This window comes from Phodopus roborovskii, unplaced genomic scaffold (assembly GCF_943737965.1).
Source record: "Phodopus roborovskii unplaced genomic scaffold, PHOROB, whole genome shotgun sequence".
In the NCBI taxonomy this organism is placed as follows: domain Eukaryota; kingdom Metazoa; phylum Chordata; class Mammalia; order Rodentia; family Cricetidae; genus Phodopus; species Phodopus roborovskii.
In genome coordinates this window covers 4199114-4343292 of record NW_026125540.1, presented here as the reverse complement: position 1 = coordinate 4343292, position 144179 = coordinate 4199114, and the positions used below count along the sequence as shown (strand labels likewise).

Here is a 144179-nt window from a genome sequence, read left to right as displayed (position 1 = left end):
TGTGACCAATTACAGAAACAAAGATTATACTACCAACATGAGTATTTCTGCTGCATTTCATTTAAAAAAAAATGTGTTTTTACTGATATTCCTTTTCCTTGATTTTTTTAAAAGGATTTTTTAAAATTTTAGTCTTCTCTCATACAATATATTCCGATTGCACTTCTTCCTCCATCCACTCATTCCAGTCCTGGTACCTCCTCTCCCACCAACATCTACCCCCCAGTCTCCCTGCACCCAGGAAAAGAGCAGATCTCCAAGGGATTGTGTTGTAATGTAAAATAACCAGTGTATGAGGCAAAGATGCCATTCAACAGAGCTTGGGTGGAGTGTTTTTTTATTGGGGGAAAGTGAATGGGGAAAAGGGGAAGGGATAAGGGAAATCAGCCTCTGGGGACAGGAGTAGCACAAGAGAAGAAAGACTTGGGGTGAGGGGAAGGAAGGAGAGACAGAGAGACAGGCAGAGAAATTGAAGTGGGGGACAGGGCCCTTTTAAAAGGAAGCATAGTGAGTGTGCACAGGTGGTGTTCTTAGTGGCTGCAGCTGGGCATATCCCATCAGAACTCTACAGAAAGGCCAGTACAGATGCGTGAACAGAGCACATCAAGATATAATAAAACCAGGCACAAATCCTCATATGAGGGCTGGATGAGGCAAACCAGTCAGAGGAAAAGGGTTCCAAGAGCAGGCAAAAATGACACTCTGACTCCCATTGTCAGAAGTCATCTAAAATCACCCAGACAGCAGCCATAACACATATTCAGAGTACCTGGCACAGACCGGTGCAGGTACTGTGATTGCTGTTTTAGTCTCTGTGAGCCACTGTGATCCCTGCTAGTTGATTCTGCAGGCTATGCCCTCCCCAGTATCTTCCACCCCACAATTCCTCCTTCCCTTCTCCCTCAGGGTTCCCTGAGCTCCAAGAAGAGGAACCCAGTGAAGACTTGGGGCCTACAATGTTTGGCTGTGGGTCTCAGCATCTGCTCTCATCAGTTTCTGAGTGAAACCTCTTTGATGGCAACTGGACTAGGCACTGATCTTGTAGTATAACAGAATCAATTCATTAGGAATCATTTCATTGACTGTAGCGCCCGCGCTACCATCTCTACCACGAGTCGGGCGAAGGCCTAGAGATTGAAATAAAGACAAGACAGCGGGTCATTCGTTCAATGGCAAAGTTGGAACACCAAATGCCGAATGCCGTTTATTGAGGGGCAAGAACGGGCTTAAATACCGACTTATAGCACAGTGGAAAATTACAGGAATTTTTGGCTTAGCTCCTCCCTGTATTGTTACAAGGTATGGTTGTCACAGGGTGTGTGTCACGAGGTGTGGTATCAAAACGGGAAGAGTACCAACAACAGCCTTGGGGCGAGGAGTTCCCGCCAACAGCTTCAGGCTAGCTCAAGGTGCCTTGGGGTCCTACAATTGACTATTTATTTATTTATTTATTTATTTGTTTGTTTGTTTTGGCCATTCATGTTTGATTCATGTAGTGAGACATCAATTAATAGAATGTCATTGGTTACCATATTTAAGGTTCAGATACTAAAAGAATGTCCCTCAAGGGACATTGCAAGCTCTTCTAAATTTATAATGCATGTGCAGTTGTACATGTGATAGTTATAGCATGTTTGACATAATTATGACCTGGTTATTGTTTTCATTTGGAAATTAAGCATTACATAAGGAGATATGATTGTGTGTCAAGTTGACAAGAGGTGGACTTGTGATGGCTATTCTTGGTGTCTATTTGATTAAATACCTGGAATTAATTAAAACCCAAAAGACAAGGCACACCTTTGAAGGATTTTGTTTTTCATAATTAAATAGTTTGAAGTAGGAAGACAAGCTTCTAATCCAGGTCTTTGAGGTGAAAGATAAACCTTTAATCTGGACCACACTTTCTGTTGACAGCCTATAGAAAGGACATGGAAGAAGGAAACTTGCTCATGCCTTGCTAGCAAGTCCAACCATTCACTGGCACAAGAGTCTATTGTATACTGAAGACTAGATGAGACATACAGACTTTTGGATTGAACAATTATTAGGTTTTTGGAGTTTCCATTGGCACACAGCCATTGGTGGACTAGTTGAACCATATATCTCCACATTGTACACACACGTACACACACACACACACACACACACACACACACACACACACATATAACCACATTCTATGAGTTCTGTTCCACTATAAATCCTAACTTATATAATCTTCTTAGGAACAAAGAGGTAGAGCCATTCCTTGCTATGTTAAAAGATTGAAGAAGCACAGGATATCCCACAATCCTGGTCCTCAGGGATGATCTTGGACTTTCAAGGATGAGAACACAGATACTTTACTTTGTCCTGTTGCATTTCAAATGTGGGGGCTGGGTTTCTTCTGACACAGTAGAAGTGTGTCTCTCTTTTCACATGTAGCCTCATGAGATTTTAGACCTATGAATCCTGTTTGTGTCTTACAACCATACTGTTTTCTACAAGTTTTACTTGTTTCTTTTCTTTTTGGAAGGCTCTGGGTATTTATTTGATTCCCTATGTAAAAGTGCCATTTTCTCTGTACCATTATTCTCCCCCAAATTGCCTGATATGTGGAATGCAATCATTCATTCTTCATAGCAAGCATTTTCATTCACTAATCTGTTTTCCTCTTAAGTAATAACAACGGATTCAATTTCTTTCTCAAGAGTAGGTTTTTACTTTTATTCCTTTCTGAGTGGATGTATTATGTGCCTATGCCTACCACAGCATACAACACGTGTGTCGAGGTCAGAGAACAACTTTCACATGTTCATTCTCTCCTCCCACTATGTGTTTCCTACTCAGATCCTTTAGCTGCTATGCAATTTCACTGGCGCCCTCTTTAACTTCTTTTCCATAACTTGCTTTCTCAATATGTTCTAGCTGAACACCTCTACTCAATAGGTCAAACTTGCTGATTTCCTTCTGATTTGAATCCCTTTGTGTACTGTTCTATAAACCTACATTGCTTTTCTAATCTGCTATTAAACAAGCTATCTCATTCTTGGATAACATTTTCTTGATTACTTATGCAAACAGTTTTCTCTATGTTCTTACAAGTTATACTTTTCATACTACTCTTATTTCTGGTAGATCCTACTGGTTCATGAGCTCAACACCTATCAAAGTATAATCAGATTGTAAGCATTACACAGGAGACAGTATAGACCAAATGAATTTGCTTGTTTTTAGGTTTTTGTGGTAGTTTGAATGTATTTGTCCCCACCCCCTGTGGTTGCCCATAAAGATGGCTGCACTCCATCTTGGCATAAGGGCAGAGAGGTCAAAGCTTTCAGAAAGTCACAAGACCTAAAGGTCAAAGGTGTGGCTACAGTAAGAATGCTTTGACTATCTTAGTCTAAATAACAACAGACCTGAATCTGAGGTGTGGCTACTCCTGACTGTCAAGGCTAGGGAACAAGAAGTTTGAGCTAAGGTGGGGTTACTGAACCCTTAGAATAAGTGAGGAAGAAAAGTCTGTTTGTTCTACATACATGACACTGTGTTCCCCTTTTTGGTTAAGGTATATAAGAATGGTGAAAAATAAACTCGTGGCATTTCAGTATTGATTGATCTGCCCTCCTGACCTTTATTTTGTCTCTGTCTTTCTTTGTTGTCTATAGCTAGCCTTTCCCTCATCCACATTCCCCCACTCAAGTAAGGACTTGGGGCTGCTCAGCAGGCTCCAATTGCAACCCCACAAAGACAGCTCCCAACAAACCCCTCACCCTCCACCCTGGCAAACTCATAGGGAGTGGCACTATTAGGAGGTGTGGCACTGTTGGAGGAAGTGTGGTCTTGTTGGGGGAAGCTGGATGACACATGCTTTTATCTAGATCTTGAGGTTGGAGGGCACACTTTTTATGTGGGCCACACCTTCTGTGTGTCATTGTGGGGGTGGGCTTTAGGTCTTTTTCTTAAGCTTCATTCCATGTGATAGTCAACATCTTTTTGTCTGCAAAATGTAGGACACTTGTGTATTTCTCCAGCACCATGCCTGCCAGCATGCCACCATGATGGACTGAAACTCTGAACTGTAAGAGAGCCACCACAATTAGGTGTTTTCTTTATAAGAGTTTCTGAAAGACCCACAGAGGGTGTGGACCCTCACACCCAGACTCAGGAAAGGCAGCCCTCCCCCCAATCACTCACGAGAAGTGGTCTTGATGCAAAAGCATGAGGTCTTTTATATTCCAGTGCACTGGGGTCCACAGCCATACTCCACATGGGAGTAGAGGATTGGGAACCCTGGGTACAGGGTTTAGACAGCTTTTATAGGGTTACAACAAAGCCCGCACATCAATCATCTCATAGCATCCAGTGTGGACCAATCAATTTGAACTATCTAAGCCTGCACTTAGCCCAGGAAGTCTGCTTTCGCTAGGGCTTCTGGGTGGTGTGACAAGGTTCATTTCCTGGGTTCATTCACTCACAGCTGTCGTAAACAACCCTTGACAACAGTCAAGAATGTGACCTTTTTGCCTACTCACTGCTAGAGGGCAGGGTCTAGGGAGAGTTAGGCTAAATTTTTCCATCCTTACATTTCCATTACCATGATTGTCTCTTTTCAGTATTAGTAAACCCTAAGACACTTTGACATCATCAAATAAACACTGTTCCAAAGAGCAGCCATGTTTTACAGAATTACTGGCAGAAATTTCAGTGATTTTAATGTTTCGACCCTTTTGTCTTTGTTCAGTGACTTTGACTTTCCAAAATTAATTTAATTAACCCCAGAACAGGGTATACATTGGGCTTCTAGTAAAAATGGTAGATGGCTTAACATCAGATATTAATTTCTCATAGTTAGGGGTCTGGAAAGTTCAAGATTAAAGTACTGGTAGATAAAGTTCTTGACAAAGAATTGTCATGGCTTAGAGATGGCATCTTCCCTGCTGTGACTTGCTGCATCATGCTGTGAAGATAGGAAACCCTGGTGACACTTCTTGTGAGCACATTATTTTCATAGGCTCTACTCTCATGACCTCATCCACAATTCACCCCCTTGCAAAGGTCTATTTCCTGATGCCATCATATTAGGGGATACAGTTGAAGCAGAAATTTGGGGGGAGGGATAAACAAATTGTCTTCATTCTGCAATGCTATGACAAAATACTATTGGCTGGATAATTTGTAATTCACTGAAATGTACAAGATTATGATCCTGGCAGAAGATACTATCATAGAGAAGAAAGGGAGAGATTACATTACCAGGCTTTCTATTTTATAGTGGCCCCACTTTCACTAATAGGTCATTAATCAAGCTGTGGTGATAGACTCTTTAAAGCCTATGACTTCTCAACAACTCCCACATCCCAATATGGTACATTGGGAATTACTCTCCAGCATATAAGTTTGGTGGACATATTGAAACTGTCTTATAACTGTCAGAGTCTATTATTCATATACCTTGTGCTTGTCTTCAGAAATATTAACTCTGACCACAGTAGTGACTTTTGTCCATTGGCTTTGACTGTTAATTCTACAACCTTTGAATGCTGTCTAAACATATTTTTAGATCAAGTCATCAAAACATGAGAATCCTGTGGGGAATTTCTTTGCATTGCCTTTTAAAAGAAAAGTGTTATGAACATAGGTATCTCTTGGTCTTCCATATGGAATTTTATTATAGGCATATTTAACTCATGATATTCCCCGGGGCATAGAGGAAAAGAGAGTATTTCTCTTAGTTTAGGTACTAATCTTTAGTCCTCTCGGTGACTTATTCTAACCCAAAACCAAAAGTTTTATCTCCTGGGGTAGATCCAGGATTTCTTACTTTTTTTTTTTTTTTTTTGTCACAAGAGGCTTAACATCTCCTGTTATAGCTGTTACAAGTAATGAACCTGTTTTTTTTGTTTGTTTGTTTTGTTTTTATTTTTGTTTTGATGCTGATACCAAATTCCTTAGAGAAGACTTCCCAGTTATAAACTTTGTCTTCTTCTCCATCTTTTTCTTCATTCTTTAAAATGATATTCACTTTAAAAACACAATGGTGACTGAACCGGTGTTTACGTATCACTCCCTGCACTTCCATCTTTCACAAAAGTTCCTTAGAGACTGCAGCAACATCAGCATCATCAGCACATTCCATGAAGGCAGTAGCCACAAGATGCCCACTTAAACATCTAGTCATGTATCTATGTCCATAGGGAAGTGTTGAAAAAGAGGGTGAGTTCTTATTTCCCAAACCATCTTGGATCTTGGGAGTGTCTCTAGCCCACACTGATTCTTTCTGAAATGATATTAAAATTTTTGCATCTGTCCTCAAAGAATGTCATGGCTGTTCTTCCAAAAATATATCATTGCATGTGCTCATAGGATTATAGTTATTGGTATGCAAGTAGGATGATATATCTGTTATCGAATTGATGACAATCTGTGCTTTCATTTGGTTATCATGGTGTCCACAGTTTGTTGTATTTTGAGAACACCTGAAACTGGAAGCACGCAAAAGCATAAAACTTTCTTTGCTTTCTCTCTGTGTCACTGTAAGGATGGAAAAATTTAGCCTTATTCTCCTCAGACCCTGCCCCCTAGCAGTGAGTAGACAAAAAGGTCACATTCTTGACTGTTTATGACAGGGTTGTTTACGACAGCACCTGTGAGTGAGTGAACACACCACCCAGAAGCCCTAGTGAAAGCAGACTTCCTAGGCTAAGTGCAGGCTTAGATAGTTCAAATTGATTGGTCCACAATGGCTGCTATGAGATGATTGGTTTATGATGCTCGGGCTTTGTTGTAACCCTATAAAAGCTGTCTAAACCCTGTACCCAGGGTTCCCAGTCTTCTACCCCCATGTGGAGTATGGTTGTGGATCCCAGTGACTTGGAATATAAAAGACCTCATGCTTTTGCATCAAGACCGCTTCTCGTGAGTGATTTTGGGGGGCTGCCTTTCCTGAGTAGGGGCATGAGGGTTCACACACTCTATGGTTCTTTTATCACCCTTTAATGAGATTTGTGGCACACCTAGATTTACAGTCCCTCTTTCTTGGAGATAATTGCAGTTTGGTGCAGGCTACTTTAGAATTTCAGTTTTATTTCATATCAAGGACTCTCTGATTTATATGGGGGATGATGGATTAGAAGATCTCTAAGTCTAAAAGTTATCTTTGACTTCTCATGTATAGCAAACAGAAGTGACAAAAACAAAGAAATAAAAAATGCCCAGTTAGCTTTGAATTTCAGACAAGTAATGAATACCTTAGTATACTTCCAATCTGGCATGTGACATACTCTTTTTTGTTATTGTTTATTTGAAGGTAAAATGTAAGGGGGCGCTATATATTTTATCTCTTAATCTTATTTGCATAATCACAGGAAGTTGGAACTGGAAAAACTGTGAAAGAAGTGAGTGATTTTTTTTTGTAACTGAACAGGTCATAAGCAAACTCCACTTGGTCGCTTCAGTGTTCAGCCTTGTTCATCTAAGTTCACGCTTCTACATTGGAGTCTTTCTCATAGTGGTCATTTTTAGCAGAACATAAATGTAGGGAATGGTTACAGGAATGGGATTCTCACAGGCTTTCCAGAACTCAAGTCCTTGTTTAAGGAATATAGGACTTCCCGACAGCTTTTACCCTGTCAGGAGCCCTCACAGTAGAGGGGTGAATTGAGAAAAAAAAAAATCTATGGATTAAGCAGAAATCCAAGTACATTTGAACATTTGAGATTCCTTTTTTCTTTTTGGTATGTAGAAATTTCTTCACTTTGTATGTAGATTTTATATATAGAAGTTTCCTGATCCATCTACCCATATATGGGTTTGAGTGGTGCCATAGTTTGGGTGAAAATTATCGATCTATATATTTGACCTCAAGAAGGTCAAAATAAAGAGTGATTTCAAATGTTGATTAGAAACATGTTAAACCTGCAAGGGAAGACTATAAAGTGAGCAGAGGACAGTTCTGAACAATTCTGTTCAGAAGCCAAGCCACCCAAGCCTGAAGCTCCAGAGGAAGTATTGGCTTCTGGAGCCAGGGGTTGGCTATGGGAAGAGGGCCATCCAGCAGGAGCAAGGGGTGGTTATTCCTGGTTGTCAACTTGACTACATCTGGAACTAACTAAAAACCCAGGAGATAACATACCTCTGAGAGATTCTTAGTTAATTGGATCATTGGAGGTAGGAAGACACACCTTAAACCCATATCACCAAAGGTCAGGAGACCCACCTTATATTCTGGATCTTTCTTTTGAGGCTGGAAGACTTACCTTTAATCCAGATTAGATGAGGGTAGAAGACCTACCCGGAATGTGGGCCATACCTTCTTGTGGCAGTTTACATAAAGAACATTTTTCCCTGATTGCCCTCAATCTCACTGTCACTGAGCCAATTTCTTCAGGTTTCTGTCATGTACCCAGCCTCATGGACTTAACAATTAGTGATTCTTGGACTTTTCTTTGAGAGACAGCCATTGTTGAACTAGCCTGTAAGTCACCCTAATAAATCCCGTATGTATAATGATTCTATCTGGTTTGTTCTTCTTCCAACTTATACAATTCTCTGATGGTTGGTAAGTTTTTCCACAATCTAGCTTTTGCCTCTGAAAACTTCATGTTTTCCTTTTTTTTTTTTTTTTCCCCTATGTGTTTCTGGATCCAGGTGTTATAAAGCTTGTTTGCATTGTGAGTGGACCATGAGAGCTACCTTTAGTGTCATGACACAGGGCTTACCCATTAAGTAGAATGTTCCTAAAATTCTGCTACAGCTTGCAGCAATGCAATTGCACAGAGGAATAATTGAAAACTATAGGAACATTTATTAAACCCAGCATAAGCATGTTCCCCACTGAACTTCATCTTAACTGGCTCTCTAGGCTGACTAACTCACTTCAACACCAGAGCACTTGTTTGGTTGGAAGAAATGAGCAGACATTAGTGGAGTGATAACATCATTAAATTGCTGAACTTTCAGAATCTTGTGACCATGCAATCCTTCCTTAGTTCCTCTTAGCTCCTCCTTCCCACCTCTTTTAGTCTGGAGGACACCCAAGTCTGCCTGTGGGCTTGGTGGGGAGCATTTTTGACATGGAATTTTTTCTGTTAGCCCAGCTGTCTTTGCTCCTGAAACTGCAGGGACATCTGGCTCTTTCCCAGACCTAGAGGGCTTGGGAAATACTTAGAAAGACATCCATAAGTTTTATCTTTTTCCTCCAGAGGATACCTCAAGCCCTACAAAAATCAACATGTGCATTCAGGTTTTTAGGTGTGAATGTACCTATATGTAACACATACTTGCACTCCAGGAAAGCCAAGATTACCCAAGAGAGAGTTTAGAATGCCTGGAACAAGGATGCCTAGGGCAGTCTCTGCCCATGGGAAAACCTTTTGCTGAAGTTATTCATAAAACTGTGGGTGTTTGATATTCATTTCATGCTTATTCATTTAGATGAAGAATTAAATATTGAAATTACTTTTGAACTTCTGGAGATTTGTCAAGGTCTTTGAATGAGCTACTAATGCTTGTAGTTTTAGATGAAACCAGCACCAGACAAACTTCAGATTAAAATTCTTGTTTTAAGACTTCTTAACAAAGGGTATAACACCCAGCTCAAAAGACCTCTTTTCCAGCAGGGGAATTAAAAAAAAAAAAGTTCTTTGTTACATTGTCCAGATGCTACTTATTTGGTGCTTTTGAGTTTGTAATATAAATAATGATCACATGTACACACACACATACATACACACACATACATACGGGTGTGTGTGTGTGTGTGTGTTATGTATGAGTTTGCATGTGAAGAATTCTTTTTTTTGGGTTCATTTTCACAGACACAGTATGGGGCTTAGCCTGTAGTGGGTGTACTTCCTTTATGACTGGACATGTTGGGGTGTTCAGATAATCACAGTAAGGATCAATTTAAATTGCTGACAATTCACCCTTGATTTGGAATGCATATGCACAGAAGTAAATTCCTTGTGAGTGGCCTGACGGGTCATACACTAGTGCTTTCTCATTGCTGTGTATGGAAAAGTAGAAAACGGAAGCAGGTTGAGTATAGGGGAAGAAATTGCTATGCAGAGAAGCCTTTGTGTATGTGATAATAAATAAGTTATGATATGAAGTTGTTGCCATAGCCAAATACAGTGAAATATGTTAAAATACTTCCGAGAATATAAAATGCTGCGGACAAACATAATTACGTTGCCTTTTCCAATTCTCTGTCTCCCACTTAGACACAGTGACCCAATAATCCATGAATGTCAGCAGTTCCTATCTTGACATTTCAGCAGTATTGGAGAGGGATTTGTAAAAGGCTTGGATGCTTTGTGTTTCTAATTATGCTCACTGAATAGAATGTTATTTTCTAAAATCATTTTCTTTGGATGAATGTATATCTTGGCAAATAATGTTTGAAGAGTTTGTTATTATTATTACTGAGGAAAAAACACAGAGGCAAATGGAGATGCATTCCTTGCAGCCTTAACTACACGCAGGGGATCAATGTAACAGGAAGACCTGCCTGAGTGCACAGTGAATTCATGCTTTCTTTCCTCAGTGTAGCTACCCAAGTGCTGTGATAGTGACATGGGTCACAGATGGTAGCACTTATGTGTTCTCTTTTCTCTCTAAACTTTATTTGCTTTGATGTTCCGAATTCCCCAGAATTAATCCCAGAAACAGGAGGAAAACACATCTCTTGTTCTTGTTATTGTTTGTACAAGGTTATGGTTTGTGACCTCGTGAGTTGCTAAACTTGAGCTCAATTCCCTGAATGTGGTGTTAGTTGGGAGGACCGGGCAGTCTTTGGGGCCTCTGGTAGTGGATCAGTATTTATCCCTAGTATATGAATGGACTTTGGGAGCCCATCCCACACAGAGGGATACTCCCTCAGCCTAGACACATGGGAGAGAGCCTGGGCCCTGCTCCAAATGATATGACAGACTTTGAAGGTTCCCCATGGAAGGCTTCACCTGGGGAGCAGAAAAGGGATGGATGGGGGTTGGTAGGGGGAATAGGGGAGGACAGGAGAGTTCAGGAGGGATTGATATGTAAAACAAGCTTGTTTCAAATTTAAATAAAAAAATTTTTAAAAAAGGTAAAATTCTAAACTATTCAGTAATGTTTAGTTGTGTGGCTTAGAATTGTTATACACACATATGCTTTAGATGACTGTAGACTTGTCATGCTCATTATAGTTGTGTATGTTATATTTAACATATGACCATGAAATATGAGATATCCATTTTGCTATTTTATAATGAAATATCCCAGGGAAAAATAATAGTAAGATTAGAGAGTTGGCATTTAGTTCATGAGGTCATTTAAATTTTGAAGAAATACTCCCTTTGCTTAAAAGAATTTTGTCTTCATACCTGCTAATATTTGTTAAAAAAAAAACCCAAAAAAAAAAAAAAAAAAAAAAAAACACAAAAAAAAAACCAAAAAAACAAAACACAGTTGCTCTGACAGCTGAAGATAAAGGGTGTATACCAAACTAAATAACAGGTCCAACATCTGAATTTCCATCCTCGCCAGTCACAGCCTAGATTTCAGTTTATGCCTCCTCTAATTGATTCAGCAGGCCTGGATCTGGTCAGCACATAACACGTCCAGTCTGATGAAGTGTGACCTGTCCTCAGGTCACTGGATAAAAAATTGTACATGTGTCCTTATGTCTGGGGAATCAAAATTGGATAGTATTGCTTGTAAATATATTTAAAAAAAAAATAAAGGACCCAGTTGCTACACAATTTCAAAAATTAATTTCCCCAAAAAGATTATTTCAAGAATAAATTTAATACCAGAGACAGTATCTAGAAATCTTTAATAAGAGCTATGTATTATTGTAGTGCACTGTTGATACTCGAACAACAAAACTTTTTTGCGTTGAAATAGAGAGCCTCACTGAAGAATTGTGTCGTTTCCTGTTTAGTAGTAAAAATATGCCTATAAACAAAGTCCAGAGACCCAAGAAGGGAAAAATGGGGCCACATGGAAGGTTTCTTCACAATCTTTATGTCTTGGACATTTCTTTTGACTTTCCCTTTCAAACGATATTTCCTTTAATACATTCTCACAAGCATTATCAAGCTCGTGTCAAGCCAAGACACTGAGTGATGAGATAAAACAGTACAAATCCTGAAAGTAGTTGACATGTTTATAGGGATATTGTCCACATTTATTTTCCTTTGAAAATGCAGTTATTTGTAGTTGCTAGAAAATTTCTTAGCAGGACAAACTCTACATCTGTTTTTAAGTGGCTAGCAGGAAGGAGCAAAAATAATGTGATTTCCACTCTTCCTGATATTTTCCTTCCCATGACAAAGGGCCATTTGCAGGAAAAAAAAAAAAATGATCAAAAGCTCTTATTTGTGACAGTTCCTGAAAGAAGCAGCTACCATCCCTACACCCTCACACAGCTATCAGGCATCAGAGACCAGGCCTGAATAAATCTCTAGCATTACCTGAAAGAAGTTATCTATAATACATCATCATTCGTCCCTGGCATCTTGGTCCTCGATGTTGATGTTTTTCTAGTTAGGATATGTTTTCCCCAAACCTTTAAATAGCAGAAGTGATATGGGCAGAGATCATCACAAAAAAAGCACACTGCTCGTGAAATGTGTGCCAGTGCCCAAGCTTGGGGAGTGGGTATGATTTACCAAAACGTTGGGTTGATATTGCTCTCCAGTTTTCTCTGAGTTCACTCAGCATTTCTAAGTTAAGAACAGAAGAGCAGAAGCTCACTTTGGCAACAACAATTATATCCTAATAGTGGAACAAACTACCCTAACATGACATCATCACGCCTCTCAGAATTTGTATTTACTTTCTATAATTGTTTTACATTACAATTTTTAAAAATCAAATCACCAACCTCAAAAGAATGCATGTTATGTTTTCCTTTGAAAGCTTCATAATAGAGGATAGTTTTACTTACAAATGAATGGAATGATTATTACAGAAACCTTAAGTGTGATAAATTATAAAACTGCTCAGAGTAGTACAGCATATAAAGTGATTGTAACAATAGTGTACATAGTGGCATTAATTTTCAATTATAAAGTCTAAATGTCATTTGTATTGAATATAGGATGTGCTGACTCAACTAATCATTCATATGTAGTGTATTTTCTGGTCTTTAGTTACATGGAATATTAGAAAAAATTAATAAAATTTCAAATTAGGCCTGGATTAAACAAATAATTCATTCTTCAGATGATAAAACTGAGACCTAGACATGATAATTTGGCTATAGTCCCTTTAATAAGTGGTATACAATGGGTAGAGAGAGAGCTAAACTTAAGTATTTTTTAGATTATATTTGTATTTCCCTATTAGAATCTTTCTAGAATGTAAGACTATGCTACCTACCATTTTTCCAATAAAAATCTAGTATTGGGAAATACTGATTTATATATTAAATTTCTATAACTTTGTACTGAAAGCTTATGTAACATTTCATAGTCTTTCTGGTGTAACCTATTTAAAACTCCTTATGATTCTAATAAAGGTTTGGAATCATGGTACAATGCTTTCTAAATCCCAATGTGACTGATTATTTGAATACTGTGGGCCCCCTGTGTACATTCTACTAAACACAACATGAACTTTATTAAGCAGGTGGAAGTGTGTGTGTGTGTGTGTGTGTGTGTGTGTCTGTTTTATTCTTGAATTTTAGCCCTATTACATAAGAACTCTGAATCTTAGAGATATATTTCATCTTTATACAATCTTTGGCCTACCTAAGAATTTGACTCATGTAGTAAATTTTTAACATACTTTTGAGTGATAAGATCATCATTCTTTTGTGCATTCTGGCAATCTCTTTGATGCAAACATCCCTAAAGTTTACAAGTTACAATAAATTGGGACATTGTATAGGGCACCACCCCAGACTTCTACTTAGCTTGCTGTTTCCCAGGAATCCAATAAAGAGAGAAACAGGTGTGTTTCTAAGCATAGTTGTCAATATAAAAGACAAACAAACAGAATATTAAGAGGTTAGGGATTTTATAGGTCACTGAAAAGAGATGGAACAAACTCAAGAAAGATTAAAAAATAGGTAGACCTTGAAGCAAACAATTCGATATCAGAGGCAATATATTCCAGTTGAAATTGTTTCAATAGTAGGATAGATTTTGTACTGAGATTTTAGTGGTCACTCTTAAGCTAGGGAACATGCCCAAGAGGTTAGTGAGGAAAGTGTTCTGTGACTTTTTCTGCAGAGATGTGAACAAATGGCTACTTATCTCAGATAAGTAACCTATGGCTATGTAACTTTCAGCAACTTCTGGGGTCTTCTAACTCTTAGTTAGCTTCCCGAGTCTTAAGAGCATTCCTGTTCAAAGAGTGAATGTTTCAATTTGGAGAAAAGAGAAACAAAAATGAGAGCATGGAAGAGAAATTCAGGAGAAAAGAACTAACTATTAAGGAATGTCCTTTCTCTTTCGTTTACTATTTCCATTATCATACCAGCTAAGCAAAGAATGGTGATGAGTGAATGCATATGGACTGGCTGTAACTTAAGGTACTGTCAGTGAAGTGTGACAGGGTACTTGATATTCATTTAACGTTCCTTACGTTCTTATTGACAAGAACCAAACACTTTAAATAAATAAAATATATAAAATGTCAATGCAAGCATTTGGGATCATCTCAACGATGTGGCTTCAAATTAAGATGAGCGAGAGTAAGTTAAAGTAAGACTCAGCTATATCTTGTTTTGTGGTGAGGCCATCAATGTTGAGAACATATGAACGGTGACCATTAGAATCATCTGTGAGTCCAGGGCTCATTTCATTATTTGAATATCAGAAAATTAAATCATGCTATACTTCTGAAGACTTAGCTTTGAAAATCAGCTATTATTGTTTTGCTTCTTAAAGGAGCTATTTGTTTCTTACCATGCTTACTTATATTCTACAATTTGGAACTGGAATGTCTTCTAAAGCCCATTGGGACATGGAAAGTAGAATGAAGTCACTCAGGCTGTGCAATAAAAGGGGACTATAAGACCTGCCTCTTCACTCTTTTCTTCATCCTGGCTGTGCTGTGAATGGGTTGTGATGTACTCTGAATACCAGAGGCCCCAGACTAGTATTCAGTCATGAATTGACATCTCTGATCAATCTGTGAGTCCAAATAAGCCTTTCCTCCTTGTAAGAAAATTTCTCCCTCGTATTTATGACATTGATCCAAAGCTTATTAACATGATAGGTTTTGAGGATGAGTTTCTAATGAACACATTTTCATTGGCCACTTGGTTTTGTTTAAATAAATGTTGTATAAGAATATACATTGAATGCACTAAAATTTCAGATTCTTTTACAACTCAGTAGACTTCATAAGAATGTCTACTTCTGTCCATAGTAATTTTAAATGTTTTACTCTGCCAAAATGTAACCAGAACCCATCCACTTTTAATAGAGTGGCTTGTATAGTCACTATAAATGCCAGCTAGGCATAATGGTGCATATCTATAATTCCAACACTTAGATCAGGCTGGGGAAGAAATATTATGAGCTTGGGACCTAGTTAGGCTATATAGTAAGACTGTTGGAAGGAAGGAGGGAGGGAAGAAAGGAAGTAAGGAAGGAAGGAAAGAGAGAGAAGACAGAAGAGGAGAAAGGAAGAAAGGAAAGGAAAGGGGAAGAGAGACAGAGAGAGTCAAAGAGAGAGAAGAGAGGAAGAGGACAGAAGGAAGGAAGTTAGAAGAAAGAAAGGAGCAGAAGGGAAGGCAGCAATTCATCTCAGATGTCCTGTCTAGGCATGCAGCTGTTCAGGCTTAGTAAGTGTGGCCTAAAATGGGGACCGAGTCAGTTAGAAATAGAGCAATGATAAGGTCATTGTCTTCTGAATATTTACTCTGGGAAAAAGAAGAAGAGTTATATTTTATGGGTCATGATTCATCTAATACCTTAAAATCATTAAATTTTGTTTTCAAGTATTTCCTTTTCATAATGCAATGAAGTCAAATGAAAGAGTTATTAGTCAACAAGAGCAATGCATTGCATGATGCAGTGATCAGCTAGGTGGGCACATGCTCACTGCTCTCCAAGAGCTTAAAACTAGACAAACTTCAGGGACAAATTTTAGTTGCATATCTCTGATGAGGCCAAGTGTTTTCTGGGCAATGTGAAACAGACAGATTTATGCTTTTGGAAAAGGAGGATGATCTCCTGGGAACCTAGGATGTATCCTGCAGAGTCAGCTCAACAAGGTGACAATTTTCTTTTATTAGGTTCCAACTTTCCATGTGTAAGTGTTAAACATACAGGTTAATGAAAAAAAAAATGTATTTGAAAAATAAAGGAACCAGCCTGGTACTTTTAGTTGTCTGACTTTTTTCTGATGGGGGGAATAAAGAGGTGGGAATAGATTTTGAAAACACATTGTGAAGCACAATAATGATCTCAAGAAAATGCCGGACAGAGACATGGGCTATGTTCCACAAAACTGTAATTCTTTACTGGGCTATGAGAGATGTTCCTTTTGCATGAACATTTGTTGCTTAGAAAGCTGGAGTATGCACACTGTATCAGGAATATGGGCCCCTCTACAACCTAGTGATTGCAACTCAACTCCAGCATGGAGAGCATTATGTGACATCTGGTACTATTCATCCAGAAGACTTAACTTTTTAAGAGGCAAGTACAGAATGTTTTCTCTGTTTTTATTTTAATTTCTTTCTTAGTACAGAGAACCTAGATTAACTCAAATGTTTTTGTTGTTCCATCCCTTTCTTTTCCTTTTTTATGTTATAGTCTTTTGGGAATGACTTGTTTCTATTACTTAGTCAACTTTACGAATGTGTGTCTTCTGGGGTCTGACTAAAATCTTAAATGGCTATGTGGATGATTGCTAAGCCATTGTTTCCTCAGCAGAAGTGATGGCTGCCTTCTACAGTGACCCAGAGGAGGTTTTGCTGTAGAGTTATATTTGGAGTTTACACATTAGAAACATTTAAAGAAAGCATTTGTCATGGAGTATAAACAAAGTAGAAATGTTTTCATATATACTTTAGCTACTAGTTACTAATGTTTCTCTAGGGATCAAAAGAAAAGTGAGTATGTTTTTTAGTTTTCACGAATTTTTGTAATGGATGCCAGATTCTTCCTAGACAGAAAGAAGGGGCAAGACCATATATATAGCCTCTTGGGTAGCTCAGTGTTCTTCATGGGAATTGTAGCCTTCTATGAGCTTTCTAAATTTCCCAAGACTCTGTTCTTTCATCTGTAAAACGGGATTGTAGTGGGCATCCTATTGGAGTCCCATAAACCTTGAATGAGATGATGTCTGGTTAGCAAAGTAAAACAGCAGTAGTGGGAGAGGACTTACTATAACAGGAAGAATTTCATCAAATTTCAGTGAGTGTTTAAGGGCTGTTGCTTTTATGGTATATTTCTCAGCCATATTTGTCCTTTCCCTGTGAACACTATGAGCTTAAGTATGTGAGCCAGGAATGTGTTAAAAATATTAGGAGGATGATTTCATAAACTACTTGCTTCTGACAATGGAGAATATGCTACTTGAAGGATAGAAGGAGAGATTTGCAGTGAATGATAGGCACTGGTTAGGATCACCCTTAGTAGAAATAAAGTGAGAGCATCAATTTAAACATGGGAGCTAGTGTCTCTGTGGCACAGTTCTAGGCAAAGGGGATATGGCAATAAATATAAGGGACAAAATGACCTGATTTCTTAGAGTGTATATCTGGGTGGAGAAGTCAGGTAAGAGATGCAGTCAATAGGCGATTCATAGTATACTAGGAGGTAAGAAAGTTCTTTGGAGAAAAATGTAAGCAGAGTCATTGGGGATTACCTATGGGGTAAAAGGCTAATTGAGAGTGGTCAGGGATGGCTTTATTGCTCACAACTTGAGAGAATGCATGGGATCATTGGTTCAATGCCTAGTACTGGAAACAAGGCAGAGCTAGGCAGCCAGTAGCTTTCTGAGGCTAATGTGTTCTAGATAAGAGTGAAGCATTGTAAGAAAAAAGAGGGAAGAGGGTGTTGTGAAGCAGGACAGGAGAAAACATTTGCCGAGAACAGCACAGAAGTCAGTATGGGTCGCACCCTGAGGCTTTTGAGGATCAAACACTGTCCGAAGAGAACTGCAGGACCTTCCAGGACACTTACAAGCAGAAGAGAAAGGCAACAGGATTTAATGTTTCAGAGCAAAACTCACTCTGGCTTCAGTGCTTCCAGGTCTAGTGATCTGTAAATATGAAAGGGACGATGGTTTAAAACGTTGAGATTTGACTTTTACAGTAAACTATAAGTGTTTCTGGTCTACTTTGCCCTCCTGTCACAGAACACTGATGACTGAGTCCTGTGCAAAGAGCAAAAGCATACCTCTCACAGTTCTAAAGGCTAGGAAGGACAAAGTTTATGAGCCGGAGGCTGGCAAGAGCCTTCCTGTTGAGGCAACCCACAGTAGAGGGTAGATATCATGAATTTATCATATCAAGCCCTTGAAGATTATCAAAACCCATTCATGACTGTAGGTTAACTCAAACCTTTCTCATCAGTTCCCACCTCCAAACATTATGGTGTTGATTAAATTCCCATCACCTGCTTGGGGCTCAAACTTCATAACCTGATACTACTATTCCTGCCCTCTCTCCTCCTCCCCGCAAAAGTCCTTCTCAAATGCAGAATGCATTATGCATTTATTTTATTCTAAAACTCCACAATTTCCTGGCAATAGCACCAAGTTCCACTGTGTAGTTTTGTCTAACTTAGGGGTAGACTTGTAGACATGATTCATGCTATGACAAATTCTCTCTAGTTATGAGCTTGAGAACAAAGCAAATTATCCCTTCTAAAATCCAGTGTAAGACAGACATGGAACACTCCTCTTTCAAAAGCGAGAAATAGGCAGGAAAAGAGCAGCAACAGTTTTCAGAAAAGCCTAAAACTCAACAGGAAAAGCAATATTAAATTAAATCTTAAATTCCATAATAATCCTATTTGAACCCCTGTTTCTTCTTTCTGGTCATATGGAGGTGTGAACCGGGTTCTCATGGCCTCAGGCAGTCCACTTATATGGCTTTGCTGTCTACAGGTATAGACATGAATCTGGCAAAGGACTTATAACCACATCATTCCATGAATGTGGAAGGAAAATGAATACACGTGTAAAATAGAGTGAAAGATGGAAATTGCAGCCTGAAGACCTTTTATATTTGTTATTTAGTGATTTATGGAAATGGAGACTATATGATGTAAATAACTCCTGCCAAGACCAGCTTACAAACACCTTCCTTTTAGATATACATTCAAACTGTAGTGAACAGTAACGTGTTTATTGAGAGGTTGAATAAATGGTAATTTCTATTCAGATTGGATACTGTATAATCTCATTTATTTCTTACAACTAATATAAGAGCTATTACATGTATTATCCATGTTTTGCATAGAGAAAATGACTTTGTACAAGTTAAATAATTTGTGGAAGATCCTAGAGCTAGGAGTCTCGCTGAAGAAATCTGACTGTAGAGTTAGCTTCTAATGTGTCTTTCCCTTTTTGACATCAGATTAGAATTTTAAAATTGTATCCATTTCATTTAAAGAGGTTCATTTTTCACTTGCTCTCAGTGGTAAGCTGAATAAATATCTATTCAGACATGTTCATACTTCAGTGCCTGAAATTGGTGACTATGTTAGCTTGTTTAGATAGGGTAATATCTTGACAAATGCATAGTAAATTGAAATGATCCCCATTGAAAATGGATTAAGCACACTTTCCCTGTGAAGGTCGGAAGCTTAGCAACACAGTCTACTTTAGGGTGTCATTTCTTTCTTTTACCCTTGTGATTTCCTGTCCCACCTGGAGCTATGGCTCACCGTTACTGTCCATTGATACACTAGGAGAGTATATTTTATGCACATCACAACCTCTAGAAATTTGAAGCATAGTTTCTATGGAATGCATAAATGCATATGACTTTTACACAATTATGGAGTCAAAATATGGCAAATGGGACTATCATAAATTGCAATCACTCTGTTTTGATTCTTGTGTTTGTGGATACTTCTTGAAGCAATAGTCAAAACAGGAGAGATGTGTGGATAAACCCACACAGCAGCATCTTCCCATGCACTGGGTCACTGTGTAGCAAGTAGAGAATAGTGATCATAGGGTGGGCATAGAAGTGAGGAGTGTCTCCTTAGACTCTTGCCATGCAAGCAGTGGTAATAAGTCAAGGTTTGGTTGCATGAGGCTGGTAATTCACTACCTGTTCTCAATGTTACCTAAATGGGGGCTTGGGAGAAGTGAATTCAGAAAGGGAGAAAAATATCTGAAGGCAGAGGATGGTGCTGCGTTACAAACAGGAGGAGCAGTATCTGTGTGGAAACTTACTAGAAGGTCTGCCAGACTGTCATTCTTCTGAAAGCACTTGGGATGCAAGGCTACTTTATCACAGCAAGCTCTGTGTGCTTCCAACACTCCATGTATAGACAAACAAGCCAAAGCAAATAAACAAAAAGCCCGCCTTCATGTTCCACAATTGATTTTTAGCAGAAAATACTCCTTTGAGATTAAGGCTTAGAAAGCCTTTAGCATTGCCCATGCTTTTCTCCAATACAATCGCTCTTTTGATTTTTCTAAGTAAAGTTAAATGTCTTCTCTTTGAGGAATTGGCTATTTGTTATTAGGAGGTCCTTTGTGAATTCATATGAGGAAACTGAAGAGTAGAAACCAGAACAACATGACTCAGCTGAAAAGTGGGGAGGATTGTGGCAGAACCATGCCAGCAATAAATCTTTTCTACTTCGGCATTTTTGCAAGTATGTGATTGAAATTTTCCTCTTTGGATGACTTCATGTGGCACAGATGCCCATACTTTATGCTTTGAAACAAAAAATATTTTAATTCAGTCAAACCCATAAAAAGGCTGGCTCCCATATCTTTCTTTGGTATGTAAAAGCATGTCATAGAAATATGAGTTACTATAATTGGATGCTTGGGATGCTATAAAGAAATCCCAGAGCCTGAGTAATTTTCCCATGATAAACACTGACATCTCACTGTCCCCCTATTCCAGAATGGGAGATGAGCATCATCAATAAACTAGTTGGGCGAGGTACTATTTCCTGCTACATAGATGGTCCCTTCCATGTGTGTTCTTTGAGGCCTCTCTTCCAAAGTCGCAGCTATGGTTTGAACGTGCCCCATGGGCTATGTGCTTGAACATTTGGTCCCTCCTTGTTCAGGTGTTTTGAGAGTTTGTCCAACCTTTAGGGATGGGACTTCATTGGAGGTCATCAAGGAATAGTCACTCCGTGAGGGTATAACCCAGTCCTTCCTTGGTCCTGTTTTCCAGCTAGCTTCCTGCTTACTGATTTGCCCGTGTGAGTAACTTCTTACAGACACAGCTATCAATATGGCCACTTTGCTTCCTGGCCACATTCTTCTCAAATCACACACCAAATATGTTCTCTTTCCTCACTTAAGTTGCTTCTTACACATATTTTATCCTGGTGATAAGACACTGCATTCCTGAGATATTTGCCCTTCAAGAGCCTTCCCCCAACACTGAAGCACCGGTGATCAGATTTTCCGGTTATACATTTTAGAAGAAATATATGCCAACCTATGGCATATATTCAGCTAAAATACCACCAATAACCCAGACATTGTATTCGGAACTCCAGAACAGCTCTTTCCTTTCCCTCCTTCCCTCCTTCTGTCCCTCCATTCCTTCCTTTCCTTCTCTGTCTCTCTCTATCCCTTCCTTTCTTTCTTCTTCTTTCCTTCTTTTAACATGGGCTCTAGAATTTGAATTCATCTTCTCTTACTTTCACAGTACTCACTGGGCTATGTCCCTTGCCCTGTGTTTTATTGTCTTTTGTGTTTTGTCTGTTTCTGAGAGAATGTAGCCCAGACTGGCTTCAAACTCACTAGTTAAGAACAACCTTGAACTTTGATCCCCCAGTTTCTGCCTCACAAATGCTACTGTCCCTGGCCTAAAGGTCTCAGCTTTTTCAGTCAGGTCCATTGTGGATACATTTTTCATGGTGGTCCTCCCCTTCTCCCCAGCACACACTCATAGACATACACCATCTATTGGGCTTTTAGGAGTCATGACAATTATGCCTGTGTTATGGCATGCCTATTACTGTTTGCCTGGTATCAGAAGTCTTAACTGTCTTTCCCCCTACCCCTGTATTGCATTGCAATTTTTTTTATTTGCTAGATCTTTATTACTATTTTAGGAACTGGTAGATGCAGAGAAACCATAACAAAAAGCTTTATAATGGGTTCAATAGAGCTTTGAACAGGTTACCAGTTGGGACTTTTAAGCACTGTATTATAGCATACTTTACCTTTCAATATATTCCTTGTAGACTTTGTTCTGTTTACTTTTGCATTTTCATTTTGCAATTATGCTTCCTAAATTGTAATAAAGAAGGGAAAATTGCCTGTTAATTTGAGAACAGGGAAAGAATGCCTCTTAGGTGCAACAAATGTGTTTCTTGAGATGAAAACCATGATGAGTGATTTGGTTGGCAGGAAGGTGTCTCTCAGTGGAGGAACAAGCTGGGCTAGGCGTGAGTCAGAGGAAAACTGACTGTTCTGACTGTTCAATAAGATGTTAGAGCAGATGGATGTGAATGAGAGAAAACAGAGGGTCCAACAAAGGTCTGTATTCTATGTGGAAGTATTTGCTGTCGAGGGAGTGGCTGGGAGACTTGGAAGACAGGTTCTACGGCTTAGCTGGGTTTTGTGCTACAAAGATCCTGTTCTGGGAGCTTGTTCCCCTGTGGCAGAACTTTATGGAACCAAGCAGGAGATGAGTAGATTATGGGAAGCTCATGCTCAGAAAGGATAAATGATAGTCTGTTCAGAGTAGGAGATTTCTGAGTAGGTTTACAGGGGAATCCGAACTCCTCCCACTCTCTCACTCCTCCCACTCTCTCACTCCTCCCACTCCCTCACTCCTCCCACGCCCTACCCTCAACCCTGTGCTTGTCCATGCTCCTTCTGCCAGTTGCTAGTTCTCTGTCTTGTGAAGGATCACTTTCCAGGATTCTGTTACAATGTGTTTGGAACCTTCAGACACCAGAATTATGAGCAGAATAACTTGTTTTTCATGTAGAAGTTACCCAGCTCCACGTATTTTGTTATATCAACACATAATTTAGTAGACACATCTGATTTTCAGTTTTGAGTTGTCCCCTGAGTGTGTGATGTAGTATGAAACTCTTTCTTTACTCCTTCCTTCTTTTCTTTCTTTCTTTCTTTCTTTCCTCCCTTCCTTCCTTCTTTCCTTCCTTCCTTCCTTCCTCCCTCCCTCCCTTCCTCCCTCCCTCCCTTTTTTCTTTCTTTCTTTTTGTTTGGTTTTTGAGACAGGATTTCTCTGTAGCTTTGGAATCTTTCCTGGAACTCACTCTGTAGACCAGGCTGGCCTTGAACTCCCAGAGATCCACTTGTCTCTGCCATGCCTCCTGAGTGTTGCAACTAAAGGTGTGTGCCACCACCTCCCAGTGAAACTCTCTTTTTAAACAAACAAACATATAAATAAATCACCCAAATATACTAGATACAATTTTGAGTGTGTGTGTGTATGTGTGTGTGTGTGTGTGTGTGTGTGTGTGTGTAATGGCTGAAGCTGTTGAAGTAAAGGAAGAAAAGGTAAGAAAAGCAGAAGAAAAGGTAAGCAAGAAGCAGAGGTTCAGCGCTGGTGTTCAACAAATGCACAATCAAACCAGCCCTGCCTTCCAGGCACTTGTGATCAGAAGGAATGCCTGCACCCTTCTCTTCCCAAACCCAATCTGTAGTTTCCTTAGATTTACTTAAAATGATTGCAGTGTCCTCAGCACCCAGGGGCCTGCCTTTGCATCTCAATATGATCTACAAGCAGAAGGGACTCTGATGATATCAGTTTTAAAATGTTCATCCGTGAGTGTCTATAGCTAAGGAGGAAAATGTGAAAAAGAAGGAAGAAAGGTCCATCAAGTTCTGCAGGTATGCCCTCTTTTTCCTTTCCTTCATATTTTCTTGTTTTCATTATCTTCTTTGTCTCTTCCTTTATTACCTGTTTCTTGCCTTGGGCTTACAATTTCCATCCATAAGCTAGATTGCGATTGTCTGGATGTGAGAACCCTGGAAAGAGATGACTTTTCCTCTGCAATGCCTGCTTTCTGTTTGGGTGTCTTGGTACCCTGTAGGGAAGAAATGTGAGCAAGTGTTTGTGTACATCTCTGCCGTAGGCCTGGGATGACTTTCATTTACCCAAACACGAGTCCAAATTCCTTACCAAAAAAAAAAAAAAAACAAACAAACAAACAAAAAAAAAAAAAAAAAAAAAAAAACAAACCAGCATGGGGAGAGCAGACAGAAGACTGAGCAAGGCTTTCAGGAAGACAGGTTGGGTTTTAGGGAGAAGCAGTAATTGGGTAACTGAGGCAAAATGAGAAGAGGATCTGTGGAAACCATGTTCCTGGTCTTTATAAGGGACAGTGGTGCTGCTGTTCAGTCTGCTATTACAAATCCTGTAGGTTTTGTTTTACAATTATAATCAATTTATCAGTTTCATTTTTCCTAGTAGATACAAAGCTGAGGAAGCTAGGAGCTGTGAAGTTCTTATGTAGTGTCAGGTATATGAGACATACTCATTATTAAGCACCACTGTTTATTTCCACCTGTTATAATTCCTCCTACACAGGGAATAGTTACCAGATGTTTGCCAAAGGAGGAAATAGATAGGCAGGTGCTCAGGGGAGGAGCATAGACTGACTTCACTCTTGCATATTGAGTGCTCCCTCTAAAGGGCACTTAGGACTTTTAAGCTGCACCAAAATTTGCTTAGTTAAATTAATTCATCCATTAATTATTAATGGATTAAAAATAATCAAAGGTTAGAAAAACAACTACATAGTTTTTTGTAGATTCAGAATTTATGTGTGGTTCTTTGAAACACCTGCCACAGTGAATCTTTTTCCTAAGCAATTTTAGTGAGTTTTGGTCCTGAATTTCATGTTGTGATATTTTTTTTGTATACATGTAGCTGACAATGAATATAAGTAGTTTGTGCGTGTGTGTGTGTGTGTGTTTAATACATAATAGGTATGAATCTATTTATGTTAGAGACTGCAATCCCCAATCCTCCTTCTGGTAAAGATCTTATTTGTAGCCATTTCCTCCAGTTAACTCCTTGGAAAAGCATTTTGCCAGGATGAAGTATGTAGCACCAGGCCCTGACAAATGACCCCATTAGTCACAGTGTCTATCTGCTGCTCATAGTAATGAAGGACCCGCCCTTTCCAGAGATTGTAAGATTTCCTGCTGCTCGAGAACAAGGATTGCAGGTCCAGGTTGAGACTTGCTTATGATTACAGTGGGATGACTCACAATTTGATGGAAATCAAGACCCACGATTCCTTAGCAGTCTGGAGCTTGAGATAGAAACACCACATGAGTTATGGTATTCATATGTCTCACTTGCACTCCTCTTCATAGTTTTTCTTTTATCACTGCTATGTAATTTTGTGGAGTATACACACCTTTTAAAATGATTTTAAGATGCTGAAGGGGTTCTGAAATGCTTATTTATGGATGATTTGCTTTTGTTTAATATTATCTTAATAATCACTACAAAAAAAAAAAAAAAAAAAAAGAGCCCATTCACTCATTCCCAGGAGCCTAGGTGTTTTCCTCCAAGCTCTTTTCCTCTTTACAAGTTGGATTTTAATCTTAGGTGGGTGTGATAATTTCAGACAAGACTGGACACGTGAGCAATTCCATGGATTCCAGTGGTTGCTTTGTTGGTGTGTGCAGAATCCTGGGATGGGAGATGCTCACTGGGATGTTAGCAGAGTTGCAGGTGCCTCACTAGATTGTCACACAATCCCATTCAATTCATATTTATGGATGATATAATAAAATACCATCGACAAAATCATTTACAGATAATATAGCTAACACAGGATGTGGTTTAACTGACAGCATTGTGCACATGTCCTCGAACTGAAGGTGTACTTTCACTTTTAAGAAACGAATACATAGATCAGAGCAAAACCTTTTCCTGTCACCTTCTTGTCTCAACTTCTCCACCCCCTAAAGGTAGCATCTTTTGGGAGCTGGTGAATCCTCATGGAAATCCTTGATCTTCTAGTATGGATTCATAAACAACATGCAAAATTATGTGCTTTTAGCTTTAACAGAGGTGGGGCCATGCCCTTTCTATTTAGCATGATGCTTTTGGGATTTTAACACATACGCATTTAGTTCATAGGCTTCAGAGGTAGGGGCAAAGCACACAGTACATTGAATCTCTTGTGGCGCTTCTTACGGTGTTTGCTGCTAAAGAAAGGTTTTTGTGTTCTGAACACCTACATAGAATTTTTAAAAGGCATTTTCTAATGACATTTCTAATTTATAGTACCTGTTCAGCTTTAGTTTTTCTAGATATTTCTAGATGGCTTCCCAAAGTTATTTGTATAAATTTATACTCTTGGGTCAATATTCAAGTTTCTTTCCCTCTGTATTCTTACAAATACATGGACATTATCCATCTTAAACATTTGTCAACTTGTGAGTAGGAAAGGTTAGCTTTTTTTCTTTTCCTTGTGTAAAATAGCTGGATACTTAAACTTCTTATTAGAGTTTGGAGTGGTGGCTCAATGCTAGAGCATTTGCCTAGCATGCCTAAGGTCCTAGGTTCTCTGTCTGACACTGGAAAAAAAAATAGTGATTATGGAACCCAAAGACACATATGATGATTTATCTTCTTTGCCAACTTGGTTGGATTTGGGCATGTCAGTCATATTACTTATGGAGAGATTGAACCTAGGAGGAAAGTCCCCACTGTAAGGAATACGGTTTTCTCCGCCTGCTGCCGGTCTTGTCCTGCCGCAACACCAGCCTCAATTAACACTGTTGGCCAGTTACTTGTTTCTTATAGGCTAGCTCTTTCTTAAGTATTAACCCATTTCTGCTGATCTATGTATTTTTCTTACTGGGGAGCCGGCCGGCATTCTGCTTTCTCCCGACTCTCCATCTTAGCTCCTCCTTACTCCTTCCTCTTTCCTCCTTGTCTCCTAATCCCTCCTATCTTGCTTTCCTATTGGCCAACAGGGCTTTATTCATTAACCAGTATGAGAAACATTTTTACAGATGACATCTTCCATCATCTCCTCTTTTCTGTCTAAAATAAAAGAAGGGTTTTAACCTTAACATGGCAAAATATATAACACAACAGTTATCAAATAAGAATCACAGTTAACAATATTTAGTCCATTAACATTTAGCAAGAATAAAAGAAACTATTCTATCAGTTTTCCTAATTTGTGAGTCTAAAGTCCTATATGCAACTTATCTTTAATTTTAACTAAGGAAAACTATAACCATAACTGTCTTCAACTCCTTTAAAGACCACAGAAGGATAGTATATAAACTCTAGAAATGACAGAGACATCTTGCCTGATCAGTCACCTGAAGTTCTTCTGTAATCTTCCATCTTCAGCCCATAGGCCATAGTGTGTCTAGCAGACTCTTCAGCAAAGCAGGAAAATTGAAACTGTTGTATTGTCAGTTTGTCAGTCACTTTTCTCTGTATCCTGCAGACTTTCTGGCAGAATTCTTCCATGAAGCAGGAACTCTGTAGTAATGTCCGTCTTGAATCAGCAGTCACTTTTCTGTGGGTCCTGCATGTCCAGTTTATACAGCATAAAGTCAAACAGTCCAGACAAGAGCAATACCTTGTCCAAATGGCTAATCTTGCCATATTGGAAGTAACTTCATGACGCGTTTCTTCGATGTCCATCTTCCATCTTCCTTTCTGGTGCAGGTGGTGTTGCCGGGAACATTTTTGTCTCACTGTCAAGAAAAACCCTAAACCATTTTAAATGCCATATTCTGTAGGTCTTTGAAAGGTTTGAAGAATGCCTGTCTATCTCAAATACATCCCTGTGTATCTTGAAAACCTAACGAACTTAACTCTAAGCTTTGACTATCATAGGTAATTATCTATAATCTGTACTACATTATACATTACATTCCTAAATGAGCTATATAAACACAATACCTAAACAAGAGGAGAAATATACATATCACAAAATTGACCGTAAATTGTATCCATAAATGAAAATCCATTCCAAAACAAAGTATTCATATCTATACCATAATCTCCTTTTTACCTTTAAAAAGAGATTGGATATGGTCATTAACCATTTATAACAAAGCTCAGTTAAATGAAAACAAACATTTCTAAACACTATTTGGGAATTTGGGTGTCATTCTTTCCAAACTACTTCCTACTGGTAGGGGGTGCTGTTATGGGAAATCCTAAGAAGATGCAGAAATCCTGGCTGTAGTCTGCAAGGATGCTTTGTTCAGTTGTTTTGAATGTACGATCACCTGGTCCTCTGTTTCAGGGGGTCTGGCTTGATCAAACCACATTAGTCTGGAAGGAATCCACAGCTTTTTATTTTCTGTGAAAACAAAAATAGAAATCCTTCTCCCCAGTAACTTGTCTTTGGACTTAAATTTTGGAGTCAAAGCATTTTTAATATATATAAATTGAATTAATCCAGCAGCATTTCCTTTAACAGTTGTTGTTTCCTCAGCAGTCAAACAATACAAAGACAATATAATACCGTACAGTATACAAATTCTCTCCATCTGTGGCTTTTTTATTATTCTGTTTCTTTTCTATTTTTTTTGAGACAGGGTTTCTCTGTGTATGTGTATCTCTTATCTGTCCTGGAATTTACTCTGCATACCAGGTTTACTTTGAAATCACAAGATCTGCTTGCCTCTGTCTCTCAAGTGCTGGGATTAAAGGCGTGTGCTACCACACCCAGGTGTTCTCTGTCTTTTTAAAACCATTTTATTTCTTTTCTCTCCCAAGCCTACATATATTTTAGAACATACTGTAAACCTTTAGCACTTTTTCTTAATGTGAATCTGTCTTTACTGTAAATGTTTATCTTTTTCTGGCCATGATCTTTTATCAGGTAAACAACAACATTGCTAAAATGAAAGTCATAGCTGTGTTAGCTGCGGTTTACCAAAGATGGCAGTGGGTACCTTTACTGCCAGCAATGAAAGCTGTGGTCACTGCCCTGGTCAACACTGCCGTCCAGCAGGCATGCTGCCAGCTTGGAGATGTGGTCACTGCCATCGCCATCTCTCTTGCACACTGCTGCGGCAGGACAAGACTGGCAGCGGGCGGAGAAAACCGTATTCCTTACACACCACTTTAATGTAAGAAGCACAACTGCATGGATTTGGATCCTAGGAAAGCAAAGTAGAAAGAATAGAGAAACTGAGCTGAACACCAGCTGAGTACAGATGATGCAGTGTGACCTGATCCTTTACCTCTCATTCCACCACCATGCCCTCCCCACTATATTACACTGTGTTGCCTTAAACTGAACCAAAATAAAACTCTTTCCTACTAAGGTGGCTTTGTCAGGAACTCTGACTTAGAGAATTCTATCTCTAGATTTGTTGCAACAGAAGGATTAGTCCAAGATGGATAGCCATATATTTATTTTCCTGTTCGTAACAAAGTCATGGACACCCATGAAGTTTCATGACCTCTCCTTTTGTGCCCTATCTCCTGTAATTTTCCTTTCCCTGTAGGGATTATTTATGTGTTTCTGTGTGTGTCTTGATTTTTCTTGCTGGATGAAGAGAGTTTCATGTTGAAAGGTGGTCAGACTTAACTCAACATCAATGGTAAGCCTCATCACTGGTTTTCCATGAATCTGTAGAGTTGGTGTTTTCACACTCTGCTGTGTGAATAGGACACAATCAACTAATATCTTCCAGTTGGAAAGGATTTGGGTTGTTGGTGATACGTAGATTTTTGATCATTCCTGCCAGGATTACTTCCTGTAAGACAGTCTCTTATTAAAGTTACAATTGAGGGTTTAGAATATGCAAATTTCATTATACTGATTTTCAAAACAATTATAAGAGTCTGCTATGAAGCCTTTGTGTCCTTGTGTTAATTTTACATATATTAAGGAAAATGAAGAGCTGGTTGATCTTAGCATTTGACATCTTCACAAGTCAATTTTGTTTGAAGTTTGAGTAGTTGGTCCATTTGTCTCTTCTAGGATTTCAATCCAGTGGGGCTGAGCTGAGAAATATACTTTCATAGCATTTTATTTATCTTTAATTCGTGTATGTGTGTGTGGGGGTGGGGGGTTGAGGGAAACCTTGCAGGGCAGGTATGCATCCTCCATGCTCCACATGTAGGAGACAGGTGACAATTTGGGAGTTGACTGTCACCTTCCACCATATATTTTCAGAGATCTCAGGTCATCAGGTTTGGTACAGGAAACTTTATTTGCTGAGCCATCTACCTGACCCTCCTTAGTTTAATCATATTAGTATGATGTTTCATCCATTATTTATGTTGTTATATGCCTACTTTTATTAATACTAAAATTGTTATAGGTTTACTTTTATTAATACTAAAATTGTTATAGGTTTACTTTTATTTTGTCACTTTTCAAAGTGTTAGAATTTATTGAGCATCTGTATTTTGTTTTTATTTTCTAGTTCACTTTCTTAACTAATTCTAATCATTGGGCTTATTGTTACATTAGAGACTTACTCTTTACTTCTTAGGTTTTCTTGTTTTCTAATGCAGCCATATGACTACTCACAAATTTAGATGTAGTATTGCTACTTTTCCTTCATCTCTAAGAATTATTAATTCAATTATCATGTGTTTTTGACCAGAGATTTGAATGGGGACTCTAATCTTACTTTCAGTTTTCTGGTGAAGGTGTAATTAGAAAACCCGTTCTCTATATTTCTTCCCTGAAATATTTTTGTTTTGGTAACACTATATGGTCATGTGTGTGACATGTTACATGTGTCTGAGTTTTTTTTTTTTTTTTTGTCCCCCCCCCCCCCGTTCTGTCTTCAGTAGGGTTGGCCAGGAGAGGGCTGAGAAGAGAATATGAGATGTTTTGTTAGTGTCTACGTCTAGAGTACTGTAACCCGTAATCAGGAGTCTGGGGTTGGTTGATGAGATACGATTGTAGATGGGCAGTTGCCAGCTGATGAATGCCCAGACGCAGTTTGTATGTCGATAGCTTCAGCATTCCTTTTGTCAAGCTATATCTGGAAAGAACATGGTATACAAAAAGAAATCCCATAGTCTTTACTCATCTCAGTTGACGACAAACCAAAGAGATGCTTCATCTCAGGTCTGACTTTTAGTGAGCCCATGACTTTGTTGAGGTTACTTATAACATGGTAAAAAGAGCTTGGTGGCTGAAAAACAGCTCTATCCAGGGCAAGGTGGTGACTTACAGAAGCTTCATCCCTGGAGTTCTCTGCAGCACTGGGAGACAGCCCCATGAACATTGCCTCTTTTCAGCAACATTTTACTGCTTCCCTGACTTGGGGAGGGACCTTGTGAACCTTGTAACTTTCTTAACTTTTTGAGTCTTGTAAATTTTGCTTCCTGATTCTTATGAGTTTCCTTCTTAACTCAAAAGACAATGTTTCAATTTACAGGAAATAACTACATATTATCCATCTTTGCAGAGATCATGCAGAGTTGAGTTTTTACCCTTCTCTCATTAGTTACTGTTAGTACTCATTATGTTTCACACATTCATCTATTAATGAGTAGGAGATCTTTTAAGTTTTTAAATAAACTGCTTAGAACTTTATTGTACTTTTGACAATTGATCTTTTGTTTTTGGATTATGATTAGGACTATCTACAAACCTTTGTTAAAACTGTAATAGTGTATGGCATTGGATTAAGTAAGTCACTTGTTAGTAAATTGTATAAGTTATACATATTTTATATGTATGTCTGTACTTCTGGAACAGTGCTCTCCTATGCAATCACAATTTTATGATCATGTAAGAAAACTCATAGTATTCACATGAATTACTTGGGTTTATTAATTCTTATCCACATTTCCTCAAGCTTATTTTCTTAATATTTGAAGTTTAAGTTTTCTGAAGTTCATTTTTATTATGACAGCTTAGTTTTATTAAATCTAGATTATTCTTTCTCTGTCATTTTTCATTATATTGAGTATTTTGAAAATACTAGACAGTCTGTTGAACAAATTTTCCTCATGTTCTGAATTTCTTCTATTGTTTGCTCTCCTTGATTCAGGCTCACTATTTTTGACAAGAATTGTACATAGATGTTATTGGGTTATTAATATCTTTATGTCCATCAATTACTTTTGTTACCCAAAAGAGGGTAAGAAGCTCTCTCTGTTGTAAAGATAAGTTTGCTTTTTTGAAAATGTATTGATCATTTCTGCACAAATATTCAAAATTACATAAATATTATTTTCTAACAAAGTTTTACCCAGTGCTTTGTGATGTTCAAGATGACTTATTTTTGCCTGAATCAATGATTACATTAATATAAAAAGTTATACATTTTCTAATCCTTTCCCTCTTTTTTTGTTATCTCATTCTGTCACTCAGGACAACCTCACTATATAACATCAGCTGGACTTGAACTAGGTGAAGTCCTTCTGTATCAGCCTCTAGAGTCCTTGGTTTATATGGTGAGCCACCATACATGATTTCTCTCATTCACTTAAAGTATATAAACTGGTGTTTTTTGAAGAACTTCCATGCTCTCCTTCCTCACTCCCTAAGTAAACTTTATTCATCATTAAAATTATGTAACATGTAAGAATTCATTTCAGTCACTTTCTTTTTGATGTTTGGCAGATAGACGCAGTATCAAAAAGACAGCTCTATGGCCACATTCATGGGTGACTGAGGGCATGTGGGACTGCAATTATGAATAAAATTGAGTATGTTTTCTTAGGTACGAGTGCTAATTTCCTATAGTATTGTTTGTCATTTTTGCTTATTGCTTTGTGTCTCTATTAAAACTGTCAACTTGACACTGCATAGAGTCATCTGAGAAGGGTAACTCAGTTGAGAAATTGTCTGGTTTAGGTCAGAATATGACACCTCTGTGATGGATAGTCTGGGTTCTTAATTGATAGAGTATGCCTATCCCACTGTGGGCAGCATCATTCTTTGCATGGGCAGTACTGACTGTAGAAGAAAACTGTCTACACATGAAGGCATAAGCAAGCCAGCAAGCAACAATCCTTCATGGTTTCTGCTTCAAGCTCCTGCCTTGACTTTCTTGCCTGACTTCCCTCAACAATGAACTATATATAGTAAGCAAAAATAAGATGTTTTCTCCCCTAAACTACTTTTTGCCTTGGTATTGTCATAGCAGCAGAATGGAATGAGAACACATTGTGTGACTAAGTTAAATTTTAAAAGACTAGAAAGTTTTGACTGTGTAGCTAAGTGTATCATTCCCATTTTATTTCTTACTTGTTTTGTTATGTGGACTTAGAATAAAACATGGTAAAATTACTTTTTCTAAGAGTTTGTTGGTTAGATAAATCTGCACTATATATTCTATGATTTTGTTTTTAAATTGATCTACCATGATTTTATGTCTATTGTCTATGTATTGGTTCAATTTTATTTTTATGTCAAAGCTCATCCATGTTTCTCCACATCATTACATTTCCATGCTTTAGTTATATCTTTTGTTTAATTGAAATGGCTAGTCAGTGAACACATATACTATGTTTAAGGAGAGTATTGACTATGAATTTGTCTTACTGCTGATATTAAAGAGATTGCCTTACTCCCAATTAAAGAGACTTCATGCAGGAATACATCCTTTGTTAAATCTATCCTGTTCTCGTTCTTTCCAGGTAAAGTCTTGGAAACAGTAACACCACAACCTATCAAGAGCTGGGAACAACCCTTTGTGAATCAGCATTATTGCCAAGTGACCAGCATGTGAGTAAACCCTGGGCTTCTTTCCTTAGCGGATACATTTTAGGCAACCCCAGTATCAACTACCTTGAGCAGGGTTCTCTATGAAAAGACAATGAGATGAGGAATCAAATATAAAAGTTTTGCTAAGCAAATGCTTTCAGGAACACCAGTCAAGAGTGGAGGAACCAGGAGAGGCAGAAGAGAGGATGGAGAGGGTGGGAGGAGAAAACAAAACAAAACAAAACAAACAAACAAACAAAAAAAACAAAAACCCAAAATGTCTAATTCCATTAGTGTGATTCTTCTGCAAGGTAAACTCACAAGGTAAAGGATGTCTTAAATTTTATCTGTGTTCAAGAGTTTTAAATTGTCACAATCTCAGGTCAAGGAATCATTGGCTAGTGTTCTCCTAGCTATTCTGAAGTTCTATTCCCATGGGAATAGTGGCTCCAACAGTCCAAGTTGGTCCTCAGAGAAGATCTAAGATATGACAAGGACAAAGCAGACCATAAATTAAAGAATAAGAAGAAAAGGGTGGGGCAGGAGGACAAGAGATGTGGATCAAACAAGAACTTTGCTGCAGTCCATAACTGGTTTTCTCGCTGTTTTAATGAATTTGAGGGCAATGTAAGGAATGCTGCAGCAGTAATCATGAATCACTTTCTTTGTAATTGTGCCATGATTGTTTCTAAACTTCTGAGGCTATGTTCCTCAATGCATAAAGAATTTTTTTTTTTTAATCTAACCTGACTTTTTTTTCCTCCCTGACTCTTTTTTTTTTTTTGACAAAAATTATCTTGTTTAATTTCATTTTTTAAAAACTAGAGCCTAGGTGGATATTGTTAAAAAAAAAATGTAGTTTATTCCTTATAATGGGTGAATGTAACCAATTTAACTGTACTAGTTTATATATTTGGCTATTGGTTTTAGTCATTTTTGAAACTTGCTTTGCTTTTTTCCCCTAACTTCTTTTATTAACATTCCTGATTACAATTTAGAATTATTGAGGTTTTTGGTATTATTATTATTTTTTTATGGCTTAGGAGTCATGACCTTTTCTTTTTTAAATTTTCCTTTTTTCTCCCTACCCCTCTTTTTCTCCTTCCATTGTTCTTTCTTTTTCTGTCATCTTCTTTCTCTTCCTTTTTCATTTCTTGGGCTCTTCTTTTCTCCCCCCCCCTTTCCTTTTTCTCTCATTCTTCCCCCCATTCCTTATTGGTCCATCTCCCTCTTACACCCTTCCTCCTTCTCCGCTCTCCTCTTTCCCCTCCTTTCCGCCTCATCATCTGTCCCTCTCTCCTCTCCCTTTTTCTTTCCATTTAGTGATTTATCTTCAATTGTTAACACAGATAAATTACCTCACCTCTCCTTTCTCCAAATAAGAGGACCTTAGAAGCCACTTTGATCACTTTTTAGCTTTATGTTATTTTGTCTTACTTTCCAGCACTCTCTGCTTTTGTGTTATTTGTTATCAATCAGTAAGAACGTGGTATTCTAAAAGGATTAAGAAATGAACAGATGTCCTTGCTTTTTATCATTCCCCAGGATTTCTCCTTCTTGTTCCTCAGGGACAAAGGATTTTCTTCCTGGGGTGATTTCCCCCCCTCCTGTTGTTCGTCCCCAAATCTCTAAATAATATTCTTCTATAGTTATAGTTTTCATTTCTGCACATTACACATCAACCTTTTAGCATGGCTAATCATGACTTAGCTCTTTCACTTCCCCGCCCTGTCCCAGAGCCCTACATTTTCCTTTCCTATGATAGACATATCCCAGTCTTGCTTATAGTACTGGAATTAATGATTATAAAATGTACTTAGTGATTTTTACTCCATAACAGACTAATTATTTCAGGACACAGAACTATGAACTCAGTTCCATACCAGGGAACACCCAATCTAATGAGGATCAGAGAAAATTGACAAACATTAATTTATTGTAACTGTTAAGATGTATAAGTTAGCAAAATGAGCATATTAAGTGATGAAATTTCAGGCAGAGGGAATGATTATGTCAGGAGCATACCTTCCTTTGAACACAAAAGGGCAGGTATTAGAATAAGACAGTAAATGTAAATACTGGTGAGTTCCTATGTGTGTTCTTAAGCTAGAGGCAAAGAAACATTTCCACTTTGGGGTCCACTCATCTCTTTTGTAATTGGCCAGCTGTTGAGACATGAAAGAAGCTTTAGAAATAGGTCAGCGAATGTCTACTGGTGTATTTTAATAAAACTTTATTTGTAAAAACCCCTACTATAAGCCATTGTAATGGCTTTGTATTGCTTCATCCTGACAACAGTCAAGATGCTGAAAACTATAGAGAAGCTAAAAATGAGATTTACCTTTTTAAAGGTTGTAAATGTGTGCACATACACTTACATTCATAAGTGAGGAGCAATGTATAGAGTCAAAGAGTGAACATAAAGCCTAAACTATTTATTACTTGGCTGTTACAGGGAAAAAATTGGTAGCTTCTGCACAAAGATGAGATGTACAAGAATTAGTTGAGCTTTCTTTCTGCTCATCACACTCATTTTTTTATTCTTTGAAGTATTAAGAGTGGGTTTTGTTCTGAACATAACAAATCAAATATATGTCTCATCAATTTTATATTGAAGACTGTCCAAACTTTCACAAAGTATATAATCTCTTTCTTATGGAAGTCATTTTATAGAACTTTAAATTTTAAACACATTTCCAGAACTGGTAACCACATCTGGCTAATGGCTATCACATGGTGCATCCTGCTTCTAGAATCTCTAATGAGGAGCCTTCACATTCATCCCCACCATCCACGTGTAATTAATATTTGTGTGGAGTACTAGTCAGTACTCCTAGTAAGGAACCCCAGTAGCTGATAGGATAAATGGAAGATCTTCAGGGTCCAACCAATCTAGTCTTCTTGGACATGAGAACATAGCGCTGTGATGTTGGGACTGTAAATATCTCCATGGGGGCAGAGATATATTTGCCAGTTGTTGGTCTTGTCATTACAACTGCCAACAAATAAGAAAGTGTACTTACAGTTCTATTTAGAAATATGTTAGCTCAGATTACATTCCTGTGCACTATAACTGTAAAGTGTTTGGTCACACTTAAATTTTACAGCTATATTTATACAAATAGGGCTGACATCTTTAGTGTAACATGTTGACTACCACAACACATGAGATGATTTTAGGAAACAGGGGCCATCCTTGAGCAAAGTAAACATTAAGCAAGTGTTAACGAATAGTCTCTAAAATGCTCAATATAATACCAAAAGCAGGAGAAAGACAATAAACCTATTTGCTTTGAATTTATTTTTATGATGTACATGTACTTGAAAACCAACCAAGTTTTTAGATTATAAGGCTAACACTGGTGATTATAAAGGCTTGTTAACCTTAAAGGTATTTCACCACTTTCTTTGAAACCTGTATTTTTTGTAAATTTGTGGGTGGTTCAAAGAGATATACTGAGATTTTTATTAGCTGTGTGCAGTTTGAAGAATGCTTCAGTCCTAGGCAGGAGAGTATCCCCTTTTTGGCTATTAGGATAACTTCAGATTTTTTTTCATGAATATCTATTAAAATTGCTAAGGAGTAGAATGTTATTTAAAATTGCAAGAATATTTTTTCCTCCTTTAAAATATTTCCAACATCTTGTCTGAATAGTACCCTAGTCTTACTAGTCCAACCATTTATAATTTAGTCACCAAAGTGTGGTGCCATGGCAGGGACAGGACACAGTTGCCTGGGGCTTAGTGTTTTATTTTAAACTCTTATTTCTTTAGAATAAATGTTCCCTTTGAGGAGTCAACAGCTTTCCCTCCGTGCTTCTGTTCATTAGGGAGTGGAGAATGGGGCAAGAACAGGAGAAATGGGGTGGAGGGAAATTTCTGAGAAATTTAGACAAGATTTAATGAGGACCATTACCCCCCCCCCCGCCTTTTTTGTGAAATAATAGCTGAGTAAAGGTATTAATTAATGTTAGCTTTATAAAAATGCCTATTGGTATATCCAAAGCAAATTATACAGAATTGGGTAAGTCATGTAAAAGGGAAATCATGTGGCCTCAGTTACTTTTGTGACAAGGCGATCATGTCATGAACATTTTCTCAGGTAGGAACTAACAGAAAGTGTCTGGCATTTTCCTGGATTCCTTTCCAATGGGTATTTCTGGCCTCTGTCACCCCCACATCCTCCTCTCCCCTCCAGTCCCTTCCCTCCAGCCAGGTTATCCTGCCTTTGTTACCCCCCACTCCTCTCCCCTCCCCTCACTCCAATGCAGCCAACCATCCTTCCATAGAGATTTTCTGTTTGTTTTTATTCGGAGATTCTAAAGCATATTTAATCATGGGTCTGAACATAGCTTCAGGATGATGATGGTATCGGATTCTTCTCATTAAATTCAAACCGCAGGGACCCAGAGCCAAAGCTGATATAGTTGAGATTCCTTCTTGGTATTTATTTGGCTTTTATAAGACACTTGGTTAGAAGCAGAAACTTTCAGGTTTAAGTGTTTACTTTTGATCTTTTTAAGGTAAACATTTTAACCCTGGTTTGCAATCTTATTGCACTTGTATATGTTTAAATTTCTTTTCAACTGACAGACAAAAAAAAAAAAAAAAAAAAAAAAAAAAAAAAAAGAAAGCTACGTATATAATAGGGTGTTAGGTTTCACTACATGTGCACACTGTAGAGCACTAAATCAGATTAAATCCCTCCGTCTCCACAAAATTTCATTATTTCCTAATGTAAAAAAAAAATCCTGTTACTTTTATGAAATGAACACTACTTCTGTTACAGTAACTGAGAACTTATGGCTTTGAGCTAACTAAAACTTAGTACTTGTTGATTTTAATACATTTTAAATTATAATCATAAATAGCTTATGGATCCAAAACTATGCCACACATTCTCCTTACTTTCTCCAACTATCACGTTACGAATTCCTTCTCAAGCTTTTGCTCTATGCATGCCTTTGTGCAATTATAAGTATTATCTAGGATTCCAAGTGGAGTCTTTTTTAATTTGATGGAGCAGCATGCAAATGAAGGGAGCTTCTAACAACGTTCAGGAAACGACTCTGTGCCAACAAGAATCAGAAAAGGACTATTTTCTCCAGTCACTGGGATCTTTCAACTTCTCAAACGCAGATGACAATCTTAAACACCAGCGTATTACAGGTCTTAAGAAACAATTGGGTCTGTTTATGTGGAGCTGTGTATAGCCATGGCTCTAGTGTGCAGAAACTTTCTCGCTTTGTAAATATTAGATTTGACAGTGTTGCTAGGAAACACCCGGGAAGTAAGTAGAATACAAATTATAAAGTCTAAACTTTGCTGTTGCAAACAGTGCAGCCCTAAGGCACTTTTCTATTGTCAAAACAGTTGTGCATACAACATTTTATGCACACGTTAAAGTTAAGAAGCAACTCCTTAAAATAATGTAATCGTTTCCTGTTTCATTTTCCATTTTCTTTCTCTCTGAGAGCTGAGTTGCTTAAAGACATCAGGACAACAAAGTCTGTTCCTGGTTTACTTCCTTTGGATTGGTTAAGCCCCTCTTTAATTGTATGCTTTGTTCAGGGAAATGCTTTGGGTCAGTTGAGCAACACATCCGCTACTGTAAAAAAAAAAAAAAAAAAAAAAAAAAAAAAAAAAGCTGAGTAATGTTGGCGCTTTCCCAAGGTGGAGCTTTCTCATGTGGCTGATGCAAACCTGGAGAATTTGCATCATCATTGTAGCCCAGTAAGTTGGTGTGACAGGCGGTAGCATAAATAGGAGCCCATGAGGAAGCTGAGCTGGTGTGTAATGATAGGGCAGCAACCGTGCGGCTGCAGCAAACTGACGGCTCCTGGAGCGGATGCCACACAGGTGCTCCGGAGGAGCAAGAGGAGTAATTAGATAGCTGCGAAGGCTAAAGCACACCCCAGAGTTTTCACCTGTGGACAAAATAGTGCAGAGCCAGTCAGTGAAAGCAAAGAGAAAGCAGAGACTGAAGAGTGATCAGTCACATCTAGAGAAACCAAATTTGAAAGTTTGTTTGTTTTTTTTTTTTTTTTTCCTCTGTTTTCTTTTCCACTCCCCTCCCCTGGTGTGACACTACTATGGTCCGAAAGCCAGTTGTGGCCACCATCTCGAAAGGAGGTTACCTGCAGGGCAATGTGAGCGGGAGGCTGCCCTCCATGGGGGACCAAGAGGCACCTGGGCAGGAGAAAGTGGTTCTGAAAAAGAAGATCACTTTGCTGAGGGGTGTCTCCATCATCATCGGCACCGTCATCGGATCAGGCATCTTCATCTCCCCCAAGGGCATACTCCAGAACACAGGCAGTGTGGGCATGTCCCTGGTGTTCTGGTCTGCCTGTGGAGTACTGTCACTTTTTGGTGAGTGTACTTCTTCTCTGGGGGTGTGGCTGTGTGGCTCTCTGGGAAAGCAAAGGGTTATTTCTGAGGAGTAGATGAATGGCAATACTACAGGAAATGTTTTGAATTTTTGTTGCTGTTGTTCAGGTATGTGCACTACCCAAACACATGGTCGGCTGTTGGCATAGGACTGAATCCTCTCAGATTCTTTCCTTCAGGCTATATGCCCCTTTCCTGCCCCCGACTCTTCTCTGACTTTTCTCTGGTATGAGGAGAGCAAAAACTTATTGTGATGACCCGAAAGCCAGGCAAGCCTTCTCTGCCTAGGGTTTGGGTTTTGTGTGGCACACTTAGAGAACATCGTGGCAGCTGGCTCGCTGGATGAAACACCTGTGAGGTACAGCCTGCATGGCCAATTTACATGCAGAACCGGATGTTCAGAGCAGTGTCACTGACATTTTATTACCTTAACAAGTGAGTGGCACTCTCTGTCTTTTTAAATATTTTTAATTCATAGGCTTGTCCGTTCCTAATAGCATGCTTTCAGAAGTCCTTGGGGAGACAAGTGTTTGATGTGGCCCTGTGAGTGGCACAGTGGCATTGGCTTGAACTACCCCCCCTCCCCCCGCATTATTATGCTTTTTAAAACACCTTTGAGAAAGTTTCTCAGTGTGAGTTTGCAGGCTTCACTTGGGTGTCAGTCTTCCCCCCTTGCCTGGATCTGGATTTATGTGGCCTCTGGGGAAACAGATCATTTCTCTACCAGTTCACTGAAGTTCCTCTTGACCAGATTGGCATTACTGCAGTTATTAATTTTTTCCTCTTCCAAATTTATGTTTCTTTGATTTGTTTGAGAATTAATACTGTAGAGGAAATAATTGATCCTTGATCAGGAGGGCAAATCAACATAAAACTCTCCAGATCCATTGTAAAGGTGACAAAAATTGGTGAATGGTCAATTTTTTTTATTTAATTTAAACTTTGATCCTAAAGCAGGTCACTTTAAAGTTATTTCCTTAACCCAATACTCTGGGTTCAAGTGCTAACTCTTGCTCCATTCATTCTGCTTTGGCCTTGGGATATTTGAAATCACTATTTGGAGAGAGTTACCTACCCAGAAAACTTAAATATTTGTTTTTAGGATGGAGATATTTAAAATAATTTTACTATAGAAAGATCCAGAAATTGCTGCAATTTGGAAAACTTGGTGACATCATTTATGTGAATAGATTATATTTTATGAAATGTTTGGTGACAGCTGTGTGCTCTCACTTTCCAGTTTTCTTCATTGTTTGGAGTAATACAGTTATCAAAAACTCCAGCAAAATCCTTACCATTATTAATATCAAAGTGGTTTTGGCATATTCAGGTACTGATAAGCAAAGAGAAATTCAATTGTTGATCTTAAGTGACAGTGTATCCTCAGGCTTCAAATGTCTTACAGTACTTGATATATTTAGAATAAATCAATATCTAATCAGAAAAACTACAATCAGTTTCCTGAACTTTGCATACTTATATGCAGGCAGTTCCCAGTGTATGATTTGATTTTAACACACAATCAATGGTTATTCAGATGCTCTAAAATAAATTACTTCATTGAGTTCGCTAAAGACACACTGACTTGTATGGGGGAAATATGCTTGTATATAAGCATGCCATCTTTGGTAGAATCTCAAGAAACTACAGAGAACAGCTAAGGAGGTGTGATGTGAGCCACAGTGGATGCATGAGTGTTAACTTCAGAGATGTGCTCTCATATTGTTTCCACTTAAATTATGGAGCTTTCTGGACACAAAGTCTTCACAAATAGTAAGCAAACGAGATACAAGGAGAAAATTCTTCTGTTACTTGAAGTTCTAGAACTCAGGGAATACAAGTCAAGAATGTAGATCCGGAGTCCCCAGCTTAAGGTTGTTTAGCACAAGATTTTTTAACCTTCCTGTGGTGGGTAATAAGATTTGTTATTCAGTAAATTACTTGCCATATTTTAACACTTGTAAAATGAAAGTTTTGTAAGATGATTTTGTCTAGTTCAAGGCAAATGTGCAGGGCAGTCCCTAGGCTATGTGTGGTCAATGAAGTTCCCACTGACTAGTGTTTTGAATCTTTTGGGGGCAAAGTCACCCTCTGTAAGGGGAGCAGCATCTGCATTTGGTTTGCAACCTTTTGAGTTCTGAGGTCAACACATGGGCTTTTATAGCTGGCTTTGAACTTCTTTTCATCTGGGCACAAAGCTATGGAGCTTGAGATCTTTAAATGAAAATTCCATTCTCTCAGAACTCAATTTAAACCTGGGTTAAAGTGTATAGAGGTCTGGGTATTGATTCCCTGATAGTAAATTGCAAGGTGCTTAAGAGTCTTTCCTATAACTAGGTTATATTGGTTGATTTTTCTGGACAACCTAACAACATGGTGACTTCTTTTTCAAAAGAAGTCGTTATAGCTAGTTACCTCTAGTTCTACATTAAAGGAACTCTCCCAAAGTCTTTAAATAGCTGCCTGCAAGCTCATTTAACATTAAAAAGCAGTAGAGCTACTTAGATTTTTCTTTGGGGTGGAGTCTGGACTCTAACAAAGAGTAGAGGGTGTGGTCTGAGTCTTTCCTCATTTGTTCACTCTTAAAAAACAGTTCTCCAAGTGACTTTGAGATAATGCTGGATTCGGGAATCAGATAAGTGTACTCAGACTTCACTAAATTTCTAAATTCTGTTTATTTTGGGCATTCTACAGGAGACACTCCTGATCAGTAATTACTTTCCATACCTGGAACCTCATCTAGTGCTTGGGCAGAAACGGTGTTACCTTTGAGCACTGAGCAATTTCAGATTTTTTTGTTTTGTTTTGTTTTGATAAAACTAAGATTTATTTTTATGTCCATCATAGTTAACTATGAATTAGTAGGTAAGTAGAGCCTTGTCATGTGAGTTTGAGATGTCAAAAATCAGTCCTACCTGTGGCACACTTTACCACCTTCATATGCACAAGTCTTTTACAAGATGAAAGTCCATTTTTTTCACTCCAAAGGGGGTGAAAAGTAGGGTTTGGGGAGTTTAAATAGCTTCCCCAATCCCATCCAGGTATTATTTCTAAACACAACTTAGTTTATAACTGATTTTGCATTGCATACATGACTATACATATGGAATCTCACTGTAAAACAGTTCTCTCAACTTCCTTGGTACATTTTGAAAACATCCATAACAACCATTTCTGGCTACAGAACAACTGAATCCAGATTCATTTTTTGCTGACAAAACAAATTCTATTAATTAACTGAAGTCTCACAAGGTGTGCAATCCATTCTTTCCCAAAGACAGACAGATAACCCATATTTTGATATGCCACAGAAACACTATTTATTAAAATGACTTAGCGAGGTCAGTTTGAGTGGATAACTTGTCTTAGTGTGACGTGGTGTTGTTATTCAAAGGTCAGGTCAATCCTGTTGATACCTGCTGCGTTGCCCTTTCCCTCTGCCCTCTGGGTTCTGACCACAGATTCTCAAGCATGTTTGCAGATACCCTTTCAAACAAAAGTCCTTTCCTTACATTTATTTTCATTTCATTTTATTCGGTTTTCATGTGTATGGGTATTTTTCCTGTGTGTGTATGTCTATGCACAACATATATGCCTGTACTTGAGGAGGCCAGAGGAGGGCACTGCATCACCTGGAACTAGAGACACAGATGGTTGTGAGTCACCTTGTGGATGCTGAGAATTGAGTTTGGGTCTTCTGGAAGAGCAGCTGGTGCTCTGAACTGCTGAGCTATCTTTCAAGTCCTTCACTTCCTTCCTTCCTTCCTTCCTTCTTTCTTCCTTCTTCCTTCCTTCTGTCCTTCCTTCCTCTCTCTCTCTCTCTCTCAACATGAGGCAGGTCTCAATTGTAAGGAAGTTAAAAGAGGAACTTAGTGGATCTCAGTTAAGAGTTGACTGTTGTCATGAAGAAGGCCCTTCTGGTCAAAAGAAGGAGCCATACCGCATGCAACCCAAACAGTGCTGGTAGGATTCCATTACAAGACTATTTGATAATGTGTCAAATTTGTACCTTTTTTATTGTAAACTTTCACAGGAGCCTTGTCCTATGCCGAATTGGGTACGAGCATAAAGAAATCTGGTGGTCATTACACATACATTCTGGAGGTCTTTGGTCCTTTGCTAGCTTTTGTACGAGTCTGGGTGGAACTGCTCATAATACGGTAAGGATGTGAAAACAATTAAGGGACAATAAGCCTATTAATTTCATCACTTTTCAGAATCTTCTTGACTATTTTTAACTAATTCCAAATGTGCATCATGTGACTTTGTTGGAAACATGAAGATCCTAAGGCATAAAATGTTTTCTTTAAGCTGCAAGTTTAATTCATGTATGTTTTTCTAGGAAAGGTATTTATTAGAGAGGAGGTGAAACTTCAAAATCCACCTTGATAAACTGCACCTTTGCCTGACCTGGCACAATTTAATATGCCAGGAATTAGAGTTATTTCTTATTGTTGACTATATCATCAGGCCATTTAAGTTCCCATTTGTGACTAAGAAATATCTCTGCCAAACAACTTAGTATATTATCAAGTCTTATGTTTTACAAAATGAAAGAAAAAAGAAAAAAAAAAAAAAGCTCAAGTTTACACACCACGAGTGATTCATTTCCTCACATTAAACAAACCAATGATCTGCAGTTTCGAAAATCTTTTGATTGTGTTGCTGTGAGATTCCGTTCCCCTTCCTGAATCTCTTGGCACTGAATAGCGCCAAGTCACTCTGAATAGCAAATTTCCTTAAACATTGTGGGGCCTCTGTGGTGTCACACGAATAGCTGGTGTCACAGGTGTTCTGTGCTAACTGCTTCACAGGATGTGACTTGCAATTTTTGACCACAGAATTCAGTAGGAATCATCAGGGAACCTTGCTCCCCTGTAAACAAAGGACACATACTGCTGAACTCTCAGGGAAGCTTTCATTCTGCCATTAACAGGAGTGATAAAGGCGGAGAAAGCTCTTAGGTGTTCATTAACAGGAATAATGTGGTGGTGTTGATAACAAACTTCATTGGCAATGGTGTTTTTTTTTTATTGCTTAGAAATCAATAGAATTAAATGATGGTAAAAGACTATTTTTATTGTTTCCTTAAGATCTCCCTATTTGGGATGTATTTCAATATCCTCTGTCAACTTAGTCATATGTACTCCTCAAAGTTTACCTTTACACTTTTTCTTTTTTCAGTTAATTTTTGGTTTATTCCCAATTTGTGGCATTTCTTTCATCTCCCTGTCTCTGTCTCCCCCCACCCTTTTTGTCTTTGGGTTTGAGACAGGGTTTCTCTGTGTAGCTTTGTGAACCAGGTTGGCCTTGAATTCACAAAGATCCCCCTGCCTCTGCCTCCCCAGTGCTGGGATTAAAGGTGTGTGCCACCACTGCCAGCTTTCTTTCACCTCTTAATTCTTTGGAAAAACACAAGTAACCTCTATGTCCCATTTGACATTGAACTCATTACCATGTCTTATTTAATACTTTAGCAACCATGTTATATTTTTTCCATCTCAAGTATATGAAAACAGGTCTTACACCTTTTATAACTTTCATATTACCTGTGTATCCTGGATACGAATTCTTTCTTTAAAAGTGTCAGGAAGTCCAAGATTATGTTATTTTGAATGAAGCAAACTCGGCATTGAAATAAGAACACTTAGAATGCTGGCCTGTCAGGCTGCTGAGTCTGATGGCCTTGGACTTCACTCCATCTTCATCCATGCATTTGCTGTGTAACTTTATCTAATTGTTCAATATTGCTATGAGTGTGATCATTCCATTTGCAATGGGCAGATATGGTGCCTGTTCATTAATTTATTCTTTCCGCAAATTGCTGCAAATGGCAAGATAAAGAGATCCATATTTGCAATGAACCACAATTCCTGCTCCTAAACAGCGGATATCAACTGTTGCCTTAATTTTGAAAGAACTGTTTTATGGTGTGTGTGTGTGTGTGTGTGTGTGTGTGTGTGTGTGTGTGTGTGTGTGAGTATAGCCAAATTACCTAAATAAATTCTAGAAGCTTTTAAAAACATTTGTATTTCTTTTTGTCATACTGGACTCACACTGCTGGAGTTGTCTTTCAAACAAACAAAATAACACATGACATGAAGAAGGATGTGATCCCCTAAATACATAACTGCTTTTATTCTATTAGTAACACTCATGACATCTAAATAGTAATATCTGCACATACTTACTTTCAAATTAAGTCTGTATTGTTCTCATAGAATTCAAAGTCAATGAAGGTAAAGAGTTTCAATCTGGGAACCACATTAAGAAGAATAAAAACTCTACTGTGATAAGCAGTGTGGAAGAGACAGGTTTGGTGCTGTGTAGGAAAACATTTGGACAGGTGAAGGGTTGAGGACACTTCTCTGGACCAAGACTGAACCCAGATACAAAGTACAAAAAGTAGCTATTTGATGTTGCCTTACATGTAGCTCTCATGGCAGAAGCAAAAGTAGCTATTTGAAAAGGCTCTGAGCAGAAGTGATTGAGATCTTTATCCTGGGAGAAAGACAAAGTCCAGGAAGCTTGCACCCAAGTGTATGTGCAAGACTTGACCATAGCCAAAGCATGTTTCAAGGATACCAAAATGACATGACCAGATTTCATTTTATATACCAAATGATAGAGAATACCAAGAGTACCCCCTTTGGATAAAAGATAAAGGGGTCTTTAGGGAGAGAAGTTACAATGTTTGTGTTAGTGGCTGGAGATAGGAGACTAGGGCTGGAAACCTGTCTGAAGGTAGTTGGGTTCTGGTAATCCAGGGATCAGGCCTGGGTGTTAGGTAACCAGAGGAGGAAGAGAAACTGAAAGGGACTCTTGAGATGTTAAGCAATTCTGTGGATTTCCTTGTGTGGTAACAATATGCACTCATAGTGAAGATGAAATGGAATATTAATATTTTTCCTTTGAAGAACTAAAGGGAGTGACTTATTGTCTGGGTTTCTATCATCCCAGGCTGGGATTTTGTCTTCTTATTCTGTGATTCTCTCTATATAAATATTTTTTTAAGAAATTAAGAATATTCATTTGGCTTAGAGATTTCTTTTTATTAGAAAATTAAGAGTCAACATTAAATATTTAGACACATTTTGGCAATGAACTCTTATAAGTACTAATTTTCACAAAGATTTTTTTAAAAAAAACTAGCCATTACTGGTACAGATAACTTTTCATTTGAAATGTATGGCAGCTTAGTGAAATATAAAGTTCTGAGCATGTTAGACTTTCTTGCTAGGTAAGTTCCACATGTTAGGTAGTAAGACCTAAAGATAAAAGGTTTTAATGAAACTGTTACTTAGTGTTTCATGAAGTTAACCTAAATATATTATGTTTTTAGCCCTGGAGCTACTGCTGTGATATCTCTGGCATTTGGAAGATACATTCTGGAACCATTTTTTATTCAATGTGAAATTCCTGAACTTGCAATCAAGCTAGTAACAGCTGTGGGCATCAGTGAGTATTATAGCTATAACAGAAAAGAAGAACACAATGTAACAAATGTGATTGGTGGCAAATTTTCTTTAGAGTTTTTGCATGTTATTTCCCAAATTGTCTTCTGTGTGCTTACAGTTCAAATCTGTGTTGGCAACTAGAGGCAGGAACACAAGCTTTGAAGTGACCTCTGCTATTACAATGTATGCCAACTCTATACAGGATCAACAGGTGTGGGAACTGATCTTTTAAAGTAGACAAAAACTCCTTCTTCAGTAAAATATTAAATGGATGCTGTATCAAAAGACAGTCTCGCAGATGGGGAATATTCTGGGGAATTATTTTTTGAACTAGAAATAACCTGTGCCAGTGGTATATGAAATTATTACTCACCAATGGTCCTGGGGTTATGTTTATATGCTAGGTGTGCATGTTGTGTTTGTACTGTTCATAGTGATACTGGCTGTCATCCTAAGTTTATCGTTTTCTCTGCTTATTTTTGGTCATGAAAGGAATTTTCTCTCAAGTTATGATAATCAGGGGGATGGGTTGGGGGTGTCAGTGGGGGTATAGGAGGGAGAGGAAACTGGGATTGATATGTAAAATAAGATTGTTTCTAAATTAAATAAAAAAAAGTGAAAAAAAAAAAAAAAAAGAATGAGCAATTCCAGAATCAAATCTCAAAACAAGAACAACAGATTTGATAACAACAACAACAACAGATTTGATAGCCTTTCTTGGCTAGATTTATTTATGGGCTATAAATTAGGAAGTTGTTTACTTTATTCTTTTTATTAATGGGCATAGACATTTGGAAATTGAAGAAACAGATGAAATGAAAGGAGGAACATATATAAGATTCCATAAGCAATTGTTGTTTGTCTTTTACTCTTTTCTCTTTGTGGGGCCTGACACCCAGCTTCCAAGTAAATCATACATGGAGTCTTGCTTTTTTTCTATGAATGCCCAGCCTTACCTTGGCTTGTTCCTAGGCAGCTTTTCTTAAACTATCCCAGTCTACATTTTGGCTCTTGGATTTTTCCTTTTCTTACTTCCGTATATCATTTTTTTTTTCTTTTTCATTTTCATTTTTATTTAAATTTTGTTTTCATTTTTCATACCAACCATGGTTCCCCTCCCTCCCCTCCTTCTGCCCCCACCCCTTCTCCTTAACCAATCCCCATCTACTTTTTAGTAAGGCCTTACATGGGAAATCAACAAAGTATGGCATATCAAGTTGAGACAGGATCAAGCCCCTCCTCCCGTGTGGAGGCTGAGCAAGGTATCTCTCCATAGAGAATGGGCTCCAAAATGTCAGTTCATGCACTAGGGATAAATCCTGGTCCCACTGCCGGTGACTCCACAGACTGCCCAAGCCACAGAACTGTCATCCACATTTAGAACGTCTAATTCTGTCCTATGCAGATTTTTCAGGTCCTTAAGAGAGACATGCATGGATGCCCCTGGGAAGGGGAAATAGATAAGATTTCCTGAATAAATTGGGAGCTGGTGGGGGGGGAGGGTGAAGGGGAGTGGGAAGGTGAACATGAGGGAATGGAATGGTTGAGTTGGGGGAGAGACAGAAAGAGCAAGGAAAAAGAAATCTTGATAGAGGAAACCATTATTGGGTTAGGGGGAGATCTGTTGCTAAGGAAACTCCCAGGAATCCACAAGGATGACCCCAGCTAAGATTCCTAGCTATAGTGGAGAGTGTGCCTGAACTGATCAGATTGATGACTACCCTAATTGCCATAATAGAGCCTTCATCTAGTAACTGGTGGAAGCAGATGCAGAGATACACAGCTAAGCACTGGGTCAAGCTCCTGGAGTCTGGTTGAAGAGAGGAAGGAGGCATTATATGAGCATAGGGGTCAAGATTGTGACAGGGAAATCCACAGAGACAGCTGACCTGAGCTAGTGCAAGCTCACTAACATTTTATTTTTTTTTTTTTTAAATCTTACTTTCACTCTTACTCTGTGGCTGGCTGGGCTGCTGGCCTCTTGTTCTCTCTCTCCATCTTCCATCCTTTTCTCCATCTCCTCCTATTTATTTTCTCTGCCTGCCAGCCCTGCTTATCCTTTCTCCTGACTTGCTATTGGTTGTTCAGCTCTTTATTAGACCTTCAGGTGTTTTAGACAAGCAAAGAATCACAGCTTCACAGAGTTAAACAAATGCAGCATAAAAGAATATGACACATTTTTGCTTCATTAAAATAAATGTTCCATATCATACACAAATGCAACACGTATTAAAACAATATTTTAAAACAAGCAAATCGGACAGTCATTTTCTATAACATTCTAGAATATCATAGAAACAGCCTATAATTGCTGTTAATATCATTGCTTTCTGAATCCTTATGATCATAAATAGTTGACTAGGTTTAACAACCTAGAGAATGGTACACAGGAGTAACTGAATTGCATACTCCAGGAAGACTACTTAGAGGGTTGCTCCATAGTGGCTTACTAGAATAACACAAAGTTCAATGCACTTTTGACAGCAAATGCCCTAAGGGCTAATCTGTGACAAAGTGTGAGTGATTCTGTGTAAAACCATCTCTGGTACGACATACATGGAATTCTTAACTAAACATCTTAATCCTAAACACACAGTTGTTCTGTGACAACTCTGGAAAGACAAAGAAAGTGACTCAAAAGTAGCCATGGTGGAGTTCTGGGAATTAAAATGCAGCTGCCTATGACATTCTTCTCTTTATAGATACCACAAACAGGAAACCTAGGGACAATTGACCTCACTTCTCTATACCTCAGTATTGTCATTAGATAATTATGCCAGTGTTGTAGGGGCTATGAGAACTCAGCAGTATGTAGCGCATTTGTGATGATGCCAGCAATTTATTAAGAATGCAAGGCAAGTGATGACTATTTATACTTCTGTGGAGAAATGTCACTGGAATTCCCCTGGGACCAGGGGCTTGCACAAGGCTACGTCCCCAGCCCCCCAATAGCACTTAGGTTGCTTGTTTGTGCTCAGAAGCTATCTATGACTTTATAAGAAATCTAAGGATTTTTTTTTTTTTTAAATCTAGCACAAATACTTGTAGTTTGTGACCTGTTAAACTTAAATTTTAGGAAGCTTCAGTTCTCAGGAAGCAGGGAGATTAGTGGAGAGAAACAGTCTGCTAGTAAGATGTTAGATCTGGTGCCATGAGCTTTTGTGGGGTGAATCATCTTACACAGTGGTTATAATTACTATAGACCAACAAGCTGGAGTTGGGGACAAAGTGTCCTGGTTTCTCGTTATGTGATCTTGGTCTATTAAACTTATTTATGCTTCTGTTTGTTGATTGATAAAATGCCTTTGATATAACAATGTGTCTTGAATGGCTGTAGAAATGTAAGATCATATCAGAGATTTAAGGCTTTGAAGTGTTCCTTTTACATGGAAAGTTCTTGATGCCTCTGATGTTGCACTGAAGGGTTAGACTAGCAGCCATTTTTATATCTGCCATATCCTCTTTCCCTGAATGAGGCCAAATCATATCATGGAAGAGAAAGAAGTAGTTTAAAGAACTCTTCAGACTAATAATACATGTTATTAATTAAAAAGCATAAACCAAGATCTTAAAGCAAATCATGATGTGCAGATATTTACAAATTCACATTTACCTGCTTTGACTATGAAATTAAATAAATGATGATGTTTGTATTTTTGTATGTCCAAATGACTCTTACTAATCTCAATTTTGCAACCTTTTTAAAGGAGACATTTATATTTTAGGGAATTCAACATTTCAAATCTCCCTCCAAAATTTAAAGCAACTGCAAGAAAGCATCAGTAAGCTGTGTGTGGGCTCACATATTTATAATAGAGTTTTGTGGAGGAATGGTTAGAGAAGGGCCAGAAGGATTGATGGAACCTTGATATTTCATCTTATTTTTGATACTAGCTATAGTATTAGTTTGAAAATTCTGATATAAACTACAGACGATGATCAGGGACCAACTTCCTAAACTCAGAGGTATTGAAAGAAAACCGGTATATGCTCATGAGTCAGTGGGAAGTAATTTAAGTCAAAGGCTTAATTGGAAAAGTCAAAGGCCTTTAAAATGAATTTAGCTTTAATGGAGCAACAGGGGTGGGGACAAAGATGAAGAGTAATTTACCTGGGGGCAAATCTCTCAAAACCTTTATTTTTCAAAGTGAATATAGGTGATGTTCTGACTGTTAGAAGGGAAGGTTGTGGAGATGTAGAAAATGGAGTTTAATTGCATGAATTACTTCTCAAGTTCCTAGAGGAAAATGAGGAATTTAAATCTCTAGTTAAGTAGAGAAAAAGGTCAAACTTCAAAAGGATTTCAACTTTTGTGAGATGTTAACCAACCATTTGAAAAATAATAGCAGAACAGGGGAGGAACTTATCTAAATCCTAATAATACCCACAGTTTTCAAAGTACCCCACTTCTGGCAAATAATAAAGGTGAGATACTTGTGTTTATCCAAAATCCCATCCATTTTAGCAAAAATGTTAGTTAGGCACATTGAAGGGTAATGGAAAAATATTATTAGTTCACTTCAGCTTATGTCCCTAAGTCTGACATGATCAATAACCTGTGCAAGATCACAAGTTCCACTTCTCTTACAGTTCAAAGGAACAAGGGTGTATGTTCATTATTTAAAATATCAAGCCCTAAATATCTGGTCCCTAAAGCTGCACCCTAAGAAGCATGTTCTCAAGTGGAATATTATCATAACAATGCTTTCTCCTTATGCTGTGAGCTGTATTCACATCTACCCTAACATCTCTCTCAGTCTCACATCCATTGATGGTTTACTTTATATAGATAAGAGCTGTGTTGTACATATTAAACCTTGTGGAAATAACGGGGAGGAACAGAGAAAACGGTATTTCTATATCATTCTGAAGCACAGCCAGGGGCTGAGAAGATGGCCAAGTAGGTAAGGAGTCTGCTAAGCAGGCATGAAGACCTGAGTTTCAGCCCCAGCCTGTAATTCCAGGACTGAAGAATTAGAGACCAGACCGCCTTCAGGGCTAAATCAGGGAGCTCTGGATTCAATGAGAGATCCTATCTCAGAAATAAAGAGGAAAGCAACTGAGAAAGATGGTCAACATCTGTCTTTGGCCTCTTAATATATATACACATGAGCACACCTGCCCATACTCATGCAAACATATGAAAACATGTACACACAGAGAAAGACAAAATCAAACAAACCAATGCTACAAATACAGTACTGTCATTTCTGTTTTCCAGGGACTTTAAATTATATTTGAATTATATGACTACCCTGTGTCAGCCTGTGTGTGTTTGTGGATCTCTTTAAATTGCTGAAGCCTAGATATCCTTACTCCTTTTCTCCACTAGCTAAATTAGAACACAATAAAGTTGGCTCTTTGGTAGTTATGCACAAAAAGATATACATATGCCAAGGAACAGCAGCCATATCCTTCAGGAGGATCATACATAAAATGTGGAATTCAAGTGCCTTGAGCTCTAAGACAGACATGAACTGTCCCATAGAACTATGAAAAGGAGATGTCACAAGTTTGTCAAGAAACTGTTGTATCAGTGAGCTCACACATTTCTTTTGAGCTGTTTCCTCATTGAACCTGTGAGCTGGTGGTAAAGGCTTGAGCTCAGGAGTTTGCCTTCCTGCCTTCTAATCTTATCTTAACATGAACTGCCTGTATATGAATACCAGCAAAATAAACAGAACCTGGAATTTCACCTGCTTTACATGAAATACATGACTGATAATAGCAGCCATGCCATGGGAATGTGCTGATTAACAAGTATTATCCATGGAAGTCTTTGTACCATGTCTGATAGAAGATAATAGTTTACATTTTTGTGGTCCCTGCTCTGTTTATCCCCAGCAGTGAGATCATAGATACAGAGTTGGCCATGTGCCTCCTAAAGGTACTTTCTGAGATCAGTGCATCCCAGAAATGGATGCTAAGAGATAAAGGAATCCAGCAGCTGCTTCAGTGTACAGTGGAGGCACCCACTTTATCTCATCATATAGCATTCATATATAGCATCTGTGTGTTTTACCAGTTTAGCATGAAGTGCTCCAAAGGCAGAAGCCTAAAGGAATATGACTCTGAGAGACAATCCAATAATCTGTAACTTCTTCTTTTTTTCAAAATGAAAGACAGAGGTGAATGATGGAATGTACAGGAAGAAATACTTGCTCGTCTTTAAATCATAGATAGCATCAGTCCTCAAGATTTCCCTAAACATCCCTTTTAAATACAGCTCCTTTCAAAAATGGGTTTCTTATCTGCAGGATTTATGGATATAGCTTTCCCTGCTACATTTTAGTTTCTAGGAAACTGCAATAAATAAGTAAATAAAAGCCCATGTGTTGCTGAATTTTCATTTTGCTAAAAATTTGAAGCAAGTACTCCCCCCAAGTTTCCTTATGTGTGAAATTAACAGTTATTCAAAGAAGAAAAACTCAGGCCAGAGTGCTGGCTCAGATTTCTTTTGTAATTACAATATACGTAGATGGTACCCATTTAAGAAGCAGCTAGAGTTTGTGTCAGAAACTCAGAACATGCCTGTGTTTACTGAATCCCAAATCCTTATTCAGTACTGTTGTGTAAGTAAACACTTTGCAGCCTTAACTCCCTCTGCATAGATACAGGATGAAGCAGCAGCTTTAGTAGCCTGTGAACCTCTTCTGGCTATCCTATAGGAAGCCTTGTTACTCAGTATACTGAGTATACCTGGAATATGGTGTTGCTCCTACCAATGATATTAGATATTAGGTGCTCATATAAAGATGACTTTGGAGAAAAGTTTAAGGGTAGTCAGTCTTGCTAGGAATTCTTCCCCAGCTAAGGGGAAGATAGCAAGGTGAAAGGATCAATTCCTTATGTTTTTTTTTTTTGATTTGTGTCTTCCATTTGTCTGGGTAAAGTTTAGAAAAGAGAATAATATTCCAGATCCTCATTGTTTTCCCTGTTCCCATGGATATTGAGCATTTAGAAGACAGCAGATCCTTTCCTCTCAAATATGCAGTGGTCAGGTCTTCTTCAAATGACTATTTCTTTTTGCCCAGGGTGTCTGCCTCTTTATTTCCCTCTTTCTCCCCTTTTCTCTTTCTCTCTGAGCTGCTCTTCTACTTTGGACCACCTGAGAAAGGGCAAACACAGTGCTCCTTTGATGCTGCTGAATGCTGCTGATACAATCAAGGCTGAGGTTTTTTTTTTTTTGTTTGTTTGTTTGTTTTGGTTTGTTTGTTTGTTTGGTTTTTTTCTACTTTCATGTCTTAAGTTGGATCTATTTAATTAAAAAAAAATTTCATCATCATGTGATGAGCCGTTAATCACACAGGACACAGGAATTTGCATAGAGAAATGGATACTCATTCGATAAATTGGAGAGAAGCAGGGTTGCATCTTATTATTTCCAATATGTAACTTCTCTATGTATTTGAGACAAATTATTTTTCATCATTACCGATGAAACAATTTCTTTGAGTACTGACAGTGGATCTGTTTGTTTCCTCATATAGTCTGCTTCCAAGATAGTGGAATTAGGATGCTCTCCCCAACCCCCGACTCAGGCCTTTCTGACAATCCCTGCTATTATTTCTATGACATACTTCATTACTGCCCCAGTATACTTTCAGTGGACTCTTCTGATCCCCCATCTTTGCCTTTTTCTCAGTAAGACTTAACTTACTGCTTTATTTACTTATTAAAATGTCTACCTTTACTGAGGTATGTTTTGCAAATAAAATTCCATTGTTTTAGTATGTAATGTGGTGACAATCTGCCTATACCATGAGAACTGTTTACTAGTGAAAGTTTGTTCCTGTTTCTGTCACCTCACCCCATTACCTCTTTAGTTTTGGTTGTATGGAGGGAACATGTATGCATATTTATGCACATAGTTCACTCATTGACTGTTGTCATTAAAATTCTATCTTCTACAAAATTTGGTGAAATGTTGCTATAAACTAAATTTCAAATTTGAAAAATTTTGATGTCTGTCATTTATAGATACTTGATATTATTTCATAAATGTTTCTTCAGGCATCCTGTTTTCCTCTGTCTCTGAGTTGATCATCTCCCCATGCACAGATCAATGACCCTTTATCCCACTGTGTGGGTCAGTAGCATGCCATAAACCTTTTTCATGTAATACATTACTGATTGTATATTGATTTTAGATGGCTGTTCAAAACCATTTAAATAATATACATTAATTAGGCTCTGTTTGGATATAGTTTGTTTTAATTTTTCACATTAGTTATTGTATATTGATTATACTTCAGCAATTCCTAATTAGGAAACTGAGGTAATGATTATATTATATAAGAGAAGTGTGGTAACAACTCCTGACCACATGATTCCAATTTGAATGGTAAGAATTTTGCTAGTGTTTTTTTAATTTTCTGAGATAATTTTATACATTTAAAAAATATTTGCTAAGGGAGAACACATCTTTACAAAAAGAAAACTTATTGATGAAAACCATATGTATGTAATAGCTGCTACCTGGTTTGAGCTACCCTGTGCTTATATTTTTGTCAAGACTATAAAGTTGAAATTCATTATGTAGAATAACCCTAGACATTCCATCAGATAAGAAAAGGAAAGCCTACATTATCATCATTAAACTGTTCCTTAACATTTTTGATAACCCACTTCACCAATTCATTTATTCATACAACAAGAATATGTTAGTTATCTTCCTGGCCAGGAATAGAGCTGATAACGGGCAATGCCCAAATGAATAGCCATTGTGCTGTCCTTATGTGGATAGGGGTGGCTGCTTAGGAAACTGTCAACAGTATCGATACGAAGAGGAAAGTCTTCTGGCTTCAGACCCACTGTGCATACTGAGTTGAAAAGTTCCAAGATTTTTATTTGACCAAATAGCCAAATATACATTGAAAGTCAACACTTGCACACCTCATTATCTATTTGGAAAGCAGGAAGTCCAAGAAGAGTATTGGGTAGAGCTGGTCCCAATGGAGAAGAACAAGACCTCAGAATCAGCTCTTCTTACCCGTTCCTGAGTCAAATCCAGCACAATCATGACCTGCTGGATGACTTCAAGATGAAGATATTTTTCTTTATTGTTATTACACAGTGATGTATGTTCATCTTACCAATGTGCAAAGAACAAAACAAGCTCTCTGATGTGCAGGAGCTTTATGTAAGCTTTTCAGGCTTGAATGTATATCAAAGAGCAGTCTTATGCAGGAGAGACTAGATCTGGGGCAGAGCCTGGGATTCTGCAATGCTTAGGTCCTGGTAGTTCATGCCAGCACTGCAGGTTTATAGATCACATTTCGACTGACAAGGACCTAAGACATCATTGTGCTCATGGGGGTTTGCCTTTGTAACTTTGTCTATTTGTTTACAGCTGTGGTGATGGTCCTGAATAGCATGAGTGTCAGCTGGAGTGCCCGGATCCAGATTTTCCTAACCTTCTGCAAGCTCACAGCAATTCTGATAATTATAGTCCCTGGAGTTATACAGCTAATTAAAGGTATGGACTGAAAAGTAAATGTGCTTTAAACTGTGTATCTGCTTCTGGTCTCTTCTAACACTGACTTTCGCTTGTCTAGCAGAATCCTTAATTGGTCTTTGCTTGTGGAACTTAAAGTCTGTACTGTCATCTAATTGATTTGAAAGGCTACACTGAGGGTAAGTTAGTATTTATAGTTGAATGGCAGCAAGAGAATTAAGAGACCAAGCAACAAATATAAGGTGTCTGAGAATTCTTTTGGTATAAATTAAAATTACTTGGAGTCAAAACCCAAAGTGAAAAAGAAAAAATACTTCCCCACCAAACACACACATGCATGTACACACGCATGCATGCACACGCACACACACACATGTACACACACACACATGAATTTGCTCTATAACTTTAAGTACAGATCAATATATCCTTTGTTGTGCAACAAATATCAAAGACAAAAATACTTCTTTAAAATAATGGAAGATGACTAATAATTCTTTATTTTTTCATTTGCATTTCCTTACTCTGAGACTAGTATCCACAGAAAAGCAGTGAGGTTTAAGAGTAGCATTCCTAAAAACAGGATCCTTATGTGACAATAAAAAAGTTGCAAAAAACTTAGCTCTTATTTTTATACTATTTTTTCTGTAAAATTATTTGCATTTTTGAATAAATGAGGGAAGCTTCTGGATTAATCAGTCATGGAGTTTCTATTTAATAAGATAAGAATGTGATAGATACTATCATGGAGTTAGGTTTGGCCTGGTAATGTACATTGGCTTAAATCTGGTGGAAATGGCTGGAAGAGAAAGAGGTCCTGAGGGGTTACTGAATTTGTAACAGGAAATAACTAGAAATGATTAGAGCAAATCAACTGGAAAGAGGTGATGGGCATGTTAAGTATGTATTGTTTACATTGACATTGTCAGTTCCAAGAAAGGGAATTTATAGAGAAATTTAATGACACTGCAGAAAGAGAATTTCAACAACACACCAGGAAGTGGAGAAGTTGAGCAAAAGCATTGCCATTGGTAGAGGCACCAAACACTGAGAACTTGGTCACTTTAGCTAGGAGAGAGAACTGTTCTTGTCCATTGAATCAGCCTAGTGGGCCATCATAGAGTCCTGCCAGTAAAATGCTTTCACCAAATCCCAAAACTTCAGCCTCAGAATAAACACAATGATTCATTTGAACAGTAGAGCCAGTGTGTGAGAAGATATGGGTTTGTTGTCCCAAATCACCATGCATCAACAGAGCTGGCCTGCTCCAGAGGCAAAATTGTTCACACTCTCGGAGCTTTCAACTCCTGAGTTGACTTTCTAGTCTTCTGTAGAGAACCTTTGAGATTCTGGGAAGTAATGGGACGGTGAGTCATTAGCCCTTCTAGACATGGCTGTTTTCTGGCTTTTCCTTTTGATGTAATACCAGATATTATACGTAGTTATAGTCTGTAATGGGTTCTGATCCCTTATTTATGTATGTGTGTAAAATGGAGCATGGTTAGCAGTTGATATTGCATTGCAAATTCCTTGATAACAGAGACCCTGATGAAAATTCCAAATCTTTCCTGTCAGTTACAATATAGTGATACACTAATTATTGCTTATGGTATCCGGAACATAAGCCCACTCCAATTCTTGCTTTCCACACAACAGAGAAATTCCCTGAAAATATTACTGCATTTGAAGCATTTTTTTTAGTACTTTGGAGACCAGTCATGTTTTCTTTATAACTATGAAATTTAGAATTTAAATTTGTAATATAACAATTTAGTTTTTCCACATTTGTCTGAGACTCCAGGAAGAAAAAGACTTCACTGATAAGTGAGGTGTGTTTATTTATACTCTAATCAGATCCTGATTGTAGCTGGATATTTTGCTTTTACTGCTGAGAACTGGAACTTCCCTTTGAATGTTACTTTCATCTTCCTAAGGCCTGTGTTATGCATCCAAAATGTTCCTGAAGTTCAGAAACAGTGCCTCTTTGCAACACTTTAAAGCGGCTCATTTGAAGAACTGTGGCCCAGTCTTTACAAAAGTTTAGATGTTTTCTCTTATTAATTCTAATTGCTATACTCTAAAGGATATTCTTTCATCAGGCTAAGGAGACCACAGATCACAGAAGAATACCCAATAGGTGTTTCTTTCTTTTAAATATTATTTTATATTTGAGTGTATTGCACATGCTTGTGTGTGCACACATGTTTGTGGGCCTATAATGGTCATGTGCACATAAGCACAGGTGCCTGCAAAGGTGAGAAGAAGGCATCAAATACCCTGAAGCTAGATCAACAGCTGGTTGGTATGGATGCTGGGAGCTGAACTCACATTCTTTGTAAGAGTAGCACATGCTTTTAGGTGCAGAGCATCCTCTCAAGCCCCAACAGATGTGTTTTCTTAGTCTCAGTGTATACATTTTCCTTCTATTGAGGCATAGAAATGTTTCAGTAAAATGGGCATTTTTTATTAACCCTCTAAAGTATTCACAAAACTATATTTAGAAGTCGATTGCTTTGAGAAAAATATTCTTTGTGTGACACAACCATGTCCATCTTGGCTCTGATTCTCATAGTCTACCACTATAAATACTCGGTCATGATGTGGGCAATAGCTGATAATTGACTTACAAAGAGTGTTGTATATATCCTTCTGCTTTCATGGCCTCTGTTTTTGTACTAAAGTTCAGTTTTAAAACATGATCCTTTCCTATTTGAGTAATCTCATTTGTTGTTTTTCTTTGGGGGTGGTGGATGACAGATACTTTGTTGTCTAATTTTGAATTTGTGCTTACTAACACAACACTGGTTTTGTAATCTCTTAAACAACCCAAAAGAGTCAAAGAAAAAGATTCCCACTGTTCACAAAATAGAGGGTGGGAAAAGTGTGATGGACAAAGTGTTCAGTCTACATGTTGATGCCAAAGTTGGTAAAATTTGGTTTGGGGTTTGGTATAATTTCTTATTCATATTTTTAGAAGAAAATTGTGGTATGAACCAAGACAGTGTCAATAAGTTATCTCTATAAAGAAAGCCCTTTGTGTAGAATGGCTTATCACAGTTACTTACACTATGCTGCTGGGTGACATTGGCCATAGACTCTTATGTGAATAGGCATGGCTGTGCCCCAGGGAACTTTTATATGAACCAGTCTTTTGGGTTTTGATGGTGTATTTTGTCTGCAGCCCTCCCTACTTTAGGAGGCAGGTGTCAAATGTACTACAGGGATAAACAGCAGGATGTTAAGTGATGTGTGGGGAGGCAGTGCAGGCGTTCCTTGATGGTTCCTCACTCAAGGAAGACTCAGAGATTTCTTTTCATCCCCACTATGTCATGTATTGTCTTCTAAGAATTTTGACAAACTTAAAACTTCAATTAATGGAAGAAACTTTAGTCTACTGTCCTGGTTAAAATAGAGGACACTCAAGCAACACAAATGGTGGTACCTGTTTTAAGTGCCACTTTCATCCTGCTGATAATCTACAAAAGAACTACAAAATGGTCTAGGTGACAAATGTGCATTTGAGACTCCTACCCTAGTTTGGGTGCAGTATCAGTAGAGTTGGCCATGAACAGAGAGAACAGGGCAGCTCATTTCCCCACCATGTACAGGGTTGGAATAAATAATAACTAACAAATTCTTTGCAAAGCTCTAAAAATCCTTGCATCCTAATTGCAGGGCAAACACAGCACTTTGAAGATGCATTTTCAGGAAGAGATGCAAATCTAATGGGATTGCCCCTGGCTTTTTATTATGGGATGTATGCATATGCTGGTTGGTAAGTGGATATCTCTATATACTTTATTAAATTGCTTCATTTGCCTTTTCTCTTGTTAATCTGTCTTTTATCATAGGAGTATCAGCTTTGACCCTAGTGGTGGTTGAGTAAGCACATCACACATTTCTTTCCCAACTAGATTTCCATTATGTCAGGTGCACAGTGATTATTTAGTCAAAATTTCAAGTAACATGGAATTCTCGGAAATGAATACCTATAAAGCCAGGGACAATCATTTTCATGACCAAAGGATATATAGACTGGAGGGCAATGAAGTGACATGTGTTTGTTCAGATTCTTCTTGACTTCTTTGTGTAACATTTCTTCCTCCTGGGATAGGATAGAACCTCTCTCAACCAAGATTCGTATGATGCATGATGAGACAATGTGGAACAGAGAACTATACAGCTACTTTCCACAGAAAGTCAGGAGGAAGTGTGAGACATATTTCTAGGTTTTACAGTTGGCTTTGTGGGAGATAGGTACTAGTTTCTGGGAATACTTAGGGAAGACTGATTCGCTTCTGCAGCTTACTCTGGAAGAAAGAGAAGCATGAAGGAAAGGTGGGAGGGTTCTAGAAACAGACCTTCCTTTAGAGCTCCTTCCAGTTTCCTGCAGTGTGGCAAAGTCTTTAGCTTAGAGTGTCAGTTTATGAGCCTCTGAACAGTCAAGGTTGCTATTAGATTTATCCCAGTGGGATAAAAATAAAAAAAATAAATAAACAAACAGATATTGGGTTTCAACAATCAGTATACATTACTTCTAATTATTTATCCATTAGGATGAAATAGTGCCATGGATTATTACTTGGATTAGTACTCTCTCTGTCAAAAGGCCTTTGTGCTAGAGTACCATGGATATTTATAGATAGTGGTTAATGACTTTTTAAAAAATTTACCCTGTTATGAGGAAGAAATAATTAAGATGTAGAAATGAGATGGTCTCAGTAGATCAAAATGGTTTGTAAGATAAAGACAGGAAAGGAGAAATCATGATAATAAAACTCAACTGGTCAAATAGTATGTAGCATATTCAAGGGCCTTTTCACATTATATCTAAATGCTTTCAGTAGCTGAAAACACAAACAGGCAGCAAATGTGATTGACACCATGATGCCATGGATGCCTTTATTTCCTTCATGCTTGTCTGCCTGTGATCGCGCCCCTCCACACCCTAGTGCACCAGTGTTTGGTTGAGGAGTCATAGTAATCAAATATCAGAGAGGAACTTCCTATAGCTAAATTGTATTAGTTGAAATGTCTATTTCAAGGGAGCTCACTAGGTGCAACAATATTATTGAAACACTAGAATCATTGCATGACGATTAATTTTTGTTGCTTTGGAGTAAATAATGGTAGTAATTCTTTTTCCATATTTATAAAACCAATAGTTAAAGCTGTGACAATACTAGAAATACTATCAAGAAATTTGAGAATATGTGTGTAACATGAATACAATTTTCTCTTCTTTCTTCCTTCTTTTTTCTTTATGTTTTTGGATCTTATCTTCTAGGGAATATACAAATGCATTCCAAAATCAGTAGAATATGTACCCTATTATTCTCACAAATTGTAAGAATATGGCATTAGGAGAGAATCAGCAGAGTGTAGCTACATGGGTTTAGCATAGCTTTGAAGCAAAGTATGTTTGAAGGCTGTTAGGTTATAGCATAAGAAGATCAGTGTAAAATATTTGTATACCCGAAGTAGATTTTTGCAGCCATTGTGTGCACACTTTAGTTTTGAATCTCAGTGGGTTTGAAGTCTTTTCACTTTTGTTCAAAGCACAATGTGGTGCTAAGCAGAGAAAAGAACTGAGTATGATCACAGTGTTAGGAGCAGAATCAACTCCTCTATGTCTTTTAAGCCTGAATCAGGGCTCCATGCCCTGGGGCAGCAGCCAAGCCACGGTGAGGGTCCCTGGGAGCCCCAGAGCAAAGTAGGGGAGGGAACAAGAGCTTTCAGCTTCAGCTGGGTGCTGGGAGCCTGTTGTACTCTGTCAAGAATGTGGAATGTGGTGATCTTCACAAGGCAGATTTGATTAATTCTGTTGAATGGAGTTTCTTTTGCCTGGGAGCACCATGCGTCTGTTCCCACGGAATATTAAAACATCTCTACCCTCACTCCACTACCGCCCGACACAGAATATTCAGGTCACCTGCTTCAAGTACAGCCAATTTTCTCCATTTCTGAGGGTTTTGATGGGCAGTGGACTTTTCTGTGGAAAAAGACTCTTTTCATCTTGACATATTTTATTAATATTGCATTTTACTGATGCTGAGTCCAAAGTGCCATTATTTTCACCTATAATGGAGGTTTACAGAAAACTTGATTTATATCTTGTATCTTTCCCCCTGAATAATCCTTGTGTCTTCACCCTAGCTTGAAGAGCCAGGCACCATCAATTTCAGTGTGTGTGTGTGTGTGTGTGTGTGTGTGTGTGTGTGTGTGTTCTTGAGGATTCAGTCACACTATTGGAAAGTAAGTCTAGGATTGTAAATGGGATGTTATTTGATCCAAATGGCTTAGCTGGAGGATGATAGGGAACTATTTAGCTTCATGGGTTGTTATGCTGGCTTAATGCTGCTTTGTGAAGAGGAGGAATGATCTGGTTATTAATCTAAGGTTCCCAGTCTTAGAAAAAAAAGCACAAGTAGAAGAGTCTGTGGGGTGTACACTCCATAGACACAGATATTTCCATGTAAATGGATCAAGGTAGAATCTGAAATGGGTCTCAAAAATGGGAGCATTGTAAGAACAACCTTTGCTATCTGATTTCTCCATCTTCTATCGTATGATTGCAAAACTGGCTTGCACACTTAAATTGGGACTGTAAATGGCTACCACTCCCTGCATTGCTGTAGAAAAATGTTTAAGTGGGGAAAGAAAAGGAAGAAACAAACTCAATGTGGAAACATTGTAATGAGCAGAAACAAAGCAGTTATAGTCAGGAATTGCAAGCCAGACTGCTACCTGTTTGGACAGGAAGCATGCTAGCCCTCTGTTGTCCTGGATACCTTGCACTAAGAGCAGTCACCTCCAGCTGTTAGGCTGAATAGGAAGAAGATACCAGCAACCCTTGGGGATCCTGAATGGAGTAAAGTTTTGGCTCTGAGGAGCACAGAACCTATCTAGAATGATGAAAACTCCTTCACTGAAACATGATTAGGGGAAAAGAAATCATTAACTCAGTCAGGTCACAGAGTCGGGTCAGAACAACTTTCATATTATTGCCAATGTCCGTATTCAGAGAAATACATCTGCCAGTCCTCCTGTGGCCTTGGGGAAGTCAACCAATTTCAATTCTGTATCTGGGTCCAAAGCTAAGCACAGCGTGGTGAGATTTTTTTTTTTCTCTTTTTTACACCGTGTGATAGAAAATTGGTTTTCAGTGTCTTTTGTCGCCCTCTTTAATCGGATCCTCAATGGATTTAGTCTCCCTGAAGCACTAGCGAAGATTATTGTATGCCTTTGTGTCAAATCTCACTTCAAAGATCTGCTTCCTTTAAAAGTCATGTATAAGGTTGGGCGCTACAATGCAGGGCCAAACATAGCATTTTATGCACAGTCATAGAAAATCTGGGACAATACACCTTGTGAATATTCTCCAGGGGCCTTGAGAAGTAAACCAGGAGAAAGGGACAACTGTGGCCTTCATCCCATGCTGAGACCAGACAAGTGTCCAGGTTTATTTCCCACACTGCATGCTTTGGCACTGAAATGACGTGCTGTCCTCTTCTTTCCCCAAAACTGTACACAACCACTTTCTTTTTTCTCTATCCTCTAAGGCCATGGAAAAATGTTGGAAGTCGTATTCTTTTTCACAAATAGCCTTTTCCTTGCCTTAAGGTTACTGGAGAAGACCAGTTCACCAACTATTGAAAAGCAACTGGCTATCTCTGACATGCAAAACCTGGCACTGTTCCTTAATTCATGTGATTTATTTAGTTTTTGTTGTTATTTATACATTTGTTTATTTATTTTTATTTATTCCCCATTCTTTCTGTTGCCTCAGGCTTATAACGAACATGTCAAATCTGTCTCAAATAGCACATTCCACAGTACTATCTGTGGTACATTCAATGCAGGAATAGTAGCTCATTTATAGTCCACACTTACAATTCTTCCAGTCAGTCTTGCATTATATGGTGATTGATGATGTGTGCACATAGCAAGGGCCACACTGACTGTTGCTTTTCCTATAATAACAACATTATATGCATTCTGCTATACATGCACCCTTCTAAGGCAACAACAACTGCTGTTTTTAGAAATTTAATTTTCTGGTTGTTAAAATATATCATCAGTTTTATAAGTGTATGTGTGTAAACTTTTTATGTCACCCCTATTGCTACCATTTATTCAGTCAATGTATTTATAATATTGATTAATAACTTAGTTATTAAAGCTATAGCCATCTTGTTCTTGAACATCAACTGTTTAGTGAATTCAGTTAGGACCAGTGTCCATGCCTTTCTTGTAGGTTGTGAGATGCTTGAAGCATGTGGCAGGCAATGGGCTAATATTCTGAATATTTGTATTTAGAGAGAAGAGAATTTGACTTTCAGACCTATGATTCTGTGTGTCATGTAAGAGGCTATTCTAGCATCTAAGGGATAATAAGATAACTGTAGAAGGTATGATTTTCATTCTGGGAGAGTTCCCCAAGCTTTATGGAATGAAGATATAGCTAGTTCTTGTTGCTGTGTTCAGCTGTTCTCATGAGAATTCTTAATTTCCTTCAATATTTCTTTGAGGAGACTTAGGAAGAACTTTATAGGGCTTACAGGGCCTCCAGCAGTCCCTTTTAGTTGGAAAATGAAGTCCAGAATGGAAGGTATTAGCCATGTCTATATGGGCTTGGTAGAAGCACCCTGTGAAGAAAGCAATCAGAATTTCTCAGGCCCTAATATTAGGGTAAGAATTTGAGATTCCATTGACGTTAAAAGTGAAATACTTTGTGCCTAAAATGCTTCTCTTTACATATAGAGAAAAGTACTAGGGACCTGGGAAATATTCAAAATTCCCTGCTTTTTTTGTTCTTGATGGACAATGTGGTAAGTAACAGTGTGTCTACCATTAACTACCTGAACATACTCAAGACCTCTTTCCCTCCTTATGCTTGTGGATCAGGTTATATAGGGTAAACACTGGCAGTGACTCTAAAGGAAGAAGTGTGAATGAAAGGTTTAATCCTTTTATTTTAGTTTGAAATTATAAATTGGCAAATAGTGTACGTTTGTGAGGTACAAAAAATGAGGTTATGGTTTATGAATACAACATGAAATAATTAAATCAAAGTAATTAACAGTTCCATAACAGAGTATAGTTTTTTATTTTTGTGGTAAAACATTTGAAACTTACTCTTATTGAAAATTTGAGACTGAAAGACCCGCAGAGTGTGGACCCTCACGCTCCGACTCAGGAAAGGCACCCCCCCCCCCCCAGCCCCAAATCACTCATGAGAAGCAGTCTTGATGTAAAAGCATGAGGTCTTTTATATTCCAAGAGCATTGGGGTCCACAGTCATGCACCACACAGGGGTAGAGGACTGAGGACCCTGAGTACAGAATTGAGACAGCTTTTATAGGGTTACAACAAAGCCCGCACATCTTAAACCAATCATCTAATAGCATCCAGAGCCTGCGCGGTGGGGACCAATCAATTTAAACCATCCAAGTTCGCGCTTTATAGACCAATCAGTTTTCTATAGCCCTGGAGGTCTGCATTTGTGTTGGCTCCTGGGTGGGGTGACAGCTCATTTCCTGTACTCACGTACTTACAGGTCCTGTCATAAACAGCAAAGAATGTGACCTTTTGCCTACTTACTGCCAGGGGACAGGGTCTGGAATTTAACGTATTTGGGGCTTTTTTAGACTTCTAGTTTCCTGGGGTCATGGAAGAGTTAGGCTGTATTTTTTCATCCTTACAAGACATATAATAAACTATCATTTCTACAAGTTTTGGTTCCCGCTCATACAGTGTGTTCTGTGTAGGAAGTCAATAGCACTTCCCTACAAGGTTACTCTTATATAATTTAGATTACAGGAAGCTCAGGCCACCTTCAAATTAATTTCTCCCCCATGCTTTCTTTCACACTGGTATGGCAGAACACTATAGTATTCCTCCTTTCCCTGTGCATAACCATTGTGGAACACTTCCATGCTTTGGCCCACCCTCACCCTGGAATGACCTCATAACACCTCATCTTGAAAGTTCAGGTTGGGTGGGGGGGACTTCCTCTGGAAATGCTTCCTCCATCTTAGTTTGAGACTGGCTCTACTCTTCTAGCTCCTATGCATACCCTTTGCTGTCATTGCATCATGTTGTTCTGAGCCGTCCTGTAAACTGAGAGTTTGGCATACAGATTATGCACTTTCTACTCTCATTGCATTCATGTCTTACACATTTGCCCCCACTACGACTTAGTAGAAAATGTGCTGTTGAAGTTCTTACTGGTTTCCTATTTACATCTTCCTGCATATACTTTTATGTAATTTTCATGATAATTTATTATTTTTTTTTTTCCAGACAGGGTTTCTCTGTAGGTTTTGGAGCCTGTCCTGGAACTTGCTCTGTAGACCAGGCTGGCCTCAAACTCACAGAGATCCCCTGCCTTTGCCTCCCGTTTGCTGGGATTAAAGGCATGTGATACCACCGACTGGCTCTAATTTATGAGTCTTAGTTTGATTTTAAAATGTTTAACATGTGGTGGTAAAACTTACTAATAGTTATCTGTTTACTTATAATACAGGTTTTACCTCAACTTTATTACTGAAGAAGTAGAAAATCCTGAAAAGTAAGTAACCTTATTTACTGTGATATTTTTGTTAAAATAAATTTAAAATTATGAAGAGGAAACCCAATGTGGGCCCGTTAATTTCTCTCTTGTTATCATTGTTCTGTTAGATAAACCCACCTAAATTTTCACAATAAATGACTCCCACATATTAGATATACTATATATAACCATATGATATATTCAATACTAAATTGCCTCATAGTCTGAACATAGGAAAGAATAATGGTGTGTTTTATATAATCTATTTTACACAAACATATACATATAACCTAAGATGGGCTCTTTATAAGTGTAGTTTGAACTAAAAGAATAGTTGATTATTTCTACATGTACCTTAAAAAGAAAAACTATGAAATTAGAGGAAATAATATAATGAATGGAAACTTGGTAAAGTAAATGAAAGATATTATAGGAAATTCTAGATTTGGGAGCTCAGTGATTTTTTTTTTTTTTAACATTTTCTTCATTAAAATATTGATGGAAGAGGTGATGTTAATTAAACAATGTGTCAAAATAGGCTGCAAAATTAATCATTTTAATGACTTGTGAATAAAAATTTGACTTTCCATAAAAAAAATCTGTCAATTAAAGAAGGAAAATTTAAGAAATGTAAAATATAGTGATATTTAACTCATTTTGCATTTATATTCAGCATAGATTATCTTCTAACCATTGTGCTAAGCACCTCTTTTAGGATGAATGAGGCTTATATGCATGCATTTTATGTGTCTTCCATGAATGGAAGTGTGGAAACAAAAGTTTAATAGTGTGACTGACACCATAGCAGAGTATTTAGCCAGCAAAGAGAGAATGAGATGTTCTTAACTTTATTCTAGGATATGTTGCTCAAGAGTCTCAAGTAAGTAAGTGCCCCCAGGTAGAGAGAGAAAGAGAACAATCTACCTGTGGGCAAAAGCAGAAGTATGGAGATGAGAAAGTACACCATTGTGAAACTGATACGGATGAGAGAGTGTGCCCAAGGGCTGACTGTTCAAAGTAAGATGAACTATCAAATTATGGCCCTGAGTGTCTTTGGAGATGGTTAGCTGATTGCGTTTGGCCAAGTATCAGAGATATCAGAGTTTAGAACAAAAGAGCCAACAATGGGAATTAACGTGCCTCATAGTATCTGATTAAACTGCTATGTAAATCAATATGTAATTTCAACATGAAGAAGACCAACTTATTAAGAAATATGGCCAATTTATAAGAAGATTTTCATATTTGTCTCTGAAATGAAAGGCAAAGGAAATGTTTACCAGGAAGCAATTCTTACACTTCTTCAAAATGATAAACAAACTACCTAGTGACTGTAATCACACTGATTATAGAAATAAATAGGTGTGCCTGTCATTTTAGTTTTGTAAACTCCTTAGTGTGGGTGTGGTGACCCAGAGAAAGGACATTTTATGCTATATTTTATGTTAAGGATTGATTGAATTCTGATTGTGTGAAACAAGTAACTAAGGCTTAGTATCGCTAAAACATTTTAAAGACACTGATTGCTAAATGTAATATAGAAGAATATTATGAAAAATACCAAGTTATGGTTTATGGACATGTTCTAGATCACAATATCAGTGTTATCCATGTTCTAGGTTGAGTTATTTAACAGTTTAGAAAGATGTGTTTTTTTAGATATATGTTGCTATTGTGTATATATGTAAGTATGCAAAGGACCTCGTGCAGATCTGGGCAGGCCCTGTGCATGCTGCTTCAGTCTCTGTGAGTTCAAATGAGTTTTTATTATGTTATGTAGAGGACTTTGTTTTCTTCGTGTCCTCCTTCCCCTCTTGCTGTTTCATTTATTCTACCTCCTCTTCCCTGGGGTTCCCTGAGCTCTGAACGGAGGGATTTGTTGGAGACAGCCTGTCTATGGCTGAGTGTTCCAAGGTCTCTCACTCTCTCATGACATATGTAATGTCTGGGTGCGGGTCTCTATTTGTGTTCCCATTCATTGCAGGAGGAAGTTTCACTGATGATGACTGAGCAAGGCACACTGATCTATGAATATAGCAGAATATCACTAGAAGTCATTTTATCAGTAACTTTTTTTTTTTTTAATTTTATTTCGTTTTACCCTTGATCTCTGGGCTACTTAGTTTCAAGTTTTTGGTTTCCCAAGTGGTTGGCATGGGTTCCATCTTGTAGCGTGGACCTTAAGTTAAATTAGTTGTTAGTTGGTTACTCCCACAAGCTTTGTGTGACCACTGCCTTCATATATTTTGCAGTCAGTATACCACTGTAGATAAAGGGTTTGTGAGTAGCTTGGTGTTTTGTTTTTGTTTTGTTTTTATTTTTTTTCTCTCTCTTTTGACAGTGTGCAGAGTACCTTCCTGTTTTCAGGGTGCTGCAATGTAGGGGTGAAGGCTCTGTGTAGGCACTGGCTTAACCAATTCATGTTCAATGAGTTGTGTAGGTGTTATCTTCAACAATGGGCCTTGCCATCGGTGTGGAGAGCAACCGATAGCTTGGTAGTAGCTTGGTTTGTTTGGGGACCTCTTTGGCCAACAACTGCTCTTCACTGCTATGAAATCTCTCTAGTCCCATAATATAACATCTTACTTTAAGGTCTTAATATGTGGGGCTTCTCAGTATAGGTTGAGAGTCTCCAGAATTTTGAGGTCATTGTGATGAGACAAGGTGAAGAACAAAAGCTTTGATTCTTTTCTTCCTTCACATGGGATACTTTCTTAAGTCTTTTCTCATTTACTGGTCTCTGAAAAACTTAGTCAATATGTTCATTTCCTCTCAATTAAAATATGGTAGATCTACAGAATGTCCTAAGTACATAGTGAAGGTTAATGCCATGTTCTGTATTTATCAGCCAAAGAAACTGAGTTTTGATCATTTTCATTAGTGTTCGGTTTTAAATGACATCTTGTGACCATTTTAACAGTTAGCCCAGGTCTTTTCAAACTGCATTTTATTTTTAGAACACAAGAATGGTTTGGGAAATATTGAGAGCTAAGTATCAAGAACAGATGGCACAATTATATGGATCTGGTCCAAAAGCGTACTTTCTATTATTTTGTAGGTGGACACAGGTTCCAGAATGCCTTTCATTACAAGGGAGAGTAATTACAGTTGTGTCTCCTTTGTGATGCGCCAAGATAAATGTGTTTCCTAATCAGTCACTGATGCATGTATCCAGGTGTGCCGAGACATGCAACTCGCTGGCAGCTGGTGCGATGAATCATTAGCCAAGGGTATAACCCTTTTATTACCTCCTCCATGTGAGCAATCAGATCTTCCCCAAACTAATGCAAAGAAGGTGCTAATTAATTTAAGCCATTGAAAGTAGCCATGCAATTATACGGAGGTGGAATGAAGAGTGAAGTTTCATGATATCAACCGACTACTCTCCTCATGTAATCTCACTTGATACATCTAGATTACCTAACCTGACACTATGAACTCATTTCTGAGCTATATCCTAGGCATGCCTCATAAAATAGTTCTTAGGTGCTGTAACAAGGGAGAGAACAGCCTGACAATAATATCTATGCTTGCATTTACATTATGTTATAGTTAAGAAATTTTCTCATGGCCTTTTTTCTTTTTAATAATACTTCCTCCTCTATAAATATTAGAGCTGGTGTAGATGCACATGTGAGTATGCTTGCAAATGGAGACCAGAGATCTCTGTTGAATGTCTTCCCTAATCCCTCTCAACATTCCCCAATCTATCTCAACCTCCCTTAATCCATTTCAACTGTGAGACAGAGTCTCTCACTGAACCTGGAGCTCACCAATTGACTAGACTGCCTGGCTAGTGGGCTTCAGGGGTACATTTGCCTCTTCCTTGTCAGCATTGGAATTACAGGCACCACCACCACCACACCTGAATTTTACCCAGATGCTGGGGAGCTTAACTCAGCTCCTCAGGCTTGTGTGGTAGGCACTTTATCAACTAAGCCATCTATCAAACTCCATTAAATTTTATAACAACACAAGAAATAAGTTTTTTATATTGTCTTTAATAATTATCTATAACTCATCAGCCAACTCCACAAATAAATGTATTAGAATAAGAGTTCTACTTTGAGGGACATTAATGTGCACTATTTGGACGATGAAGGGCACAGAATTCCTAGAATCTATTGGAAACATAATCTCCCCAAATGGCATGTGCAGTAATAATGACAGATGACATATTCAGGGTTTTTTTTTTTAATGTGTTTTGGGAAATATAATGAGTTTTGCCTCATGACATTACTTTTGTAGGGAATATATCACACAATCTGTCATTGTTCAAAAAGTTACACAGGACAAAGAACATATAATTTAGATGTATAATGTTTGAAATACTGTTCATCAATTGATAAATCATGTCTTGTGTTGATGAAAGCTAAGAAATGGATTGCTTTGGTTTGGCCTTGGGTATCTGAGATTAGGCAGTGTCTATTAGACTTGTTCTTATGTTCTTCTCACATCATTTGTTTCTTCTGCTCTGAAGTGCTGGAAACCACAGATATAGAGGGAGTCACTAAAGCTTGATGCCATCCATCATTTTTGAAGAACAGCCATCACCGTGCTCTGAATGATCAACTTAAATAGAGGGTTTAAATAATCAGAATGCCACGTTTAATTAATATGTCTCCTGCTCCCAATTTATATTAATTGGCACCTCAAAGTCATCACTCCTTGTATCACTGATAACTTAGAAGAGGAATTTGCTTTGGGGAAAGTATTCTGAGATCAATGAGGTAGTACAATTCTTTTGACTGGCCCACAGTGGTCCCCCAAACAATCTTGATGTTTATGTTTGGTTCAGATGTTACACTCTTAAATTTTTAAGATAGGCACTTAATTTCTCACCGACTGTTTTATTTCTTATTACACTTTTATATATGGCCTGTAAGTACAAGGTTATATAAAACCATTAATCTGATTAAAGATAGCAAAACAAAACAAGCAAGCAAAAAAAAAATCTTGTGTTAATGTTTTATAGTGAACTTGTATGAGAAAAGACTGAAGCTGGGCTTAGAATTAGTTTTATCTTTCATTTTGGCACTTTTAGATTTAGCCTTACATGAGCTAAATCTTCTTCTTCATGTGCTCAATTGAAAGAGTTCAACTCATTAAGAAATAACAGCATGTTGTATGTGTGTGTGTGTGTGTGTGATTATGGTAATGTTTGTGAAATTGTTTACTACAAATTATTGTACTCTTATAATCCTAGAATATATTCAAATTTTTATTACATATACTCATATTTGATATTCATTGTTTATATAAACTTTCATAGAAAATTAACCCATTTTAAGTGAATTTATAGAAAAAAATCCTTATATTATTAAACCAATTTAACTTAAAAACATATTTGCCAAGTGAATCGCTTAAAAAATGAAGTTTCTCAATAGAGGAGTTTAAGGACCCAACCCCATGATGAAGCATTTTGAATCTTTGTTTTCTACTTTTAAAAGGATAGAAATTATCCCAATATTATAGTTCTCATAAGTAAGAAATACATGGAAAATTTAAATTGTAATGAGCTTGCAAAGTAATTAAGTTGCAAAACTCAGTTTACAACTAAGTCCACAAAGGTCTTCCCTTTGGCAAAATGAAACTTTGTTCTGTATTAATAGCAACATGCATCATTAGATTTATCTTAAATCAGGACCTGGTGCTCTTCAGTTTTGAAATAACTAACACCTAAATTAAAATGGTTCCATGATGTGCTTTCCTGGGAATAAGCACAAAAGTTTTCTAGCTCTGTTTCCAATGTGTTTCAAAATAGAAATAGGATGATGTTGTTGGGGACACTGAGGTAGACCGAGGCCAGCATGGCAAGAAGAGATGGTTGTACCTTTGTCAAGGTCACAGGTTTCCCTTCCTTGCTGTTGCTCATTCTGCATCTTTCTCCCAGTGGAACACAGGGGTGATGTTCCTTGGGATCAAAATTCTTGCATTTCTCAGCTTCACATATGCATAAAAATTACATTTGGCTCCAAGACCCTTTGTTCATATAAGGCTGAAGTATCTAATAAGTGATGCAGAAATTATAGGATTATATTATAATATTTTGTCATGGAGTAATCAAAGAAGGCAGATATTAATCCTTCAAGTGCTTTTTGGAAGGCACAGTATGCTTTTTTGGATTATAACCACATCAAAAGGCAGATTTTTGAAGGGGAATGCTTTTGAATGTTCTTTCTTTCAGTTCAGTCATTTCTGAGTTCTACTTTTAATATCATTGAAATTTATATTTGACATCTAGAATAGAAAAAAATATCATGTTTTGGGATCAATAACAGTGGTTAATTTGTCTTCACCCAATTTCTGTTTCTTTTAGAGAAAGAAATAAGAGACCATGCCTGGTAGAGTGGATAGAGTGATAAGATCTAGGGAAGGTAGAGAGTTTCTGACTTAGCTTAGAAACCTAAGCATGCATATATTCTATTTTAAACAGCAGTGACTCCTAAGAAAGAGAATGAGCAACTGACTTTTGTGTCTTTAAACCAGTCCACCTTATATTATAGTTGAGCATCTCACTATGTAGCTCTGGTAGTGTGGAACTCATTATATACACCAGGATGGCCATGAACTCACAGAGAGCCATCTCTCCCTGTTTCCAGAGTGCTGGGAAGAAAGGCCTGGGCCACTATATCTGTGTCTTTTTGTTTGACATGAGCATATTGACTAGCAAACTTTGTCATTTACAACCATTTCTAGTTTGGATAAAATGTTGTGTGAATGGTATAATCAAGGTGGTTGTTGATGTCTTGATCGCAGTAGATATTACCCAAGTGAGGAATAAATATCTCACATGGTGTTCCACAGACACTCATGCTATAGTTACATTCAAGCATCTACTCTGGTTCCCATCTACCCATCTACATGGATAGTCCTTCCATATTTAGAAGTACTGAGTCAGCCATTAGCTTGTTTCCCAATTTTGAGGTCACATGTTTACAACTCCCTCATCCATATTTTCATTTATGCAGATAGTCTACCCTCACTCTCTGCTCTGTCTGCATTTGAAATTCAAGCAACTGTGCCAAAATGTGGCTGAGAAGTGAGCTTTACAGTCTTGTTTGTAGTCAATGAAAATCTCCTTGGACCTGTAAGCTCCAGTCTGTGGTCTGTTGCTGCTTAGGATTATGACCCACTTCTGCTTAAGATTCTCACTAAAATAGAATACCCTTCCATGTGATGCTTTATGGGTAGATGCAAGATATGTCATCATGTCTCTAGGTCATGACATATAAGAAAGTCATTATGCCCACATACATGATGCCTCAAAACTATTTTGATCATTGTTTTCCAGTCATTCAAACACTGACTCCATTTATCATTCTACCCAGGAAAAGAAATAACCCTTGTGATTGTACAGGAACAATGACAACCTAATCCTAGGTTAAATCTGAAAGAAACCAAAGGAAATTAAGACTTTCCAGTGAGGAAGAGGAATTCCTTCAAGTTAGGAATTGTATTTGCTTTAGAGTCATTGCAAGTAGTGCTGGTTCAGAAAATCAAACTTCAAGCCCTATCTGGCCTTAACTGGCTGTTTGACCTCACATACACCTCACATTTCTTGGTGAGCCTTTGTTTGAGGCTTTCATAAGGAAGTAATAATCCTCTATTTTGCTCTTCTCAGGGTTTTGGGGATGAATATGTGAAATTTGAAAATGTTAATGAGCTCAACAAGTAATATGCAAACACCAGTTGCAACCCAAACCTATATTCTTGGAGGATTAGAATATTTTATAAGCATAAGCTCTGAAAAAAATTAAAGGATTAACATAATTGTTTCATGAACAGGGGGTGCCTTTTCTGCCCATGTGACCCAATAATCATCAGTTTGGAATGTTGTTGGCACCATCAGCAAATCACCTACTTATTAGTAGTTAGAGGGCTGGGGAAGAGTGACCCCAGGCTCACCCATCTGAGTCAGAAGGAATTTCTTAGAAGACATTTTTTATTTTCCTTTAGTGATAAATGTTAGTGTGATCGCATCTGAATAGCCATTGTCACACATTTGATTGATGACGTAGATACAATAGGTATCTTGTATTTTGACTAGAGTTACCTATTTTTAAATTGACTATCTTATTAAGAAGTAGTTTTAAGGAAATCTGTGAAATAAAGTCTTGGTTTGAGTGGCTTTCACCATGTAATTTAAACATTCTTCCAGTAAGGAAGATGAGAATGCATGCTAAAGTCTTATGAGTTTTTATATAATTTAAATATATAATTTAAAGACATAAAATCTTGTTTTGTGTATGTAGTTTGTTTTTGTTTTTTTTTTTTTTTGAGACAGGTCTCATTATATTGTCCAGGCTGATCTTGCATTTCCTTGGTAGCCCAGGTTGGCCCTGAATTCAGGGCAATACTTCTGCCTTAACCTTCCAAGTTTAGGGATAATAGGTGTGTGCTACCACACCTAGCTTAAAAATAGTTCCTTATTAAATATATAAACAGCATTTCAGTCTGGCTCATAGGTGGGTCACAGGGCTTAGTAGTTTGGATGATTTTTTCATAGCTTAAAACATGTTCATTGCAGAGAAGAAAGCTCAAGCTCAGAGGAGTGGTGGAGTACATTCTTATGGTCTTGCAGTTGGCTGGTGAGAAGATTAGGATACTAATCCACTTTTTTCTAGCTCCAGAGCTCAGAGTCTTTCTAACACACTGCTAATCTTTGGGGAGAATGGAAGGCAGAAGCAATCCCTGTCCTTAAAGGATATCAGTACTAAATAAGGATGCAACTTTGCTGAAGAAGAGGAAGTGAAAAGCAGAACAGAGAAATGGAGGTGTGTGAGACAGTGACTGGGCAGGCACAAGACTGTAGAAGAATGATGGATTTCAGGGAATAATGTGTAATGCACTCTGTGTAGAACATAGTATGGGTTTTGGGCTGCAGTAAGTACAAGCTTCCATTAGAAGGCTTTGGGACCTTATTTAGCAGCCAGTGAGACTGGCAGGCAGGAGAGCCTTTGCAGGGATGCTAATTAGTGCTTGAAAACTACTAACTCCGTGGCAAGTCCAGGGCTTTCTTTTTGTGGCACCAGAATTTAAATGGAGTTGCCATGATGTTGATAGGCTTCAAATTTCTTTTGCATATTTGGTCATAGTATAATAAAACAAAATCATTGAGAAGTTAGTTGCCTTTTATGTTTGTCCCATTACCGTATGAGACACAGTGACACAGCATGTATCAAAAAGTGTGTCAGTGTACCATAATCACCACACTATCTCTGCCCTAAGCCAGAGAGGGTCACCTGCTTAGACAGCAAGAGGAATCAGCACTCTGTCCATGTGTCTCTTCACAAATACTGAGAAGAAGTTTCATCCATCTATTCTCTCTACCACTGTCAGAGCAAATGGGCTAAGAGGAGACAGATTTCATTTATAAAAAAATCTTTAACTCAAAAGTATCCAAACAAGAATTTGGTTAGGCATGGCAACGCTCAAAGTATAAATGTAAAGGGCTTTTGTTCAATGACATTCTTTATATATTATGGTTGGAAAAAATGAGACATGCTCATGTCTAACTTGCTTTGAGTTCTATGATATTCCAGTTCTAGTTTTAGATGAGTGAATGTAGAGAAGTCAATAGTCATGCTGATGGCTTATGTTGTTGGAGATAAGGAAGTGTCACAGTCTAATGAGAGAGATGAAATCTTAGGGATGGAAATATGGGTCGGTGGTTAAGAGCGCTTGCTGCTTTGCTGCTGTTTCAAAGGATCCAAGTTCGGTTCCTGGCACCTATGTCAGGTGGATCACAATCATATAATCATACACACCTCCAGCTCCAAATGGTCCTGTGCTCTCTTCTGGCTTTCATGGGCACCTGCACACTGTTGCATATTCCCACAGAGATGGTTATAACCACAAGCATACACACACATACAATTTTTGGAAAAAGAAGAAGACCTTAGACTTTTACCATCAAATAGAAATCTTATTTTAGAGCCTGGAAACATAACAAGAAATCCTTTAAAGATCTATCACTCATTTGATATTCCAGGGATAGGAGAAGAGGAAAATAGCTGTGAGCACAGTACAGGAGACAGGCTGGTAGACACAGTGACCTTCATAGTGATACTTTGTTCATAGATCCACATGGATCAAATAGCCAAGGTTCTAGATTTTTCTGCCCCCCCCTTTTTTTCTGGGATAGGCTCTCAGTGTGTAACCCAGGATGGTCTTGAACTTACATGGTAGCTGCTTCAGTCTCCCAGCACTGTGATTATAGACACTGGGCTACCATACCATCCAAGATACCGTTCTGCTTCTGGGAGTATTTTGCTTTGTGGCTTAGCTCTATCTATGTTCCTTGTCCTTTCTCACTGTCTTGCTTATTAGGGAGGGATGCTTGGTAGCCCTTTTAACTCTAGCAGACTCTGTGTAGATGACACAAGATGCCAGTTATTGTTAGAAGGGTGGATTGTCATGGAAACTATACCAAGGGGCGAGATAGAAAAAACCTTAGCACAATGACCAGAGTTTCAGAAGACAGAGGTATAGGTGGGTAAATGGAGGAAAATGAACTAATCTATTAGATCTTAAAATGGAGGGCCACATCCAGGAATACCTCAAAGCAGGGCTCATGATCTGTGAGTGTGCCAGTAAGAACCACTTGTGAATAAGTTGATAATGCTGTGTGATGAGGAACCCCTGATTCTTTTTATTTTATCATATATGCTCATAGCAGTCAAACAGTTCCTGGTAAACCTTGGTGGTCCAGAAGATTTTTAGTTCGTGTTTTTCTGAGTGCTTTATTGGATCTCTTCAAAGCATAAATATAAGCAGGAAAAGATCTTTGAAGAAATCTCCTGAGTTACTGAAGATATTTCCAATAACCCAGTTAGAATCTTATTATTTATTTGTACCAGGTGTCATAATAGGAGAGCCCTTCATCATAATTTTCATAAGTATTTACTGTAAGGAGTACAGGTTTTTCCTCCTGCCACCAGTCTTGTCCCGCCGCTGCACTGCCAGCCCCAAATAATGCACAGAGACTCTGTATTTGATACAATGCTATTGGCCAGGTGCTAGTTTCTAATCTGCTAGCTCTGTCTTAAATATTAATCAATTTCTATGTATTTCCACGTGGTCTTACCGAGAGTCTGTTCTCTCCAGACTCTCCATGTTGACGCCTCCTTACTATTTCCTCTTTCCTCCTTGTCTCCTAGTCCCTCCTATCTCGGTTTCCTATTGGCCAACAGTGCTTTATTTATTAACCAGTATGAGAAACATATACAGAATGACATCTCCCATCAATTTACAATCTTGCTTTTTAAAAAGTATTAACCTACTGTTTGAGTGCTCTGACCCTCACCAAATACAGTTGTTGGGGGAACTAAGAATAATATACCAATATGTTTGACAGTGCCATTCTTTTATTATTATTATTTGCATTCCAATACCCAGTTTCCCCTCCCTCCTCTTCTTCTACTACCCCCACTACTCCCCACCTCCCATCTGCTCTTCAGGGAGAGAGAGTAAGACCTCCCCTAGGAAGTCTACTAAGTCTGTCCCATCATCTCTTCAAAGCAGGACCAAGGCACCTCTCCACCCCCACACCCCTGTGTCTAGACTGAGCAAGGTATCTCTCCATACAGAATGGGCTCCACTAAGTCAGTTTGTGCATTAGTGTTAATATCTTGGACCCACTGCCAGTAGCCTCATATCTTGTTCCAGTCACACCATTGTCACCTATATTAAGGGAGTCTAGTTCGGTCTTATGCAGGTTCCCCATTTATTTGTCAGACCTGAGTCTGACTGGGTCAGCTAGCTGGGTCAGCTGATTCTGTGGGTTTCCCCATGATGTACTTGACTCCTTTGTTCTTATTATCACTCCTCCCTCACTTCGATTGTACTCCAGGAGCTTGGCCCATTGGTTAGTTGTGGATTTCTACATCTGCTTCCATCTGTTTCTAGAGGAGGGTTCTAGCTTCTCTGGGGTTATGGATTGCAGGCTGGGTATCTTTTGCTTTATGTCTGGTATCCACTTAAGAGTGAGTACATACTATGTTTGTCTTTCTGGTTTTGGGTTACCTCACTCAGTATGCTTTTTTTTTTTTTCTAATTCTGCCTGACAGTGCATTCTTATTGTAGATAGACACTTATTTAATGATAGACTATCTGATTTTTCTTCTTCATTTCTTTTTTCCCTCTTTTTTTTTTTTTTTTTTTTTTTTTGGTGGTACTTTTGAGACAAGGTCTCCCTTGTATGCAGCTCTGCCTGTCCTAGAATTCAAATCTGTAAATCAGGCTGTCTTCAAACTCACAGAGATCTACCTGCCTCTGCTTTCCAACTGCCAGGATTAAAGATGTGCACCAGGCTTGATTTTTTTTTTTTAACTTTTCTTCACAACATGATGCTATTAGCTTTTTGCAACTTTCAGGGATTACCAGAGGCCAGGGTTTGTGCACACAATGAGCCATTTTTTCCTTTCTTAGTGTTCAATTTGCTCATAATCTTCAGGCAAATGTCATCCTTGTTTGAAACATCCCTATAAAACAGGATTTATCTCATTTTCAGTTAAGCATTTGTAATCTTTGACATGGAGGCTATTTTACAAAATCACAGCATATTTCTGTGCGTGGCCTTGTAAGGATATATAGGCTTATGGTTCTTTGAGTTCACTGGTCTTTGGTGCTGTGCTGTATTTTCTTTCTTTCTCTCATGTTCTTTCTCTTTCTTTATAGAAGTAGAGTAGATAGTTCTATACATGTGAAAAGCCTACCAGCTCTCAACCTTGGTATACATTAGTTGTGAATGCTATAATTAAATACCTTCACTTTTTTTTTTATAGAGGTCACACAGTACCACATGGGAAATTGCTTATGAATTTAATGTTAATGTACAACATTCAAAGATGGATTCATATGTGAAGAGCTGAAACTTAACTGATGTACTCTTCATGCACAAAATGAAGGTAGCAGGTTAAGATGCATGATACTGTGAGTGAAATGTGTTTTAGGTTGAGATGTCTGAATGTCACTGGGCTTCTATAAGCACTCCAGGTTCTGCCTTCCCAAAGTATCAGCTATGTTGATTTTTCCTGATGCAATTTCTCCTTCTGATTCTGGTACTAACCTTTCCCTATTCTCTCTGGAACAAATAGCAATGTCTCAGTCTTTTCATATTATCACCCTGTACTAATAGTTCTATCCTTACTTATCTTCCTTTACATGTCTTTACATTATTTTCCATTGGCATGTCCTGCATGCCTTAGTTTACTAAACATCCCCTTGAGGAAGTTCAACCATGATAAATTTGACTTGAGAAACTAAGCCACACAGGTCTATAATGTGGCTGTGGCAAGACTTTAGTCTTGAAATTAGCTGGTAAGGAAACATCACCATTAGACATGTCCTGGGTGGCATTTAATAGAACTGCTCTTTAAACAGTAAAATCAGCAGTGTTGTCATGCAGCTTTCTAAAATCAGTCTGCAAGTGGATAATGCATGTGGTTTCTAGACTAGTAGAAGTAACTAATCTATTCCAGGTCATTTAGCAAGGATCATGCGATTATAAGTCTAAAAGGAAATATGAAAAGAAGGTGCTGAAGTTTCAGGATACTGTAAAGGAATAGCTGCTTTTATTGTCTCTGGTATCTTCACATGTACACTGGCTCTTAGATTCTTTGTATCTCTGAGTGACTATATTTAATTTTTCTGTTATTGATACTGTCAAACAATCAAACCTCCACTTTCTGTATTGTGTACTGGGGGAAGAAACAGAGAAATTGATACAGAAGACACAGTTAATGTTTGTTGTCTGTCTGGAAATGACAAAAGTAATAAGTGAGCTGAACAGTGAGTTGAAGTCAAAGACCTGAGGTGCTGTTTTGTAGCTGTGGAGGCCTTTAGGTAAGAAAGGTTAAACATTTCCTTTCTTGATCATATGCAAGTGTCTATTGACCTGATCCCTCTGATACAGTATCCTCTCTTCAGGGGGAGATGACCAAGTGGCAGTGTTGGGAGAAAGAAAGTATGCACTAAATTCAGAGATGCAATGCTCTGAGTCATGGGGCTTTCCTCTAAATACTAAACACAAGTTGAGCTGTAAGCCAGTGTGGGAGAAAGCTCCGCTCTGGGTGTCTAGGTGCTTTTTAAACCTTCAAAATCCATGACTAAGCAGAGTAGCTAGACTCCCTGTTCTCTTTTTCTGTCTTCTTTCTTTCTTTCTTTCGTTATTTCTTTATTTCTTCATATTTTTCTTATTTTACATATCGCTCCCAGTTCCCCTTCCTCCCTCCCATGCCCCCTGACCACCCTCCCATTCCATTCACCCCCCTCCCACCTCCACAGGGAGGTTGATGCCTTCCAGGAGGGATCAACAAAATCTGTCAAGTCATTTGGAGTAGGGACTAGGCCCTCCCTCCTGTTTCTAGGCTAAGGAAGTATCTCTCCATGGGAATGTGCTCCCAAAGTCCTATTGTGCACCAGGGATACATTCTGGTTCCATTGTCTGAGGTCCCTTAGACTGCCCAGGCCTTCTAACTGAGATCCATGTTCAGGGGGCCTGAGTCAGTCCAATGCTGGATTCCCAGCTATCAGTCTGGGGGTCCATTAGCTCCCCCTTGTTCAGGTCAGCTGTTGCTGTGGGTTTCTGTAGCCTGGTCTTGTCCACATTTTCTTATCACTCCTCCCTCTCTGCATCTGACTCCATGTTCTCTTAACATGGTGTCAAATGAAGCCATTTCTAGAGAGTCAAATAGGTGGAAATTCCAGAACCCTATACCCTGCCTGTCCATTCTGCCCTTCTGAACAGAGGCACTTCAATACCCAAATCACCCTGGTTATCTTGTTTCTGAATTCTCCTAATGAACACATATTATTTATCTCATTTTAAAGTATCTGGGACTAAAAATAATAATAATAATAAAAAGCAGTTGGAATCCAATAATCCACTTAGTCAGAGAATGACCAATTTTCCATTTATTTTATACTCTGCCAGAACAGTGAAAGTAACATTTTCAATAGCAATGAGAATGATTTTCATAGGATTTATAAGATGGTAATGTGCACTCTTTCTCTTTAATAATAACAGGTGGCCAAATTTGAAAATTCCAACAAATTATGAAAGTAAAATATAGATCCAGGAGCAGTCTGTGAATCACACTGAATCAAAATAGTACTTACTTGGATTATTTTGGCCTCCGTTTTTCCATCCCTGTGTGTGTGTATATATTCATATTTACTGGAGTGTTTCACTTGGGATAAATATACATATAAATTTTTCTTTGAAACTTGGGAATTCTGTCATTTAATTTTTGTTTATTTATTGTCTGTTTCCCCAGGGTGTGGTCTACCTCGTTAATGTCCCATTTCCAGCCTTACCTCACAGACTTTCTATGTCCCCCATACTCTGCTTTTCCTACTCACATGGCTACAGATCTGGCAGAGTTTTTTTTTTAATCTCACACTATTCCATTTGATTTCTGTGCACTATTTTAATGGTGGTCGATGTACCTCTGTTTTCTTTTTTTCCTGTTGTATGTTAAAACATTTCAATTTTTCCTTGATGCAATAATGCTAGATGTAATAATGCTAGATGCAATAATGTTAAATTATAGATTTCCTATATGGCTGTACATGCAATTATTTCCTTAGGACTGAATACTGGGTCGTATTCTACTCTTTAGTATGAAATGAACACTTAAAGGTCACCGTGTTGCCAAATGCCTTTAAAGGGCAGTCAGTGCTTCCCTGTTATCAGCACCAGGGGTCACTACTTTCTGTTGTTGGTTTCACTGTTCTTCCTCTGCAGTTCTAGGGCCTGGACTCACAGCCAAGTGGTGTAGTTATTTTGTCATTTGTTCCCCATGTCACTCTTGATTTGCTTGTTCGAGATGCCAGCTTGCAAAACTTTTGCATTTGTATGTAAATATAATAAGCATTTTCATTTATGTGTATTGCTTTTGTGGTTGTAGCCTTTTTTGTATAGAGCATTTAAATCTCTCTTACATGCACACACGCTATTTTGGGAGAAAATCTATAGCACACACACATATGCATTTATATGCATGTGTATATAAAGTAATAATACCTCTAATTTTATGAAGCTCATAAATTATGGCACTTCTCATGGTATGATAATATAAATTAAACTTTATATCCTATACTATGATATTTCCAGGTAATCTATTCTACTTCATTTATCATTCTATTGCTATAATAGCCAATTACTATGCAATTTTGTTATTAAAAAACTTCAAACTCCTCTATTTTGGAGAGAAAAGCTGCTTCAATTATTACCCCATTACTTTAAACAAATCCATACTGAGTACAACTTATGTTTGCATGGAGAAATTTTCTGTTCAGCCTTTCCTATATATGGAAATAATATGAATAATGCTTTGCAATTTAAAGTCCATGACTTTTCAAGTTATCTTGAAGGCATTATTTCTTATAATAATGCCCCTACTGTATAATTTTTGTGGCAGATACCTTTCTCCATACATTTCTTTCTCCATGTGCCATGGTTAATTATTAAGTTTGCTTCTTTTTGTCCTTTCAGATTAAAAGAAAATTAATGAATGAAGGTAGCTGTGAATGGCATGAATCTTTTTTCCTTTTTTGGCCTTCTTAACTCTCTGAAAACACTAATAAAGCAATTTTTAAATATGACTTCTATTTCAGAATACTTTTAACAAGCTAACATGCCAAAATATTAACAGAGGTACCAATGGTAATATGAAGAAATACTGCTTGTGATATTTGCAATTACCAACATTGCTCATTAAGGATTAAATATTAGTTAAGTTTATTATGTATAAATACTTTCAAAGTCTTTGGGTTTATAATCACAAGAATTAAGAATTAACTTTTCATCACATGTTAGAAAAGTAATAAACATATTTCCTAAGCAATGACATAGATTCTATACTACATTAAAAAGAGTAATACATATTTTTCTTCTTGGCATCTTTCTTCTCTTTCGAAGGAATGTATCTACAAAAACCATATGGGAACCATATTTTTCTATGCTTGCTTCTTTTCTTACAAAGTGGTTGTTATGATAATGAGAGTGGGGGAACTTGGCAGATTCCATGGCAGGCCAGGTTGACCGAGGTGAGGGACAAACATGCCAGGCAGACAGAGATTAGTGAGATGTTTTATTAGAAAGGAAAATGAGGGGGGGGGGAGAGGAAAGAGAAGAGAGATAAAGAGACACAGAGGCAGAGAGAGGACAGAAGAGAAGAGGGAGACAGGAAAAATCCTGTCTTCCCCAGGGAACAGCAAGAAAGAGAGAGGGAATAAGAGAGAGCAGTGGGCAGGGAGGGTCTTTTTTTTTTTTTAAAGGGGTCCTTTGCACCTATGTGCAGAGTACGCAATCATGGAACCCTGGGCTGACCTGCCTGAGTGCATTCTGCCAGGTGTCAAGGGCAGGCCAGCATAATGCCTGAATCCCTACAGAGGTGATACTGGCTTATTTTATCCCCAGCCTGTTTCCCCATAATGGTTCCAGGGTACTTGGTATATGTAAATTATACATTAGAAAAAAATTAAACACAAACAAGTGCAGTTGTGATGTCTATCCAATCAGGCACTGTTTTGACAGGGAGCCTTGCAGAGGTGTGATGTATCCTTGTGCCCCTTCTGCTCCAGCATTGGTTTCCAGGCAGCATGTGTTTTAAGGAGAAATGTTTGTGTGCGATTGATGCATGAATCTAGGAGGTTCCTGATTTTTGTTAAAATTGATCATGGCTAGGAGTGGTGTTATCTTGTTCACAAATCAGGTTTTTCTGAGAGATTTAATAACTTGGGATACTTCACAACATTTTGGTGGGATGAGCATTTCCTTGTTGCTTCCATTTACTTTTCTGGAATCTTCCTTTGGTATCTTTGCTGACTCATCACATGATTGTGAAAGTCATGTAAGAAACAGTATGATTTAAAGGAATGGCGTCATTTACTTGAAGTGATTTAAATTTGCAACCTTTGGGTCTTCTTGCTACTATAAAACTTAGTTTTATTTTAACTGATTAAAAAAATGTAAGTTTTAGCTTCTGATGGAGTAACTGTCTCTTCCTGTTTTAATAAGATTTTTTTTTTCTTACAGGAAATGTACTAGAAAGAAAATACAAAAAAGTTTACACTTTAACAAAGACCAGGATTGTAGAGATTACTTAGCTGTTAAGAACACCTATGTTATAGAATATTTTTTAAAAAAAATTAACAGAAACCTAAGAATCCAAAAGTCCTTTCCACACGTGGCTAGAAGCATCATAAAAGTAACTTATATTTGGGCTTCAGAAATAGCTCAGCTTGGTTTGCAAATGTGAGAAACTAAGCTTCATTCCTAGAACTCACAGTGTGTGACCTGGTCATAACTGCTGTCATTGTTAAGTTTCTATTGCTATGATGAACATGTGACAAAAAGGAGCTTGGAGAGGAAAAGGTTTAGTTTATTTTATAGCTCTCAGGCCACACTCTATCACTGAGGGAAGTCAGGGCAGGAATTCAAGCCAATAATGAAAACTGAGGCTATAGAGGAATGTTTCTTATTGGCTTGCTTCTTGTGTCTTGCTTAGTTTGCTTTCCATGCTCTCCCATATCATTGAGCAATCAATAATTCAATCAATCATTTAGGTGTAGGTGAAGTTTTTTTTTTTTTTTTTTATGTTGGGATCTCAATCAGCTCTGTTCCACCAACTGCTTCCCAAATAACCACTCGGAGATTTATTATTAATTATAAATGCTCAGCTGATAGCCCATGCTTATTACTAACTGGCTCCTACAACTTAAATGAACCCATTTCTATTAATCTATGTGCTGCCCCAAGCTTGTGGCTTTTACCTCTCCTGCATGTCCTGCTTTCTTTTCGCCTGGCTGCTGGCTGGTGACTCCTGAGTTTACCCTTCTTCTTTCCAGCATTTTCTCTGCCCAGAAAATCCTGTGCAGCCATTGGCCAATCAGCTTTTTATTAACAGTGAGAGCAATACATATTTATGGTATACAAATATTGTTCTACAACACATATGTATCTATCTACAGGCAATCTAATAGATATGGTTTCTTAACTGAGGTTCACATTTACATATAACTCTAGCTAGTTTTGGTCAAATTGCCCAAACAAACAAACAAAAACAACCAACCAATCACACAAACAAATATAAAATACCCTAACACTCAAAGGAAAACAAAACAAGATAGTAACATGCTCTTGTAGATATAAGAGAGACAGACCCCTGACAATCAGCTGGCTACTTGGAGAAGTTCCAGGCTAAGAGAGACACCCGTATCAAATAAAAGGTAGAAGACACCTGTGAAACTATACATAAGGCTGTCCTCTGGTCTCTGCACACACACACACACACACACACACACACACACACGGGGAGAGAGAGAGAGAGAGAGAGAGAGATACAGAAGCACAAACTACTTGAGAGGGACAAACAGTCCTGAAAATGCCTTTCAAAGATGTTTTCATTAGGGACTTAGAAGAAATCCTCAGGGTGCTTTAGAATGCCCAGAGAACACTTATTTTCTTAGTGGAATTTGTTGAGAACTAACACATATAGAAAGACTTTAAAACACTGTTCTAAGAGACCCTCTTAGAAAAAGAGGAAAAGGGTCTCTGAGTGGGCAGATACTTTGATCTAAGACCCACCAGAATGGGAAAATCTGGGATAAACTGTCTTCTAAGGATATAGGCCCCTACCTCAGTCCTATTTGATTTTAGATTCCACCAGTGAGCGAATTTCTGTAAATTTGATATTTTAATCACTCTACTTATAATAATTAGCAAATAGAAGATATTTGGCAAGTATTGGTCAAATCCATGAGCTTGGTATCAGTTAGCCTGCTAGATACAGTTGGCAATTACCTTTATAGTATTGCTGTGTATGTGCTCCTGAAATTCAGGTGTTAATAATGGATACAATTAAGTTTTGACAAATGCCAAAGTTATAAAATCCAGTGACTTATGAAGCCTTACTGAGAATGTTTGTGGTGGTGCGGCCCATGGAAGTTTAATTTGATTGAATAGAGTCTGTGTAGAATCAGGAGGGTGGACAACTCACTTGTCCACTAAATTATTTTCTGCGATGATTGTTTGTCTTTCTGTCAGGCTGGCACTTTTAGACGGTGATGATGGAAGGTGCTCTGATGTGCTGTGTGCCTCTGAGGACACCAACCCATCTTTAGAGGATAGTGGAGATTGGAAAGTTGGTGCCCCTTCTGTCCTCTGAGAGACAGAAAAGGCAGAAGCAAAACTACATTCTGGTGCTCTGGTCTAAGAACAAGAGCCTCCCTGCTTCAGTGAATCCTCAGGGATGTTGTTTTCAAAAACTGTGGAGAAATGAACATTTCATCAATCCAATACTCTTCTGTTTCTGCTAGTGATGATCTTGTGACTGAGACCCAGCTTTTCAGTCTAGAATGTAGAGACTTCCTGATGGTCCCATGAAATCAAGTTAGAATAAATCAAAGTCAGAGTTGGGGTGACATTTAAAGCTCCCCTAAACTATTTGCATTAGGATTGTATATATGGAAATATTTTAGTCCTAGGGATATGAGGAAGAAGATGAGGGGGATTATGGAAGAGAAAGGGCATGAGGGGTCAATGGTTTTGTGTACCCCATCTCTTTCCCTTGGGTCACGTGTCACTGAGCCTTGATAATATTTTCCCTTCAGAGAGTGGTTTGCCTGTGAAACTATGACCTAAGAAAAGGTACTAGTAAATATAAGATGAATACATGGAAGTGTAGTTTTCAAAAGGTTTACTTTTTTGCTGAAAGAGAAAAGATCACAGCATCCCACTTCCTGTGGGAACTTGAATCTTGATAGCTAGACAGCTTGAGAAAAGGAAAGGGAGGGCTTGACCAGGCTCGGCCATTCCGTGGGCCTCTGTAACCTTTTCAGGCAGCTGTCAACTCTTCTAGCCAGGAGTCTCCATCCTTACTTTCTTGACAATGACATATGATCTCTCCAAACTGGCAGGGTGCTTAGCCCATCAACTCTATTTTTTCCCTTTTCCACCTTTCCCTAAACTGCTATGTCATGTGCCCTGCAACAGGGGGTTTGCCACCTTGACTAAAGCCAGAACATAGCTATTGGCTCCTTCTACTACTTAATACTTTCCCTTGTTCAGATTAGCTTTTTCTACTAATTTTTTTCCCTCAATTACTATAGTATTAAAATTATTTTGAACTTTACAGGATCAGATATACACAAATTATGTAATCATTCATATACAGACACTTTTTAAACCTAATTTTTATTTTTAAGGTGTACCTTAGAAAGTCATAGTTGAAATCAAAATGTTAACTAACGCATACAGGAACTCTTTAGGGCCATAATTATAAAATTACCTTAAAATTCAGGATCACAGCATTCTTTTAAAGAGGATTCTGGTAATTAAGTGACAAAAACAGATTTAATTGGTTGAAGTAACTTAAGAGTACTTCATCATTTTCACCACTGTCTTCCTTATATTCTAATGCCTAGAGAGATCCAGTCTGAAAACCAATTGTCTACTTGGCTACCAGATGTGAAAGTTAAAAAGATTGCTATTAATTTGACCTGACATCATTGGTCAGGGATATTGGAGGCAATTTTGGTGACAGAAGCAATAGTTCATTTGTCAAATTGAATGGATATGTTTCTATCTGCACCATTTCTCATTGTCTGTCAGAAATGTGTTTGGCCTAGTTTATGTGTACAGCATGTTGTCAGTTCCTACTAAATGCACTTTTACAGCTTGAAGACTTTTGACACCAATTTGCCTCTACCACCCAGCAGTGGACAGACTCAGTACACATCACCTTGCTTTCATCATTGGAGTTTATTTAATTTTTCATCCTTGGAAAGAAAAGTGGATAATTGTGTTTTTCTCTTTGTTAGATTGGTGGGAATTGTGAGGACTTCAAGATACTTGTATTACTCCAAAACAGCAATAATAAGAGGTGTCTGCTATTTCTGGGAAAACTGAATAATGATTCATTTTCTCTATCCTAATTTGTTCAGACAAATATCCATTTTAATTTGACATTGTCATTTAGGCCATAAAGAATTTTATGCCAATTACTCATCTTTTGTAAACTAGATAATATATTATACAATACTACTTAATGAGGTTACATTGTCAGTCTTATAGACCCTAATTAAAATCTATAAATATAAAGAAATGGATACATACAGAGGAATCCCTCTATTATTTGATTATTTAGGCTAATGCTTCTTGAACTAATAGTCAACCACAAAATGCCTGTGGCTTTCAACCACCAAAAGGTTATGTCTCAAATCTTATAACATCCCATTTTGGGTATGACTGGCTCCTTGGTAGGCTTCAGTTTGTGTTAATTCTGTAATTCAGAAATTTCCTCCCATGGTATGGTTTCCTCAGGAACTAGTCTTGCTTCAGTTTGAAGGATAAATTCCCCTCCCACACAAGGACCAGAAATAAAGATGTGATCCAAGTGTGGTACTATTAGGAGGTGATGTAATCATTAAGGTGTGGCCTTATTGTGTGACACTATTCCTGGGGAGAAGAAATGTAGGGAACTGACAATAGACTAAAGTATGAATTTCAGCAGAGTGTGACTTGGTGAACCAATAAACTCAGTGTGGTTACTTTTAGGAGTATGGTTGAGACATTACTTACAGGAGTAGAAATGACACAAAGACTAGCCTGTCACCAAATGCCCATTCTGGCTCAGCATTTTCACACAAGCTGGGAAGCTGGTGCACACTGCAGAATTTGCAGGCAGCTTAGCTTATGGAGAGGCATCTCAGCTGGTCTCTGTCTCTTGGAAACAGCTGGACATGCCTGAGCATGTCTCTCCACAGTCCTTACTGGATATAGATGGAGAAGGAGGGACTTCCTGAAGCCTTGAGTTGTTTCCTTTCTGAGTTTTAATGGACTTCCCAAAAGAATGGAATTTGTACCTCTCCTTAGAACATCCTGAGTCTTACTGGAGCTTCTCTTCAGGACTGAGCTCTTTGTCTGGGAGGAAACTGCTCCACATAGGCATCCTGGAAAGTCTTTGGGTCAATGGAAGTTTACAGATTGTGCAGCCTTGTTCCCTTCTTTTACCTCAGTTTTCCTCTTGGCCATGACATGAGAAGAAAGGTTTTGTCCCTTTACATACTCCAGCCATGTAGTTCAGCCTTGTCAGAGCCTCAAGCAGCAGGGTCAGTTTATATCTCCAAAACAGTGAGAGAGAGGATGCTCATTTGTTCAGATATTGACTCTTGGAGGCTTCACTACAGTGATGGAGCATTGACTAACATAAAAAAAAAAAAAAAAAAAAAAAAAAAAAAAGCAGATCCCAGCCAGGACAGGGGGTAACAGCCATCTTAGCTTCTAATTCACTCATCTACTCACATTCTATTGTTAAAAAAGAGTCACATTCCCTCCTACATATGAGGAAGTCTGGTAACTGGGCACTTCTTTGGGTGGCTACTTCTCAGGAATAATGTAGTTTTGAAAGAGGAACACAAAGTGGTGTGTAGTTACATGTCTTGTTCATAAATCTAAATTTCAGGAACACTGTTATAAAAAGTGGCTCACTGAGACCATAGTATAATTTGGGTCAAATCATGAGGAAAATAATGAAATAATAAGAGAAATATTATATGGATGTCTTCACAAAAATAAGAGCTAACCACTACTGTGAAATTTAATTTATTACTATTAAGATATTTCATCCTATGTTCTAATTGGTAGCATTTAATTTAAAGCCAGTTTTGTCTTTATAAACTAGAAGTTGCCTAAAATATGCTTGTGTTTGTGCATGATAAATATAGATAACAATAATGTTTCCAGAGGACACACACTAAATCTTCAGAAAATGAAAAAAAATGAGATGCACACAATGCAAAGTTTTTGAGATTGTATAAAGTAGAAGCAAATGAAAATTTATGCCCATGCTACATTTTGCTGCATAATTTTATTAGTCATGAATTTATTCTGGGAGTAGGAAAAAAAAAATAAAGTGTTTGCCAGATAAAATGCTTATATTTATGTTTGTGGTTGCTTTTACCCTGTATTTCTGAATTATAAGTTTGTGTTTCTCTTCATTTGCCCTGTGAGGTTTTGGGTGAAACTTGTTCCTTTTTTGCCCTTTTTGTATTTTTTTCTATGTCCCCCTTTAAGCATTCCTATATATGTGTATTCTCCTGAGCCTCTTGTGGCCCTCCAATCTTAACCTGTGTCTATTAATTTCTCACATCTCCTCCCAGGTCTGTCTGTCTTCTCTTTCTGGACCTTTTCATCTGTGGACACAGAGAATGGTGAGATTTAGATGAGACAGGGTACTTTATTTGGAATGTGTCAGCACAACTACCCATAATCTAGCTATGCTCCATGAGCAGTGGAGGATGGGGCACGTAGGCCTGAACTCAGTGGTATCTTTGTTTGCACTTACGTCACAATGTGCTTGTTGTGTCCGTAGGTTCAACTGTGCTCCAGAATGGTCATTAGGCACGCTTACAAATCCTTTAAGAAGAAGGTTAAACAGGTTCATCTGGTATTTCCTTCCTCTTAACTATGGTTTTATTTATTTATTTGTTTATTTGGTTTTCTTTTAGTATCAAACAACACCTTCTCCTCAGTTGCTTTCTGCATGTGCTCAAATGTGTTCTTTTGTTTGTTTTAATATCCCATTCCCATTCTTAATGTATAACTAGAGCACTAACAGTTATAATTCCCCCCTTTGCTAAAAGTGAGTGTGTACATGACCACATAGAACAGTTCAACATCTGGGATTGCTGAAGATATTGCTATGAGCAAGGCTCATGAAGTCATGTGCATTTAATGTGGGAAGCTTTTCCTTGAAATAAGCTTATTAATATTTGGTCTGTCATATACAATTGTAGTCTGAAGATTTAAAAAATTAATAGCAGTGATAATAAAAGAAATGATAACTCTACAAAAAGCAAGTTGTTGAATCCAAAAGAGTTAATGATGTTTGAATTATTTTCTGGTCAAATCTGTGAAAAGATTCTTTTGATTAACCTTTCAAAGTCACTATAAAGAAAATCTGAAACAACTATGTCTCTAAAGTAAATACTGAGAATTGGAAGGTACTAAGATACTTAATATAATTATAAATACTTTATGTTATGTTGCAATGAAGCATGGCTGCATTTCAAGCACATAATTCCTAAGCCCCATTTTTTCCCAGCAGACTTTTAAAAATCTTTGAAAAATGCTAGTTTTCCTTTATTTATTTACTTACTTATTTTTCCTTTTTATATTAAGAAGATTGCTGGTGTTTTTGTTCTTCTTGATCATATTTTTTTTTGTCCTTTCTTTCCCTGCATGCCAAATACATGTATTGAAATATTAATGCATTCTAAATAGAAAGCTGAAACATGAACCACTTAGAAGTTTCTAGAGAGTAGGTTGTTTGTGTGTTTGTTTGTTTTGTTTTTTAATAACTTAATTATCTACCACTGTGTCCGGGCCCATATCTCAAACATAAGAGCATATCCCTAGGGGACAGTGAGTTCTAGATCCTCATGGTGACTGGGGAGATAACATGGAGGGGCAGTGAGTTCTAGATCCTCATGGTGACTGGGGAGATAACATGGGGGGGGGCCAGTGAGTTCTAGATCCTCATGGTGACTGGGAAGATAACATGGGAGGGGCAGTGAGTTCTAGGTCCTCATGGTGACTGGGGAGATTAAAAGGCTTGGGTCACAACAATCTTTAGGGATTTTGTTCATGTTATGAAACAGTCTTGGGCTATCCTAAATTCAGATGATTAGGGCTTTACTCTGGTCACCTGGGTAGCAAAACTCCCTTTAGCCTTTGATGTTTCCTTGAAGGACTACAGCATCAAGCTGGGTTTATTCATTCTGATCTTACAGCAGTAGCTCCTTCTGGCTGAACTGAAATTCTGGAAACAGTCTTTCTGGTAGTTAATACTAACATACTTAGCAGACTCTTCACTTTGAGTGGCTGTTGGATTCATAGTCACACATGTGGAGCAGAAAAATTGGCTGGATTTTTTTTTTTTTTTTTTTTTTTTTTACATAAACACAATGTGCATCTGTTGACATAGAGGACACCACGGATCTTGAACTTGAGATAAAAGTAGGTACTAAACAGTCAAAATGAGGAGCTGAAAGCACTGGGAGGTTGGGTTTGAGTTCCAGCTCTCCACTCACTGCTTCTGTGACCTTGATCCATTTCACTAACCCTTGTCAGCCTGGGATTCTCTGTTCAAAAGAATATGGGAGGTACTGCCTACTTAAACATACAATTGTGCATTTTATGTATCATTTCACAATGATCTGAAATGAAGCACATCTACTTCAGTAGCAAGTGTCTTCGTGGGGGCTATGAGGATCCTTAAAAGACAAATATCTTCCTGTCACTTTTGGAAAACTAGGAATCACCCATAACAAAAAGAAATGGAAAAGGAGCTCCTGAATAGGCATTTGAGACTTGCAGTTTAGTAGTTTTCAAGAATCAAACATTGTTCCTTGTGTGCCAGAACGGCTGAAGATGTCAATTTAGATTAAGAAGTAGGAAGACTGTCTGAGACACTTTTGAGGACAATTTTCAGATAATAAAAATCATACATGCACTCATTGCCTGTTAATGGGAAAAGGCATATGTGATGACAGAAGGCTCTTGAGGATGAGGGACCTCTTCTCACTAAACTGGTGTTATCTTTCATCATAGCAAAGGTATTCAAACGCTTGAGGAGGGTTTACAGGTGTGTTTCATTTGTGTTCATCATAAAGCTAATGCTTTTGTTGCCATTCAGGATGGGTGTCCACCTCTCAGTAATTTGGAAGCTTTGAAACACCTCTGTGCTCCTTCCTCTAATTCCTTTCATTTCCTGAGCCAGTGGCCTTCCTCTTGGGTTTCTAACAGTGCTTATCTGCCCTCTGTATCTAAAGCGTCCAGAAAGATCACTCTGGCATGGCCTATTAGCTTTTATCAGCTCACCCAGTGTTTCATAGGCTTTGATACCTGTAAACAGAACTTAACCACACAGTGCCCAGCCCTGATCAGGTCAGCTATTTGCTTTTGTAAATTGATGTTGCTTACACGAAGGTGACCACCAAATCTGCCCCATTGCTTTCCCTTCCTTCAAAGTGGAAAGGAACCTGGAGATGGTCAATGATGCTAGTGGCTCTGTAGCCACAGTGTCTCTAATTCCTATGGCTTCATTTGATCTTATTAGAGAGAATCATGGCTTACTGCACTCCAAAATATACACTCTCACTCTTTGGATCTTATTTCCGGTGCCTGTGGTTGCCCATCCCAATAGCTACCTGTCATATTTGCCTCCACAGCACTCATTATGATTTATTTGACAAGCATGTTGACTCTTCCCCTTTTTGTATACAAACATGTCTGCGGAAATTCATCAAGCAAACATATTTTTTTCTTTTAAATAACAATAACAGAAATAATAATAGCAACAAATAATCAGTCCCATAAAATGATAATGTATCTGAGGACCCTCTCCCAACACTAAAATGTGTGCCCTTCAGAAACATGATAAGAATCTCAGACTGTTTTTCCTTCCTTTACATGTATACTGTGAGAAATGTAGTCTTGATGAGACTTCCCCAACTCACTTAATATTCTACAGCTTAATTTCCATGAACTTAATAGAGCAGAGGGAGCCACATTTTTGTGAGAGTTAACAATCAGGGTTTAAAATGCCCTGATTTCATGTTAGGCCATACATACTGTCTATTCTTGGATTTCACTCACCAGCTAGGTATCCTTGAACAGTTACTTATACTAAAAGACTCAATTTCTTCATAAATAAAATAGTGCTGATGTTTCCAGCTTAGAGGAATTTCCAAGGACAAAATGAGGCAGATATATGGAATACTTAATAGTAGGTTGGGGCCAATAGCAGCCCAATAGCTATGACTGCTGCTGTCATGTTTGTTAGTGGCAAACTGAGAAAGAAGGACAATAACCTAGAAGGGTTAGCTTAAGCCTGCCCTCTGCTAAGATGGTACTGAAAGCTCCATTGAGAAACATACTGAGAAAGGGACCCTGCAGCAGGGGGTGGGTGGGTGGGTGGGGTCTGGCTTTGAGATACAGGGTTAGGAAACTAATTTTTTGGCTGGGAGGATCATAGTTCCAAGTTTCAGATGTGTTTTTTTCTGTTATTTTTCAGTATGATATGGTATGACCTGTAGGCAGAGTTTTCCTGTCCTGACTGCCTGCTCTCAAATAACTAGCACCCACTTCCCAAATAGCTGAATGGGAGACAATATGCATTATAAATGCTCGGTCAATAGCTCAGGCTTGTTACTCACCAGCTCTTACATTAAATTAACCCATATTTCTTATCTATGCTTTTTACCTCATTTTCTACATGCCCTGCTTCCTCAGCAGCTGGCTGGTGTCTCCTCTGACCCCGCTCTTCTCCCATTCTTCTCCTAGTTTGGTTGTCCTGCCTATCCTTCCTGCCTGGCTACTGGCCAATCAGCTTTTTATTAAACCGATCTGAATGGCAAATCTTCACAGTGTGCAAAAGGATTATTCCACAGCAATGACCATATTCCTTATCTTGTGCAAGTTAGTCACCCCAATATCACCTCAGTTTTATTAATACAATCTTAACATATCTTAATCAATCATGTGCTTGGAAGGAGTGGAGTGTCTGTTTCTCCCTTTCATATCTCCATGTTCCTTTACCCAAAGCATGTAGTCTCCAGGCAGGGCTACTATACCTGCTGTAATAACACAAGTTCCACATAAGTCAATGAAAGACTGAGAAGGGGAATATACACCTCAGTTCTTCCTGCTTACCCCTTTGCCATGTCATCCAGACTTTCAAAGAAACAGAATTCATCTTTAATCACTCCATTTCCTTGACTCCCTTGTATTTCATTGGCCCAGTGGCTTGCTTTATTTATTTATTTATTTATTTATTTATTTATTTATTTAAACTTAAATTTAGCACATGTCAATTACAGCTAGCAAGGTCTGTCATGGTGCTCACAGGAAATTCCATGTGACCCTCTTCATGCTGGGAATGGAGAACATCTGCTGCTTTCATGTTCAGATGCCAGGATTTAGAGGTCAAGGCTGAATGCTTTGGGGATCAGGGCAAGTGTCAGGCTGCAAACAGCATAATGAATGGCAGTTGCTGACTAGCTCCTTTTGCCTGTTCTCAACAGGGAATATTTCCATTCAGTATAATGAGCTGGGACTCAGTGTGTTAAACACATCTAGCTTGGCCAGTGAGGCTGACTATGCCTTTTCCCTCCTGGTTCCGCACTGCATTTTCTTCTTGGAAGAAATTTTATTGAGGTCTTCATTAGGGACACCCAGCAGGGGGAACCCTCTATGAGGGCTGATAGCAGAATGGCTAGAAAAAAAATGACCAGCTTTTGTGCTGGGAGTTGAAGGTTTAAGTTGCCTGAACTGGAAAGGGTCTGAAGAGGAGATTATGTTAAGCAAGTAATGTGTATCAGTAACATGGAATCAAATTATGAGGGTCAGTAGTTTCCTGGCTTTCCCACTGCATTAAATGAAGACATAATATTGCATTTGTGCTGGGTACTTCTCGAGGCCACTCAGTGTCAGCACTGTCCAGTCGTCCATATTTCACAGCATGTCACCTCTAATTTCATGGGATTAGCTGCACGGCTGCTTTGTTAGATGCTCATGATCTTGAGAGTCCTCTGAACTCACAGCAGGGCCATGCAGAGGAGTCATTATTGTGAACACTTCTCTTACATACAAAACTCTTATTGCCATCATTTCACGAAGATAGATGCACCCTACTCTCTTGCTTCCAAAATTTTTTACCACAAACCGCCTAGGGGGAAAACACTGAATATGAAAGATGCACCAGAGGACTCCCTTTAAAAAGCTGTCAATACAGTGGATTAATAGAGAAAGGTATGTGGTCCCCAGTGAGCAGCCTCAGGTTCACTTAGCAACATAGGAGTGATGCTGATCCCATTGAATCAGAAACTCAGGGATAAGCTCAGTGGCCTGTGCTTTAACAAGCCTTCCAGGTGACTGTGAGGTTAGTAGAAGTATGGCAATATCATTCATGGAACAAAGAAAGGGACAGACCTATGTATTTGGGGATGAAGCAATAGACAATTTATACAAAATACCTGCCTCCATTAAATTGCAAAGATACTTTGTTCTGATGAAATGTCCCTCAGAGCCTTCAATCATGGCCAAGACCATGATCCTGCATTCAGCCTTCTATATTCATTGGCAGCAGAGAATTGCTTAATAACTCACAAGTGATGTCTGTGTTTTTCAGAAACATCCCCCTTGCAATCTGCATTTCTATGGCCATCATCACAGTTGGCTATGTGCTAACAAATGTGGCCTATTTTACGACCATCAGTGCTGAGGAGTTGTTGCTATCCAATGCTGTGGCGGTGGTAAGTCCACATTAAAGTCATGCCAGTTCAAATTTAGGCTAAGAAGTTGATGAAGCTTTGTAGTGATCCCTCCAAGAGAACGGGTTTTGGAAGTCAGTGATCTTTTCTTGACCTGAATGATAATATTCTGAAAATTTTGAGCACACCTTACTTAGGGTGTATCATATGATAAAGCTAACCTCTGCCATAGACCCTCTTTGTTTCGATTTTAATCTCCTTGAAAACATTTCCACACATAGCTGTTTAGAACTCCATCAGGGTTTCCTTAGAAGGAGGAGTTATTTCCTCAGCATGTCTCTAAGGATAGGTGGACAGTTACTGAATGTAAATAAATGAGGCTTTGATTTGCAAAGTGCAACCCACTCTGCTCATTTCTCATTATAAACTTTTAAAATATTGACTTGAATCCTCTGTCTAAATTATCATTCTAGAAATTCCAGGAGGACCATGGCTATCTATTTCTAGCATAACCTTGGAATAGTGGTGTTGGGGTACTCATAAATTTGGGAACAACTAGGCAATTAAATGTTAAAGAGATGTTGCTGTAATACTTGAAGATGCCAGTGTGCATTGTAACTCCCTAAGAAATATATACATGTAATTCCAAAGCATCCCCCTGAATTTATTTGACAACAGGATCATACTTGTTTCCAAAGACCATGTTGTGAAGCTGCTTTTCTGAAACACAGGCTTTTCTTTTGCTCAAATATTTTAGCTTTTAAGAAAGAATTCACTCATTAACTCAAAAGCAGGAAGGGTGAAAAAATTAAAAGCGTCCAGTGACATTCCCATTCATGAGTGTCAGTCAGTTCCTTTTTACAATAAGATTACTTCCTATCAGCACCACCCATAGGAGATAATTATCTCATTTTGTGTGAACCAATGTACAAGTTCACTGTATGGAAAGGGCTTTGTCCACTGCCAGGCGTGCTATCGGCCAGTGACGTGTATATCTGGTCAGTTGTCTCACCTTTTTAGGCAAAGGGCAGCACTAATTTTTGGAGAGCATAATGGGGTCTGTTAATTGCATAGCCCCAGCTGCATCAAGGGCAATGAAAAAAAAAAAAATCATACACTAAAAAAAAAAAAAAAAAAAAAAAAAAGTGTATCCTTCATAGAAATGTACAGGGCTGGCTGCACATGTGACAGCCGAGAAAAAAATCTCAGAACTTTTTCTACCTTTTATATTTCCTGTCACTTGTCAGGATTAGAATTGTGTTCTAGTTTTTTACAGGAAACCCTGGACAGCTTCCTAGGGTGGGGGAGGGCCAGCTCTATAAACAGGTTCAGCTGGTATGACTGGACTGGAGTGGGGGCAAGAACTGTGCAGACAGACTCATGCGCATGACATAAATGATTAGTTTGTCTGTTGTCTTGTTTTATCGTCTAGCACCAGGGTTGGCATGTGAAACAAATACCTGTAGCTCTTATGAAGGGATATCTATAGCCCATCATAAATAGGTGGCTTTCTGGGCTAAAGGGCAGGTATTGTGCAGAACCATCTCTGTCTCTAATAGTAGAATTTCCGAATTGAGCCTCTTCCTCTGATCAGAGCCAGAGACGTTATACATCATAGTTGATAAAGATTCAGTAAATGGATCATTGCTTTGAAGGGAGAGAGAAGGCGTCTGTTTAGACCTTTGCCCACAGGTCTGAGACAAGCAATGCCATGGTACCTGCTTCTGATGATTGTCTGTGGAGTCAGTTTGACCCTAACCAAAAAGCAGGATTATAAAACATTCACGTAGCACCAGGCTAATAGAAAGTCAAAGAGCAAGTTTGGCCTAAATTGTTTCATTTTATTCCACTTTCTGGGAAAGCATTAATTTGCTTCGTTCTTTCTTTCCCCAGACCTTCTCCGAGCGGCTGCTGGGAAATTTCTCATTAGCAGTCCCGATCTTTGTTGCCCTCTCCTGCTTCGGCTCCATGAACGGTGGCGTGTTCGCTGTCTCCAGGTGAGGGAGTTCATGTATTTTCAGAAACACATTTCTGTTTTAGAGATTGGATGTGATAAGGATAACTTTTAAAGAGAAAAGCAATAGTGCCTCCGAACCTGTTGTTTTTAAAGGAATATGCAAGTTTGTAGCAGATTCAAGTGAAGCATATTTGCTTTTGTCCAGTAGAGGGCGCTGCGTGTCTACACATTGCTCACTCTGGGCATTTTTTAGAGTCTGTCTACAGAGTCTAATAACAGCTTTTATTTCTGGCGATAAAGTCTTTTGTTTTCCTGAAGGTACCACGAAAAAGAGTAAAGTGGAAAGCAGAAATAGCCACCCTACCATCTGTAACCCTTTTGCTTTGTTTGATGGTATGAAATCTCTTTTGTTTTTTTATGTTACAATCTAACTCAGATAGACATGAATGCCACATGTGTGTACATGTGTGTGCAATGCATGTGTGCTAGATTTGGATTGACACTAGCAATTTAGAATTCACTTTACCACCAGCTCTTCGTGTGTAGGAAATCTCCATTCAGTGAGATGTTGCTATTGCTCTTTCTCAAAGGTAACATATGTCTTGAAATGAGACTTAGGATGAAGTCTGCTCTTTGTCTGCAAGTGACCAGCTAAGAGTGCCAACACGTTGAGTGTGAGAAAGATCATGCATGTTGCTTTGGGGGTTTCAGCATATTTCCTTTTTGAATGATTCATTCTATATAATCAACACCTCCCTTGTTTTTCTCCTTCCAGGTTATTCTATGTTGCCTCCCGTGAAGGGCATCTTCCGGAAATCCTCTCCATGATTCATGTCCACAAGCACACTCCTCTGCCAGCTGTTATTGTTTTGGTAATGCACATTAACAAGTATATGTAGACAGAGCCTCACAAAGCCTTTCGCAAGAGAGGGAATGGGACCAGGCATCCTAACCCAGCACTCAGTTGGTGCTTGGCGTACCATGCTTGGGAGGCCAGAGATTTTGCCCTGGCTTCCTTTGACTCTGTGTTTCTGATGTGGAAGGAATGCCCTGTGTATGCCATGCCTTGCCTCACTTCTCTTTCACCTTGGAAGAAAATTGCACGGTATAGTGGGAAGTGAAGACTGTGGCTTCTTTCCTTGACAGACAACCTCAAAGGAAAGGAAAGGAAAAAGCTCAAAGATGCAGTCTCAACTACTGACCAGAGCTCAGCTGAAAGCACACTGTGCAAGCATTACCTGTTGTCTCCTCCTGGCTCTGTCATAACGAAACACACACAGCAGAATTCAAACCGTAGATAAAACACTATGAAATGGTTCTCTGATTGTAACTGAGACCTGTGAGAGCCAACCTTACTGAGAAGAAAGGAAAAGCCCACATGTAAATTGAAGCTGTGGAATTCACTGTGCTGGGAACGATATTTGTGAAATGTGGGATACAAAAGACTGTAAAAGGTATAAGAGCCCTCAAATACCCATTGGCAATGCTATAGTCATTTTTATTTTAGTAACTCTTGTTTTTTTTTCTCAACTGGAATGTGCTGTTGAGAGTGCCCTAGGAAGCACTGAACATTTTTTTTTTCTACTCTGTACATTTAATTTGTTTCAGAATGTTTCCCTGAAATTTCTTTTTAAAGTGCGCACACACTCTGGGAGAAATCTAGAAGCTAACATCACTTGTGGGAACAGGATGTATTATTCCATGAAGAGGGCTTTCATTGAAGCCTCTGCTATCAGTCAAGCACTCCTTGGCTGTTTCACTGCAGAGGTTTGCGCTGCTACTCTCTAGGCTTCGTTCTTTCCTGGTCTTGAAGGTCACATGCAGTTAGCACAAGGGGAGAGTTGACCAGGGGAAGGAAAATGTCGATGTTTTGCATTAAGGAGCCAAAAGATTCACCTTCACGTGGTTGTTTCTCATGTGTAGATCCCAGGAGCATCTCAGAAATCACCTCAGATCATCCCTTGAGTTTTCTAGTGGAGTCTGCATTTAATATTTATGATTGGCATTTACTGATAATTGATTCTACATTGATTTTGTATGACTGAATGTCTGTTTTTCTCTTTTTATTCTTTGGAAATACATTGTCTATGGTAGGGTGAATCTGTGCTAGCCTTGAAAGCACGAGAACCCTGAGTTTAGTCCCCCCAGAATGACATTTTTAAAAATGCTAACATGGTGGCTTGTGTTCATAATCCCAGTTCTGGGGAGGCAGAGACAGAGAGATCCTTGGAACTCAATGGCCAGAGCAGTGCTAGGCCAATGAGAGACCCCATCTCACTGGGTAGAAGTTACCCAAGGAATAACAGGCTGAGAACAACAGCCTAGTTTGTCCTCTGGCCTCCACATGCATTTATAAACATACCAGCATTTATATACAGATGCATATAGATGAATGCACATTGGCGTGCACACACACACACACACACACACACAGGCATACACACAAAACAAAACAAATCAACAGAAAATACTTTTTCTCCTTGTCAGTGAAAAAAAAAAAAAAAAAAAAAAAAAAAAGGAACTGACAGGGTAACAAAACAGCAGATTCACATTAAGTTCCCACCGAGACAGGTGTGAGGACAGCACCCACCAACTGAATCTTAGTTGCAGCATAAGAACACAACATGGAAAAGAAGTTTGTGGAATCTAGGCTTCCATCGGGATGGTGGCTTCTTGTTATAAATAACCATTGGAAGGACACTTAGAATGTTATTGCTTGGTATTGCCTGCTCCTTTTTAGTTCTGTGCACTTACTTTGTCTCCTCTCCTCCACCACCAGCATCCTTTGACGATGATAATGCTCTTCTCCGGAGACCTCTACAGTCTTCTGAATTTCCTCAGTTTTGCCAGGTGGCTTTTTATGGGGCTGGCAGTTGCTGGGTTGATTTATCTTCGATACAAACGCCCAGATATGCATCGTCCTTTCAAGGTAACCTCAACCATCTTGATGGGTTTACATAAATCTCTCTCCTAATACCTAGACCTCTTTTTGTCATAAATTGATGATGGGCAGGTTGGGGGGGGTCCTGTGGTGTATAAAATATTTAACTCTTACAGGAAGCACTTCCTAATATGCTTCACTTAGGGAAAATATATGTATTTTTAAGTATGAAATAGTGAATTCTGCATCACAGATTTTGTCTGTTCAGAACAGACAGTGTTAAGAATTTTTTCATTGGGTTTTCATGCATGACTTGGTGTGTTTAGAGGGTGGAATACTCCTATCTGTGTTCATGCCCAATTGTTGCCACAGCTGGGCTTTACAGATTAGTAAGTGTTTTAACTTGTTAACATTGTAGTAGTTTCCCCTATATCCTCTAAAGCAATGGTTCTCAACCTGGGGAACCTGGAGGCCTTTCACATGGTTCTCCTAAGACCATTGGAAAATACTGACAATTACATTATCATTCATAACAGTTGCAAAATTACAGTTATGAAGTAGCAATGAAAAAAACCTTATGGTTGGGGTCCCTACAACATGAGGAAGTATATAAAATGGTCTCAGCAATAGGAAGGTCGAAAACCACTGCACTAAAGAAATATGAAATAACAAAGGAAGAGCTTGCTGCCAAGTAGGACAACCATATATTATAACCAGCATTTTCCTTTGGGAGGGCTGGAGAGCAGGCTTGTCATCTCCGCAGCCTCAGCTGTTCATAGGTCAATGCCATCTCCCTGTTCGCTTGCTTTTAAGACAGAGCACTGATAATGCTGCCAGTCATGTTATCTGGATTTGTTTCTAATTGTATTCATTGCCACATGCTTGCAGCATCTTTATTAGCTGTTGACTAGGAGTTGGCCTGTTTTATTCCCAGCAGGGCAGGTCATAGTGTGACTCTCAACAGGAAATCAATATTCATGGAGAGGTGTTAACATGTAGCAAGGCCACTGCTGCTCTTGACTGCATGTGCAAATGGGTTCTAATCATAACTATCAAATAACTATTCTTTTAAGATAAAAAATACAAATTATGAGGACACAACGCTGATGTAAGAATTTGAAGAGACCATCCACTAGGAAACACATTTTCCTAGCCTGAGACTTGGTTCAAACATTCTAAAACAAGTTAAAGTTAAGAAATCACCTCGTGCATGAAAGGACTTTGGGAGCATATTCCCCATGAAGGGATACTCCCTTAGCCTAGAGGCAGGAGGGAGGGCCTAGTCCCTACTTCAAATGACTTGACAGATTTTGATGATCCCTCCTAGAGAAGGCATCACCCTCCCTGTGGAGTGGGGGGGGGGGATTGGTGGGAGGGTAGTCAGGGGGTATGGGAGGGATGGAGGGAGGAAGAGAGGGAGGAGAGGTTTTGCTGTTTAAATAGGTTGGGGCCTCCCAGATGGTCATATAACTACTGTCCTTCATCCCTGGTCTCTTGAACTTGTGTGAAGCTGTTTCTTTTGGCTGTGTTCCAGGTGCCTCTTTTCATCCCAGCATTATTTTCCTTCACCTGCCTCTTCATGGTTGTCCTCTCCCTTTACTCGGACCCATTTAGCACCGGGATCGGCTTCCTTATCACACTGACTGGAGTCCCTGCATATTATCTCTTCATTATATGGGACAAGAAACCCAAGTGGTTCAGGCAATTATCAGGTAAGACTTTTAAGCATCTTGGACCCTGCAAGAGACTGTGTTATAGAAAACCCATAAAGGTGCACACATCCAATGTGCAAACTCTTATTAAAGTTTAAAGCTACATGTGGTACAATTGTTACTAAAGTAAATAACTGCATTTTAATTGTGGCTCTAAGGAGAAAGACAGGCAGGTCATTCAGAGTGCAGCCCCTATTGAATCCTGTTGGGTATTTAATTTGGGTAGTTGTAGTCATGGGCATTTTAGAGAATAGCTTCTTTAGGTAGAGTTTCTCTTTCTTCTTTTCTTCCTTCTTTCCTTCCTTCCTTCCTTCCTTCCTTCCTTTCTTTTTTCAGTACCATAAATGGCCTAAACTTTAGTGACACATGATTATTTTCCTGGGTTGAATGAAGTCTTGTGACTATCATAGAATGAAATTGATCAATGATGTGAGATTTCTTGGTGAGTGAAGTGGTTTCCTGCAAGTGTCTTAAAAATCATGGCTACAATACTACCTTGTTAAGAAAAGGGAGCTGCAGAGGGTTCTGGTAACACCAGAAACCATGAAGAGAATAACAGCGTGCATTTCTTGTGTAGTTTTACATGCTTACACATGTGTGACCATTGTCAGTCCACACAACCATGTGAAGTAGTAGAAGTCATTGTCCCTATTATGTAGACTTTGAGTTATGTCACCAGAGAACTCATGTCACTCTTATAAGTCATGTGGATGTCAGTAAAGAGCAAGGGCTTAAACTCAGCCAGTTGTCTTTGATGAAGCAATGCTGAGCCCTGAGGATGGAGGAGAGAAGGTTGAGGCTGGAGATTGAGAGCAGGACATGGGTGATTTCTTCAGTGATAGTGTTGAGATCATTAGCAGGTACAAGAGGAAGTTAAAAGTACTAAAGGTGAAAAGCTGGCCCAACTGCTAGCCAGTCAAAATGTGGAGTAGAAAATGCTCAAGACCATTTGGTAAGAAGGGTGCTTTGGAAGAGCCTTGGGGTCAGGGAGCTTATAATCCCTTTTCCCTCTTCATCATCTCAGATCAATCTCTAAGGACCCATGTCCAAGATTCTGTTTCCACCAGGTGAGGAAGCCAGGGCCCAGCAAGAGGGAGAATTTAGAAATAGGAATATAGAATGTTAAGCCTTACAGCTAGGATTTGAACTCACATTTGCTGGACATCAATACCCGCTGTGTTAGGTTTTCATCACTATGACAAAATATAAGATCAAGAACAACTTAGAGGAAGAAAAACTTATTTGAACTCATGGCTTCAAAAGTTTCAGCCCACAAATCTTCATGGTTTATTGCCCTTTTCCTTTCTGGGACACTTCAGTCCTGGGATTGGCTTCATCACTGCTCTGCCTCATCTGGTGGTCAGGGAGCACCAGATGAGGCAAAGCTGTAGGTGGGATGCAGAAAGCTGCACAGAACAAGAGACTAGGGTTTAAAAAAATACTGTTTTAAATGCAGTCCTTGATCATCTAATTTTTCCAAATAAACCCAGTTACAAATGACAAATTCAGCTAAATACCCATCAATGGATTAATCCCAGTGACCCTTGACACAGGAAGAGCACATTAGCATAAACAAACTTTTCCTCATTTAAATTCTTTTAAGTCTGGTGTTTTGTGATAGTGACATGGGTTAAGTAATATAAAATATATTTTCAAAACCAGTTATGCTGTTGCTTATGGGTTTGGTGAGATTAGAATACAAATTCCTTTTATTGTTTTCTATTTGGTCTTAATTTTACCATGGCTAATCTTAAAACTCCAAGGGAGGACATGAACTTGAAGCTCTACAGCTATGAAATGTCAACAATATGGTCAACTGAATAAGAACTGCAGAATGGCAGCACAGGGTGATATGCCAAAGTGATAGAGGAAATCTCATAAGGCCCCATCCTCAGATGAAGAGCAAAGGGGAAGCAGTGTCTGATGAGAGAAGGAGGATTGGTCTTCTCCCAGGCCATGCCCCCATCCTAGGTGGCCAGCTCAGTCATACCATCAACACTCAATGTTAACATACATGTATATAAAAAGAACAATTAAAGAAGTCATTAATGTAAAAGAGAGTTGTGACATGGTAGGAGTTGGTGGTTAGAGGAGAAATAATGTACTCATATATGATGTTCCCAAAAATAGAAAACCCAAACTGGAAGTCTAAAGGTTTATGGGAAAATTTTCAACAAGTGAGTGTTGGTAGAAAACAATGAAAAGATTTATTTGTCAATTCTCTAATATGTTTCAAGAACATGATCAGAAACCAGCCACTTCAAAAGCACTGTCATGACTCCTTACCAACTGAATTGGCATTTAGCTACTGCAGATTTTCTACCACTATTTCGACTCCAATTTAACTTTCCAGCTGGAAACATTATTCTGGAAGGAAATGCTGCTATTTAAATTAGGATTTCAAGTATAACAGAAATACACTAATTCCCAGAGTACTTGCATAGTCTCTGTATCCTGCAAAGCTGTATTTATTTTTCTATAGGACATATTTAGTTAGGTTTCCTCTATTGAAGACACTGGACTTTAGATCTGAAGGGAGGAGAAATTTTATTAAAGTATTTAGGATTAGTGTCACTTGGCTTCTTGCTACAGTTTAGGGTTGAGTTGTGAGTCATCCTTGAGATTGAAGTACACAAAGAGGCCTTGATCACAAAAGGAAATCCAACTCCTAGAAGAAAGAGCCATCAACCTTTGAGAGGGAGAGAGCATGGAGTGCAGAAAGGGCAAGTTCACCATTTTGTCTGACCTGGAAGGTTTTCTGTCCTTCCCTGCTCAGTCACCCTGTTCTAGCCAGTCTCTCTGACCTACCACTGGCATGCTAGCAGCCACTCAGTCATTTAGATCCAGCAATTTCATACATAATCTTTCTTTGTTGCCATTCTGCTCATGTAATTTTGGAGGCTTTGCTATTTTTTCTGCCTCTAATGTTGTTTTGAACATCTCCAAGGCCACTGACTTTAGTGCCAGCCATTTGTGGAATGAACTGTGGTGGAGGAGACCCACAGTGGTGGTTCGGTTCTTGGGGATGCTCTGACTTCTTGCCAGGGACACAGCTGTTCTGCTTTAAACTGTAATCATGACCACGAGACTTTGTCTTTATAGACGGCTTGAAAGGGACTAGGGAAAAACAACAGTCTTCTATAATTCTGTTTGATTTTCCTCTTAAGCGTGTTCTTGTAGTAAAATAAAGAAAATTCATAATACTTATTTCTACAGTAGTAACAAATATTTTTGTAGCCGTTGGCCAAAACAAACCACACAGAGACAAAGAAAGAGCATCTCGCAGCACTACTGGACCCTTCCTCTAAAGACATAATTCCTGTTAGAGAGAAAACCCCGTGTGAGCTTGGAGACAGGAGAGCCCTGCTTGAAGCAGTTTGTTCAGTAGTCTAACATCATGTCGCTTTGCTTTGTCTAGTTTTTATGTTATGCTTTTGTTTTTTTAATCTTAATACATGTGAATGGATTATCCCCGGGAAAATGTGACAGTCTAACAAAATGTACCTGGCCAGGACTGTTTCCAGAATGTATAACCAGACATCATTTGGAAACTGGTGCAAGGCTAGTTGGCACAAATTAGCTAGGGAGTATTCCTAACCTCTTAGCCCAAGGATGTGAGATTTCTAGAGATTTGATGAATACCTCTGGCCACAGGATGCCAGTGTTGAACCACTTTTCTGGTTATAGCATCTCAATAGCTAGAAGGAAGCACTCTCTTAAGGGGGTGGTCAGACACGCAGAACGATCCCCCGGTCTGGAAGAGGGCAGTTAATTCTTTTGCTTGATTGTTTATATGGTTTATTTATCTGCAGACAGGCAAACTTCCCAGGGGAGAAGAAGGGAAAAAATTCCACCTGACATGTACAGTTACACAGAGGTACTAGTACGGCCCTGGAAACTCAGGCCAGGGTTAGTGGTAGTCACTGAACTTGGTAGCATCTAGTTATCCATCCAACCTGACCACAGCTGAGGTCTAGTAGACTGACTAGCAGCCAGCCCCTCTTGCTCAGGTAGAGATAGTGAGCCAGATATATTTAAATAAAACCTTTAATTGTAAAAACAAGCAAATGAAAAAACAACTCTGGCTGACATGAGCAGAATGCCTACAATCTATCTCTGTAGACAGCAGGCTTACAACTCCAGAGCCTAAAAATATGTGTTTCCCAAAGTATATCAAGATAGCTTCATCTGGGACAGGCCATTGAAAGCTGGTTAATGCATCTGCAGATGTTCCCCAAAGGTTAGAGTGCACCTTTTTCATTCATTAAGTTTGCCTATATTTATTAGGAGCTCAGAAGATATTCCACCTGATAAATGTCATGCATGTGAAAGTATTTGAAAACCCTTCTTTAAGGAAACATATTGTTATTTTTAATATAAGTGCTGTGGCAGGTTGGCTTTGAACTGCTTCCCTAGCTCACTCAATCTTGACTGCTGCTCCCCTGTGGATACCAGGTGTGATGAGGTGAGTGAGATTTTGCCAAGTCAGTTGTTGTTCCAGTTTATTTCAGGAGTAGCAAGGGGACATGAAAAATAAAACTGAAAGCACGGCATTGCTTTAAGTACTATAGGCTGTATTTATGGAAAACTCCAGCTGTAGGTCATTGGCTCGCCTTTGTTTAGAGAGGCAGTGATATTGATTTATTATCATGTGGCCACTAATCTTTCTGTGAGTGTGAATAGAATATATGGCACTCCAAAGCCAAATGCTCTGCAGTGTTTCTAGAAGCTTCCTTGCCTCCACTGAGCAACCGTGCTAGACCCACTGTTATAGGACAGACAGCTTGGCTTCTTGTCTGCCTAGAAAAATCAGCTTCTCCATAATGTTGATAGATAATTTCCCCATAAGTCTAGTTTCATAGAATAATTTTCTCATGTCCTTATCTGCAAATATGGGGTTTGATTGTTGCTCTCATGGCAGAGTGGACTGTTAAAAAAATATAGTTTGTTTAAGGCTCATATAAGGTTTAATTAATTTGAAAATACTATACATAAACCCTTTACAACAAACACAGGATAAACAAAATAAATAAATAATGTGCCCAGAAAACTTCCTGAGGGAATATGACTGTATTTGTTACTTTTCTTTATGCTGTTACAACATATCTGAGAAGAGGCAACTTAAGGGAGGTGGGGTTGCTCTGGCTCACAGTTTGAGTGACTATAGCCCATTGTGGCAGAAAAGGCATGTCTGTGGGGGTTTCTGAGTGGCTAGTCACACTATCTGCAGTGAGGGGGCAGAAACCATGTAACAACCCATAGAAAGTAAGGCTGGGTTGTAGAGTCTCTGTGCCAGCCCTCACATTCTTCAGTGAAGCTGCACCCCTTAAATCTTCCATAGCCTTCCTAAATAGTACCAGCAGATGGGGACCAACTGTTCAAATACATGAGCCTCTGGGGGACATTTAGCACTGAAACCACAAGATCAGAGAGTGAAAAATGAAAATAGCTTTTTACAATATTTGCAAGGCCTGTTAGAATGAGTCATCAGAAAAGGGAAATGATTTGCTTCTGAACCTTTAAAAGGACAGAACCTGGGGTTTCTAAGATTAGGAGACGTCTAAAGTTGTTCTATGGGGGTTGGTGACAATGAGCAAATAAGAATGTCCCTGAAACTATCACCACAGAGCTCAGTGCTCTAGGGCCATGGGTAAAAAGTGTCTATAGAACTAATACAACTCAGGGGTTCTTATATTTTAGTGTCTGTTACAGTGACCTCTTTCTGGGTTAAACCATCAGCTTCTAAATTGGAGGCTAAGGATTAAAATTGAAACAAATTTGGAATTGTGGACAACGATTAATGTAAATGTTCTAATGACCAGACTTTAATAACCCAGATTAGTCCAAGTTTCTCATTCTATTTATGAGACAGACAAGGCTTGATAAACATGGTAATTTAGTCAACAATACTACAAATTAGATACTGGAAATAATATTCTTCTCCCAACTGTCCTGAGAAATTGGTTGTCATCTCCTTGTGAAAAAAGAACAAACCCATTTTGAGCTGAACATGAAGCATATTTGTAAACATTTACTTGTATCTTGGTCCCATTGCCTCAAAATATTTTCAGCCTCTTTGTTCATAAATAAATGTTCTTATTTGAATGCAAAATATTAATATATTCTTACTGAGGAAGCATCATGGGAAGTTGTTTAAGTGACAAGTAAATTAATTGAGCATGATAAGATTGTAATGAAGTAAATAATTCTTGAATGTGCACTACAAAGAAGGTGGTGGGCACTCTCAGTATTCATCTCCAAATAATTCACATTTTGCTATTTTTATGCTGCTCTGATTTTCATGCATTTTAATCTCTCCTTATTTCTTTGTAGACAGAATAACCAGAACATTACAGATAATACTAGAAGTTGTGCCAGAAGACTCTAAAGAATTATGAACACCATGCATCAAAATCTTGGCCATCTGCCCAGGACTGAGATACAAAATGGATCTTTATTTCAAGAAATCACAACTTTGGTGATGGACTAAAAGAACCGGTCATTTCTATTAATTTCTTCTAGTGTATTCAAACTAATTTCTGAGCAGTTTACTGATAATTCAATGTATTTACAGAAAGCTAATATGCAGATCATACAGTGAGGCAAGTCTGGTGTTTACCCGTTGAGGTAAAAGAAAAAGACAAAGGGCATCACTGGAAACTGGGGTGTGATTCTCTGCAACATGTCTTATGACTGAGAATCTTCAAATAGAAGACCAAAGTGTTTTCTGTAAACATAGCTTTACCTATTGGGACATCTTTACTGTGAAAAGTGTTTTCTATTTTCCTGAAAAAAAAAAAAAAAAAAAAAAAAAGAAAGAAGAAGTCATAAGTCATTATTGTGGCAAAGGGCCAGAAATAACTCTATATTACATAGATAGACCTTGGATTGTTTTTTCCTTTAGTGACCAACATGGCTGTCACTTATCTTTCAATGGTTTATACTCAGAGCATCAGAACAAAAGATGGGGAGTAGCGTGTGTGTGTGTGTGTGTGTGTGTACATTGGGATTGAACTCAGGGCTTTGAAAAAGTCAGGCAAGCACTCTACCATTGAGCTACAAACACCAACCTTAACTTTCTTGAATGCATTAAAGAAGCATTTCTTGAGGCTATTATTTATGAGGCAATCCTAGGAATAACAATCATGGAGAATTTGTTAGGTTAAATATGATTTCACTTATTATTAGGAAGTTTGGTGTTTAGAATGTCACTTTGTTTCCATCCCGGTTCTTTAGTTCTAGAAAATGTGTACTTTTTGGTATTACATCCATAGATGAACCACCTCTCTGGAAATTTTAATCACTACAATACAATATCAACCTGGGAGAAATTGTCCATGAAACTCTAAATATGGGGCTTTATCTCTATAATCACATTCATATGCAGTGTTAGTAATTCTAATCACTTGTCCTTTGTGGCTATTTTTACATGGTGATGACTTTTGACAGTGTGTGCATTCCCTATACGGTTCTGTTAAAATATGTCTCTGGATAAAACTATCTGGATCAATTAGGAAAAGCACAGATTTACATAAAAACTATGGAAGAAATGTCACTGCTTAGTAAGACATTCAACTGATCTCTTAAAACATTTCTACTTCTAAATCTAGGCTTTTTCGATCATTTCTTCACTTTAGTTATAATTCACTTGCAAAAGAGGTAACTGTGAACAAACCTGTTGCAAGGGGAGTCTTCTGTGTGTGTGGGTTCAGGTGGATGATGCATGGTCAGGGTTAGAGAACACGGGGCAATTTTCAACCGAGATCAATGTAATGATGGGGTTTTTAAACCCTTATTTCTAACACCCAAAGATTAAATGCTCAGCACGGCTACCATTAAGTTCCATTATTTACATTCTGACCACTTCAAATTATCCTAATTAATAAAACCATTGAGTTCATAGCTAATTGCCCAAAGTACAAATGGTTTTAATCCAGAACAATTTACCAATTCAGCATTTTAAAGCATCAGTAACATTTACTATATATTCAAAATTGACTTTTTTTTTTTCCAAAAGGCCAAACCAAGTGTTTATTTCCCTAAGTGAACTTGTAACATTCCTTCTGTTTTTACTAACATGGGCTTTCCAAAACCTATGTCTAGTTTCTAGAACTAAAATAGTGTTACTTTGTTGACATCTATCTCTAGCAGATGTTGCTGGAGGTACATATTTTTATATGTTAATTTTACACCAGACCTATAAGATTTATCATGGCAGAGTCCTCTTCTTACCTATGAGATGGAGTAAAGCCATGGAGAGGGTCCTGCTAGTCTTGGTTCTTCCTGAGGCTAATGTGCTCTCTGGCTAGTTGGTCTCATTGTGTTATCTACTTGTCTTTTATTGTGCAAGCTAGTCAGGGTACACTTTATCATTCCTCCTTTCTTTTCAAAGATTCTTTTTGTAGTATTAAATTTATAATGCTGTTGCAATACATTTTAGCCGAGCATAAAAAAAATCAATATTTCTTTAATAACTGTGTATGGAGTTGCATTTTGTCTTATTTTGAAGTTATATTCTAAGAGAACACAGCATTTCTTTAATCATGGAATTCATGTTCATAATTGTTTTAGTGAGAACTTGCAAAACTGACTTTTTACTTAGAAATCCTCCTGCACACTTGTAATGTGTGTTTTCATACATTGTAAAATTTTTCTCATATTTTGAATTATGTGTATATACACATGTGATTACATGTTTTAATGTTTGTTCTGGTATAATATTTGAATGTTTATATAAAATTATTATTTGATTACTATAATGTAAAGCTAGAGAAGCAGCCTAAACAGTTTAAGATATACAGTATTCTATTTTCAAATATTCTTTGTTTAGTATACAAAGCCTTGAACATGCAATTTTAAAAGCATCACAATTTCCAAAATTTAGGTACAATTTTATTCTCCTCACACAATTATATTTCCACTGATTGACATTCTAACCGTGCTGTTTTGTCTCTTTTAAAGCATTCAATTCTCACTTTGATTTCAAGTGGCTCTTATAAATGGTGGGTTTGCTTAGCTGGCATGGGGACCAGCATTTGTCTTTCTTCAGGAGTTTGACCATTTGTCCTAGCAAACATGGCTGGGTCCAGTTCCATTTGTAAGATCACAGGCGCACAACCACAGTCTGTGTGTGTTTGCCCTCCCTGCCAACTCTTCTCCCCCGCCTCCCACCCCTATCTCTGTGGGCACAGGGTCTGGCCAGCTGACAAGGTTAGGATCCCAGTGCTCTGACATCTCTGTAACACTAGAGTATGCATTTAGAAACATTTTTTGTTTTTCCAGATTGCCTTATGTGTCTGCTTAAATTGTTTCCTCAACTGCCATTGGAACAGCAACAGATGGTTTTCATGAAGACAATTATGTAGCAGAAGTCCTCATAAGCTAGGATCAGCCTTTGGCAAACTCACTGTTTTCTCTCAATTTACAGGTGAATGAGATGCCGAGAAAGTGAGCATCTCTCACTTTTGTGGATGCCTTGTAACTGAGGTGTGAAAAGACAACTCAGGGTCAGGTTAACAGGAAGTACAGGGAGCCTGTGATTAGCAGTAACCACATTTCACTGTCCTACAACAAAGTCAGAAACATCAAAGCTTGTCTGTTGAATGTAAATGAGTATCCTGAAAAGCTAATTAAGTGGGAGCTTTGGTCTCTCTAATGCACCCAAGCTCCTTCCAAGGTCCCAGTGCTACTTTAGAAAGATTGTGTTTTTAAAAATGAAGATCCAGGATTGGGGCCAGAGAGATGGCTCAGCTTCTGGGAACACTTACTGCTCCTGCAGAAGACCTGAGTTCAATTCCCATCACCCACAAGGTATCTCACAACCTTGCGTCACTACAGTTCCTGAGGCTCAAATACCCTCTTCTGACATCCGTGTGCACAAGGGATGCACACAGTGCTCAGACATAGATGCAGACAAAATATTCATATATTTAAATATATGTAAATTTTAAAGACCAGGAAATCGCACATACACTGTGGTATCCACATTTTTAATGAATAAAATAAAAATCGTGCCTATTTTTTCATTAAAAATAGTCATAGAATATTTGTAAACACATTTTAAAATATTTAAATGCTACATTAATTGAAATGTACACATAAAAATTCTATTAGTGGCTTTCTCATAGGGTCTATGTGGTATGGTTTCAATTGTGTTTTGTTGTGAGTAACCAAAAAGCAATGAATGAAGTTTTATTTGAAGCTCTTTTTCTTATTTTGGAAAGAAATATATTTGATATTCCAATTAAAATGAGTCAAAACACTCTTGTTTTATTTGAATATCATGTGCTTCATGATAGAGAGCAGGATGGTGTTTTATGTCCCTAATCAATCAAGCCAGGAATTAAGTCATGGCATTATGTAATGGCAAGAAGCTCATAGAGGATATAAATTAGAGAAGATAATGAGTCATTTTCATAACTTCTGTTTACATTATATATGGATAAAAGTACTGTCTACATATGGAGTTCAGCTAAATTTTCCCATAAATAGTATTTCAAAAATCTATCTCAATATATTTAATAGTTGAAAATGTGTGACCTCTAGGTAGGCCACTGATTATTAGTACTATACTTTAAAATAGATGACTGAACAGCCCATTTTTATAAACAATCCTTTATTTTATCAAATTTTAAAATTATTTCTATTTAGAAATAAATGCTCTGTTTTCATGTCACATATTGGTGCAAACCACATAGAAAGTTTGACATCTCTTTGTTTTATGAGGCACTGCCCTTCTTTACCCCTCCCCCAACTCATGGCAATACTGTTACTTTTTTTCTTTTCTTAAAACTGTTTCTGTTTAATTTACATAAAGTAACAGTTCTGTGTTTCAATTTTGAAACTATGCCTTGAAGATGATAACTATAGAAAGATTTTACTTCTCAAGATTTTCTTAGTGAAAAAAATCTTTCACTTTTATTTAATTTCTTGGGATCACCCCCTGTTCTTCCTTCTTTCCACTTGGCTAGAAATACAGAGGATGGATTCAGCCTCCAAACAGCTGCCTGCTATGTGTGTATTTCAGCCTATTTTGATCAAAGGAACTTTTATAGTATCAGTAACTGCCCACACAGTTTTATAGATAATACTTCCAAAGAAATAGTGATGCATTAAGTGTCTGAGTGCCACTTGGATAGCTGCTGCCACTCAACAGTAAACACACGGCTCATTTTAGCATACACACGACTGATTTTTAAACTGAATCGATTATTATTTGGAAGACCTGCTTGCTACATCCTTGTTACCTCTTGATGAAGCCACTAAAAGCAAAGTTGAAGGCCATGGGTAGAAGGAGAAGAGTAAGGCATAGTTACCTCTTTGCAGCAATAACTGTATTTTAAGCACTTCCCATGATAGTAATTTGCAAAGCTTCTTGTGGGAAAATGAGTTAGATTCTTGTATGTTACAGCTCTATGTGGGTGTTCTTGGTCTGACTAAAAGGCACATTTTGAAGGCCTCACATGTTTTTACTAGTGACCCTTAGTAGTAGACTCAGAACTACAGTCATATCTTCCTAGGAGACAAGACGTTATGAGTTCCAGCTCATAGGATTGAAGGATCTTGTTTCAAAGAATTTACAAATTAATCTTTTCCTAAAATTTTGCCATTATTCTACATACTAAATAATATAATCAAATATTATCTTAAAGTAGAAAAGTATTTGGGAGTAATAAAAACAAAAAACCAAACACATTATATGCCATGGATGAATGCTTATAGCAGGAGAAATTACTTCCTTTACTTTGCATTCTGATTATTTCAGATACTAGTCAACAGCATTTTTTATTACTTTGAAAGCAAAAATAAAATCCTGTATAATTAAGCCTATGTTTTTCTACATCTATGTAGATATATGGTAGTGATTATTTGACAAACCACCAGGATTCTCTTATGATTCTGAATAACCCAACCATTTTCTTGGAGAAACTTGCTAGCCAACCCTTTTCTCTGAGAATTTCATTGCTGCTGCTGTAAAATCTGCAACTAAGTTTTTAATTAAGTTCTTCTTGATATTATCCATGTTCAGAGAGTTTCATTCTTAGGAAGTTCCTAGAATCAGTTGCAATAGCAGTGTATACTCTGTTTCAGAAGCTTTTATATTTTGAATGGAGACATTGGCCCCTAATTCCTGTTTCTGTCAATGGGTTTCAGTACAATAGTAATGAGAGTCAGTAGTGTTTGTCAGCATGTGGGAATTTTTCAAGCATAAGCATCAGATATGTTTTCTACCTCTATCAAACAGGATGAAAAAATGTAGTTTATCTCTCTAATGCTATGCTGGTTGCCTGTGGTTTTATACTAAACATATTTCAGAGAATGTATTACAATTGGCCTCTTGTGCTGGATGCTTGGAGAACTTCATTTGTCTTCTCTCTCAGATAAAACTCAAATTCTGAATTTCATAGTGCATAGTTCTTATTGTAGTGAGACTTATATGGTAGTCATGCATTGGAAAGGGAAAGTTTTATTTTTAATTCAGAATTGGCTGGACTTACTTTGCTAAAATATGGGGTTATAATTTTTATCTAAACATTTGACATACTAACTTCTTCTTCCATCAAGGAATAGAGAAATTCTATGTGTGTTGGTTTGTTCATTTTAAGGTATTAGACACTGTAAATAAATGTATCTAACACCTCTTCTATTCTTATGCAAACATCATTAAGGGGTTCTGGTGGAATCACTTTAGCCCAATGGTAGTCAGGTGATAACTGTAATTTGATCTGTGCTTCAGTTGTAATTTACAAGCATGCTAAGACCTTGGAGCTTTGTCCACATGGCAGGAACATGGCAGTTTTGTTCTGGTGGTATCAATATAGAATTAGAAACATGCTGTCAAGACAGAATGGTGCCCTGTGTTCTCTGCACTTCCCATCGCTGGCAGAGTTCTTTACTTTGGCATTGTAATGATGAACCTTGATGAAAGTGATGGCTATAATTTGCACAAACTTCACACAATGTCTTATATTGAGTAGCAAATACTTAAAGGGTAAGATGGCTTTGCTACAAAAATTGTGAGCAGTCAGAGAAACTATTATGTGTGTCTTTGAATTCCTTGGCGCTGGTGCTGTAACAACATGCGGTATGTCAAATAAAGTAGTTCTTCTACAGCTAAATGACTTCCCCCTAGGGAGAGTTCTGCTGTAGGTGGTCATGGGCTACTTGCATAAGTGGGAAAGCACAGTGAAATGTATGCTGTCTGATGGAAATACTTCTTGTCCATCTTTTCATATGGAATGCATTTTGGTGCAATATGATGTCACTCTAATTCACAATACTGAATTATATTTCAGTTGTATTTGTGGAGCTACCCACTTGTTATGCTTCTAGCTGCTTCTGTCTTTGTATATTTTTCTTGAAAATAAGTGAACATTTGAATAAATATTTGATAGTTTACATAATAAACATCATGTTTTGCTTTCTTCTCGGTAATAAACACTGCTTTAAAATGGTTTCCTTTTTTTTTTTTTAATGATTGAATTTGTCTCACTGATTATGTGCATGTGTTGGACCTTCCCTTGACATTAATTCACACCTGATACCAAATCTGTTGTTATTTAGATAAGACACCAAAGGCCAAGATCAAACATCCTACTGTAGCCATGCCTTAGACCTTTAGGTCTTATAACTTACTGAGCATAATTTTGAACTCTCTGACCTAGAGCCAACATGAAGTGGAGCCATCTTTATGGGCCCCGACAATTCTCTGCATGGAAACTAACAGTGGTGGCAGATCCTATCGCTGCAACCTTTTCATGGACCATGTCAGTCTTATTTTCTGTCTCTTGTTTCCCTCCAATTCAAAATCACATGTTTCACTAGAATAGTGTTTGTAACACTGAAATCAGGTCACATTTTCAAAACAATTTCCCCCTTGTTTGTTTCTGGAAAAAAACCTTAGACTCTTTCATATACAGTGTAGAGTTTTCTATAGTGGATAGAACTTTCTATAATGTATAGGGTTTCCCATAATGTACATACTTTTCCACATAATATAGGGTTACATCTATTGAATAAGGGTTTGAGCCATCATGTACAGGCAGGTGTTGGGTAAGTAAATATACTCTTACCTTTGTTTCCACATCTTAAAATTTCATTTTCAGGCTTGTTGGAACTCTGACTATGAAGGTTAAACCTTCACAGCCCTCTTATTGGTCTTTATGATCTTAAAATTTTTAAAAACACCTGGTCATCAGCTGACAGTGGCTAAAACTATGGCCTAAGAAATGTTTGATGTTTAAAGAACTCCAAAATAAAAAGTAATTAGGATTCAAGGTCCTTTAAATTTTATTAATTCAGAAAGACATGAAAGGATTTTCTGATGAAGGCTAAGCCCTACAAAAGGTGAAATACATTCTAGCAACAGTAAAAACTTAATAAATTATTATAATCATGTATAAGAATCATGTAGCATACTAGTTATTTCCCTTTATTTAATTTTTCTTAAAAATAAGGATATTAATTTTATTTGATCATAATTAGCACAATACTTATATAAAATCATTTTTGTGTGCTTTTAATTTCCTAAAACCTACAGCCATTCTTTTTTTGTCAGTGAGTTATAGTGAAAGATTAGCTGTTTGTGGTTTTGATTTAGCAAAATTCACCCAGTCCCTGACCTGCAGTCCACATGATTGATACCAGAGCTCAGTGCTTAACAATTTAGGTATTGTTTCTGCTTCATGAACGCAAATGTTTGGGGAAACAGTGTTTCTTAATGACACTAATTAGTATTGCTGTTAATTGGACTAAATTTCAGGTGCTTTAAGTCAGTATAACTAGGTGGAAATAACTTGGTCTTGGTATTTCAAGAGTTGAGTTGACACTGAACGGCGAGTACCTGTCAGCAGATAACAAGTAGAAGGTTAAGGAGGAGATGCTACCAGCAAAGTCTGGGGCAAAGACCCTATGCCAGAGATATAGAGATTGCTTAAAGAGATACATGAGCAAGAAGGTAGGCTCAGTGGTAAAGCCTTTACCTAGCATGCTCGAGGCTCTGAGTGTGAGCTCCAATACTATAGAAAACAAACAATTAAAAAATGCATAAAAAACGCAAAAGCCAATATGGGTCAGATTGTTATCTTTTGTACCAAGAAATATCTGCAATCCTAGTTCAGCTAGAGCCCTGGGACAAGGGATAGGATGTACCTATAAGAGGAACAACCATGAAGGACTTATGAGAAAATGCTCTGGATTCGAGTCTGTATCTGGCATAAGGGAAAGAAGCCAGGGAGAACGAGTCAATACAGATGCTAAACTTCTTCAGAACTTCAAGGGCAGATCGGGGCATGTGGAGATGAGAGAGGGGAATCAGGTGAGGATGGGGTGGGGTAGAGGGAGAGAGTTCTGGGAGAGACAGCTAGAATTGGGAGGCCTTGGGGCAGGGGTGTGTGAAAACCTAGTGCAGTAGAAACTTTCCTGGAATCTATGAAGGTTGTCCTAATAAGGACTCCCAGTAACGGTGGGCAGGGTCTCAAAAGGCCATCTCTTAATGCCAGTCAAGGCTTCCAGTGGTGGAACTGGGTTGTATTTAATCACGTTGGCCAAGAGGGTCCCATGGAAACCTCCAAACAACCCAGGCCATTGCTAAGACAAAAATTCGCTCTCCCCAAATTGACAACAGGGCCCCATTGCTGAGAACAACACTCACACAACTCACTGAAATAGAAGCCAAGCTGGTGTCTATATGGAGACTTTGGTGATGGAAGATACTCCACAGGCCACCAAAAGAGAAACATGAACATGAATGCAGCCACAAAAATCTGTGACCTACAAACTGTCAAGATGTGTTAGGGTAATGGCAGCACAGAACTTGTGGGAGTAGTCTATCAGTGTCTGATTTGACTTAAGGCCCACTTCACAAGAAGGAACTCATGCCTAACACTGCTTGGGTAACCAAGAACCAGAGACTAGACAGCCCATAGACCTAAGGTAAAACCAAAAATTACATACACATATACATGCATGCATACACACACATACATACTGTTAAGAATCATAGCTTAGCGCCTTATTCAGTCATCTTCAAATGAGAACAGATGCAGAGATCCGCAGCCAGACATTACATGAGGAGAGAGTCTAAATGTGATATTTCCATTAAATTCCTCCCCTCAGAGTTCACAGAATCCTACAAAAGAGCAGGTAGAAAGATTATAAGAGCCAGAGTGAGTGGAGGACACCAGAACACTGCTCCCTGGATCAACTAATCAAGGCTCATATGAACTCATAGAGACTGATTCAGTAAGCACAAGGCCTACATGGGTTTGCACCAGGTCCCCTGAGTGTACTATAGCAAAGCTCAGTATTTCTATGGTATTTCGACTGTGAGGATGAGAGAACCTCTAACTCCTGTGTCTGCTCTTGGAACTTTTTTCCTCCTGTTTGGCTGCTGTGTCCAACTTCAATATGAAAGTTTTTTGCTTCATCTTATTATATTTTATTTTGTCATTTTTGGTTGCTGTTTCTTGGAAGTCTATTATTTTACAATGAGAGACAGAAAAAAAAAGTGGATCCAGAGGGGAGGGGAGGTCGGGAGGGTCTGAGAGGAGAGAGAGAGGAGAAACTACAATCAGGATATATTATATGAGAAAAGAATCTATTTTTAATAAAAGAAAAAAATTCACATCTTTCTTTTTCACAAAGCCTTTAGATAGAATCATTTAAAAAAAAAAAGGATTTGAAGCTTACTTCATTTTTATCACTCCTGTGTTTTGCTTAATTAGTTCACACTGTCAGAAATGTTTATAAAACTGTAATATGCTTTAAGATATGCATTTGAAAATGGGTTAAACCAGAAGAATTACATAACCAACAACTGTGGAGAATCTGCTTTCCAGATGTTTACAGCTGTCTCTGTTGGCACATTTGCCTTCTTCCTTCCAGGTTAGGTGATGTTTAACCAACTTTATTGAGCACTTACCAACTACCTCTCTAGAAGTAATCGAATGGCTTGTTATGCCTCATCATAACTTCCAAAATCTACTCAGTCTTGGGACTTTTGATTTATCAGAAGAGATTATTACTTGACTAGTGCTTATAAATAAACAGTTTTAAGGTAATAAAGTCACTGAATAGAATTTACTTTTTTGATTTTTCTTTAGAAATATAAAAAAGAATTGGTTTTACACTCTGAAATTCACAGAAAAAAGGAAAATTAACTTCTCTGACAAGAAAACAGGAATTTTGCCTAAAGGAATTATAGAAATAATTAAAGAAAATACTATTTAAGATTAGTTAAAATGTTATTCCAGCAAAAACATTTAATCAGATAGAAGTTCTCAGATTTACTGATATCATGTGTTAAAAGATTTCTCTCACCTGAAGCTCATTAACAGCTGTTTTCTATTCACTTACAGTGATGTATTGATTTCTTTAAAAGAATAATTTCATGCCATCCAGGTGTACCTAATGATAAGAAAAGGTTAATGCAGGAAGCCGATGGTTATTAGTAAAACATTTCATCAGATTAAAGTTCTCAAATTTTAGTGAGGGAGAACTGAATCAAAGCATGGAAAGGGCAGTAGAAATTGAACAATGGTTCAATTTTATAATGGACATTATTTATCATTTTTATTAAACTTTGTATTAGCCATGTGCCTTGTATTGACTAGGACACTCCTTACCACTCTCTATGAGTAAGACAGATGACAAGCCTTACTTCCATTTTTTGGATTAAGAAAATGAATACAAAATCCCTAAAAGGGCCTGCCTAGAGCACTAGAGAAAGTCAAAGAGATCAGAGTAGAATTTCTGAAGATCAAATTACTCTGAATTTCAGAGTCCTGAACCAAGTCATCATTTAGGTGAAGACTGTTATTGTGTTTTTATTTATAAGTCAATTAGTCATTAAATTTTTTAGAGCCACTGTGTGATCATCAGTGAATTTTATGATATGGGATGCAGGCCCTGGTTCTTCTGCTATAGAAACTCACATAACTACATCCAGGGTGACGACGATGCAGTAATAAACCACAGGAACACTCAATTTCATATAGTGTATGATTAACTGAAAACCTGCACTGCAGCTATAAAAGTAACAATCAAGGATAGAATGCTGAGCTTCCCATCTGCCCTTAAATAGTTGGAGGAGTTAGCCAGAGTGGCCAGGCTGCTTGGAGTGATGATGTGTGGGTGGATTACAACTTGAGCAAAGCCATATAGTAGAAACATTGCTTCATAAATAGTTCAGTCTGTAGAACAGGGATAATCGCTTCTCTGTCTGGCTAAGATCAAGTGCAAAGGATAACACATACAGCAGAATGGGTAAATACTGTGTGACTTTTCCTATGATGATGTAAACACACATCCTCTCACCCTAGTCAAGGAACTGATAACCGACCAAGGAAATGATTGCACCTGAGATTATCTTACTGGACTAGTGAGCTTCCTAGGTTCCTGTCAAGCATAAGGGCAAGGAGTAATTCAGGAGGCTTAAAAGCAACTGCATGACCCAAAAATCCACTCCAGTGTGAGAGATGACTGATGAAATCTGTATCTCTGGAGCTCCATGTCTGCTCTGCAGTTTGGAGTGTCTCCTCTTCCCAGACAGGGATATTGCTTGTCTATGTTTTTGGAAGGACCTCTACATTTTGCAACCTTCAGGCACACTATGAGCCCTGTGACTTTTATTTACTTTCTAGGCCTTCTTGGTCTTCTTCACTTCCAATTTTAAGATCCTAGATCGTTAGAAGCTCCCACCCTGGAGGGAACCCTTCAGTTCAGAGGAACATGGTTTATCTCCATGTGCAGAAGTGTTTTTATATTGGGAAAAAAGGATTTGATTTGGAGATGGCAGCCACCAACAGGAATTTAGAAGGGAATGATGTAGTCAAAGTGGCATCTGGAATCTGGAAATATCTAGCTTGTGATATTGGGGATAGTGTGATGTGCTATTTCTGGGGGCAAGAACCACTTGGATACTTTGTTTTGTTGTCTTCCAAAGTCACTTCTCTAGAGAGAAGTCAGGGAATTTTCCTTCATGCACCTGTGTAAGGAGTAAGGTTTTTCTGCCTGTCGTCAGTCTTGATCCACCGCCGTGCCAGCCCCAAATAACACACAGAGACTCTGTTGGCCAGATATTTGTTTCTTATTGGCTAGCTCTGTCTTAATTATTAAACCATTTCAATGTACTTCCATGTAGTCTTACTTCCACGTAGTCCTACCAGCGAGAGGCGGCTGGCGGTTCTAGTCCCTCCTATCTTCCTTTCCTATTGGCCAACAGTGCTTTATTCATTAACCAGTATGAGAAACATATGTACAGAATGACATCTCCCATCATCTCCTCTTTTCTGTCTAAATAAAAAGAAGGGTCTTAACCTTAACACAGCAAAATATATAACACAACAGTTATCAAGTAAGAATCACAGTTAACAATATTTAGTCCATTAACATTTAGCAAGATTAAAAGAAACTATTCTATCATCTATCCTATCTTTGTGAGTCTAAAGTCCTATATGTAACTTATCTTTAAGCCTAAGTAAGGAAAACTATAACCATAACTATCTTCAACTCCTTCAGAGACCAAAGAAGGATAGTATATAAACTCTAGAAATGACAGAGACACCTTGCCTTGTCACCCAAAGTTCTTCTGTAGTGTTCCATCTTCAGCCCATAGGTCATAGTGTGTCTGGCAGAATCTTCAGCAAAGTAGGAAACTTTAAACTGTCTTCTTGTGTTGGCAGTTTGTCAGACACTTTACTTTGTGTCCTGTAGACTGTCTGGCAGACTCTTCCTTGAAGCAGGAGCTCTGTAGCAATGTCCATCTTGAATCAGCAGTCACTTTTCTGTGGGTCCTGCATGTCCAATTTATACAGCATAAAGTCAAACAGTCCAGACAAGAGCAGTATCTTGCCCAAATGGCTAGTCTTGCCATACTGGAAGTAAACTCCATAACGAGTTTCTTCAATGTCCATCTTCTTTTCTGACACAAGTGGTGTTACCAGGAGCAATTGTGCCTCATTGTCAAAAACCCTAAACCATTTTAAATGCCATATTCTGTAGGTCTTTGAAAGGTTTGAAGAATTACTATCTATCTCAAATACATCTCTGTATATCTAGAAAACCTAACTTACCTAGCTATAAGTTTTGACTATTATAGGTAATTATCTAAAATCTGTACTAAATTATACATTACATTTTTAAATGAGTTATATAAACACAGTACCTAAACAAGAGGAGAAATATACATATCACAAAATTGACATTAAATTGTATCAATAAATGAAAATCCATTCTAAAACAAAGTATTCATACCTATAGCATAATCCCCTTTTTACCTTTAAAAAGAATGGTTATGGTCATTAACCATTTATAACCAAGCCCATTTAAATGAAAACAAACATTTATAAACAATATTTGGGTATTTGGGCGTCCTTCTTTCCAAACTACTTCCTCCTGACAGAGGGCGCTGTTATGGGGATCCTAAGAAGATGCAGATATCCTGGCTGTAGTCTGCAAGGCTGCCTTGTTCAAGCTGTTTTGAATGTTGGATCACCAGGAACTCTGTTTCAGGGGGTCTGGCTTGATCAAACCACATTAGTCTGGAAGGAATCCACAGCTTTTCATTTTTTGTGCAAACAAAAATAGAAATTGTTTTCCTCAGTAACTTGTCCTTAGACTTAAAGTTTGGAGTCAAAGCATTTTTAAAATATATAAATTGAATTAGTCTAGCAGCATTTGTTTTAACAGTTGTTGTTTCCTCAGCAGTCAAAAAATACAAAGACAATATAACACCATACAGTAACCAGATTCTCTCTGAGCTTTTCATCTTTACATGGCTTTATTATTACTCTGTTTATTTTACTTTTTATTTTTTATTTTTTGAAACAGGGTTTCTCTGTGTAACTTTTATCTGTCCTGGAATTCACTCTGCATACCAGGTTTACTTTGCAAATCACAGTGTTCTGCTTGCCTCTGTCTCTGGAGTGCTGGGATTAAAGGCTTGTGCCACCACATCCAGTTCCTCTTTGTCTTTTTAAAACCATTTTATTCTTTTTCCCCCCATGTCTACATATATTTTAGAACACACTGTAAACCTTTGGAGGTTTTCTTAATGTGAATCTCTCTTTACTGTAAATCTTTATCTTTTTGTAGCCACAATTCTTCTATCTGGTAAACAACAACATTGCTAAAATGGTGACGGGTAACTTTACTGCCAGCAGTGAGATCTATGCTTACCACCGTGGTCTGCGCTGCCAACCAGCAGCATGCTGCTGGCTTGGAGATGTGGTCACTGCCATTGCCAGCTGTCGTACACACCAATAAATTGTTAGCAGTGCTTTTTTAAAGCCTTGTGTTTTTTTTTTTTTTTTTTTTTTTTTTTTTTTTGCTGCTTATGCTGAGTCAGGAATCTTCTCTTAAAGGAGATGCTAGAATATCTGCTTGTCTCTGGCAAAGCAGAGTCCAACTGAGAAAAATGCTGCTACCAAGAAACCTTGCTTGTTTCTGTTCTTTTGTTTTTAAAATCCACCCCCTCTTTTTTTATAGCTTTTGTTAAATTTTAAGTGGAAGTTCTTATTAGCCACATGGGGGCCATATGTGAGGAGTATGTTTTTTTCTCCTACTGCTGGTCTTGTCACGCCACTGTGCCAGCCCCAAATAACACACAGAGACTATGTATTTGATATAATTCTGTTGGCCAGGTACTTGTTTCTTATCGGCTAGCTCTGTCTTAATTATTAACCCATTTCTATGTATTTCCAGGTGGTCTTACCAGCAAGAGGCGGCTGGCAGTTCTGCCTTCTCCAGACTCTCCATGTTGACTCCTCCTTACTACTTCCTCTTTCCTCCTGGTCTCCTAGTCCCTTCTATCTTCCTTTCCTTTTGGCCAACAGTGCTTCATTTATTAACCATTATGAGAAACATATATACAGAATGACATCTCCCATCACACCTGTTCTACCTGGAAATAGATACCACATACACAAGACCATCTTTTCCTCTCACTACCTCATCATACTTAGGAGAACCCCTGTATAGAAGTGGATTTAGCATCAGAACTGTGTCTTCTACCCATTGTAATTCCAGCATAATTCAAGTGTGTTGCCTGGAGACACTAATGAATCTCAGAATACATTATAAAATGAGAGTTTGTTCTACTATTTTCTACCCTATTTCTCATTACTGTAGTAATGAAATTGGTGGTTGATTGTGAACTGATAGCTTTCCATTGCTGAGAGTATAAAAAGAACACAGGTTCATTACTAAGTTCGCATGCACCAAGGAGGAAATAGAATGCTCTGAAAGAACTAAAAGGGGAAAGGGTGGTGAGTTCCTACTAAGACACTTTGGCTCTAAGATGAATGACTCTTCCTAATAATGAGAGAACTTACTGCAGCTTGAAAATGTTTCCATTGACATCATTTGTTGAGTTTTGTTCAAGTTGGATGGATGGTAGCTATCCAAGTTTTGTGGTTCAGGTATGTGTTAAAGTGAAAAAGACATGGTGAGCAGTGATAACACATTTCTCAATCATAACAAGTCTGCTATGATAGCTGTATACTACTATCTGGTACACTGTAAATGCAAACTAACTCCAGCAATTAAAGAAAAAGAGAGAAATGTTGAGGATGTAGTTGTGTCTTCATGACCTATAAGCAATGCAGGCTGGCCTGGGAAAGGGCTCCAAATATAGAAACAGAAACCAGGCAGCAGTCTATTTTTCTTTTTATCTTTATGTGTAAATAACTATCTATGTGACTCTATTATATTTCCATTCTCACATGTTTTACTTTCTCTACACAATGCCTGAGGCTGTGTATCTTTCCTAGTCAAGAAAATGACCCAAAACCTCAAATTCCATAGTCATAATTCCAAGTACTTAGTTTGAACCCCCAAAGTGAAACCTCTAAAATTGCTATACAAATAGCTGGGTGAATGGTTTTGAAGAGTTTAAATCTTGTTCTCTTATATACACACATTTAATATTCATTTTATTCATAAATATTGGAAGTTTTTGCTAATATACAATAGCAGAAGAAGCTTTAATAAATGATAAAATTGATGGTGACCTGCTGGTTGTGTAAAGAAGAATTGGTCCTAGGACATATCACTGTTTACCAGGATGTTATCTCATGAAGCTCTGGGGGATATGGGAGATGGAATTGTAATCCAGGAGGATTTTTTTCATATCAGGAAGTTGAGATCAAATTATAGGTTTCAGTTTCACTCCCAAACTATGAAACTATAGCTTGCAAAAATGACTTACTATCTAATGAGCGATTATAATGTCTTTGGTTTCTCATTTTCTTTGATGTTAAGTGTAAACAGGAGGGAGAGGTGGTGAGAACAATGGGGTGCTTGGAATGTATTACCCATTTTAACTAGAGATTCTAACCCTTCTCAGAAATGATTCAGATCAAAATGACAAAACACAGAAATACAAAATGTTTAACTATGTGTCCACACATATTTAATTGTTTAACAATACACACTATATATAGTTAATGTCCAATTAAATATAATTTTAGCATCCATAGGCCAGTTATTAAAAAAATGTTTTTTTTTTTTCAGAGATACTTAGGTGTGTTGACTGCTTTTCTTCTTGCTATGACAAAATACCTGACCAAGCAGCTTAAGGAAGGAAGGGATTATTTTGGCTCCTGGTTTGAGAGCATGGTCTGTCACAGTGGCTGTTATGGAAGACTACTGATCACTTTGTAGCTATAGTCAGAAAACAGACTGAGATAAACACTTAAATTATTATTGTTTTCCTTTATTTCAGCCCAGGATCCTAGGGCATAGAATGGTACTGCTCGTAGTCATGGAGGGTCCTTCATTGTCCACATCCACTAAACTTCTCTGGAAACATCTCCATAAACACACTCAAAAGGTATATCTCATGTGTGATTCAAAATCCTGTTAAGTTGACAATTCAGGCTAATTATCAAAGCAGGAATCTAGCAGGTATATTACTGTCTAAACTGGAAGCTTATACAAGAATTGTGCTTGGGGTTTGATGTGAAATGCCAGTGATCTGATATCATGGAGAATTCAGCAAAAATATAGCAGAATTATAAATATGGTATAAAAGGATGGCTTAAATTTCTTGCAACTCTATACATTTATAAATAATTGTTAAGAAAGTCATGGAGGGGTGGAGAAAGAACCTCTAAGTATTTAGAAATAGAGAACAATGAAGAAAATGGCAACCTTCCATGTTTAAGCTATAGTTAGAAATGTTTGCAAAGGGAATTTTGGAAGGCATAGAGATAGAGGTGTGCTTGGGGGAGGAAGCAATAGCAGCAACACTGCAGAGAGACTGAATGAGTTCATCAGGAAGAAGGGCCATGGGCCGAGGGATGGCTGGGTAGTATTTTAATACTTTAAAGACAACTGACTGGAAGGAACTGAGCTGTGTGCATTGACAGTACACTGCAGGTTTTAGGCAGGCAGGAAGGGCATTTAACAGGGAAAAAGGATGACACTGAGCAGCCAGAAATGTGTGTTTGCTAATGGAAACATCCTCAAAAACCGCGCAAATGACGGGTCCTTCCCAGTTGTCTGTGCATCTCAGGTCTGAAAAGGAAAGAGAAGTGGGATAAAGAAAAAGAACTAAAATGCTTACTCTGCTGTTTTAGCAAAAAGTCCATCTCACAATTTGAACACTGCAAGTCCCTGCCTCCCTGTTCTGGGAATTTACTAGTGTTTTCTGAGTTGTAGAGAAAAGCCAAGTGTATAGCTTAGCCCTGCTCACTTCCCACCTTTTCTGGCAGGATCTATGGCCTAATAATCTGCAGTGCCCAGGTAGAGTAATTTTCAAGTAAGATATCTCCCACAATTTATTTCTAGCTCTCCAGTAAATGAAGCAACAAAAATAAGTCTCAAGAAAGTCCTATTAACCTTTTAGCCATATAATACAATGAAGGTGGCAATGGGAGATCATTATGGAGAGTTTCAATGAATTCTAATATGAATGCAGATTTTAATACAGATGTATTATCCTATATCTTTCCTCTTCATTTGCTAAATCAATCTTGCCAGCATCAAACAGAAACAATCTCTCTCTCTGTCTCTCTCTCTCTCTCTCTTTGTATGTGTTGGTATGTAGTGTATATATATATATGTATATATATACATATATACATACATACGTGTGTGTGTGTGTGTGCGTGTGCACACACGCGTGTGTGTGCATATATGTGTAAACGCCAAGGGATGGTCTTTTCTAGGGAACATTGGGCTTGCCATTTTGAATAGACTAACTGGCTGGTAACTTCCATGGATCCTTTTTGTCTGCCATCACCCAGGGGATGAGAAACAGGTCCTCACTACCACACTCAGCTTTTACAAGGATGTTTGGGATCTGAACTCAGGTCCTTATACCTGTGTAGCAAGCCTTTCACCCACTGAACCATCTCCCCAGCCTATTAATTTGTATTTTTGAGCTTGTCCTGATTTCTTTTCCATTATTTCTTGTTGTGCAGAGGTTTACCAGGACATAAATGATGGAATGAATTGTGGCATTTTATAACACACATTAAAACTTATTTCCCTGGCAACAGATATGTCTACCACAGATTTGTCTATCACAGATTGTTTAACTGTTAAATAATCCCCCCTCCTTTATTAGAAACTAATCTTTTAAGGGATACACACTCCTATATATTTTAATTCAATAATTTATCTCATTTCAACATAAAATAAGCAACTGTTCTGTGTCAAGACAATCTTTGCTTCCCCTCCAGTAATTATTTCATCATATCTTAAAAAACGATGAAAGACAGACCCACATATTGATGTATACAAAGTGCATGGTGAAAACATGAGGAAAACATGAAAACATATCTAGTAGTCATACCTCATGACATCTAAGAAACCAAGAGGTGAGATGCTGAAGGGATGATTATTTGTCAAGCCCATAGAGGCTCTCTATACAAAGGTGTGCAAAGGGTTGCTGCACCACTTATAAAGGTTTGTATATGGGTTTGTAAGAAAGATGGGAAGCTATGGGTTATTGAGACAGGCAAAGGGAGGTTATCATGAAGCATTCTTGTATGATTGCTTGGGGCAGGATGCAAGAGGAAGTGTTCAGGAATCCCTTTGCTGAGGAGACTACTGATTATAGAGAAACAACTGTTAAGGCTTAAGAAGTGGTCTAAGAGGGCTGGCGAGATAGCTGTTCCAGCTGTCAAAAGCATTTGCTCTTCTCAAGGTTCTAGGTTCAAATCCTAGTATCCACATGGCAGTTTACAGCCATCTGTAACTCCCATGTTTTCTTCTTGTATCTGCAGGTACCAGGCCTGCATGTAGAACACAGACATACATTCAGAGAAAACATTCATACTCATAAAATAAATAAACACATAATTTTTAAAAGAAAGGATTGCAATGAAAAGACTGGCGGTGTTCTGGGAAAGGCAGAAGAATGTAAGTAGGGCTGTGACCACAGAAATTTAGATGAGGAGATATATTCCTTTCTTGTTGTCTTGATAATAAATTACCATATGCTAAGTGGCTTGAGACAGTTCCGACTTACTATCTTGCAATTCTGGGGTCAGAAGACAGAAGTAACTCCTTGGGCTAGAATCAATGCTTCAGTGGATTAGTACTTCTTCTGTTTGCTGGCTACTTTCCCAGTTTATCTATTTGTTGGCTCATGACCTCATCCTTGCATCACTCTGGCCTGTTTATGTGATCTCATTTTTTTTCTCTGACGGAGTCTTCTCTCAATACTGAGTTGTGCTCATCCACCTGCACCTCAAATATTCCTGATCTCAATGGCTTGAACTTAATCAATTGCATCTGTAGAGCCTTTTGTTGTTCAAGGTAACTCAAATATCATTAGGTGATGAGAGTACAGATATCTTTGGAGGACCAATATGTTATCTGTCAAAAATCATGACCTGAAACAGTATCTTGGCAGGTTTAATAATTTACATATGAGGTGTTGGCTGATTAAGATGGAAAGTAAATGCAAGTGAACTAACAAGAATCACTTGCTAGTGTTTGATTTCATTGACTTCAAGAATCGTGATGGGGCTGGAGAGATGGCTCAGAGGTTAAGAGCACTGGCTGCTCTCTCAGAGGTTTTGAGTTCAATTTCCAGCAACCACATGATGGCTCACAACCATCTCTACTGGGATGGGATGCCCTCTTCTGGCCTGCAGGCTTACATGCAGACAGAACACTGTATACATAGTAAATAAATAAATCTTTAAAAAAGAATGCCACTTAAAAAAAAAAAAAAGAAAAAAGAAAAGAAAAAGAATGGTAGTGTTACCCAATAACCACAATGTGTGGAGAAAAATGATTTACAGTTGAGGACTGTGAGGGAGAGAGAGGCAGTAGATAGTGAGGGTCTAGGCAGGTTAGGCCAGAGCAGTGATTTGACATCATGTTTTCCAAAGCGCCCTTTGGGATAACTACATTTGATAACAGCAGAGAGTAGGAATAATCTCTTACAAATGTGAAAGATGCTCTGTTTTTATTTTAGTTATCAATATGTATTTTTATAACATTCTGTTTAAATGCTGAGTTTTATAACAAAATCATATTTACATATTGAAAACTTCTGAGCATTGCTTCTTAGTAAATAGAACCCATTCTTATGAAAGAGGTTCCATGTACTTTTGCAAGATGTCTACTATTATGCTTATTCCAGATTTTTCCTCCTTAGACCCTTATCTTAAACACTGTCAGTATATAGTTTGTTCTGAAATAACTGTTTTACATTCCACCTTGGACTGTTTTGGAAATCTGGTCACTGCAACATTAAAACTTCATAACACAGATAATTTGCACTTAATATGAAGATTTCATTTAAGGGATCCTTTGTGATTGATGGACTTGGATCAAAGAGTGAACTTTATGTGAATGACAATCAGAAACACATTCTCCCCATTAAAGTCAAATAGTGCTTGTTTCAATCTAACATTAGTGAACATGTTTTCTCAAGTCAGAAGAATCACTTCTCTTTCTTTGTCTATGACATGCCTCCAAGGGAAAAAACAAAACAAAACCACAACAACAAAAAAAACAAAACAAAGTGAGTATTTTCGAGTCTTCTTATCAAAATAAGCTTTCAAGTTATTGACAAATAACAGTGATTCTGTATAGGAATGGCAGAAGTTTGCCTATGAACTACTTTGAACATGTGCTACTAAAATGGTGTGCTCATGTTTGATAAGTCATGATAATTCATATGAAGAAAATGAGTTATATGTGTATGTGTGTGTTTAATGGTTTTAATGGTTTGATTGCAAATAAGCCCTGGCTATTAAGCAAGTATGTAGTATCTAGTAGAGGTAAAGCACTATATCAGTGTCTTCATGCTCATAGTCTATTTTGAGCAAATTCACCCCATTATCTTTCTTACCCACTGCTATTAATCCTCTTTGTCTTCCAACGAGTAGCCTCCCTTCTACATCCATGTCTATTTATTTTCAAAATTTTAGATATTATCACTGCATTTAAATCATTTCTCCTTCCTTTCTTCCCACAACTCCACTTCTGATATCCCCTCTCATAGCCGTGGCCTCTTATTATTTAATTATTAGTGTCATAGCATATATACACACACATATAAATTATATATATATATACATATAGAAATATATGTATATATATCTATATCTATCTATATATAACCAGCTGAGTTATTTATTTATTTATTATAACCAAGTCCATTTAAATGAAAACGAACATTTATAGACAATATTTGGGAATTTGGGCGTCGTTCTTTCCAAACTACTTCCTGCTGGTAAGGGGTGCTGTCATGGGGGATTCGAAGAAGATTCAGAAATCCTGGCTGTAGTCTGACATGCTGCTTTGTCCAGCTGTTTTGAATGTAGGATCTCCTTGTACTCTGTTTCAGGCGGTCTGGCGTGATCAAACCACATTAGTCTGGAAGGAATCCACATCTTTTCATTTTCTGTGGAAACAAAAATAGAAATCCTTTTCCCCAGTAACTTGTCCTTGAACTTAAATTTTGGAGTCAAAGCATTTTTTTTTTTTTTAATTTATTATGTTACCTGTCGATCCCAATTCCCTCTCCCTCCCTCCCTCCTTCTCTCCCTCCCTCCCTTTTACCCTCTCTGCCCTCTCACATGTACCCTAACCACACTCCCCTCCCATCCCCCCACCCCAATTCCATATGTAGGGGAATACCATCCGGTTGGGGTCATGTAGATCTGACAGGTCATGGGAAGTAGAGCTAGGGCTTCTCTCCTGTCTCTAGATTAAGGCAGTTATCCCTCCAAGGGGGATGTGTTCGCAAAGTCCTTTTGTGCACCAGGGATACATCCTGGCTCCACTGTCTGAGGTCCCTTAGACTGCTCAGTCCTTCTGGCTGAGACTCATATTCAGGGGGGCCTGAGTCAGTCCCATGCTGGCTTCCCAACTATCAGTCTGGGGTCCCGTTAGCTCCTCCTTGCTCAGACAAGCTGTCTGTATGTGTTTCTGCCTCCTGGTCTTGTCCTCTCCATCTGCATCTGCGTCTAGTTCGACTTAGTGTTTATGTATGGGTGTTTGATCCTGTTTCCAACAGGCATTAGATGAGGGCTCCATGGATAAATTAGTTATTGATCTCACTCTCCGGGAAGGACATTTATGGTAGCCTTTCCACGGACGCTCAAATTGTTAGTTGGCGGCAGTGTTGTAGTTATCTAGATCTTTCTTTGTGTTCAATTTTATCTTCAAACCAATATTGGCTCCCTCTTTTATGTTCTCTCTCTCTCTCTCTCTCTCTCTCTCTCTCTCTCTCTCTCTCTCTCTCTGTCTTCTATTCCTAACCGGGCTCAATCTTCCTGGTTGCACGTGTTTTCCTTTCCTCTCCCTTGTTTTCTCCTGCTTCTCTCTCCATTTGCTGCCCCCTGCCACTTCCCCTGAGCTCTGGGGGACTTGTCCCTTCCCAGTTCTGTGAGGGACTTTATATGAATCTCTTAGAATACACCTTGTATCCTAGTCCCTCTGGTGGTGTGAATTATAGGCTGGTGATCCTTTGCTCTAGGTCTAAAATCCATATATGAGTGAGTACATACTGTGTTCCTCTTTTTTTGTGACTGGGTCACCTCATTCAGGATGGTTTCTTCAAGTGCCATCCACTTGCCTGCAAATTTCAAGATACCAGTATTTTTTTCTGCAGAGTAGTATTCCATTGTGTAGATGTGCCACATCTTCATTAACCATTCTTCAATTGAGGGGCATCTAGGTTGCTTCCAGGTTCTTGCTATTACAAATAGTGCTGCTAGATGTGCTTCCTGTTTCCTCTTTTACCGGGACCCGTCAACATGGGCCGCATTCGCACCAAGACTGTGAAGAAGGCGGCCCCAGTCATCATCCAGAAGTACTACACACGCCTGGGCAATGACTTCCACACCAACAAGTGTGTGCGAGGAGATCACCATTATCCCCAGGAAGAAACTCCACAACAAGATAGCCGGCTATGTCACGCATCTCATGAAGAGGATTCAGAGAGGCCCTGTGAGAGGCATCTCTATCAAGTTGCAGGAGGAAGAGAGAGAGAGGAGAGATAACTATGTTCCTGAGGTCTCAGCCCTGGACCAGGAAATCATTGAGGTGGATCCTGACACCAAGGAAATGCTGAAGCTTCTGGACTTCGGCAGTCTCTCCAACCTGCAGGTCACTCAGCCTACAGTTGGGATGAATTTCAACACACCACGTGGGGCCGTTTGAACCTGTTCTGTCATTTTCAATAAATATGAAAACAAAACAAACAAACAAACAAACAAAAAAAAACAAATAGTGCTGCTATGAACATAGTTGAACAGATGTCTTTGTTGCATGGATGTGAATCCTTTGGGTATATGCCTAAGAGGGGGATTGGCGGGTCCTGTGGTAAACTAATTCCTATTTTCCTGAGGAACTGCCATACTGATCTCCAAAATGACTGTATGAGTTTGCACTCCCACCAGCAGTGGAGGAGTGTTCCACTTTCTCCACATCCTCTCCAACATAAGTCATCATTGGTGTTTCTAATTTTAGCCATACTGGCAGGAGTAAGATGGTATCTCAAAGTTGTTTTGATTTGCATTTCCCAGACAGCTAAGGATGTGGAGCATTTTCTTAAGTGTCTTTCAGCCTTTTTGATTTCCTCTATTGAGAATTCTTTCTTCAGTTCTGTACCCCATTTTTTAATAGGGTTATTTGGTGTTTTGTTGACTAGTTTCTTGAGTTCTTTGTATATTTTGGAGATCAGCCCTTTGTCGGATATAGGATTGGTGAAAATCTTTTCCCAGTCTGTGGGCTGCTGTTTGGTCTTGTCCACTGTGTCCTTTGCCTTACAGAAGCTTCTAAGTTTGAAGAGGTCCCATTTATTAATTGTTTCTCTCAGTGTCTGTGCCCCTGGAGTTATGTTCAGAAAACAGTCTCCTATACCAATTTGTTCAAGGGTACCTCCTACTTTCTCTTCTAAGAGGTTCAATGTGGCTGGATTGATGTTGAGGTCTTTGATCCATTTGGACTTGAGTTTTGTGCATGGCGACACACATGGGTCTATCTGCAGTCTTCTACACACCCTCATCCAATTGTGCCAGCACCATTTGTTGAAGATGCTGTCTTTGCCCTATTGTATAATTTTAGCTGTTTTGTCGAAAATTAGGTGTTCAATAGGTGCGTGGGTTAATATCAGGATTTTCAATTCGATTCCATTGGTCTACCTGTCTATTTTTATGCCAATACCAGGCTGTTTTCAGAACTATAGCTCTGTAGTAGAGCTTAAAGTCAGGAATGGTGATGCCTCCTGAAGTTCTTTTATTGTATAGGGTTGTTTTGGCTATCCTGGGTCTTTTGTTTTTCCATATAAAGTTGATTATTATCCTTTTAAGGTCGGTGAAGAATTGTGGTGGGATTTTAATGGGGATTGCATTGAATCTGTAAATCTGTAGATTACTTTTGGTAAGATTGCCATTTTTACTATGTTAATCCTACCTAACCAAGAGCATCGGAGATTTTTCCATTTTCTGGTATCTTCTTTAATTTCTTTCTTTAGAGCCACAAAGTTCTTATTAAATAGGTCTTTTACTTGTTTGGTAAGTGTTACACCAAGATACTTTATGTTGCTTGTGGCTATTGTATGTTTCTCTGATTTCTTATTCTGTCTCTTTGTCATCTGAAAAAAGTAGGGCTACTGATATTTTTTAAGTTTATCTTGTATCCTGCTAGTTTGCTGAAGGTGTTCATCAGCTCTAGGAGTTCCCTGGTAGAGTTTATTGGGTTGCTTATGTAAACTATCATATCATCTGCAAATAGAGACAGTTGGACTTTTTCCTTTCCAATTTGGATCCCCTTGATCTCCATTTGTTGTCTTATAGCTTAGGTAGAACTTCCAGTACAATATTGAATAGATATGGAGAGAGAGGGCAGCTTTGTCTTGTTCCTGATTTTAGAGGAATTGGCTTACGTTTCTCTCCATTCAGTTTGATGTTGGCAGTTGGTTTGCTGTATATTGCTCTTATTATGTTTAGGTATGTTCCTGTTATCCCTGATCTCTCCAAGACCTTTATCTTGAAAGGGTGTTGAATTTTGTCGAAGGCTTTTTCAGCATCTAGGGAGATAATCATTTGGTGTTTCTTTTTCAGTTTGTTTATATGGTGGATCATGTTGATATATTTTCATATGTTAAACCATCCCTGCATTCCAGGGATGAAGCCTACTTGGTGGATTATTTCTCTGATGTATTCTTCAATTTTGTTTGCCAGTATTTTATTGAGTAATTTTGCATCGATATTCATCACGGATATTGGTCTGTAGTTTTCGTTCTTAGTTGTGTGTTTGTGAGGCTTGGGTACCAAGATTATTGTGGCCTCATAAAAAGAGTTTGGCAATGAACCTTCTGTTTCTAAGGATTTGTTGGATTTATGATTTTCTTTGGTCGATGAATCTATTTCTTCTAGTTTATCTTCTGCGTCTGAGATTCTCTCTTCCATCTCTCGAATTCTGTTGGTTATGCTTGCGTCTCTAGTTCCCGATTTTTTTGCTCAGTTTTTCTATTTCCAGCATTCCTTCGGTTTGTGTTGCCTTTATTTTCTCTATTTCAGTTTTCAAGTCTTGAACTGTCTCCTTCACATGCTTAATTGTTTTTTCTTGTTTTTCTGTACTTTTTTACTTTCCTTAAGGAATTTGTTCATTTCTTCCACTTTTTTGTTGGTTTTTTCCTCAATTTCTTTAAGGGATTTTCTCACATCTTCTTTGAGGGCCTCTATCATTTTTATGAAGGGAATTTTTAAGTTGTTCCCTTATGCTTCCTCTGCTTTGTTGTTGTGTTCCGTTCTAGTTAGTGTAGATTCCCTAGATTCTGGTGGTGTCATGCTTGTCTTTCTGTTGTTAGGTGTTTTCTTGTATTGCTGTCTCCCCATCGCTTCTTCCAGTAGGTGTTGGTGGGCTCTCCCCCTCTCTCTATGGTACTTCCCCGGTGGGCTTATGTGGGTCAGAGATTCAGTATCTGTAGCTCTGGGTGGTCCAAGCTCTATAGGTGGTCTCTCTGCAGACAGGGACCCAGGGATAGGGTCAGGGCTGAGGATCCAGTAGAAGATGCCTCTAGCCAATGGCTCTAGCCAATGGCTGGTGTAAGAGGACAAAGGCTGAGCTGTAACTTGGGAAGTTTTTGCAGGCTAGTCGGATCTCACTAGAAACTGGAACTCTCCAGCTTAGGCCTCTTTCTTTAGCAGAGGCCCTGCTTTGGGGGTTCCCAGCTGAGTTCTTTATGCACATACATTCACATCTTGGGATATAACGCTTAGGATGTCTTAAATAAGGACAAATAGCCACATGGAATGATTAGATTTAAATTGTTAAAAATTCAGTGTTTCACTTGCACTAGCCCATATTTCAAATGCTCAGCAACCACACATGCTTTGTGTCTGTTGTGTGCATGTGGTGAATATAAATCACTATTCATCTCAGAAGGTCCTGTTGAAAACTCTTGTCCTAGAGATTAGAGCTTGCACTAGATGCTATCAACTAGAAAGACTTTATTTCCAGTTTGAACATTCTAGTGAAATATGGCAGACGTGTCAGATATGAAAGGAAGCAATTTGTTTGGTCTTGAAAGAGGAGGAAGAATGAGGGAAAGGAGAAGGATGGAATAGGCAGAGACAGAGAGAATGTAAAATATGGGAGAAAGCTGGACATCTTGCCAAAATATTCCATTTATTTAAATATACACATTCAACAGCATTATTGAGAATGGGCAGACTTGTCTTCATTTCCCATTAAATAAACAATTATCTTTTTTAATGGATCTGTAAGTATTGATGACACTGAGAGATAGTAAGTCTTCTTAATTATATCAATGGTGGGATAGCATTGGCATTTTTTTCTAGTTATTTTAGGATTTACACCTTAAGTCATATAATTATATCCCTAAGGTGTACAGGGAAGATGGACTTGAAATTTTGGGCTATTACTTTATGATAAGGTGTCTGACATAAACAGAACTATAGTTAAATGATAAAATGTATTACTTACAGAATTTCTTAAAGCATGTTCATTCACAGACAATTGCATTTTAGAAATAAATGTAAGACCATCTTTGACATGCTTTAATTTTATGATGACAGTATAAGAGCATAAATTTGGATCAACCCCAATTCTAATAGTTTCATCTTTAGAAGCTGAAAGATGGGTCGGCCTGTCTGAAGACCTCTTAACCTTCAGAAGTTCATAGTATTTATTTGCTTTAGATTTATTGCTGTACTTAAAACTCCGGCATTAATCCTCAGCACATCTTCATGGAGCAAACCAAGTAAATGTTAACGGAGTTTGCAGACAACCTGGCATTGAGAAAAATGCAAAATGATCATGACATGAAGATTTTGACCATTTTAATATGCCTAACAAATATTATACTAGAAGGACGGGTGACTAAGTTTTCAGTCCAGAAACACAGGGCTGAGATTTGACTTAAATTTGTCCTGTCTGGAAAACGGGTTGGATTCAGTATTGCTGGGATGTATAACGACTTCATCAAGTTGGCTTTCACTCTATTTAAGGCTTTGTCATTTCCTTCCATGTTTAAGTGAAAATAACACATAAGAAATCCTCACTGACAGGCCTAGAATTTGTCTTCTATTATTTATTGTGCTACTTCTCTCCACCCACCATTACACTCTAACAAGTCAAATACCAGTTAAAGGGATGTTTATGACCCTGTAATTCACAGCACGGTGTCTGTTTTGACTATATTTAATGGCCAGCGCCTCCTCCAAATGAGTTAAAGCATGTTATTGTGTAAGCATTCATTTTCACTACTTCACTGTCTCGGTAAAACATTTTCCCATTTCTCCTCTGCTTTTCTCTTCCCTTGGAAATTTAAATCACAGAATAGAACAAGTTAATAAATGGTATTAGCACTGCCCCAACTGGCTTGATAAGTGTAGGACTTTATCCCTGCACTTACAGACACATAAACAAATATATACATATCAACTCCCACATGTAATTTTTCTTCTGACCTCCATCTTTATATGAGACTCACCTTTCGATTCAAGTCTCTCCACTTGTTCTTCCTCTCATATTAGTATTTGTTTCATTGCACAAGCCAGAAATTGGGCTATTTTCTCCACTGCTCTCCAACTTTTTACATACGTGACCACTTGTAAATTTGGAATTTAATTATACAGCATCATTTGAGTGATGTTAAGATTTCTCCCTTTTCCCATTTTCATAATCATCTAGATATATGCATGAAAACTTATCATTTACACATGAATTATGCATGTTTTTATTTTTCTTTGATTCCTAATATTTTTCACAATTAGGTCAGTGTGGTGCTTTTGAGAATGGCCCCCATAGGCTCCTATGTTAGTCACCAGAGAATGAATATCTTTGATAAGACTAGGAAAATTAGGAGGTGTGGCCTTGGTGGAACAGGTATAACCTTGGAGGAAGTGTGCCATTTTGTGGTAGTATTTGAGATTTCAAAGTCCATGCTAGGCTCCATTTCCCCCAGCCTCAGGGTAGTTCTCAACTACTTCTTTAATACCATGCCTGCCATGCCTGCCACCACGCTTTCTGCCTTAATGGTAATTGATTAAGCCTCTGAAACTGTAAGCAAGCCCCAAATCAAAAAAAAAAAATTCTCTTTAATAATTGGCATGTTATCTCTTCCTAGCAATAAGATAACGACTAAGACAGTAAGTCATAATCTTGACTTGTAACATCACATTGTACTTAGGAGTTTTATTTCTTGGATATGGAAGGAAAAATTAATCTAGGTATATTACAATATTGACTCTTGACATTTTCTTTCATTGTCTCCTAATGAACTCCGAAGAAATCCTGGCCATCTACGTCAAATGAAGTTTGACATGTTAGAATTCTTTCAGATAGAATATAAACATTTATGCAATTGACATTCAGAAATTATTCTCTCTTCTGTCTGTCAGTTACTTCCTTAAGAGTCAGAGAAAATATATTTGTGAGACACTTGAAATTGACTTGTATGATTATTGTTAGCTCTGTGCAGTCTACCATAGTAAATATGGAAGGATAGCATCAGAAAATAACCAAACTTGAAGCTAATTCAAAGGGTGATACACAAAGCTGCTTTAAAAACAATAAAATTTATAACCAACTGAGCTTTTAAGATGATACATTAGAAACCTGATTATCAAAGTGATGATAAATTTTACAGTTTCATTGAGAAAGGTAAATTAGTCACCAGTGGTGCAATAATAAATAATAAGCAATAATAAATCAACAAAAAGTTCTAGAAGTATCAACTTACAAAATGTTTAAAACATGGACCAGATAAGAAAAAACAAAACAAAAAATATAACAGACTGAGTATCTGCATTATAGCTTCCTGACATTCACATAGAAAACTACCTCTCTTAAGTCTCTTTCATAGTGTGGTCCTTACAGCTCTAGGAGTCACTTCTTGTTGGCATGGTCCATCAGTTGGTGAAAGCTTTGTCAAGTGTAGATTTGTCTGAACAGCTTTGGCCACAATGAAGGTGAATGAACCTAAAATCATATTAACTTATGATAACAAAATTTTTGTCTTGTGAGTGTTCTCAGTAATTAATTCTGGCTATTCTCCATGGTTAGTCCCTACAGTCTTTCCTTGGAGTGATATGGCCATTACTTCTGGAACTTTGTCACCGCAGAGAGAAGAGACATAGAGCAAGTGAATGCTGAAAGTCCCTGCCTATAAAACCTCATATTTTAATAAACATTGCATTTGCTACATATTGGACATGATTTTCCAAACTGAACAGGGCAGGACATCTGTTCAAATGGCAGGGAGGTAATTATGTTTGAGCATAGAATAAAGACCCACTTTCATATTTCCTGTTACCCCTTTGTCACACTGGGTAATTTCTATCATGACTCCACTTTACCATGCCCATCTCCAGATGTCTGTGCAGTCAGGACACTCTTATGGTGACTGAAGTTCAGAAATTAGTCCACCGTTCCATCATCTTGTAGTCTAAATTTTGCCTCCCACATGAGGTTATGTTATTTCCCTATAAATCTCCCAACTTCTTATTCAGGAAAGATGGTGATACTTGCCTTGCATGAAATTGGGGAAATAGTGTTCCAAATAACAGATGTTCTATAATCCATGTATAAACAGCATTCTCTGAGCTAACTGGTCTGTTGCTATAGTCTGACTTATCCTCTTTCTCAAAGATCTTGGGGTCATTTATGTTTATCTACTTTCTGTTCTTCATCCTTTCCTGGACTGAATTTCTTGAATGTATTCTCCATGTTTTTATTTTGGTTTTTACCCTCCTATTTTCCTCAAGTAGCTAACTTTCTTGTCATCAAAAAGAAAAACAAATCAAAACAACGACAAAACTTGACAGTTATTTGTGATTCAGTTTAAAAATGAATAAAGATTTCCTATTTAACTCTCCAATTCCAAATGTCCATTTTAGGCAAAGAGTGCATATGTTTAAAGATTTAAACGATAATAGAAGTTTTATAAATGGATTTGGGAATTTGAGATTTTAGTTATTTTTTCTAACTTTCCAGATTTTCCAAATATTTATTTTACAAGTATTTTACTATTTTTATAGTTATTAAAATATAATATAATTATTTTCAAAGCAGCATATGAAAAGAATGAAGAGACACCAACTAGAGGACACAGCTTTCAGGGAAGCTGGGGCTAGCTTGAAGTCATTGGGGGTCTGTATAAATGCCTCATCCCTTTCATTTCTCATGGTTCTGGGGTAGAAAGATGTGAGCATGACTATATAGTGGTATTAGTTCTACTGAGTCACAGATATTCAGAATCTATGGTGAACCAGTCAACTCTGTTTCTCAGTTCTCAATGAGGATGGACAGAGAAACTAATGCAAAAGGAAGTGGTTGTAATTTTTAAAAAGCACTGCCAGAGAGAAAGACACCATGCTACTGAGTTCATGTGGTTCAAGTGGAGGTGTTTTGTTTTTGTTTTTATTAGGGAAAAGGATTGTAAAAAAAGAAGGGAAAGAGAGTAGGGGAGGTGGGAGACCAGCCTCCCGGGACAGGAACAGTGAGAAAGAGGAAACACACACACACACACACACACACACACACACACACACACACACACACACACACACACACACAGAGAGAGAGAGAGAGAGAGAGAGAGAGAGAGAGAGAGAGAGAGGAATATAAAATAGGGAGCCAATATTGGTTTGAAGATAAAATTGAACACAAAGAAAAGTCTAGAGAACTACAAGACTGCTGCCTACTAACAATTTGAGCTTCTGTGGAAAGGCTACCATAAATGGCCTTCCCGGAGAGAGATCAACAACTAACTTATCCATGGAGCCCTCAACTAATGCCTGTTGGAAACAGAAGCAAACACCCATACATAAACACTGAGTCGAAGTGGAACTCAGATGCAGAGGGAGAGGACAAGACCAGGTGGCAGAAACACATAGAGACAGCTTACCTGAACAAGGAGGAGCTAATGGGCCCCAGACTGATAGCTGGGAAGCCAGCATGGGACTGACTCAGGCCCCCTGAACATGGGTCTCAGCCAGAAGGACTGAGCAGTCTAAGGGACTTCAGACAGTGGAGCAAGGATGTATCCCTGGTGCACAAAAGGACTTTGCAAACACATCCCCCTTGGAGGGATAACTGCCTTAATCTAGAGACAGGAGAGAAGTCCTAGTCCCTAATTCACATGACCTGTCAGATCTACATGACCCCAACTGGATTGCATTCCCCTACATATGGAATTGGGTTGGGGGGATGGGAGGGGAGGGTGGTTAGAGTGCATGTGAGAGGGCAGAGAGGGTAAAAGGGAGTGAAGGAGGGAGGGCAGAAGGGAGGGAGTGAGGGAGGTTGGGAGGGAGTGAGGGAGGTTGGGAGGGAGGGAGGGAGGTTGGGAGGGAGGGAGGGAGAGAGAACTGGGATCAACATGTAAAATAATAAATTAAATTTTTTAAAAAATGCTTTGACTCCAAAACTTAAATTCAAGGACAAGTTACTGGGGAAAAGGATTTCTATTTTTGTTTCCACAGAAAATGAAAAGATGTGGATTCCTTCCAGACTAATGTGGTTTGATCAAGACAGACCGCCTGAAACAGAGTACCAGGTGATCCTACATTCAAAACAGCTGGACAAAGCAGCCTGACAGACTACAGCCAGGATTTCTGAATCTTCTTCAAATCCCCCATGACAGCGCCCCTTACCAGCAGGAAGTAGTTTGGAAAGAACAATGCCCAAATTCCCAAATATTGTCTATAAATGTTTGTTTTCATTTAAATGGACTTGGTTATATAAAATAAAAAAAAAAAAAAACACAACTAACAATTATATCATCCCTTCTCTCTATTCT

The 144179-nt window shown here is 38.2% G+C and overlaps 1 protein-coding gene and 1 pseudogene across 2 annotated transcripts; both read left to right on the top strand.

The window, feature by feature from the left end:
• Window positions 1-33694: 33694 nt before the first annotated feature.
• On the top strand, window positions 33695-111077 carry Slc7a11 (solute carrier family 7 member 11). 2 transcript variants are annotated; one of them, XM_051176907.1, is made up of 13 exons: window positions 33695-33767; window positions 39855-40115; window positions 44167-44293; window positions 47476-47591; window positions 56943-57068; window positions 60723-60822; window positions 67576-67620; window positions 97806-97929; window positions 99781-99884; window positions 100620-100716; window positions 102624-102773; window positions 104260-104437; window positions 110771-110968. In XM_051176907.1, exons 2-13 carry the CDS (start codon window positions 39917-39919, stop codon window positions 110833-110835), a joined length of 1431 nt encoding a protein of 476 aa, XP_051032864.1. In that variant the 5' UTR covers window positions 33695-33767; window positions 39855-39916; the 3' UTR covers window positions 110836-110968. The 2 variants fall into 2 exon arrangements, with proteins under 2 accessions (XP_051032864.1, XP_051032863.1); XM_051176906.1 differs by lacking the exon at window positions 33695-33767 and having other exon boundaries at window positions 39741-40115; window positions 110771-111077.
• Window positions 111078-134632: 23555 nt separating this feature from the next.
• On the top strand, window positions 134633-135086 carry LOC127216293 (40S ribosomal protein S17-like; annotated as a pseudogene).
• The last annotated feature ends 9093 nt before the right edge of the window (window positions 135087-144179 follow it).

Bases quoted from the DNA above. Each gene is read 5' to 3' on its own strand.
- Slc7a11 (XM_051176906.1), top strand. From the start codon at position 39,839: ATGGTCCGAAAGCCAGTTGTGGCCACCATCTCGAAAGGAGGTTACCTG. The intron at 102,774-104,259 runs GTAACCTCAACC...GCTGTGTTCCAG, and splicing joins ATATGCATCGTCCTTTCAAG to GTGCCTCTTTTCATCCCAGC. The intron at 104,438-110,770 runs GTAAGACTTTTA...ATTTCTTTGTAG, and splicing joins GTGGTTCAGGCAATTATCAG to ACAGAATAACCAGAACATTA.